Below are 113,561 nucleotides of genomic sequence, written 5' to 3'. Positions count from 1 at the left end.
AGTTTGTGATTAAGAGGTTTTATTTACCCTTACTGTGTAGGCTTATCTGATATTCACTAGAGGTACTCGTGACCCTAATATGCCACAGATTTTCAGAAGCTTTAAACAATCTCTATTTTATTTAGATTGACTTTAAGGAAACGTCCGGTATTTGTTGGGGGAAGTGAATGCCATCAGCTCAGACGAGGTCTGCAGCCTTGCCGTTGTATGGAATCTTCGATAAACTCAGCTAAAGAAGGAAAATAACTATCGAAAATGTCAGTCGACAAACTCTAATCGCTGAGCTGTATACACTTTATGCCAGTAACAGATGTGTCGGGAAAGTGTGGAGGGTTGAGTGGCATTAAAGTTAGTGTTGGGTGCTATTTCCCTATCATGTCAAAATGTGCACTGGGAGAAGGTGCAGTAATGTTCTGCATCATATGCATAATTTGACTAATATCCTTTGCTCTTCATTGCTAGCTGAGAAAGTGAAGGAAGCAAATTTGTTTGAATCTGCAAGGTTGTGTGTGCCTGGCACTTGTAACTTGTATAGCTTATGGTCTTCTGTAATATTTCTTTCCTCAGATTAAAAGACTCATACAGCAAAAAACATAAAAGAGTTTAAAAAGTATTACGGGGTCTAACATTTCTTGTTAAACAAATTCAGTACTCTGCCTCTATTTGCACACCTTCGTGCTTGCCCCTACACAGCGCAGCCACAGTTGACATATTGCTTACAGTCCCAATCATTACATCACAGAAAATCATTTGACACTCAAAAGTGGTGGTGATCTCTAATTAAAAATAGAGAGCATATTTTGAATAAGCTACGACAAAATATGCCTGAGACAGATATTTGTAAAAGTGTTATTCATTACATAATTCATACGATAACTAGCAGACATAAGGGTAAAAGAAGGGAAGATTTCCTATATAATTAAGTAAGTCCTTCGGGCCATTTATCATAAAAAAAATCATTTGTCCATGCACTATATCAATTTTATACTTACTGGATGCCCTGTATACTTCTTTATAAAGGTTGGTTTCAAGTATCAACTGCCAGGCTCTTGCTGAGAGTAAGCAAGCATAACTATGTTACACCTTTACTGAAGACTTTGCACTAATTGCCTGTTCAGACACATACTGACTTGAAATTGTCGGTGGTCTCTCACAATTTTTCTAAAAATATAATTTCTCCCATGGTCTGCACACATTTAAGAATCTTCTTTTTAAGACCCCAACCTGTTCTACATCATAAAGATATTTCATCTGCAGTGTTTCCTTTTCATGTTGACCCCATACAGTAGAATAAATTTGCAGTTTTATATTCGTCATATTAAATCATCCACAAATTAAAAAGAACACTAAATACTTACCTCTCTTGTAATTTTTTTGAGAAGTTTCCCCCTTCTAATCTGCCTTTCAGTCAGTCTTCTCTGTTTTTCTGTTTTTCTTGAGATTTTTATGTCTTTCTAGTGTGTGTGTGTACACGTGCATTTGCCTAATGGAGGGAGAGAGAAAGTGTTTGTGTACTAACACGTGTGTGTGTGCTCGCGCGCTCGTGCCAAAGGGATAGAGTTGAGGCATAAGACACTTTATAAACTTGTTTGTTGCGTTTTCTAAAGTTCTGTAAACCTATTTACATGGATACAGCGCTATATGTTCTCGTCAACTACTATTCCTATTATTCTTGTTGCTACTACAGTAGTCTTTATTGTCTTTTTCTGTCCACAACAGATACAAACATTTTCTTTTGCGAGAGCTCCCATAGGTAATACACTAAACAAAATATAGCTATACTCACACGTAGCCTTGCTCAATGCCAGTTATCATCATCACACACACAAAGAAATAAAGTACATGTACATACATTTATTAATCCAGTTGAAGAATGTTAACGCAACGGGTAAGAAGGACTTGGTAAAAGAACTCTTCCTGGTGACTGTTTTCATCTGCGGCAGCATGAGGGCAGCCTTTGGAAGCGGTGATGAGATCATAGACCATCGCAACATATAAAACCCACATAACACTCAGCTGATATAAGAATATATGGAAGATTCTCTTACCTTTAAACAGGGATCAGTTGAGAGTTCTCGGAAAAAGGTCCTCAGATTTCAGTAAACGGTGACCGTAGTAATGTTCCCAAGTTCGTCAATTTTTTCCCCCGTGGAGAAAGAGCATTACCAATTAAACTAAACAGATTTTCGAGAATTCAAACTTCAACCATACAGTCAGGTAGAGGTCCGATTCGTGTTACGACATCTTATACCTCAAGAAGATGATAAGGAGGAGAAAGAGAGAGGGATTAAGAAGAGGAGGAGGAGGAGCGGGTGAAGGAGGACTAGGATAGAGAAAAATGTAATATCCAGGGAAAATTGCTACTTACAAAATAAAAGATTTGATATTGTACGGTAGGAGAGAAACCGGAAATACAGCGGGCACGACAGCGAGCGTGGGCCTCAAGTGTCATCACAACAACACTTTATATTTCCACCTTTATACATATACACACACACTCACACACATTTAAGCTTACTTATTTTGCAAATAAATTTACTTACCGCCAAACACAGTGGACTCGCCATGAATCACTTTAGTTCCCCAGATGACATCACATCTCACCAGGAATCCCCTTTTCCGTGAAAGTGTTAAGGACTGTGGCGCTTTTGTTTTGTCGGTTGACACATCTACTCTGTCTGCTCTCCCCAGGTTCGTCTGATCATCGACACTCCATCTCAAGTATCCTGCAGGTTGTCCAAGACTTGTGGTACTGCAGGTACAGGAACTGTTTTCTCTGAGATGAGGCTTTGGCCCGCAGGACACACTAGGCAGTCGTGGGCGTTCTTCACATAATGAAATTCATCTTAAAGTTAGTCTCAAAGCAAAATTGGAAGTTTGAAAGAGTTAAGAAAGCTTATGAAGTTTTAGAAAGACCTGGTTTTATAAAAAAAAGGTGTAGGATGTTAATAATGATTAAAAAAGAGATCATCTAATGTTTTACATTTTAAAATACGTTTGTATACATTCTAAAAATATATGAAAAGCTGTGCTTGTGTTAGTTTATAAAACAAAATATATACAGATCACGATTTAACATTTTGTACACCTTGTAGAACTGTTGTATCGAGCTATAGAATTTTAAATTATAATTTTGTCTAGGAATTTAAGTGTACATGGAAATGAGCTTATATACCTAACATACTTTTTATCACACTATAACAACTTGTAGCATCAAGTTTTAGTGTTTATCAACGCCCCCTTACTATACTGACAGTTGAAAGAAACATTGGCCAAAAAATTCACAACTTAATTTTTAAAAATTAAAAATCATAATTCCGAATTGTGAATGACATAGAAAACATTGGTTTCTTATCATTTAAATGTAACCAGTTACGGGATTCTGTAACAAAACAATATTTGGGGAAAAAGATACACTATCAAATCCAAAATGAATGTTACCGACAACAATCCACTTCGTGTCGGCGGGTAATTTCACTGAGTAATTTCGTCCGCCGGGTGAGAGAGAAACAGCAAAGTAATAGTGTCCTTCTTCTGATGGGAGTGTTGTGTTAAACAGACAGGAACCTGACACCTTCACTCCAGTCCTGGTGATCTTCTCACTGGTGGGTGAAGTTACCATGGCAACAGTCTCCAAAGGTCTGGATTCCCCCTAGCAACAAAATATGAGGATATGTTAAGGGAAGAATCTTAACGAAAGATTACTTTTAGAAAGTTCCGATGGATCTGCAGGTGCATTTAAGTTGTCTGATATTAAAATATGATACTGACTGGTTTGATAAGTTGTTGTTTAGCTATGTTGTTATCACAGACGTTCATGCTTTGATGACTGAGCTAAATATTTTAACTTTAAATAATTTATTTGCCCTCATATTTCATGCTGTCATACTTATGTCCATAAAATGTTGCATGTTTCTTCGCCGCGAATATAAATGAGAAAATAGTGAAATATCCTTTATTAAATATTACAGGATAGACCAATTAAAAATATCTCGCCTAGTCCGAGTAAGTTTAAGTGACCCTCCCTGTACTATAGACATATGGTCGTCTACACCCTTCCGACATGTGAAAGGTTTTAGCTTCTTAGATGTGAGACAAGATATAAAACTACAGATGCCTGCAAAATAATTATTTCTCACATCATAGTTCAGTCGAAACAGTTGACACTTGTAAATTCTCCTGGAGGAGTAGGCACTGCCTATGACACATGACACACTGACAGACCATGAGGCAATGTCTGCGACACACGACACATCCTGCGATGGAGCTGTTGAGTGAGAGAATAGAGCAAACATTTACCGTGGTCAATAAAGTGTCGTAATGTTGTAATATGGTGCAAATAGTAATACATTACAGAATGAGAGACGAACAGTGTCAGACAGTAAGGAATAGGTGATGTACGAGAGATTTAAACGGATTTTTAATTTGTCGTTATGAATAGATTTTATGGCTCTAAGAAAAGGAGTGATAATGTTTTGTAAGCGACTTATTTCTTATTAAATTAGCGAGTGTTTCTCTACGCTTCTAAACGAAATAACGCAATAAACTTAAATACCACATATAGGTCAAACTTCAGAACTTGAATTACATATTTTAGATAGTTTTGAAAGATAAGATGATTAACATCGATGTGTAACTGTTTCTTGCTATGTAGAGCTTAAAGCAAAACTATCGGAACAAATTTAGAAAGTTCAATATCATCAACGATAATAATAACAACAATAATAACTCACCGATGTAGTTGAGCCCACATTGGGACATTTCCTTATATGTGTAACAAAACACGGTTTCGTTTACAGACTCCTCGTTGTCATATATCTCTGTGTTGTTGACAGCATCAATGCTCAGGTATGTGAAATTAGGGTCAATAAAACCTGTCTGAAATGTTCTTGAAACTCTGTATGCGCTGCAAATGTTTCTGTAACATTTTGCTTCAAACCAGTAGGGTCCACAAAACATGCACAGGCACCGTGATACATGCCAGTAGATTGTTTCTTCAGCCTCACAGGTCAAATTAGTGATTTCTCCAACTGCTATTTCTTGAAGGCCGTCATTTCCACATGGTGACATTTTTAAACCTGCGAAATGTGTACAACAGACAGAAGTTCATATACTATACAATAGCAATGAGCCAGCCTAGGAAACACAATTTCGAAAGAAAAAAATTATCTGTACGATAAGCCAGAAAATTAGCAAACACAAACTGTAGAAATAAACTTAAGGGAAGAAAATACACTAGGAACAAGTATCAGGCGTCAGTGCAGCCACGTTTTCAGCCGTGTGTACTCGAGTGCTACTAAGACCATGACTAAGACCATGACAAAGGTACACAGAGCAGAACAACCAAATACACAACTCTATACTTTCAACATGATACTATCAACATGAAATGTAAGAAAAATGTAAATTATTCGAACAATTTATACATGTGTTACAATAATTCAAAAAACTTAAATACTTCTTTCGGTAGAAGAGTGGGAACTGAGTAAATGAGATATAAATTTAGGTAATGGGTTAGTAACGGACACACGTGAAATCACACATTAAAATGAACTGGACTACCTTACCTCTGACGATGGGCAGGTGTAAAAGAGGAAAGCAACCTGCAGCCCACAATAACCCCACAGTACATCGTGCTCCTGTTTTCATGATGTTTCAGTTTGAAGATTTACATTATTCGGGCTATGGACATGAATAGCTGCCAAACAGCCCCTTCAGAGTTGTTTATGACTTGCCTTCTATGCACACCCGTCAGGTTTCTCATTACAAAGCAATTACTAAACTAAAGAGAAGTCTGTCTAAGGAGAATTTCCTGTTCATTAGTTAATTCTTAATCCTCGGCAAGACTAGTTCTTCCTTCTGGAATATACAGCTAAGAACTTCGAAACTATCTTTAATTATCAGACCGTGAGGAAGTTATTGTCTGTATGTGTGACAGTAACGTCTGCAATTTTTTTATTTGTCAGGAAATTACATACTTTATTTATTTTTTGATGTCGTTGTTTATGTGGTTACCAAACAAATGTTTAACCATGAACATGGTGATATGACAATCACCAAGACGATCCCCATGAGCTAGACGAATGTGTCTATTTGTCGCGTGACCGCGACGAATCCAGTCGAACTTCAACTGAGCGCAGACCATACACAGAAATGACAAAGACAAAATTCACGTAACAAACAAAACTAATTTAATAGCCACAAAAAATAATACTGATAGGAATCAAAAATCAAACATTCCACACTCTCACATGAACAAATATAGATCAGCGCGAACAATCCAACAACAAAAAATAGATAAATTAAAATAAGACAAATCAGCTGCCCTGTGCACAGGCGAGTCTCAGTCACCGTATACACAATACATCACCCGCATGCACTGCGGGGTGACAGTTTAGAAGTCCGTTGAAGATGTCCACAGACGGCAGCCCGCCCTCTGGCCTTGCTTGCCGCTCTAACGACGTACCCCCACCCCTCTGTCTTCTCGTCCAGATGCGATGATGTTGGCCGGCCACTGGCCTCGTGAGCTTCTGCTCGAAGGTTCCTGCTCTAGGTGTTCAGTCGAAAGCCTTTCCGCACACTGGTGCAGCAGGGTCGCGAGTTCACTCGCCAACGAGATGATGATGATGGTGCAGGATGGACGCTCGACACGATGTCGGACAGCAATGCGAACAAAGGATGTGAAGACACGGTGACACGAAGGAAGAGCGAAAAACAACAACAGGTGGAAGAGTGAAGAAGAACGAAAAATAAGCCTGTAGATAAAACAATTCTTACAATCAACAGGCGTCCCGAAACTGCTCAATTTCTAAAACAATATTTTCACACCGATACATATATCCGACCATCGGACTAATCCTAAGATTCGTCAAAAATCTAATGTTGATCTTACACAAATCCATACAACGGGAAACGAGTACGCGCTACAAGCATCGCGACCCGGCAATCACGAACGTTAACCTAGCAAAGTACACATCTTGCATGCAAACATCTGAATATTGCTTTGAACATAAAAAGATTCTCTCACTTGCACTTCCACCGCAACCCAAAGGCCCCTTACAGACTAGAATGGTGTGGAACCTGACAGAATGGGTCTCTACTCACCCAAAACGGCTTGTGGCAGATCGGTCGATACAAAAATGAAAAACTCTGACTGTCATGGCCACGGTCCACGTCTGTTACTTGATGACGACTACCCATGACGTCAAAGAAGGAAAAGAGTAAAATGACGCATCAAGGAAGCTGTGCGCGAGCGCGCAAGAAGTAAGACAAAGAGGGGACAAAAGCGTGAAGAAAACACCTAACGATGGGCGAGCTCAGTATGGGAGGCATGCAAGGATGACAGCACAATCGCTGACACGCGACATATCCCCTTCCTTAGGATGAAGCTACGCGAAGTTCAAAAATCATCGCGTGTCAAGATTGAAGAAAGAGCTCTTGGAAGAAAAACCACCACAGAAATCCCAACTAGAAGGCGCCACGCCCACAAACTGACAGAACCTCAAAACTAATTCACTCTATTAAACCTATGCAAGCAGCCTGTAACGCGTTGCTTCTGCCGCACGCAGAAAGCGTAGAAATGGGGTGATGGACACCGTAGCTAAAAGGACGACGGGATAGGGAAACAAGGGAACTGTCAGCCTGAAAGGGAGGAACGACCTGCTCAGAAAGTCTGCTTCCATGTTGTCCTCCCCTACGATGGCTACCTGAGACGAGAGTCGCTTTGCTCACTATTGCCGCTGCGCACATGCCTTTCCTATTGACAACATGTGATCTCCTGTCCGTTTCCAGCCGTGAGGACGTTCGCCCTTTTTCGCCGGCCACACCTTCTTGACCTGATCTAACCCAGGTTGGCGTTTTCATTGGACACTAACTTGTCGAGCTTATCGTCCTCTTTTCCAATTTCCTTCCTCACGTGATTCAAAAGCATTCGGGTTTCTTCGTGTTCTCGTCCTGTGTTCGCATTCACTTGAAGCAAGTCCTGTATCTCCTCCTGCTTTGTTTCCAATTTCTTCATTCGCTTGCCATTTTCTTTTACGGCAGCAGCCATTTCCTCCAGCGCAATGCGTGCCTTTTCGACTACGTGCTGACAGTCCTCCATCTGAGCTGCCAGCTTTTTGTACTGCTTAGCAGCCTCTTCCTTCACTTTGTTGGTCATCTCCACTTCCTTCTCTAAGCCTTGCAAATCACCTTGCAACTTACTGCGAGCTTTTACTGCTGTGGTTCTCTGCTTGCGCACATCCCGAAGCTCCGCTTCCATTTCTCGTATCTGTTTAAGCAATGGTCTCTTAGACTCCTCATCCAGCTCCTCACGACCAGCAACATCACGGTCATACTGAGCGTTCAGAGCCTGCGTGTTCCCTTCCAAACGCAGTTTTGCATCTTCTGCTGACTGACGCTCATCTTCTAAGTCTTCTAGCTCTCGGGCCGGCTGCTGGCGAACACGCTCCGGCTGATGCACCTCCTCTTGAGGTTCATCGGGTTGCACGTCAAGTTCAAATCTTTGTTTCTTTTCCCTACTTTCCCTCCCAATCTGATCACGTTCAATATCTAACCTCTCAGATATATTCTTTTCTTCAGCCTTCCTTTTGGGATTTGTGCGCTGGCACGTGTCGCAAGACGCACAAAAAAGCGCCGGACATCTTTACACATGCCCGGCCAGTAAAACTCATACCATATTCTGTCCCGCGTCCCCCTTGCCCCCACATGTCCACCATGGCGCCTCGTGGGCCACACGTAGCACTTCGTGCCTTAAAGGCTGGGGAACAACCAACTGTTTGTGTCCTGTCCCCTTCCTTCCTATGTAGACCCGCCACAACAGTCCTTTCTTACGCAGGAACGAAACTCTCCCTGTGCCTCGCTGAGATGTCACCTGACCGTCTCTCGCCAGGCGGCGGACGCGTTGTAAAGTGTCGTCCTGTTCCTGCATTTGCGCTATCTCCTCTGGCCCCACATGAAGCAACTCTACTGCACTCTTTATTGACACCTCCATCCATGTTCTTCCGTCAGCTGAGCCCTGGTCTGCACCAGTGTGCACCTGCCTGGCCTCTCTTCGTACACCGGCACCTGCAGTTCTTCGCCCAGCTCGGTCCTGAGTGTGTTACCGATGACCACTTCCTCCACAAGCCTGGGATGAGCGCCGCCTCTGCTTTCCACGGTAATAGGGGGATTCCAAATAGACTAAGGCCACTGGGGCGTACATCGACCCTGAGTTTTGCATAGCGTATCAGCCGTTTACGACCCGTGAGGCATGGGTCGGGATAAGGTTGCTCCGGATGCACAGCATGTCTGCCCCCGTGTCTCGCAGCGCAGTGGCCCGGCGGTTGTTCACTCGAACGGCCTTTCTGAAACTGGCCGTCTTTACACTTTGGGTGCACTCTGTACACAGTGCTAGCTTCCCTTCATCGATGATGTTGATCGTCCGTATGACGGCCTCTTTTGTTGTCGGCGCTCCAGTATCCTTCCACGTGGGCAGTCCTTCCTGATATGGCCCATTTTTCCGCAATGAAAACAGGTTTTGCGTTCCTGGCTCTGGCCATAGGAATGACGATACTCATCTCGTCGTTCCCTTTGCTCGCCTTCCTGGTGGCATGATGTGGTAGGTGTGCGATGCCACCGTGCAGCTTCCCTTGCCTCCGAGAACTGCTGGCCAGAATTGCCGCATCTTCCACGCTTTTGGGTGCTCGCTCGCGATGAATGTGGCTAACTCGAGGGGCACGCCGTCTATAAGCTGCTCCATTAGTATCAAGTCTCTGAGATCTTCTACTGTATGTTCTTACCCGCCAGCTCAACCCAGCGTGTTAAATATAGCCGGGCCCTGGCTACATATTGTGGGAATGTCTCTCCCTTCACGCCTTGAGGCACGAAGCCTTCGTCTGTAGGTTTCAGCTGTCAGCCGGAACCTGGTCAGCAGGGCGACTTTCAGTTTTGCGTAATCCTGGGCGTCTTCGTCGTTAAGCCCACGCAAACGTCCTGGCCTTCCCTTTGAGTAACATTGCCAGCCTTGTCGCCCATGAGCTGATATCCCATCTCTGCAGCTTGGCACACCGTTCAAACTGACAAAGGTAGGTTTCGAGTCATCATCCTCCTCGAATGGTGGCATCTTAAGGCGCATCGGTTGAAACTCCATGTCTAACGCATCTTGCCTCTTGCCATCGCTACTTATTTTGGCTACGTTCAACTCGTTGCAGAGTTCCTGCATCCGAATTCTTTCTGCTCTCTCACCTCTCTTCCCGTCTGATTCTTTCCTCCCTTTCTTCTCGCCGGGTCCTTTCCTCCTTTCTTCTCGCCGGGTCCTTTCCTCCCTTTCAGCCTCTTCTCGCCCCGTGGCGAACTCCAACAGTTCCCTACCCGTCAGCCCCGCCTCTCTACCAAGGCGCATATACCTTCCAGCACCGTTTCCCCGGACTGACCTTCGGGCGACGCAGACAGAGGAGGTGAAGCTCGAAGTTCGGGCGACGCTTCACTTTCATCCTCGCTGCGCGAAGCCACATGTACACGCGTGCGTGCAGCCACTGCCCCTCTCCCCCTGGTCATGTTAGATAAAATAAAAAAGACAAATTTAACCCCAAACAAATCTTCGCGGAGACGATCGGCAACGTTCTACCTACCGTTGAGCTGTCAGAGCAGACAGAAAGGACAGCCCACAGTTCCAACAAAATATGTGAGATACCACACGGGCCAACCTCCGCGCAGTCCGCCACGTCGTCGCAGCAACAACGATCGACCGACCTGATAAAAACACAAGAAGCCTGGATGAGCGTGCGAAGATTCCACACCACCAGCCCGCCCGGCCCCGATGGGAATGACACAGCCGTACAACCTCACACGCTGCGCACAGACTGCGCACCACACTCCAGCTAAGTATACGGACGTTACAAGACAGGACAAGTCCACGCTCAAGGGTTCGAGGATTTTAGGGTAGGGTTGTTATACCCCGCATCTCCACCATTTGTCGCGTGACCGCGACGAATCCAGTCGAACTTCAACTGAGCGCAGACCATACACAGAAATGACAAAGACAAAATTCACGTAACAAACAAAACTAATTTAATAGCCACAAAAAATAATACTGATAGGAATCAAAAATCAAACATTCCACACTCTCACATGAACAAATATAGATCAGCGCGAACAATCCAACAAACAAAAAATAGATAAATTAAAATAAGACAAATCAGCTGCCCTGTGCACAGGCGAGTCTCAGTCACCGTATACACAATACATCACCCGCATGCACTGCGGGGTGACAGTTTAGAAGTCCGTTGAAGATGTCCACAGACGGCAGCCCGCCCTCTGGCCTTGCTTGCCGCTCTAACGACGTACCCCCACCCCTCTGTCTTCTCGTCCAGATGCGATGATGTTGGCCGGCCACTGGCCTCGTGAGCTTCTGCTCGAAGATTTCTGCTCTAGGTGTTCAGTCGAAAGCCTTTCCGTACACTGGTGCAGCAGGGTCGCGAGTTCACTCGCCAACGAGATGATGATGATGGTGCAGGATGGACGCTCGACACGATGTCGGACAGCAATGCGAACAAAGGATGTGAAGACACGGTGACACGAAGGAAGAGCGAAAAACAACAACAGGTGGAAGAGTGAAAAGAACGAAAAATAAGCCTGTAGATAAAACAATTCTTACAATCAACAGGCGTCCCGAAACTGCTCAATTTCTAAAACAATATTTTCACACCGATACATATATCCGACCATCGGACTAATCCTAAGATTCGTCAAAAATCTAATGTTGATCTTACACAAATCCATACAACGGGAAACGAGTACGCGCTACAAGCATCGCGACCCGGCAATCACGAACGTTAACCTAGCAAAGTACACATCTTGCATGCAAACATCTGAATATTGCTTTGAACATAAAAAGATTCTCTCACTTGCACTTCCACCGCAACCCAAAGGCCCCTTACAGACTAGAATGGGTGTGGAACCTGACAGAATGGGTCTCTACTCACCCAAAACGGCTGTGGCAGATCGGTCGATACAAAAATGAAAAAACTCTGACTGTCATGGCCACGGTCCACGTCTGTTACTTGATGACCACTACCCATGACGTCAAAGAAGGAAAAGAGTAAAATGTCGCATCAAGGAAGCTGTGCGCGAGCGCGCAAGAAGTAAGACAAAGAGGGGACAAAAGCGTGAAGAAAACACCCCTAACGATGGGCGAGCTCAGTATGGGAGGCATGCAAGGATGACAGCACAAATCGCTGACACGCGACATATCCCTTCCTTAGGATGAAGCTACGCGAAGTTCAAAAATCATCGCGTGTCAAGATTGAAGAAAGAGCTCTTGGAAGAAAAACCACCACAGAAATCCCAACTAGAAGGCGCCACGCCCACAAACTGACAGAACCTTCAAAACTAATTCACTCTATTAAGACCTATGCAAGCAGCTTGTAACGCGTTGCTTCTTGCCGCACGCAGAAAGCGTAGAAATGGGGTGATGGACACCGTAGCTAAAAAGGACGACGGGATAGGGAAACAAGGGAACTGTCAGCCTGAAAGGGAGGAACGACCTGCTCAGAAAGTCCTGCTTCCATGTTGTCCTCCCCCTACGATGGCTACCTGAGACGAGAGTCGCTTTGCTCACTATTGCCGCTGCGCACATCCTTTCCTATTGACAACATGTGATCTCCTGTCCGTTTCCAGCCGTGAGGACGTTCGCCCTTTTTCGCCGGCCACAACCTTCTTGACCTGATCTAACCCAGGTTGGCGTTTTTCATTGGACACTAACTTGTCGAGCTTAATCGTCCTCTTTTCCAATTTCCTTCCTCACGTGATTCAAAAGCATTCGGGTTTCTTCGTGTTCTCGTCCTGTGTTCGCATTCACTTGAAGCAAGTCCTGTATCTCCTCCTGCTTTGTTTCCAATTTTCTTCATTCGCTTTGCCATTTCTTTTACGGCAGCAGCCATTTCCTCCAGCGCAATGCGTGGCCTTTCGACTACGTGCTGACAGTCCTCCATCTGAGCTGCCAGCTTTTTGTACTGCTTAGCAGCCTCTTCCTTCACTTTGTCTGGTCATCTCCACTTCCTTCTCTAAGCCTTGCAAATCACCTTGCAACTTACTGCGAGCTTTTACTGCTGTGGTTCTCTGCTTGCGCACATCCCGAAGCTCCGCTTCCATTTCTCGTATCTGTTTAAGCAATGGTCTCTTAGACTCCTCATCCAGCTCCTCACGACCAGCAACATCACGTCAATACTGAGCGTTTCAGAGCCTGCGTGTCCCTTCCAAACGCAGTTTTGCATCTTCTGCTGACTGACGCTCATCTTCTAAGTCTTCTAGCTCTCGGGCCGGCTGCTGGCGAAACACGCTCCGGCTGATGCACCTCCTCTTTGAGGTTCATCGGGGTTGCACGTCAAGTTCAAAATCTTTGTTTCTTTTCCCTACTTTCCCTCCCAATCTGATCACGTTCAATATCTAACCTCTCAGATATATTCTTTTCTTCAGCCTTCCTTTTGGGATTTTGTGCGCTGGCACGTGTCGCAAGACGCACAAAAGCGCCGGACATCTTTACACATGCCCGGCCAGTAAAACTCATACCATATTCTGTCCCGCGTCCCCTTGCCCCCACATGTCCCACCATGGGCGCCTCGTGGGCCACACGTAGCACTTCGTGCCTTAAAGGCTGGGGAAACAACCAACTGTTTGTGTCCTGTCCCCTTTCCTTCCTATGTAGACCCGCCACAACAGTCCTTTCTTACGCAGGAACGAAACTCTCCCTGCCTCGCTGAGATGTCACCTGACCGTCTCTCGCCAGGCGGCGGACGCGTTGTAAAGTGTCGTCCTGTTCCTGCATTTGCGCTATCTCCTCTGGCCCACATGAAGCAACTCTAGCTGCACTCTTTATTGACACCTCCATCCCATGTTCTTCCGTCAGCTGAGCCCTGGTCTGCACAGTGTGCACCCTGCCTGGCCTCTCTTCGTACACCGGCACCTGCAGTTCTTCGCCCAGCTCGGTCCTGAGTGTGTTACCGATGACCACTTCCTCCACAAGCCTGGGGATGAGCGCCGCCTCTGCTTTCCCACGGTAATAGGGGGATTCCAAATAGACTAAGGCCACTGGGGCGTAACATCGACCCTGAGTTTGCAATAGCGTATCAGCCGTTTACGACCCGTGAGGCATGGGTCGGGATAAGGTTGCTCCGGATGCACAGCATGTCTGCCCGTGTCTCGCAGCGCAGTGGCCCGGCGGTTGTTCACTCGAACGGCCTTTTCTGAAAACTGGCCGTCTTTACACTTTGGTGCACTCTGTACACAGTGCTAGCTTCCCTCATCGATGATGTTGATCGTCCGTATGACGGCCTCTTTTGTTGTCGGCGCTCCAGTATCCTTCCACCGTGGGCAGTCCTTCCTGATATGGCCCATTTTTCCGCAATGAAAACAGGTTTTGCGTTCCTGGCTCTGGCCATAGGAATGACGATACTCATCTCGTCGTTCCCTTTGCTCGCCTTCCTGGTGGCATGATGTGTAGGTGTGCGATGCACCCGTGCAGCTTCCCTTGCCTCCGAGAACTGCTGGGCCAGAATTGCCGCATCTTCCACGCTTTTGGGTGCTCGCTCGCGGATGAATGTGGCTAACTCGAGGGGCACGCCGTCTATAAGCTGCTCCATTAGTATCAAGTCTCTGAGATCTTCTACTGTAGTGTTCTTTACCCGCCAGCTCAACCCAGCGTGTTAAATATAGCCGGCCCTGCTACATATTGTGGGAATGTCTCTCCCCCTTCACGCCTTGAGGCACGAAGCCTTCGTCTGTAGGTTTCAGCTGTCAGCCGGAACCTGGTCAGCAGGGCGACTTTCAGTTTTGCGTAATCCTGGGCGTCTTCGTCGTTTAAGCCCCACGCAAACGTCCCTGGCCTTCCTTTGAGTAACATTGCCAGCCTGTCGCCCATGAGCTGAATCCCATCTCTGCAGCTTGGCACACCGTTCAAACTGACAAAGGTAGTTTCGAGGTCATCATCCTCCTCGAATGGTGGCATCTTAAGGCGCATCGGTTGAAACTCCATGTCTAACGCATCTTGCCTCTTGCCATCGCTACTTATTTTGGCTACGTTCAACTCGTTGCAGAGTTCCTGCATCCGAATTCTTTCTGCTCTCTCACCCTCTTCCCGTCTGATTCTTTCCTCCCTTTCTTCTCGCCGGGTCCTTTCCTCCCTTTCTTCTCGCCGGGTCCTTTCCTCCCTTTCAGCCTCTTCTCGCCCCCGTGCGAACTCCAACAGTTCCCTAACCCGTCAGCCCCGCCTCTCTACCCAAGGGCGCATATACCCTTCCAGCACCGTTTCCCCCGGACTGACCTTCGGCGACGCAGACAGAGGAGGTGAAGCTCGAAGTTCGGGCGACGCTTCACTTTCATCCTCGCTGCGCGAAGCCACATGTACACGCGTGCGTGCAGCCACTGCCCTCTCTCCCCTGGTCATGTTAGATAAAATAAAAAGACAAATTTAACCCCAAACAAATCTTCGCGGAGACGATCGCAACGTTCTACCTACCGTTGAGCTGTCAGAGCAGAACAGAAAGGACAGCCACAGTTCCAACAAAATATGTGAGATACCACACGGGCCAACCTCCGCGCCAGTCCGCCACGTCGTCGCAGCAACAACGATCGACCGACCTGATAAAAAACACAAGAAGCCTGATGAGCGTGCGAAGATTCCACCAACCAGCCCGCCCGGCCCCGATGGAATGACACAGCCGTACAACCTCACACGCTGCGCACAGACTGCGCACCACACTCCACTAAGTATACGGACGTTACAAGACAGGACAAGTCCACGCTCAAGGGTTCGAGGATTTTAGGGTAGGTTGTTATACCCCGCATCTCCACCATTTGTCGCGTGACCCGCGACGAATCCAGTCGAACTTCAACTGAGCGCAGACCCATACACAGAAATGACAAAAGACAAAATTCACGTAACAAACAAAACTAATTTAATAGCCACAAAAAAATACTGATAGGAATCAAAAATCAAAACATTCCACACTCTCACATGAACAAATATAGATCAGCGCGAACAATCCAACAAACAAAAAATAGATAAATTAAAATAAGACAAATCAGCTGCCTGTGCACAGGCGAGTCTCAGTCACCGTATACACAATACATCACCCGCATGCACTGCGGTGACAGTTTAGAAGTCCGTTGAAGATGTCCACAGACGGCAGCCGCCCTCTGGCCTTGCTTGCCGCTCTAACGACGTACCCACCCCTCTGTCTTCTCGTCCAGATGCGATGATGTTGGCCGGCCACTGGCCTCGTGAGCTTCTGCTCGAAGATTTCTGCTCTAGGTGTTCAGTCGAAAAGCCTTTCCGTACACCTGGTTGCAGCAGGGTCGCGAGTTCACTCGCCAACGAGATGATGATGAATGGTGCAGGATGGACGCTCGACAACGATGTCGGACAGCAATGCGAACAAAGGATGTGAAGACACGGTGACACGAAGAAGAGCGAAAAACAACAACAGGTGGAAGAGTGAAGAAGAACGAAAAATAAGCCTGTAGATAAACAATTCTTACAATCAACAGGCGTCCCGAAACTGCTCAATTTCTAAAACAATATTTCACACCGATACATATATCCGACCATCGGACTAATCTAAGATTCGTCAAAAATCTAATGTTGATCTTACACAAACCATACAACGGGAAACGAGTACGCGCTACAAGCATCGCGACCCGGCAATCACGAACGTTAACCTAGCAAAGTACACATCTTGCATGCAAACAGCTGAATATTGCTTTGAACATAAAAAAGATTTCTCTCACTTGCACTTCCACCGCAACCGGCAAAGGCCCCTTACAGACTAGAATGTGTGGAACCTGACAGAATGGGTCTCTACTCACCCAAAACGGCTTGTGCAGATCGGTCGATACAAAAATGAAAAACTCTGACTGTTCATGGCCACGGTCCACGTCTGTTACGTTGATGACGACTACCCATGACGTCAAAGAAGGAAAAGAGTAAAATGACGCATCAAGGAAGCTGTGCGCGAGCGCGCAAGACGTAAGACAAAGAGGGGACAAAAGCGTGAAGAAAACACCTAACGATGGGCGAGCTCAGTATGGGAGGCATGCAAGGATGACAGCACAATCGCTGACACGCGACACTATTCATGATCTCTTCCCAACCCAGGTGGACGCTATTAATTTTTTTTCTCTCACCTTTAAATTTTAAAGCAACCAGCAAAATGACTTCTGATAGCAAAGTGTATTGCTTATAAGCTCCATGAAATAATTTTTAAATAACTCAACGACAGCACACACACACGCACACACACACACACACACAGACACACATACACACACTAATAAACACACACACACACACAGAGTAGTAAAAGACGGAAAAAAAGGGAAAAACTACTTTTATTTATTAAATACCAAAACGAAGCTACATCTAATGAGCAATGTCATGTCAACAACAAGACTATTGATTTGATATCATATTTACAAATGTAGGAAAGGTTGTAGTCAAGACTTCAGACTTCTCTTGGTGAAACCTTGCATAGACAACTGACATGTAAACTTATTTACATTTTGTGATCAAACAAAAAAGCAGCAAGTCGTGGTTATAAAATCACAAGAACAAAAAACAACACCACAACATACTGACAACATATTGTGGCAGATCTCATATAAATTGTCTCCGGAAGCAGGTAATGTCTATATCAGAGTCACTCTCAGGTTTCAGTAATTTTCAGCAAACAAGCAACCCTGTGTAATAGGAAGTTGCATATCCATGCTTTGAGCTTGTCAGTGTTTTTACAAATCGACTGGACGTTAGATAACAGGACAGATGAAAAGAGGTTGATTAAAGGGAGGTAAATGATTTACACAACATACAAAGGTCAGACATGTATCTACCAAATTATGGATTCTCTCTTGGGTATAAAAACACAGTACTGCCAAGCTACAGTTACAGTTTCTGGCACAACAAAATAGAAATAAGCTAGTTTATACTATAAAGTCTCAACAACAACCACTGCTACTACAACACTTTGTCTGTCAACACATAATGTCACACAAACACATTTCCCGTTATCTTAAAATTAACACTTGCTCATCTGTCATTCATAACACAGTAAAGCTCTACTGGAGAGATTGAGTCTTGGTTCACACTCCAGCACCTTTACCCTTCAATATCCCTTCACTGTAGAGAATTGGAAAAAAATTTAAATCCTATTTTCTGTACAATAATCACATCAATGTAACATTTCCTCTATAACCATGCATAGCAAAAGCACATTTGAACAAATTTTCAGTTGGGATGGACTCAAAAAGACTGGTTACAAAATGCAAAGAATCCGGGGTTTGTGCAAGTCTCAATGTCCAACTTTCTGAAAGACAAAAGAAAGGATGAGACACAATTTGAGGGAACTGATATCTTTTTGTATCTCCTGATGTCTTCTTTCGTCACCAGAATTCGTTTTGATGTGTGCTTTGGTCGTTCTTGTCGCTGGATGTGATGTCTCCTTACTTCTCAGTGGCAGATTCTTATGACCAGGAGACATCGGCGTTTAGGAAAACAAATTGATAAAGTTCCATGGCAGGATCAAGACAATTCCTAAAGAAAAAGCCACATTTGTCTAAGGTTGATCCTTTGACTAGAACGTCAGGCGGAGCAACTAACGGTTAATAACCTTAATCACGTTCACTGCTTGCTGAGTTGCCTCCCCTCACACAGAACATGAAATATAACACAACAAAATAGACTTAAGCTTACTGCAAAAATTGATATGTTCTTTCCACGGAATCAAATATAAAATGATTCAAAAGTAACATGGTAATTGAGCAAATATATTAATACTTTTTTTTCAAAATATTGATCTTTTACAGGAAACACAGGAATAAATTGGTTTTTCTAATAACTTTCTTATGTCTTTCATAATAACTAACCATTATACAGTGATAATCCTTACTGCCATGAAGTTTTACAGTGCCGAATAAGACTTAGTACTAGACGTGACTAAAATTTGTTGTATGAAGTAATAAATAACTTGCTCAAAGTCTCAAATTTTAGGACATACATATTAATATTTAAGATTATATTACAAATTCAGGTGCTTGAAAAACAGACACCCATAACCATAAACTAAACTTTTTATTTTCAAATTAAAAAATGCCATATGGTCTACATACATAATAGTATGTGTACATGGTTTTTCAAGAGATTCATTTTTTCAAAGATAATTTAGGGGAAAACTGACTGCATTTAACTTAAAAAAGGACCTTTTTGAGTCAGAAATTTATATATGCTGTGGTTAGCAGGTCGCACATATTCCAAGATTGTAAATGAAGCATTAGGACAGCAAGCACCAAATTCATTAACTATGAAGTTTTGGTTTTTGTTTGTCATCCTTCATTTCATCTGGTGGTTGAAGCATTTTGTGGAGTTCCTTTTTGTTCATTTTCATATTCGATCTGAAAAAGGCATAAACATGAATGGTTAACTCCCCTAAAATGAAATAAATTATCATGTCATATCAAACCAAATAAAAAAACAGAGAAACTTATGCCTCGTTGAGGGTTCCAGTGAGTGATAACCTTCACATATGCATGTGGTAGGAAGTATAGTATTATACAAAATGTCTCTAACCATTACTAAACAGAAGAGAACATAAATATTGTGATCACAAATACATCATGATGATGCAAAGCAAAAATAATAATTAAAAACTGTAGTAATAATAACTGGGAAAATATTGTGAGCATTAGAACGCATATTTCTAACAGACTTTTTAAATAGGAGTTTTCAAAAACAGTAAGCAAAAATCTTGGTGGAATACGAAAAAAAGGGAATTAAAAGCAATAAAGATTAAAAGAAGTGAATTCCGAGAGAACAAGAGAGGAGGATGGATAAATAAGCTAGAGATGGAGAAATATAAAGTTATAAAGGGAAGAAAGACAAAGTAGTAAATTATGCATACCTTTTGATTTTTGTGGAAACTGCCAAAAAAAAAAAAATCATGGAAAATGTTAAAAGTAAATTTGGGATCACTTTATTTGCATACTTGCTTTTTCTATCCTTAATTTCTTATGCAATTATTTTCCAACGTAAAGCAGAAACAATTTAACACTTTTTCAACACATGTAAGTTCCTAGGTTTTACAATCATTCTCTAAAATGCAAATTGATCAGCTGAATGAGATATATGTAATACAAAAAATATTGGACTTATTGATTTAAAGAAACTGTATTGTTAATAACCTTAACCAAACGACAACAATTTAAAAGGTGGTCTAGAAGTACTCAGTAAAGCTAATAGATGCCTACCAATCCCTGATCGTAGAAAAAGTACTCTGAAAATCAGGGTTTTTTTTTACCGTCACAGTACCATCAGTAGGAAATTAATACTATTTTGACTGGAAAAACTATGCTTACACAGAAGATGGCGACGATTCCTGAAGAATAATGCAACGACTATTATCACTATTATCAGAACTACAGCTGTTGAAATGATTCCTCCAATCATAGCTGGATCAGTTGGCTGATCACTATCATGAATTTCGATTTTCCGATGATCTGAAAACAATGGAAAACTCGAAAGTTATTTGAAAATAACTGTATTTGGCTATCTAGCTTTCTTGAATATGCCTTCCATCCTTCTTTGGTTTTTTTAATAGGTTTTTTGTTTGTTTTTGTTTGTTTGTTTCATGCTTTCTTTCACACATACGAGCGCATGTTCTAACATTTACACACACACACATATGCAAGCCCAGAAACAGCAAACAAAACAAAAGCTCACCTTCTTTATTGAGTTCCTCAGTCACAGTTGTAGTGTTAGATTTCTTGGTATCATTAGTTATCTGATGATCTGCTGAAAATAGCAGAGAGGATGGTATTATTTTAAGCTAATTGGTTTCTTTGTCTTTTTTTTTTAAAGTTTATGCACATTCACATGAAGCTAAATATTTTCCCCTTAACTTTGCCGTGCTTCACGTAAAAATTAATACATAATTTTTGGAAAGAATCAGTTTGTATTATCCATAAGACAGCTGGAGTACATTACCATTGTTCAATTTTTTTAAAATTCATTGCTTATCTTTTTTGTGCCTTGATTTATTATTCTCTGCTTTTTCCCTTTTTAGTTTTCGTCAATGTAGTAATCTGGATTTTTCTCTTAATGAAGTCTTTCTTCTTCTTGGTTTTCTTTAGAAAAGAGGGTGCTTTAAATAGTTTTTCGTTTAATATATACATAATGACATAAACATTTATTTTATATACAGATATGAAATATTCAATAAAAAAATCATTAGCTAGAAAGTGTATCTTTTTTAGATTATTAAACATCCTTCCAGGACAATAAATGATTATTGTCGCGCACTAAAAACCATAACTTATGATGAGAAAAAAAACGTATAATGAATAAAAAGGTATGATGATGAAACTAACATTATAAACTGTTGACTGAATTTTGCAAAAGTGTATAATTCAGAAATGTGTGAGTAATTAAAATGTCGTTGCAGCATTTCCATGTCTTTTTCATTATGATGAATTATTTCTGTGTGGTCTGCATGCTCACATTTATTCAGATTGTGTGTGTGTGGGTATGTTCGTGCTCGCAGAAACAGACCAGCAGAGCTTACTGATTCACCTACCAAAACGCATAATTCTGCAGCTGTCGTTAACACGTGTATGTAAGGGCTTTTCTGGTAAAATGCAGGTTTTACATTCAAGATGTCCTCTCTGATCACGTGTGCTGTTGCCCAGGTAGGAAAAGCTGTAGGTGATGATGTCGCCTTCAATGTTGCTACACCAACAGCTCCCTGGACTGTGCTGGGCTTCAGACATGCATGGCTGGCTTGGGTCATAGTTGATTATACATAGCGGAGTTGTTTGTAAATAAACAGTTCGCTCAAATCTGACTGACGAGGACAGTGAGAGGCATTTGGCTTCACTGACAGCAGTTCTGTTTACTCTGCATGTGACAATATTTTCTCCATTTTTAAATCTGTGTGGACATTGGAAATCAATGCCAAGAGACCAAGCTGTAACAATAAAAATATTTCATTCTAGTTAGGTTATAGGATTATCAATTTTAAAAAAAAACATAAGAGAGCGCGCACATGAGCACACACACACACACACGCGCAAACACTCATATCGGAATTTTCCGAAAATATCACAGGTGGCGTGATCACGCTACGTTATTTTTAATTATCGGAATTTCCCGAAAATGTCAGCAGTGGGGTGAGCGAAATTTGAACTCACAAAAAAGCTTTTATCTAAGGGCAAGTAAGAAAAGCAAAGCATCCTAGCAATTTGTAATCATACCTCGCAAGCTACCTAGATGTGAATGCACTTACAATATATTTTTTGTAAATCTATATATATATAATATTAACTTATGAACATGAAATCAACGTAAATACATCATGAACACGCTTGCTCACATATACAGTGTCTGTACTCAGTACATAGGTGAGGCTGTAGATGAAAAAATACTCTTAGGTATTTAACAACACGGGCTAGATGACTGTTTAATGAACAAATGCGTTCACACATGTGGTGTGCTCGCAGGAAAAAAAAAGAATGTTGATGGCTGACATTACATAAAGTGAAAGAAATACAGAAAATAAATGATCAAGAGATTAGCGCTATTTCTGTGAAGGGCTATAGGAATTTGTGGCGAAGTAATTATTTTTTCTTGCACCACGTGATTGTCATTTAAAACATGTAAAGCATGAAGTTGCTATAAACCTCTTACATATTCATACCGGCTTAGCTACATGCTGATTTTTACCGGGGAATAAAAGGACTACAGCAGTCAAAGCAATAATTTAGTTGCTTATATGCATATTTAATCACTTGTGATTAAAATAAAAGAGAAATCAAACCTTGTTTTGCGAAACAAAAAAAGAGAAATACGAAGAGATAATTCATCTGTGCTGGCAACATGGTGCTGTAGCAGGTGGCGTGAATGCCGCGTGATGAAACATAATCAGGTCAAATTTTCCCATAATGCTACTGGGCTAGTGGCGCGATAATACACAAATATCTTCGCTAGTATTGGAATTTTCCGACTGAGTCAATCGTCTGGTGATTGTACAATTTTTTAATCGACATTATCAAAATTTGCCAAAATTGTCCATGTTCTTGGAACGATGATGCGGAAAAATAAACATTTCTCCTGTTGACCAGCAAGTATATTGGGGTCATAGTCCCCTCCATTGAGATCCAATCATCTCTTATGGTGCAATAATTAGGACACAGGGACCAAGAAGCTTGCCCTAGATTTGTCCATTTGTCCCGGCAAGATTTTCTAACATTTTTATTTCAGCTCATAGCTGGAGACTTGTATGGCCTCGTAATTAAGATTCCTATCACTTTCTCATTCCAGATTATTTTTCCAACCTGCAAAGGCCACAATCACGAAACCTGCATCCTTTCAGTCAGTACCCTCCACCCATTAACTTCTATAATTTTCATGTCAAGAATATAGAAAGTCTAGTAGTCTAGTTTCAGTAGCACTGACATCAGTGACAATGGGGATGTGTGAGAAGGAAACTTTCATGTTTCGTGAGGATGATAAAATGCCAACCGGAACATCTCACCGGATGTGAGTGAATTAAGAATATCGTGAAACTTCTAGCATGAAAGTAGAGAAAGAAGGAATTTCATAACTTCACTGACAGCTGTCACATCCCAAGTTGCAACTATGCTCACTAGTTGCACACATTCTTTTGGAAACATTAACATGTTGATGATGGGTATCTCCTTATTTTGGTTTAGTTTAGCCCCAGCAGAAGGTAAGAATGTATTCTGTTATCTAGATTATAATTTCTTGTCAATTAATATCTTTTGTAATCTTCGCTTATGAATCTTAATGATAATTTTTTATTTGTCCTTATTCATGTATTGCACTATTGTATCGGTTCATCTATTTTGGCTTGGTGGTGTGTGTCTGTTGAGAGAGGGAGAGAGAGAAAGTTAGTGCTAGACTGAAAGCAAAAATTTGGTGATAATCTTATCAATACATATCATCATAAATTTATAAATATAGAATAATAAATATTTTTCATTAAAAATTTTACAGGTGTAAACATCCAACCGTGTAATGATGACGGTTTCGTAGAAGTACTGGCAGGACAAAAGACTCTGATTACATGCAGGGCTGAAGGACGAGTGGTGTGGAGACTTACAGTTGGATTACATAATTTTAGCCAGTATTTCCCGTTGGCAGAATGTACAGAACACGTTTGTAATAGTTCGGGATACTTTACCGAAATATTTCAAGCGAAAGTTCTAGACCCTCACAATAAAACGATTACCATTAACGCTGAGAACACATCCATCAGTAGTAACATTCTACTTGTCAACAGTATTCTGGAATGTGTTCATAATGCTGGAACTTACAACGCAGAATCATCTACCTGTGCGATCAACTATGTTTGTAAGTAGCCTTTATTAATTTATGGCAGACTGATTATGTACATGCTGCTGCTCTGGGTGTGTATGTGTTTCTGAAAGAGGAAGAAAACCTCACGGATACAATTTAGACACTTTCAAACGATTAGAAGACCAGATATCGATTCCTAAGTAAAATTAAATCAATAATACCATAAGAAAACAGAAAAATTAGAAATGGAAAACTTCACACTACATCATAAAGAACAAAGCGATAAATTAAGTATTTTAATTTCGTTCATAGCATATACCAAAGAAGAGACTCAACATTTTGATTCTAATATTTAGAAATATATCATTTATTTTCATATACAATAAGAATCGCAGAAAGTTTGAAACATCACGATGTTTCTCAAGAAATAATTGTGATGACTCTATCGACCTCGCTCACTAACCTGTATACAATACTTTTAAACTGAATTCAGTCTAATTTAAAATAGACTATAGACCCTAATGCTTCAAAGTTTACATTTATATTATTTAAAGTTATAAATAATAGCATAGATCAAAACAAAAAGCTAGATAATATAGGCAGTGTCGAACAAGTACTGTTGCTGTATAATTAAACCAGAATAAAGGTGAAGCAAATTTAGTGAGTTATTTATTTATTTCAAATTAAGATGCTGTCACCGATGCGAGGATATTTACCGTCGAAACATGCAAAACATTGTTTTTTTCTTATTATTTACACGCTTTCTTGAGTTTTTGTTGTTGTTGAAACATTCGATCCTACACAGTTCCATCAGAAAACGTGTCATGCAACGCAGTCACAACCTCTTGGAATGTCCACGTGTCATGTGTCATCGGCAGTGTGTTCTCTTCCAGTAAAATGTACAAGTGTCACCTTTATCGTCTTAAAAGCGAGGTAAGTCTGTAAAGAAAACTAAATGCAGTTTGATCTTAATATGTTGTCTGTTTTGGAAACAACCTAAACTATCTTCAGTAAAAGTACTCAGAATGACGTACACAACTCCTGTGGTTGAAGTTCACAAACAGATATTTATATCAACATTTCGAGCTCTGTTTCACTTTCTTTTTCTCCACTTTCTTTTTCTTGTTTTGTAATAATCTTTGTCGTTTTCAACATTTTTAACTGTTTTTGCCATTGACATTCTGATTGTTTCTAAGATGGAGAGCTTGCAGTCTGTGACCATGGTTACGTCACCAACCAGAGAGAGCGTCACGACAGGTGAAGTGAAGGCGTCAGGCTCCTGTCAGTTCATCTTAACACTTTCAGAAGAAGCAAACTTCTTTGTGGCTGTCTCACCAGGCGACCGTAACTACTCTGTCAAATTTCCAGCTCATGACAAAAAGATAGATGAAACTAAAGGTAATATTCTACTTGCCGCTATGGTTTTTCCAAGTTTAGCATTTAAAAAGAAAAAGTGTACTGGGTTGTATGAATTACAACCTGTTTCGCTCACGAGACAGTCAAAGCTTGAACGAAAAAAAGTGAAGCCCCGATTAGGTCCCATTTACTTGGAATACGAAACTATATTAGACCAATAACATTAAAAATTTATGAGCTATTATATACTTTTCAACCTCACGTTTATGCTAATCACCAAAACCTCTTAAATTACAACAGAAAAAAAACCCAATTTGTTAATGTCTTTTGAAAACAAAGACTTAGCTTCGTAATTAATAATTCTGAATACCAGAAAAAAAGAGAATAGAATTAAATAGTGTTTAATGACTACATTTATTTTCAAGTTTTGGGTTAGAGGTAACTCTGTTTTTGTGCTTAGTGCAAACGGCCTACATGACTATATGGCTATCATAAAGATAACAATTTAAAGTTGCTATTTCCCTACTCAAACAGCGTGGAAGGTTTCCTAATTTCCGTGTTTAAAGCGACATAAGTACTTGCCTGCTGATCAAGATCATAAACCAATTTAAGTTTCGTTCGCTACGATTGGTGGATTCGTAAGTCCTGTGCTAAATAATACAGGACTTACATGTCCAAAAAAAGGGAAACATTTCTAGAGAGCAGCAAAGAATGTGTTGACACAGTCCTCCCAAGATGCTCTCTACACAAGTCACGGCCCTGAGCTTCAGGGATAGGTCAATGTAGTTCTACATTTTAACTGCGAGACTGTGACAGCTGGAAGCTCTCAAGATTCACTGTCTGAGAACCATTGTAACAGCTGGAAGCGAGAATGAACATCACCAACAAGCTGAGTGAAAACTCGTACTTAGCTGCTGATGACAAATGTAAGATGATCTTGTTTTCAAAAAAAAATTTAAGATATTTTGTAAGAAATATCATGATATAAAAACTTAATTTAGAAGTAAAATGAATATACCTAAAGTCATTGTGCACGGATCATAATATCACCCTATGCAAAGCTAATGTTGTTTTTTTTTTCTTTATGTGTTTATTCTCCTTCCCTTCTTACTTGCCGTTTTTTCTTTCTTTTTTTAAATTCTAATTATTATTAGTGACAGCTAGTTGTCCTTTATTTATTGCCACGACAACAACCTAAACATCACGTTTTTCTGCTTACTTGCTAGTGAGGTGCCTACAAAGAGCTGGTCACGTGACATCAGTACCAAGGAGAGGCATTATACCAGGTTGTCAGAGGTAAGTAATCTTTTTACCTTCAGTCTTATATCAGGCTTAAGGCCTCAAGAAAATGTGCACATGTGAGATTTATTTTTCTAGTCTGTTGACTTTAAAAGAAAGTACTTACCAGTGACATCCTTTGCTTTTGGAGGCAGTTGTGTAAAAAGCATTTATTTAAAAAAATAGTCACACTGACAGCCAAAAGCGCTATAAATAATATAAATACTCCTTTGTGAACTTTTCAGGTTTTTTGACATGATGGCTCGGAATGATCAAGTTTCGAAGCACAAGAGCAGAACTAAACGTTGGTATCCTACCCTGTAACACACCAAAGCTGTGACTGGTTTGTATGCCCAACAATAAACGGCAGTAAAGAAGTTGGACGTTTAGATATCATGGATCTGTGATGATGTAGAACTCTGTTGCACTCAGTAAAAGACTCACGTAGAAGGAAAAACAATTAGTACTGTGGTCTGACTATGTGAGGCAATGCCAATGAAAACATTATAAACTTTATCCATGACAAATGAAACGCTCACACATATTTCCATTTTACACAAATTTTGTTCAGAGTTAAATAATTTTTTATGTCAAAAGTGTACAGCAACAAGCAAAAAACACAAAAACAACAACAATAAAAACAACAAAACAAACAATTAAACAGTCTCTATATATACATATTTTTTCATTGTTCACAACCTTTGATTAGACTGAGATGTCATGATATTTTATGAATCTATTTCAAAAACTGTTATTTTAAATAATTGCGGAATTTTTGTTAATTTATCCCTTCGATTGTAACGGGTTTTCTTGGCTTCAATGGCCGTCGTGTGAAGGTAAAAGTACGCTACATCCTTAAATCATAATAACTATTGTAAACGTTTAAACTGTGGCTTGCTAATTACTAATGAATATTAAGCAGCACTTCGTGAACTTCAAGGAAGTTAAAGTGGGTTTATTGTTTCGAGAAAGTGCTCATTTTGAAATAATTGAAATCTGACTCCTGGTAAATAGGCGTAAGTGCTTATGAGAGTTGAACAGGCGGAAGACTCTACTCGTCAATAAACGACATTACATGAACTTAAACTGTTATTCAGAAGCTCATCACACATAGAGATGAACCTGTTTTTTTAGGAACCCTTCTTTATGACAAGGCTTAAGTTAGCTTGAAAGGGAAGTTAACTTATTGTCCATTGTTTCGGTTTCAAGAACAAGGTTTGTCGATATTCTGTGAACTATAAACTATAAATTCTATAAACTATATTGCTCCACATAAGTATCATCGGGGGAAGAGGGCTGATTTCTCCTGATAATTTTAGTCGATTGTGAAATTTTACGGTGGACATCAATATTCCTTAACAAACTTCAGTATATGAGTTTGATTATCTTCCTCATTAGATTGTTGGATGGTATTACTGGGTTACTAATTTGCTTCTCAGTTTTTGAGGTTTGCAGCACGCCATGACCTCTATACAGGATCCAAGTTTTCCTAATATTTCGCTAAGATTTTCGAGGTATCACATTACTGAGCGATGTATGTAGTTCCTTTTCTTTTGATTTTCTATAAGCAAAACTCAAGCGCAAGCTATACGTCATTTTAACATTGGGAGTTATTGTGTCCTACCCGTATTAGATGGAATAAGGATGGAGATGTTCTTACATATGAGTAAGAATATAAAAAAAACTACTCTTCTCATAAGTAAAAACAGAAGTGGACTATTGTTCTTACATTTCTGATCTTTTAATGGGCATTTTGCATCGCGAAAGAAGCCACGAAGTTCTGTGGAGCATTGGCTGTATGCTCGTCATCATAATAAATCCTCATCGTCAAACTTTTTCCTTCCTTTTCTGAGCTAAATTATAAGAAGATATTATCAGTGTCTTTCGTGGTCTTATTCTAAACCTGTTTAGAGATATGTTCACAGATAAACCCTTTCCTTGAAAAGGCTTAGCCCATCTAAGACGGATGAGCAAACTCTTACAGTTGATCTTAAGGAGTTTACCCGCCAGTCCATTCGTTGATCACGTGACAAACAGTTTCTGAGCTGGTGTCCTTCAGTTAAGTTTTATTATGTATCTTCCAATAAAATGTCAACCACAGATCATTTTTTCTTAATCTAGACATAATTTTTTTCTTTGCATATTTTCTGCTTTTATTGCCGTCATTGTCAGAGCCCTCTTTGTCGGACACTTTGATCGCAGTTTTTGAACACCTTTTGCCCTTGTTACTTTAACCTTTTAATCTCAGACAAAGGTTTCAAAAGTTATTAGCAGCAGGTGCTTGGTGCTTCCTTCAAATCCCAAAAGAACCGAGATTTTCGTTAAACTGCACACGGAACAGTTCTGATTTCGAAAAAGAAATTCACACTGAATCCAAATTACATTGATTAATAAAGGTTCCGGAGCAAAACGGCTACAATTTGGTTTCAGTACAGGGTTTGGAGAAGACGACAATGGCCGTGACAAGTTAATGATTAGACTTTGGTGATAAATGCAATATACAAGTATTAATATCTTGTTATATTTCCACAAGAGGCATAAAGTCTTATGAGAGTAGAGATATGAACCTAATTACTCAACCAATAATTTGATATAAGACATATCTCTGATATCTTTGATTTTCGTGAGAGGTGGTTTTTGATTTTCAGTAAATTTCGTAATTTTTCGCCAAATTTGTCACCATCTCTCTTCCTCACCTGCAATGTTTGCCGTATTGGAATGTAAGCTCTCGACATTTAAACACAATATATTTGAAAGAAATTACATTCTTTTGAAAACGTATCACGCTTGTTGCCCATGTTGTTCTGTAAATACAGATGGAAATAGTGATGGAAAACACATATACATAATTTCCTATTGGCACTATCAGCTCTGTAGCAAGCTGGCATTAGATTATTCTTGGTGTCCACCTTGCACACGTAAGCACGATAGCCGTGAGCTTTACCTCTGACCTTATCCACAACAGCGTATGCTACTTCATCTTCTGGTGGGAGTCTTGGCTCAACATCTACACATCCCAATTTACTTGTCTGAGCTCCGAAAAACTAATTCCTAATGTAGATTCCCTTTAATCACCTTCCCTTAACCTAGTTAAGGTGTCCTCTACTTTCTGCTTTCATTTTCCGATGTGTCACGTGGTAAAGTATCTCACCTGCTGAGTGAGGAGCTTCAATCGCTCAGTAGCATGCAAGGTGAGATACATTCGTTGCTTTTGGTACTTTAACTGTAATCTGGGAAAGTGCTGATTTTCCCGTCAGGTTACCAATATTATTTAAATGCTTTGCTCAAAATATTTATTTATAACATGGCAGATACTTACTTTGTATCTTGAGCGCTAAAAACATGCTTTTTTGTAAGAGCGATAATGAGCTTTATAACTCAAACGCTTATTATTATTATTATTATTATTATTTGCAAAGCAGTTTCAACAAGATGAAGAACCAAATATGGAGCTTGATCTTCAATTGACTCCTAAACCCAGTCTAAAATGTCAAATAACAAGAAATGAAATGAAATGAAATAAATAAATAAATAAATAAATAAATAAATAAATAAATAAATAAATAAATAAATAAATAAATAAATAAATAAATAAATAAATAAATAAATATACAGCAGCTTGCTGTAAATCTTCGATAGAAGATAATGTTCATACAAACTCATGGTCGAGGATTCAACAGTTGACATACTAAGCACAACAAAGCAGAGATTATAATTATGCATTTTTGCGTTTATTTAACAAATAAATTAACAACAGTCTATGATACAATAGTATGTGCTTGCGTGACATCACTGGTTTGCAAGAAATTGGGTTATAAAGTATCTACTCATTGGCTGATAAAGCCCATGAGAGGAGCTGTTCCGACATCGACTGTTTCGGTCTTTGTGTTGGACTCTCTTAACTTCATGGTATCTTTGCAAGACTTTAGTGCTGCATAGACAGACATCTTCAAAGATCACACCGTGAGAATACTTATATAGTATCTACATTGGTGGCTTCAGATTAATTAAACAGCCTTAAACACTCCTCCCACGCAAGTGCACACACACACACACACACACACAGATTAAAGCTTTTCGTGACAATCACGATTACATAAACATTTCCAGATCGTCTAAAGTTTAGACTCTAAACATTGAAACTGATATCGTATACCGGACCTCTACAACTAAAATATACTCATTTTTTAGAGATGGATATTCGGTTCAGTTTACAATCATGAAATTGTAACAAATCACCAATTTGTGTCCTACATGATGCGAGAGGTTTTTTGTTATCCACAAATAAGGTTTGCAATCAGAGCATTTGACAGGGAGCTCAACCTTGTTGCTCTTAATTATTAACAAAGCCTCCAGGGATGAGATGTTTTTGTTAAATAAGCATAGTGTTGCATACGTTGTACGAATACTCTGATTGGATTTCAGAGTTTCAATTTTCTATTGAATTTTTTAATAAGTTTTGTGAAGAACACTCTTGTCATCTGTAGTTTGATGAGCTTGTTTATGTGTGCCCATTACATGACCAGCAGCTTGACTTTAAATAATCAAGGTACTTTTAAATTTAAAAAAATTTAAAAATTGCTTGTGCATAGTTTTGACAAAATGTATTTAAAGCAAATTTTACATTTTATCTACGTAAACTGTGGATGACAGAATTTAACTTCCAAATGTGGTCTCATTTCTCTCATCTAATAATGAGAGACAATGACCAAAACATACTAAATTGTTGTAACAAAATCTGACTCATGCATCGTCAGATTGTTGTTTTCATACATCCATGATGAAAGGATGTTGACCTCAAGTGTTGTTTTGTTTGTGAAGTCTAGCTCTCCGTATATCAGGCCATCAGCATTCCTACGAACTCAGCAAGATGACTGTAAGTCATCAAACATTACATATATAGAGGAATTTAAAAGAAATAAAACCTCTTTGTGTAATGTTTCGAGACAGTTTCGTTTCGTTTCATTTTTCGTTAACTACACTAATGAGAAAAATTATTTGTTTGTTGCTGTATCTGTGTGCATAATTAGGAACCTACAGAGGGAGAAGGTGTGCACACAGAGCAACAAACAAAACTGAACTTGTATAAGCTGGTTTTACTGATGACATATCTTTACAATCGAAGTAGCAGCGCCAGTAATTCCTTTCATGAACTTGATTGTAGGAGCTGGTCTAAACAAGTCAGGACTGAAGAATTTTTCGCTCAAATTATAGCACTAGTGCCCAGTTTCCATGCATAAAACTGTTTATGAATGCTTTGGCTAAATTTATCATAAGGGAGCTTTTGTTGCGAAAGAAAAAAATACTAATACTTTTGTAGTTGATGATAGTTGATTTCTCAAATGCGTTTGATGTCAGTAGATCATTGTATCTGTGGGAATTTAATCCATATCTATTAAACATCTATGATTTATTTAATGAGCTCTACATTTAGGTAAATAAATGAGCATATGTTTCGCTGATACCAAGTTCTTTGAGTTAATCTGTTTGTCACTTTGTTATACCTAGAAGTATGTGTGTGTGTGTGTGAGCTCGCACTTGGATTTGAGAGAGAGAGAGAGAGCTGAGGGGATGTAAAGAGAGACAAACAGACATATAAAACTAGATTACTGCTCGCGTGTATTTATTCATACGGTTTTAAAAAAATTTATTCCATAATGCCAAGATACACCAACACATACAAATACGAAAATACGTCTGTCTTTTTAAATGTTTGATATTTGTTAGTGGCTTTTACAGTGTTAAGTAAAGATGAGCGAATACATCTGCTCTGTTCATTTTCTTCCCCTTCCCCACAACTCACACACAAAGGGATGTAATCATAGTTGTAGTCTCCGTCTCTTAAAACATCAGTGAATTTCCCAACATCTTGTACTAAAGACATACTCATTATGCTAAAAATCGCTGTTTTGAAAAGTTTCCTTTACAATTCTACTGTAAAGCCAAACGGGGCTACATATGGAGTGTTGGAAAATGAAACCGTGATTTGTACCAGGCATGGCTATCTCTTCCTTGTTTGCTCTGAAAACTTTGTTCCTTGTAGTGAAAGTACTAATAAGTGTGAAGTGTTCTAGCTTACAGCAAAACCTCTTAGCATACATTATATTTCCTCCTACCAACATCTGTCTTTGTCGAAAGAAAGACACCTTGAGAGGTCACACTTTCTTATAACAAGGATTTTAAAGAGTTTAAGGAAACGAAATTTTCCCAGAAAATTCTGCCTAAACACGTATTGACAAACACACACACACAAGCACACGCGCGCGCACACACTCACACAGGAGAAAATAGTTCTAGTGAGCAGGTGTGTATATCTTCTTTCTCTATTTTGAGCTTGTGTGGACAAAGAAGTTAATACTCACACAAATACATTTGCACATACAGAGAGAAAAAAAGAAATATCAGCGTTTTCTTTTTTTAGCTTTTATTGGGATAAATTGTCTGCCCCTGGTACTTTGGCTTTGGACACATTGCTTTGAATCATATTGATGTTTGCTACTTCTTCTCTCCAAAACATATTCATCTGCAAATTGTCACAAATAGAAGACAAGTTTATTTGTTACTTTTATCACACTACATCTTGTCCTTGTATACAGGAACCAGAATACTCTAATTATATAGGAATATAAGTTTGCCCCTATCTACTAATGCAATACATAATAAACGAAATATAATTCTATTTTTTAAAATTATTTATTGATAAATAACTCTATAAGAAAGTAAGCATTCACACACAACTCGAAACTTCAAATGCCGTGGTATTGAGCAATAAACAAATTGTACGCAACATAAAACTGAGATTATTTTAAAGTTAGAAAGTGCACTCTTACCTAACATTCCTTGAACAGGTATCCCACAGATTTTAGTCTAGCAAGGCTTAATACAGTCTTCCATTCTATAGCGACCAACATTCTCAAACTTTATAGTATGACTTTGCATATAAATATAACAATCACAGGAAAGAAAGTCGAATACTATGCCAGTAAACATTACATACCTTCCTTCCTCTAATGAATTCAGCTGTTGCTTCATAAGCCCCTTACCTTTGATGAATAGGTGCACAATACTGCAACTCGATGTTTTAGAATTACCACGAAAAAAATTCTTGAATGCTTGCTCTAGCGGGGATCCGATGAGGTCTGACGCTTACATAATATGTTTTTAATTTGCTACTAATCTTTACCTCTTTTCATGAGGAGCAATAACACATTGAACGAGGCGCGGTACCAAACCGATGTTAAGTGTGATTATAAGGTATCAAAAAAGATAAAATAAATCTACGACAAATATCAAAGTCTAGCCTAGGATTCAAACCAATCAACTAATCAAGCCAAGATTCATAATCTTCAAAAGTAATGATAAATGGGTTTTGCGTCCTACAAAACTTAATATTTTTTCCCTATTTTTGTCTTTACAAAAAACATTTTAACCAGAAAACACTCACCGTAACTTATAGCAATAGTGAAATTGTCTTCACCATGCTCATTGATGACTTGTACTTTGTAGAAACCATCTGATCGGGACTGACCGCCATAGAAGGTCAAAGTGCACCTTGACAGGTAACGGCGTTGTATGGAAGCTTTGCATGTGATTTTTAGCTCTGAACTTTCAATCCTCCTGAAGAGGGGCTCACTGTTGTTTATTACTAGTGGTGCGAACCATAAGTCATACTTGTTAGGTGCAGGGTAAGTGATAACTTCAAAGTTCAGCTCCTGTGTTTTATTTCCAAACTTGACCGTGCCCAGGTGGTTGAATGAAAGGCTTCGAGGCTTACCTAATATGTCAAGAACAACAAAATATAAAATGTAAAACTGACAAAGGGATTAAATAAGTACCAAATGACACTTTAGATCAACAAGTTTGAAACACTTTTGTATAAACATAACTAGCTTATAAGACTGGGTGCTAAATAGAACAATGAAAGATACCATAACTCAAGAAAACAAAAGAAAAACCTTAAAAAACCTTTCGAGCATTATATACATTTTGAACTTACAATTGACACCAATCTCAAGACTGTAGGAGGTTGTCACGCCAGAATGATTAGAAAACTCATTCCAGGCAGAGCACGTGTAGGTGGCCGTGTCCTCGCAGCGAGCGATGAACGAGTAGGTGACAGGAGACGAGTGTCTAATGATAACAGTGTCGTTGTCGTTGTTATAGATGGAAACGATTGGTCTAGGTCGACCATCTGATTCACACAGAAAATTCACTTGATCTCTTTCGTTGACTGATTGATTTCTTTGAAGGTTGTTGAAAGAAAAATGTGGTGTTTTAGGAGGGTCTGAAAATATATATTACTATGGGTTAGTCTTAGAATAAGGTACATTTCATCAAATTTGTGTAAAATATTGAAGAAAAAAGGAAATATCAAAATGACTAATACTATTTTCTAAGCGAATTTCTTATTTTATTCATTGAAAGGCTTTAATTATAAGATATAATTATAAGATTTAATTTTAAGTGACGACAGGAGGTGCTAGCCAATATACGTTAGTAGTTCAAACCATATCCCTCTTCCTAAGCCAAACGGCTTGCCAAAGAATCAACCCCCCCCTCTCAGTTTTTCTCCAGTTGCTGCTTTTTATATTTTTCAAAATCCCGTTGGTGCTTGTCTATATTTCTACTAAATTTTCATCATAAACACTTAAAGTAAAAATACTAAAAGCTATCTATAACTTACATCCCACGTTAGCAGTGTAGTTCTCTCCTCGAATTTCCTCAGTTGCCCAAATAACATCACACCTGAACCAAGTCCTACCGTGATCAGACAAAATAAGGATATGACTATAGTCTAGTCTTTTTGATGACAGCTCCAGATTTTCTTGCATGGCAACTGTTCCTTGATTTAGTTGGTTACCGGTGACCCATCTCAGGTACCCTGCCGGCACCCCGAGGCTAGATGTGCTGCAGGTACAGAAAACTCTTGTGTTTTCTAACACGTAGGGGTGAGGACCACAAGAGACTGCTGGCAATCCGGGCTGTTCTAAAGAAAATAAACACTTTCTTTAACCTTATCCGGTCAGATTTGTGTTTTTCCAGCTTACTATCTCAGCAGTGATTGCAGTACCAATCATTTTATAAATATTTGGCATCACAACTTATTTTGAATGAATTGCTGCTTTGCAGGACTTTTATCATATACAGCGACAATTGCTTTGGCTGATTTGCATAGTCTTGATTAATACATGTATTTACATTACCATATTTTCAGCTGCATGAATATTTGAGTGCGAATGTGGAGGGTTTTGTGTACATTTGTTTCAGTTGATTAAAATGGAAAGTAAGCTTTAATTAAACTTTAAGGAAAATGGAGTATTTTATTACCAACTGTGAACAACTTGTCTTCCATGTTAAAATGTCGTCCACCTGGTGAGACAGAGACAAGGAATCCATATTTCCCTTCGTCTGGTGGGAGTGTTGTGTAAAACCAACAGGATCCTGACACCTTTATTTCATTCTTAGTGATCCTCTCGCTGGTCGATGAGGTCACCATGGTGACAGTTTCTAGTATTTCCTTCTTGGACTGGAAAAAAGTGAAGCAAATAAAAGACGACTCAAAAATGTTACTTCTGAAAAGCAAATGTAAATATAAGAGGTAAAAAAGTATTGTTAACTTGGAGGAGTAAGAAATCCAAATAAACATAAACGTGTGATATCAATGAACTCATTTATCTCCCCTGTTGCTAATATGGTAAGACCTCTACTCCACCTCCTCCTACGTGCTATTTTTACTACATCTACCACTTTTATGACATACCATCTGTGTTCGAATCAAGGAACATGTGTAAAGCTTCCGTGAGGAGTAGACACTGCCGATAACACAGGACACATTGATGGCCCATGAGGTATTCAATGCTGTGCAAGAGACTCCATTTGGAGGATCTGTTAAATAAGATTTTCACAAAGCTTAAGTGCCATTGAAATGTATTTTGGTTTTAGGAAGAAACAATGGCCAAATTTGATATCACATTAGCGACTTAAGCTAAAGAATTTAAGAAAGACTGTCTAGAAAAGATCTACAGACTGCTGGCCATACTGCTGTGGGTTGCGCTAGAATGATCACCTCTTCATAAAAAGTTATTACTATGGACTACTATGTACTTACACACAAAGTTGAGCCCACAGCCAGCAAATGAGTCATCCATATCTCCACGATTACACTCCAGACTGCCGTTCACAAGCTGGATATTGTCGTATAACTTTCTGTTGTTCTTAGGATTGATAGTGAGAGTTGATGTGTGAAGGTCGGTAATCCTTGCTGCGAAAAGTCCCTGGTAGGTATTCAGAGTGATGCAGTTTGTATTGCATGTAGCTAATGAGATGGGACGAGAGCTGTTAGTAAGTAGTAATGTCCACTGCATATCTCCTTCAGCCGTGCAATGGAAATGAGTTTCTTCCTCAGCCAGTACTTCCCAGGTACCATCGATACAACTTGGTGAGAGGCTGACTCCTTTAGTAATGACAATAAAAAGATAAGAGGACAATTGATGAGAAAAATACTGAGCTCACCTCTGATTAAGGAAACTGGATTATGTATGTCCTATTATTATTGTTGGGCAGATAGGCGCACAAGAGAATTTGATGTGGATCTTGCTAGTGACAAAGAAATGCCTCAAACAAAGGATGACAAAAATGAAAAGAGTGAATTTTTCTTACCAGCGATGAGTGATGGACCAAAGAGAAAAAGCAAAAGAGCTGCTGCTGTTTGTTGTCGTTTCTTGAGTGTTGTCAGCATTCTGCGTCTTACACATTCCTGTGACAGTGAAAGCTGTGGAGAAATCCTTTTGTCCATGTGCATCTTTTTACCCCTCCCGTCGGCACACACATATGTCACGAGAGTGAAACGCACAGACCACTATTCACCAAGTCTTCTTGTTACTTCCTTTTGAACCTTCCGCCTATAAGATGTTAACATGTGAGTGGTTTCAACCTCGAGACTGGTGACATGGATTAAGTTTAATCAAGATCAAGACAATCATCATTGCTTTGTCCACAAACATGTCACATACTTCTACAGGCGTGTTAGCCCGTTCTTCTATGACCTATAATTTTCAATTCTATGTTTCTAATACAATTTGTATTTGTTGTTTTATACTTGAGTGGACACAAGTACTGAAAAAGTATAACTTGGTGTGTGCTTGGTTAATTGTGAGTGTCTCTGTTTTTGTTACTTATCTCAGCCCCAAAACAACATTTTTTTCAAACAGAAAGACTAAGTAGCTGTTTATTTAGAAACAAGCAGAAGCATGATTTAGTAGAAATTCAGATTCCTTTTCCTTTAACTATTCAGCTGTAAGATAATTTCAGGTGAACTTTCTTCAGTTATATTAAATAAACTTGTCATAACACGTTAGGAACGGAAAGAATATTCTCCCAGAAGCAATTAACATACATTTATCTGGAATCTTGAAGCTTCACAGACTGGCCCTGCATGCAGTCAATAACTGTTAATAAAGACTTTCGTTAGTTTTATTCTGACACTTCGGCTTGTGACTACGCAGAGTTTAAAACGCTTCCTTATAATTTTGGTATAATGCTTTAACACACACACCAAGTTTGAGTGGTCTTGTTGAATCGTGTCCTCCACAGTGATTTCCCCACAAGTAATATTCATTTACAAACAAATTAAAACCCTCTGAACTTCCCGCCTCTAGTCTTATCTCCAACTTGTCCAACAAATTGAATAATTTAGACACACGAATATAATTTTCATTAACGTCTCCACCTACCCACCTGCCGACCCAGATGTTCGCACAAATACAGCCGTGATTTCCAAAGGGCTACAACACGATTCGTATTTTATTTATTAATCCCAGGCCAGTTATGTCCCTCACTCGAAGGCATTTACTCGTTTATTTGGTGATTTGATCGTTGGTTTTAGTCACAGCACTGATGATTCAACAACACACGTCAGACAAATGCGAGTGCCCACATGGTGCTGGGTGTTAGACCGAAGGCGATCAAAGAATGGTCCGGGAGACGATTCTTCCTCATCCAGGTCTTCAGTTCATTTAGCCAATGCAATAAAAACTTGTAACTCAAGTTCACACTATTCTATATTTACACTATATATGCTATTCTAATCCATATTCTCCAATCCACACATCTTTCTCTCACGTGTTAGTGTTTGCAACTTTGAAACCTAGGTGAATTCTAATTCCATAGGCAATAACAGAAAAAAGATGTCCTACCTCGTCTACGCGAGGTTAATCCACAAGGGGTCAGTACCGCGCCGCATTCAGCGTCGATGGTCTACTAATCTCAGGTATGGAGATTTACAAGTCGTGACTCAGGCAAGACTACTTCCTTCACTATTCCGAACCTGTCATTTTTCTACCTCATTCCCGCCAAAAATCTACTGGTGAACCGGCTTCGCCCAAACTTTGTGATACTGTTAACTTTTCCCCATCTAATTGTCTCATCCAGTCTCCCATATATTCAACATCCACTTGCAGTCCATAAGTCTCGAAGGGGTAAAACAATCAGAAAAACACGAAGGCATGGACTGGTCCGTGAACGTTTTCTTTATGCATACATCATCCATTTTTATTTTTGATACAAAAGCGTATAAATTCCAATGCCATCAGAAAACTATTTCGAAGATTGTAAAAGGATTAACAGGTTGAAAAAAGGAGAATGTTCACTTTTCAAACATCACATTAAAATAAAATTTTACACTGTATAAGACAATCCAAACAAGACACAACAGAGTTATTTTTAACCAGCATTATATTTTAAAGTCCCTTTTAAAATATTTTTTTGTAAGAATATATCTTCTAGGCACAAAAAAGCAATGCTTATAACATACAATGTCAAACACAAAGCACTTTTTATCACAATTAATGTCTGTTACACTAACCTCAATTATCACCTTTTAAAATGTGTAGCAAACAATTTCATACGCCCTGTACACATGTATTGTCATGATGATAAAATCGTACTATGATGATTGTAATCAGCAGACTAAAACAGCTCAACTTATTTAACAAAGATGATATACTGTGGGATGAACATAGATCCTTTCCATAACAGCTAGTGGGAAGCAGTACTGGTAATAAAACCAATACTTTCTCAAATGAGCTTTCCTGAACAAACTTCTCAACATAAATTATAAAAAAGCTAACTTTTTGCCCTTTACAATTAATTTCTATCCACATTTATAGGATTAAAAAGGAAAGCTCCATTAAAACAGGTGTAAACAACTAAATATTGCATATACTGTTTTATTGATTACAATAAAAGTACATGGCATCTTAATTTATTACATAAAGTGAGAAGAAACTGAACAAAGTACAGAAATGGCTGATCAAAATCTGACATTCTTCCACGTGTAACAGAGATGACTATCACAGTCTCAAACAAGGTAAGGCACACTTGTGATTTTGACTTGTACAGTTTAACCTAAAAATATGTAACTATTCAGCTACTAACTTAAGTTACGAACCTCTTTTCTCCTGGCCTAAGTGAGACATACTAAGTAGGGAAACAATTTGACACATTTCATAACCACTTTTGGAAAAGTCCTAAACAGAGAACCATAGAAGCAAATAAGTTATGTAATATGCTTAAAGTGTACATCAACCATTTGTGATCCTCAAAATAAAGAGGATGATTTAGGTAGGTTTTGACTGATTGACTAGATCAATCGTTACTGCCAAGGTAAAGTAGCATGATGCAGCATGAGTAAAAATAGAGGTAAGTACTGACTGAGTTATCATAAAAAAATAGTAAAATATCTTCTAAAAATATCTTGGTGCACCTATAGTGTGATAAAGAGGTGGTTCATATATATGCAATCAAAAAAACAAACAAACAAATAAATATGTAACCCTTCAATAAGTAAATAAAGAGAGGCAAACGGATGCATTGCAGCAATATATTTTCAAATGCCCTCTTCTGTCAGTATGGTTATATTTCTAAGTAATGCATTTTAATTTAATATAAATTTCTAAAGCTGCACAACTTTTAAAGTCCCAAGAAATGTTTATAGTACAATTAAAGCATATACATCAACTGGCAATGTTTGTATACATAACGTTATTATTCATACAGTGAAAATAAAAGTAATAGGTACATTTTCAGTTTTGTAAAAATATTGTTGTGCTTTTCTTAAGACAAATATTTTGCATTTTAAAAACAAAAATTGTCATTAATATTGGGCATAAATGATAGAAAACAACTGATGTGCAAAGAGTGTGCTTAGTGGCATGAATTTTACAACTGCTAACATTACGTACACTTTATAGTATCAAAACGATTTCCAACAGAGTCCGTTTTAAAAGAGTATTTAGTAAAAATATGTGAATTTCTTTTTGTTCACTTCTATAGCATAGTTTCATATTTCACAATGCTGTATTATCGTTACAATAACTTTAAGTCAAAGTTTGAAAAATATGTCTTTTATATCTTTTGGTGAGAAGAAAGAACGAGTAGGAAAATCCTTCAGGCATATTTAAACGAATAGACTGAATTTGTTACCTTGTGCCCCAGAAGATGACATCACTAAGACATTCCTTTCACAGCAGTAGTATAATTAGCATGTCATAAAGTGTCCTAAATGGCTTTTTTACAGGAGTGATGGCTACAGGAAGCATGCATAGTTTCTTTGTCATAGGAAGATTCTTTCACAGAGTGCAGGCACTTAGGAGATAGAAAAGTGAAAAAAAAAAAAAAAAAAAAAAAATCAAATATATGCCATTTGATTTAATAATTTTAAATAGTAGTACAAAATGGTAACAGTAAGGATGTTGAAAGAGATAAACAAAATTGAAAAAGTATAAGGAATTCAAAACGTATTTGTTTAGAGTAATTAAGGAAGCAATACAGAAAAACAATATTTATAACAGTGAGGTTATTTATGATTTATGTTAGCTTTAACCCCCACACACATTTTGATGAGTGTTAAATCGGCTTATGGGACACAGAAGGTTCTTAGGAATGTGCATGAAATATAAAGGTATTAAAAAAAACTATATTTCTCGTTTTTTTCTTAAAGTGAAGCAGTTTATGGCCGCTTTTTTGGTTCTGTATGATTATGATCATCTGAAATATGCATTAAGATTTTACCATGACTGTATGACTATACTAACAAATGGGAAGACATATTGACATGATCAACACAGATGATACGGAATCAATTGAGTTTAAATGCTACCTTTAGCATAGATTAAGGTCAATAGTGCTATATTAAGGTGTGGGAACATCATCATAACCAGACACTAAGTGGTATCCTGCTTGTACCTGAGATTAGAAAGCCCAAGATGCTTGCAAAAACAAGTATTTCTGAGCTGTAATCAGCATTGCCATTACCACCATTATCTGCAAAAAAATACCATAGAGATTGAAATAATTTGAAAATATACCTGCAACTTAATGATGTTTGATCCCACAAAGTACTTTCCATTCACAAGACCAACACAGTGAAAAATATATTTATCTTAATTAATAGGCAAAGTATCAGTTCTAAGTGTCACAAAATTTAACATTATGATTCCTCAAACAATAACTCCTCTGATGCACATCTGTTATGTATTATATCCTGCTAAGTTATCCCATTTCATCCCATCACAGGTGCCTCAAATGAAATGTTGACTATTTACAAGTATTGCAAAAGAAAGCGCCTGCGGCTTTCCTCTCACAGGTGACAGCTTCTCAGTCTTTTAACGTTAGTAGCTGTGCCACACTTTCTAGAAAGCTATGCATGAACCTTCTCTTACCTAGCATTGTCCTGAAAAGCGTTCAGAGTTCACATCCTTCTGCCTTCATCCAATTTTTCTGGTGTGCCCATTAATTTCATTCAAAGCCTAGTCTTTCCTTATCTATTTAAAAATAATTGACCCCTTACTTAAAAAGCAACATTTACTTGTATGATAGAGAAGAAAACATGGTGACCCTGTATTTGAAAGGCTGATATACATATTGTCAAGTGTTTTCCCTGCTAAGCCTTGTGTGATTCCAGATTAGTCAGCAAACATACAGAATCTGCATTTATAAAGTCTTTAACTTATTATAGTTGCTATTTTTTTGTTAATTAATACAAGAAAGAAAACTAGACAACATTGGATAGATGCTACAAAAAGGAGCATACTAATTTGACAACTGGTCATTACTGGTTGTTTTCAGCTCACCAAGTACTAAAAAGTTAATAAGATGTGAAAATGTAACAGTACAATAAAATAGAAAATCTAAAATTATGGGACTGATAGTATGGTATTTAAATAAATGACTGTTTTTTTTTCACAAAACATATAGGTTAATGTTCACTTTATTACACTCTAAACAAAAGTTGATGTGCAGATGTAAAATATGAACTTTCTCTTGATTTTTTAAAAACTTTTCTTACTACTTTCAGATAATTTCACAGTGCTATCTCCAATAGCCCCCTTGTGGGACCCCGGGGTATGCTTGCCTAGTGAGCATTGTAAGAATAGGGTCCCTGCCATCCAGCCAGGCATGTCGTAAGAGGCGACTAAGGTGGACACCTCACCAAGAGGTAAAACAGGTTGTGGTAGGGCTAACAACCCCACCATGTTGAAAAAGCATGTTACCAAAGCTAAAATCAGAGAATTAGAGATGGTGAAAGTAATGAAGCACACCAGGCAACTAGACTTATGATGGATGACAGCCAAACCCGAGAGGGAGCTGGTGCCCTGACAGTGCATTTACTCAAGCAGAAGAAAAAGTTGAGGGTGGGGTGCTGGAACATCCAGACCTTGTACCAGACTTCCAGGATGCTACACCTAGTCAAGGAGTTTGACAACTACAACTTGGACATCCTGGGAGCCAGTGAGGTCAGATGGACCGCACAGGAAAGAGGAAACTAGCGTCAGGACATACCATTTTGTTCTCAGGAAGATCAGACGGTCAGCACTCTGAAGGAGTAGCTCTACACCTCAACAAGAAAACTGAAAAGGCACTGCTGGAATGGAAGCCTTATGGACCTAGGCTTTTGAGAGCAAGATTCCACTCAAAGTACACCAAGCTGACAGTGCTAGCTTGCTATGCACCAACAGAAGACTCCGAGGCAGAAGACAAGGATGTTTTTTACGATCAGCTCCAGGCAGCCTCGGAAAGTGTTCGAGCACACGATATGTTAATCATCATTGGCGACCTCAATGCCAAGGTGGGAAGTGACAACACCTGCAGGAAGCATGTCATGGGCAAACATGGAATTGGTACCATCAATGACAACGGAGAGAGACTGGCAGACTTTTGTGAAGAAAACAACATACTGATTGGAGGCACACTCTTCCAATACAAAGACATCCACAAGGCAACGTGGAAATCACTAGATGGGATCGCAAAGAACCAGACAGACCATGTCATTATCAACCAAAGATGGTGGAGCTCACTTCAAGATGTCAGAGCCTACAGAAGAGCAGACGTTGCCAGTGCTCTTGTGACAGCCGCAGTTTCTCTGAAGCTATGTCGACCATGAGGAAAACAGGCGCGTCAGCCGAGAGTGGATTCCGGCAAACTGAAAAATCCAGCCACTGAAAAGGCTTTTGGAAGTAAAGAACAGGTTCCAGGCACTAGGAGACCAAGAAGAGATGACCTTAGACGTCTTAAATTGAGTCTTACAGGAAACAGGAGAAAAAATACTGGGCTTCCAACGGAAAAAGAAAGAAGTAGGGCCGCATTCTATCGCCGTTCCTCCTCATCCTGCCATGGACTTGATCATAAAGACTTCCACCTACAGCAAGAGGAGAAGGATCAGATGGACCATGACTATGACAGCAACAACAATGCCGGAGGACTTGGACTTTGCTGATGACATTGCCCTGCTGTCACACGGCCACCAAGACATGCAGGAAAAAACAAATGCCTTCTCAGAAACAGCTGGAAACCTTGGCTTGAAGGTCAGCACAAAGAAAACGAAAAGTATGAGAGTGAACACCAGAGTCCAAGACAGCATCAAACTAAATGGAGAAGAGATGGAGGAAGTTGACAGTTTCACCTATCTTGGGTCCAAAATGTCAAACACCGAGGATGCAGAGGTGGAGATTCGAGCCCAAGTGGAGAAAGCCAGCCAGGCATTTGCCTCACTCAGGAACACATGGAAGGCAAAAAACATCAGTCAGAAGATCAAGCTGAGAATCTTCAAGTCAAATGTGATCAGCACCCTCCTTTATGGATCAGAATCATGGAAGATGACCAAAACCATCAGTAACAGACTTGGCCCTTCCAAAACAGATGCCTCACGCGCATACTTAACATCTTCTGGCTAAATACCATCCCCAACAAAGAACTCCACCGAAGAACTGAAACCGAGTCCATCACCATGCAGGTTCAACGAAGGCGTTGGCGATGGATTGGACATGTGCTCCGCCAGCAGATAGCAGACCTCTCCAGTGTCGCCCTACGATGGACTCCAGACGGCCGAAGGCTGATATGGAAAGGGAGATGAAAGGAAAGGGCTGGACATGGGGTCACCTGGAGTGGGTTTCAGCCGATTGAAATCGGTGGCGGACTCTGGCTGAGGCCTTATGTGCAACCTGATGCATGAAGAGGAATAGATAGATAGATCTCCAATAGCCATTAAATATTTGTAATTTGAGTAAAAATTTGCAATACTTACCGAAACGCATACTTCTGCAGTTATCATTCACTTTTACTTCAAAAGCATTCTTTGGTGAATTGCAGATTTTACATTCAACTTGTGCACTAGTATCTTCAATCAAACTGGCCACAAAGGCACACTTATATTCAAAGATTTCTCTATTATATTCATTGCACCAGCATCCATCTGGGACGGGATTTTGACGAGATCTACAGTCTGATGGAATAAAACTTTTTGTAAAACCTATTACTAGTGGGTTTCTTCGTGAAGGTTTTGTCTTTTCCAGGGTCACATAATCTTGCACTGACTCACATTGTGCAACCTCTACAGCTGTTCTATTGATTTTGCATATGACACTATTGTCCCCATTTATGAGTGTTGGACAAATAGTCTCTATTCCAAGGAGGTCAACTGAAACAATTTGAAAGTGAAAGTACACAATGATAACTTAGTACTCAACAAGGTACTGGCAAGTAAACATCAATTAAGATAAGGATGATCTGAATTATTGTTTATCCCTATCTCAAATGTTACTAATATAAACACATTTCATTAACACATACAATATAATGACATTTATTCTAAAAGAAAACAATTGAATGGTATCTTTAATCATTTTCAAGGCAAACCATTGCGCAGCCTGAGGGAAAGTTTTATTTTTTTTAAAATGTCAAGCAAGGCCCTTAAAGACAACACCATATGAAGATTTTTATATTATTTTAAAATTTTCTAGTATATAATAGTTGTTACCCTTTGTAACTTTAACTAAGAACATGAAATTTATATTGTTTTTGTTTTTGTGTAATGTCATTTGTGTGAATACAGGATGTATGTGTTGAATTTATGTGCAGGCTGAAACCACAAGGAGAAATGTGATACAGAGTGCCAATTGTCACAGCTAAAACTTGCTTGTGTAGTAAACCATGATTATACTAAGATAAACAAATTCTGGAAAAATATAGGATAAAGCTAACATATCACTAATCCTGCACAGATGTATGGATGCAAATTTTGCCAACATTTCTTAAACATTGAATCAAGAGTCATTTTTAATTATTGACAAATTTATGATTTTTATGTTCACATTAGAGCAATATCTTGCTAGTAATACATTTTGTTTAGATGAATTTGTTCTATTATTGCACTAATAATTTATGCTTGCTTTTAAGTACCATGATAGACAGGTAATCTTGTCCTCAAATAACCAATATCATAAGGTCATCATTGAATCAATATTTCACTGTTGCTTGACATGCATAAAGACCTTAAGAAAAAGCAAGAAATTGATATCTTTTTGAGCTAGAGACTAATATCACATTAGATTACAGAAAAAAACACAAATAAACTTTTATTTAGATGTACTCTTGTAAGACATTAATATGCATTTGTACAGATCTTTACATTTATGCTATTGTGTTGTTTGTTGCAGTGCTCTTTTTATATCACCTTTTTTAAAACCTAATTTTACTTATAAAAGGTATTACTATCAAGTATGACTGAAATAGTGCTTATTCCAGGCTAGATTCAATGTAAAGTTTCAGGCATTTCTCTCACTCGCCGACAAATCAAAGTACCAATATAGAGGAAAACCATCTGTCGCTACAATCAAGCTCCTCTTACAGCTACAATTTACAATTTACAAAAACAAACCTGATGTGCAGAAGCCCAATAACAAGATGACTATGCGTGACAAATTCATGATATATTTCTTTTCAGTGCGCCTTGCACTCGCAGGCCGGTAAAGTTCAAGGACCATTTGCCGAACAGACATCCGGGGACTACTTTCAGTGTAAAGAGGACAAGCTTTCCCTTTGGTATTTTCTTTATCTGCTTTTCTACTTAACCTTTTTTACGTAAAAGTATTTACTTTTTGAAATAATATAATTTTAAATGTCTACAGTCCAATTAAGGGGGTGATCAGACAAATGATATCAACCTCAGTACAGGATAATCAAGATATAAGGAAAACTGGACAAGTCGATGTGGTTAATTTTTACACTGATCCGACCAGTTTAGTGTCAATGTAGAACACAAGGTATCATGTGAATGTCTGTGTCCGTTTTGAAAAAGAAAGAAAGAAATGTCTACAATCCAATTAAGGCTGGTCGACCATAAGGGTCGGTGACAATGATAGGTAGTGATGGGTAAGGTTTGGGCATGGTTACATAGCACAGCAGATGAAGTATATCGATCAGTGCGCGCACTTGGAATAAAAAAAAATTCGTAATGGGTCAGGTATAATTTAGCTCTGTGTATATCTTTTTGCGACCAAGACAAGTCAGTTGTATTTATTTACGTCAAGCGTGTTTCTTGAACTTTACAAGAACAAGCTATGATGGGAGATTGGATTTTACGCCGAACCACCATGTAAGTCCATAGCATGGTAAGGCAGGTCAGATCTGAACCCAGGACAGCCAACCTTCACCGACAGATGCTAACCATTGTGCCACCGGACTGCCCTAAGCTATGATGGCATATATAGGCATGTAATATACAGGTGTATTAAAAAGAAGGTTATGGGACAATGTGATTTTACATGATTTTAATGGTTCCTTAGTAACAGAAATATTCCTTTCAAGAGATAGAATTTCTAAGTTTACTTTTGTAATCGTTTTTTTTTCTTTCTCGTAGGTCCATATGATAAAGACACAATCAAATAACATGGAGCTTTACAGACTATATGGTGGGAAAATGTGATAAAATAGCTTAAAAATACAATATTTAACGTTCTCATACCAAAAATTGTACTTGGGGAAGATCATAACCTTCAGAAAACTGTCTGCAGCTGCCTTTTTTCTAGACTAATGATTTTACCAATTAGCCACGAAACGTGTAGACATTCTTTTTCTGCCCCAGTACTACAAACAGATGACATTTGCAAACTAACAGCTAGCAGAAAAATACAACCGAGAACGCTGAATAGATGGCTATGCACAAAGAAGAAAGAGAAATGATGACAAAAGTTTGTCATTTCATGGACGAACCCAAATATTTTGCTCATCAGTGTTTGAAAATTAAAAATACCTCCTAACTCTTAGTGTACAATGTGGTGTTAATGTCCTTCAAACTATCCAGACAAATGATATCAACCTCAGTACAGGATAATCAAGATCAGGAAAACTGGACAAGTCGATGCAGTTAATTTTTACACTGATCCGACCAGTTTACACTCAATATATAACACAAGGTATCATGTGAATGTCTGTGTCCATTTTAAAAAGAAAGAAAGAAAAGTAAGAAAAAGGAAGAAATATATAGAAGTAAATCAGTATAAGTAGGGATAGATGGAAAGCGTAAGTACACTGTAAGTACATTAAACTGTTCTTTAATCTTTTGCGGTTTTCCTTTCTTAATCTTTGAGCTCAGTATTACACGATGACTTGCCATGATCAAATGATTTAGTCACCGTGTCACAAGGAGAAATAACTTGAGCGTCATTCCCCCAAACTCACATTTGACTTGTCTCCCTTTTCATTGAGCGGTCGTATTTTTATCATTCCACCTCTCCACCGCAGACACACAAACACACACACTCATTTGTATATGATGTGTGATGACTAAGATACACACGACTAGTGTACATTTAGCGCCCACCTCATTTCCTGGATTTAGCTGACTAAACCAGACGCCACCAATTAACAGACCAATAATTTGTCCTGATGATGTATTTAATATGTGAGGACTTTGTGCTGTTATGCGATTTTACTATTGGTATACTGTTTAAGTTAGGAACTATGGGTGATACCTCTAGAGCTATGTTCTACAAGGGTTCAAGAAGATTCTAACTTTGTCTACCCAAGCAATGCCAGGATAAAACGAAATAGTGTAACACAAGGGTAAGCGCCAAAAATTGTTTGCTGCCTCAGTGAGGTGATAAAAATTTTATTGCGACGGTTACCTGTACAGTTTGTACTACTTGATCCCCTAGGGGGTTTGACAAAACAAAAAAAAAACGAAATCTAGAAATGATTTAGCACAAAATATACAACCAGATAATTAAAATAGCAGAGCAAATAGCAATAAATCCTTGTTCGATTTTAGCTTTGGATATACAACTACTGTTTAAAAAAATCTGGCTAGACAGGATTGACATAATTTACCAAAATATTATTTGTGCACCTATTTATTTTTTACTTACTTCTGTACCACAAAAGTACTCGCCTGCCACAGGTAATCCTCACTTTAGCACTATCTTCTTAGACTTTGAAGATCAGTGTACCTGAAACGGGTTAAGACATGTTGATTATCAGGTATATGTCCATATGTTGTACAACTGTAATTGCCTATTTATGCGTCCTTCCAGCTTGGAAGATCACTCTACACTCTACCTTCTCTACTAGGCACCCATGCAATCTACATCCACACACGTCTTCTAACTCTAACCCACACCTGCAGTTTAAATGTTGTTACTACGTTTTTAAATTCAAGCAGAATTATTAATTCTAAAGCTGCGGAAAAAATATCTGCAAAGCAACATTCTGTAAATAATAACAGAAAGCATTCTGCCGTGTTTGAAGACATTTAACTTTTTACTTTTTAGACCACGCTTGCTGAAAAGATCACAACAGAAGGTAACCAGAGCTGGTATGTAAGAGATGTTATTTCAGACTTGATGTTAAGCCAAGTTCTTGAGTGTAACTTTCAAAAATTGGTTTGCATAAGAAGTCTTTACAATATGAGGTGTCAAACTTAGGTCTGAGCTTTAAGACTGTTCACCCTGAATTTGTATACATATATAAGTCTCAGCAGGTGCTTCTTCACAGTCAGCCAGGTGAAGTAAATAAAGAAATAGTATTCATGCATGCATAACCTGTTACTCAGCCAGTTGCTCCTGGTTTCATTTTACTAATTTACAAGAAGTCGCGACCCTTTCAAACCTGTTTGTAGGTGGAAATATTGGCAAAAGGTAAGATCCACAGCTGACAACATCCTAGTAGCACACAGGAGAAACGTGGAGATGAGAAACGTGTTTCCAAAAAGTTCCTTTTTTTTTGTCTGCTTCTACACAATACTACGACTACAAGTACTGAAACCTCTTTTTACGCACTTGCCACTAAACACCAGAGGGCGCTTTAGGCCAATAGCAGACCTGGGCAAACGCCGGCCCGCGGGCCGGATCCGGCCCGCCCGCTGGCCCGCCCGCCAGTATATATACTATGCATACAGTATTGGGTAACACTGAGTTAACTATATTAGTCCGGCCCTCTAGAACCATCCCAGTTTCTCATGCGGCCCCTTGGGAAAATTAATTGCCCACCCCTGGCCAATAGGATAATGAACAGAGGTAATCAGGGCTTTCCGTACCTTTTCTCCCAAACGTTTGGTATAAAATCATGCTTGGTGGATTTAGAGTGTATATATAAATCGACGAAAAGTATCAGCTTAAACGTCAAACTGTTAATGTTTATGCTATTTTTTTTAGAGTCAAAACCTGTTCGGTGTATGTGTCATCGCCTTCCTTCATTCCACTTCGTATCTATCATTCTAGCACGCACGCGCGCAAACAAGGAATCACATAGTAAATAGGTTACTACAATCTACCCATGTGTTCTTCAATTGCACTAAAAGCAAACAAAAAAAAAAAAGAAAGAAAAATAAACCCCCCAAAAACCAAGACAAAACTGTTGATAATTGTATGCTTGAAATGCAGCCCACGCCGTGTAATTAAACATCTCCTGTGTCTTTATAGCTTCACTGACGTGGCCCCTGTCCCGAAAAAGCGTGTCAAAGGGTGCACCACAAGCGTGGCCTAGTTTCAAATTCGCATAAACGACCTTTGGCTACAACACCGTATAGGCCGGATGTGTAATACTCGCATACAAATTCAAGCTTAACGACACACGGAACTAGATTTTTCTCCCTTTAGATATGTTAATGTGACTGGCCTAGTTAAAGGGACAGCCCAATCAAAGGCGATGAAACAGCCGGGCTTGTGACAAGGAGAGACCTGCTAGGAATGCTTCAAAGTTTGCTGCACAGCCTTCTAGGGGCCAAGAAGGGGTGGGAGTTCTGCACCCACCCCTAAGGCGCCGGGTGCGCAAGACGTGTGGTAACCCACTGCAGACATATTAAATGTTCGTAACATAATCGCTTAGCTGAGTGTTGGGTGTCAGCCTTAAGGCTACCTTTTAGCGAGGTAGAGTTAAGGGCTAGGACATCAGGGTCATTGTCGTGTGAAGTTTTTCTGCAAAACAGCTAATCATCTAACCTTCTTCAGGTCGAGAGACAGGCGAATATTTTCAATTGCTCCTTTTTTTCTTTTTTTTCTGTTTGCCTCTGCTGAAAACCACTTATTCTTCTGCTCGGAAATAAAGTCTGATTTGCAAACTTTATTTGGATTTTTGAAGCTCACTTTTCACGACTGAGCTCTAATATTTAGTGTCGTTTGTAGAACCCATATGGATAACGAAACTATCTTCAGAAGATTTGATTGTTCAGCAACGACTATTACATTAATATGCACACACACACACACACTCAGATACACACACATTCACACACAAGCAAAATTGAAAATATTATGATGCTCTTAATTTAATAATTTTACGATAAGCATTACTATTATATATTTACTTACATAAACTCATTGACGAACAGGAATGTTGTAGGATGAATGGCAACCACAAGGCGTATCCAGTCTCCACAATGATGAGAAGATATGAAGGCGAATCGACCTCGTGTACTTCAGAGTCCACATTGCAGTTTGATCACAGTCACTGAGGGTAAGTGTATATCTGGCTATGAAGACTCGATGCAGCTGATAAGAAACTGTCATATGCGTGTCGTTAGTGGGTCACCGGCAACAACCATTCAGTCAGGAGGGTCCAATGTAGAGGCGAAGTGCACTACCATCCGGTAGGAGCTGCGTGCTAGTCGAGGTGACCCATATAGGGAGAGGTCACAATGGGTCATTGGCAGATCTATAAGTTCTAAAACAAATTACACTGAACAACTGTTTGCTTTGAAGCTTATTAATTCTTAATCAAACACCAACTACAAAATAATAAAATATACGAATGCATGTGTAAAATCACTGTGACATTAAAATGCAAAAATGTCTTGTACAGGTAGTCCTCGACTTACGACGGGGATCCGTTCTTAACGCGGCGTCGTAAACCGAATTTCGACGTAAGTCGGATCACACGTTGATACAGTACTGTACCATTATGGTAATATGGTACTGCATTACCAGTACAGTACTGCAAACACTTAGCCTATCCAAACACCTATCCTAACAGAGTACCCTACATGATTATCAATAAACATAAGTACAGTAAAATATTGTAGTACAGTACGTTTAATAATGAAATACTGTACTGTAAGTGCTGTAACAGTAATAAACAGTGTTACGTTAGGCAGACGTTTCCAAAACAAGCCTGTCTCATCCACGTTGAACACTTGTTGAGCACAGTAACCACCCTCCTCAATTATCTTCGCCAATGCATTAGGAAACTCAGTTGCTGCTTTCTCATCAGCACTAGCAGCTTCACCTTGCACTTTAATGTTATGGAAGTTGGCACGATCCTTAAACCTCATAAACCAACCCCTACTCGCCACAAATTCTTCACTTTCACTTCCTTCCCCCTTTTTCTCTTTTCAACGCCTCACACAGTCGCCTAGCCTTCTCCTGAACAATCATAAAACTCACAGGGATACGGCGTTGACTTTGGTCTTCCAACCAAAGCGCCAATAATCTTTCCATCTCAATAATCATCCCACTACGTTGCTTTGTTATCACTGTCGCTGTAAGTGGGAATGAGTGTCGTAACCACGAAACGACGTAACTCGAGACCGTCGTAACCCGAGGACTACCTGTACTGCATTTTTAAGTGTATAAACTCTAGTGTGTAAATATCGACTTGAGAAATGAAAATTGCATTTTGAGCAGTCGTTTAAGTTACTTGCATAACGTTTCGTGGATGAATGGGTGATAAGGGAGGGGAGATAATCATATTTAGAATATGCAAGTTATGGCCCTTAGGGACTTCAAACCTCAATTCAGTATCTTCTTTATTACACCAGCTGATGAAATATCTCACACTCTTTAAGCCGTCAAGGCTTCCAGATGCTTCAGAGCTTGCCTAGTAGATTGGTATTATAAGAACCAGACACCAGTAAGAAATTAATAATAAGAAATTAAGTAAAAAATTAATAATATCATATAATATACATTTATGCAGCAATCTACCCCAATAATAGAGTTAGGCTGTGAGTGCCCATCATCCATTTACAGTATAAACTGCAAGTGAAATAAAAACAAGGAAAATTGGAAAAGTTAGATAACAATAACCTGTGGGAAAATCTCAAAGTGTTTTATGGAGAAATGTGCCTCAAAAGAATGTTTGAATGATCTTACATCTGCTGATGACTTATGACAAGAAGGAGGGAGTTCTAAGTTGATGCTAAACGGAGTAATATGCAAAGTAAAGCTTTGATTAAAAAAAGGCAGAGACGATAATGTGGTGAAACATACTGCTGGTATGATATCCCCAAAAATGAAGTTCTGCAGGAATCAAACTAAGAGCCATGCCACATGCTGAAATAGAGGCAAGGGTACTGGCCGAAGAAAAAAAAAAAATTAAACATTTGTCGAGATTACTCTGATTAATCACGGCATGGATTCTGGTATCAATACTTCTTACAAATTATTAGACTTTTGTTCTTAGGTTACAGTTTTATAAGTTTTATAAAGTTCTCCATCATGCCTCTCAAATCTGAAGAATTGTGTGTGTGTGTGATCATAGGGGACGCAAAAGCCTAGTATCAGCAGCAAGGGACTAAATGGAAAACAAACATTGAACCAACAAAGCTCAAATTTTCGTGCATTCAATAGATAAAATTGCCAAACGTGAGGCCTGGTGGACTGCAAAGGCTAAAAATGAAATTTCTAAGAGCTGTTCGTCAACTAAGGTAAGACTCGAACCCACAATCGCAAAGAACCCAAGACACTGCAACAGTAAAAAGATTGTGATGCAACTAATGTAAAAGAGAGTGAACACCAGTTCCTTTAATTTATGCGAGGTCCTTGCGAAAACAATGTCTTATTCTTTATTAGCTTGAATTTTTTATGCCCATTCTTCTTGATTTTTTATTAAAAAAAAAGAAGATTTTACTACTTTATTTATTGGTATTTGAACATGTGAGAAACTCTTCTCATTGACCAAATACTTTCATCCAAATACTTTCATCCTGCATATAAATCTCATGCTTGTTCTCTTTTTTATTTGCATATGATGATGATGAATGCAACAACAATAATACATTTATCTTGTTTACTGACATTGTAACACCTTATTATTTGTTATCGTTAAATATTCCTTTTTATATCAATTTTCTTTCTTCTCCTTATCACCAAAAGTATTTGCTTTTTATGTTTCTCTTTTTGTACGAAACGCACATTTGGTAAGAGATTGAAGATGATTCATTTTTACACAAAAGAGACAGAAGGGCATTTGTGCTTCTCGATTCATTGAATTGTAGGAAATTGTGTAGGAAATTGTGTGTTGTACAATTGCGTATATGTATTACTACAGTTTCCCTGTATCCTAAATCTCGACTTTCTGTAAATAATATTACTTAAATCATATACTTGTCCTTTCCAAAGTCATCAAGTCTATGTTCATCTGTCACTGTCATTAAAGTCAGTTGTCTTTTACAGTTTTATTTTCTGTTTCAGTTTCTTAGTTTAAAGAATACGGCGACAGTCACGGGTTACACAAACTTTCTGAGCTTCACAATAATGTCGATCAACATGACGGTGTTTGTAATTACCAGCCTTTTTCTGCTTGTAATCCTGAAGGACTGCTCAGGTAAGACTGGTACTCATCATCATCATCATCATCATCATCATCATCATCATCATCAATCATCAATCATCAATCATCAATCATCATCATCATCATCATCAATCATCAATCATCATCATCATCATCATCTATTAGTCTCTCTATATATATATATGCTCGTAAAAGAATAAATACAATTTAATTACTATTAAATAAATACTGCAAGTGACGACTCGTGCACTTTAATGATAATGAAAAACAACCAATCTGTGGTGAAAAAGGGCAAATAAGAAAATAAATCACATTGTGTGAATCCACTCATTACTGAAAATAGTTTGAATAGTATAATAATGAAGTTTGTTTGATGTATTATTATCAGAAGATTTCCTTTTCAACCAGAGTAACACATTTACAGGACATGAAATCCAAGGATGCAGCCCTGAAACCATCAAGGAGGTGAATGCTTCTAGGAATGTTTTTGAATGTGTCAACATTAAGCCTGACCAGCATGTGTCATGGAACATATACAAGATGGACGACAAGACTGGAAAACTACGGCGTATCCCTTCTGCGGTTTGCTCTTCGTTCGATATATGCCGAAACTTTTTGGCAAATGTTAATGTAGAGAAAAAGAAGTCCAATACCAGTTTGCTCACAGTTTTTCATAAAATTATGTTTCATGTCATGAGAATCTGGAGTACGGTTTTAAAACATCATACCGTCCACGACACGACAACGAATAACCCTGCGACATAATAATGAGATGTAACTAAAGAAGCTATTGCCCCTTAGGTTTTAACTTTAAGGTTTTTGTGATGCAAATTTCTTGTCTTGTTTCGTTATGCCATGTGTATGAATATAGACAAAAGAAATCTTTGGAACCTATTGTTTTCAGGAAAAGTAAAGATGACGAGACAAAAGTAGTTAAAATCTCATGTGTCGTGGATTTCACATGGCACACAAGGTGGACGTCTTCAGTCCACTTAGGCACGTTTCTTTACTTTTTTTCTTTCATTTACTATCTGGTAAATATAAATATTAAGATATCTGCTATACGGCAGCCAGATCAGGCTCTATTATGATATTTTTAAGCTTACCATGTGCAGGCGGTAAAGAAAATAATTAACCTTAATTTTCAGGTTGTTAGTTATTCAAGGCTCAGGCGTTTAACCACCAGTGTTGAAAGCCTAAAACAGTATTGAAAAATAGGAAACAATTCTTAATTTTTATGCCTATTTTTTCATTTTAATAGACCCTGATTAAAACAAAATAATCTTTGTCATGTTCATTTGAAAGTAAAAAAAAACAAAAAAAAAATCAACAGAATATTTACGAGTATCGACGCTGACGATCTGATAACAACAATTCCGTCATTCGCTTTGCGTCGACTCCTCAGTAACCTTATCAGACGCAAACTGCTTAACACTTCAACTGTCTTCATATTTGATCAAGTGAAAGTCACTGGTAAGTACCTTTGTAAAGTTTCTGTCTAGGTAAACGGTTAAACGGCAGTACGTTGCTACATCAACAGACGAATCTATTTATTGAGGACAGAAGATGCTTTTCTTTTCGTTTTTTGTCACTGTTAGTGTTATTAGTAAGTAAAATTATTGTAGAATGCAGTGGCTGCGAATAATCATAGAGGAAGATTTTTATGCATGCAGTATAATTAAATATATATATAGCTTTCTTTATCGGTATTTATCTTATATAAAATTGTTGCTGATAAAAGTAGACAGTCAACAATAGTATTTTATGAAGTTAACAACTGGTTGATCAACAAGAAAATTAAGTTTATTTTTAAATAGAGAGTTATGAAAAAAAATTAATAATTTTGACACTCTTCGTTAGTTAGTAGCTTAATAACTTCTCTTGTTCGAAAAGCAGGGTTAGTAATATCTCTTACAAAAAAAAACTATTATTCAACACATGTGTAATAAATTTTCCATCAGGTTCAGGTACATTATTATCTTTAAATAATCGATTTCTTATATGGATAATTAGCTGTTCTAAAATTATCTCAGTTTACAGAATATTGAATCCGGTGACTATCTCGGGCTCAACAATCTCTTTGTTTGACCTTAAACAGGAATGTCTATCGACATAACGATGTTTGTAATTACCAGCCTTTTTCTGCTTGTAATCCTGAAGGACTGCTCAGGTAAGACTGGTGCTACCTACACTGAACAGATAGTAAGCATAAAGATAATAAATGCATATTGTATAAGATGGAAGTCATAATAATATGGATGATTATAATGGTGATCATGTTGATGATATACATCCTTCTCGTAGTAAAAACTACAAATTAATTAGTGTAGAAATAATAAGTGATCGTAAATGCGTTAATGATTGTTAAAAAGAGTTTGGTAAAGGAGAAGAAAAAAATACTGAAGAAATAGTTTAAAGATTCAAGGGGTGGGGGAGGTGGTGAGGCGTTGGCTGACTCGAAAAAGCAGCCGAAAAAGAACTGAACGTTGGAAATTCAACAAATTATTTTAAATCGTTTATATAGTTGTAGTAGAAGACTTTGTTCAAAATGTTTTAAAATGAAAGCTTTTTTGTAAATAAAGTGTCACATTTACAGGCCATAAAATCGAAGGATGCAGACCTCAATCGCCTATGGGAGTGAATGCAGCTACAAACACTTTTGAATGTGTAGACATTCCGCCTGGTCATCGTGTGTTATGGTACGTCACGAAAAAGGATCCTAATGATGAACACCTTGAAATAGTCGCCAAAGTTGCGGAGTGTACTATGGAACGCAAGGGCTGCAAGACATACATGAACAATGTCAAAGCTTTCAAACAAACCGCGACCTCCAGCGTGGCGCAAATCTTCTCACAAGATATGTCTGCCTTGTTGAGCATCGGGTGTAAGGTTTTCACAGAGGGTTCACTGATGACAGACTACGCCTGTGACTTAATATCAAGTGGTAAGTAAAGACGTTATTGCTCATTAGTTTTAAGGACAATAAAAATATATGTTTTACAGACTGCAACTGAGTAAGGTGGTGAGGTGTTGTCGCGGCCCTCTGCTCCTTGAGGAGTAATAAGGAATAAACGATTTTGTCCTTCAATGATAGTTCAAAAACGTTTCACTTTACTTTTCACACTATCGGTTGCCATGGAAGCGATCCAAAGTGGCACCAAACGAAACATTTTAAAAAGTTTATAACTTCGTCAATTTTGTGAGTAAGGTTAAATTTTTTTGAAAATTGTTACCTAAAAGAAAGATCTACAATCTTTTGAGGGGGAAATTTGTGAAATCCAATAAATTATTTTTAATGATTTTTTTGTGGTAAAACTGATTGCTAAAATTTAAGAAATTTTGATTTAAAGCAGTGTAACTACTAAACTACTAAATATGTCTTTAAAAGACTTTATGAAAATGTTTAGAGTTGTATAAAAAAAAAATCTCACCCAAATTTCAGGTCTGTATCTCATGTCAATATAAAGTTATTAGGTTTTCAAGTAAACAAGCTAACAAAAACAAGAAACTAAGAGAACGATAACAGAAAAGGTGAAAGCCTGATAACTCTGTTTTATCTAAGCCTTTTATGTAATGTATGTATTAGTTGAAACATATAACCACCTTTTAAAAAATCAGCAGAAGGGACAGTCAGTCAAAAAAGAACTAGCTTTTCTACCTTGCCATTTTTTCGACATTTCCCAGGACCTTTATTTCTCACGCGTCGATTTTTAAGATAGAAGAAGTGATTCTAATTCAATTGATTTCCAGATGTTCCATCCTTCACCTGCAGTTTAACTCAACAACCAGACCATTCCATGTCAGCAGTCTGCACTATTTTTAAGATTTACATACTAAGCCGAGACTACAAATGCAAATTTATTCTGACATTGCAGGTATGGTGCTTTAATTTTTTTAAGGTAATGAAAGTTTGTTTCATGTGATCAATGAAAAGATAGTATCGCAGAATATGTTTGTTTTAGAAGTTTTTGCATGCACTGTTTTGCCATTCTCAAATGCTGGATTTTTCTTGTGGAACAACAAAAAATGTTACATAAATAATTTAATATTATTTTAATATTTTTTTTATATTTACCGTTGTTACATTCAAGTAATATGCACTTTTCATATTGTTACCTTACAGCATATGTGCAAAATATTTTTTCTAGGATGGGACAGTACAGACGATCACGGACACGTCTTTCATGAGGACGGAACAGACGGAGTGGCCCGCCACGGGCACGTGCTATGGCCATAACTTGCCTCGTAAAGAGCACATTAAACAAGTGGAAGGAATTTTTCTCCCTGACGACCTACACGCCATCGCTAATTTCCAAGAGTACTGATGAACAAACCTTTCAAATACCATTGTAAAATAGTCAAACTGGTTTAAGTAGTAGTATACTGTAATGTACAAGAAAAATATAACAACATTGACAGTTTCAGAAGTGTAGGTAGTCTAAGAAAAGTCTTCTTATAGATGTAGAAAATACAGGTAAGAAATTCTTAAAATATAGTCACTAACTAAACCGATTAAAATCACTCGCCAGTATATATATATATAGATATTTATATTTGTATATAAAATAAAGTCGTACACACACCACCATTCCACACTGAGTGGTACACTGATTACACTTACAGGACACAACTAAGAACATACATTAAAACATATAATATAAAAATGAACAAGAATATGAGACGATGTTATTGTGTATTGATACTGAATGTTTTATTATTGCTTTTACGACTTAAGTAGTGTGTATCTCTAAAATATTTCTAATTTCGTATTATCTGTTTCACGTCCTTGATTTTATTCTTTTATTGTTTATATTTAATGTGAGAAGCTTTTTCAGCTCGGGTGCACTTACTCTTGTGTATATGTATCGCTAACAATATTACAAATTTTTAAAATATTCAACAGCATGAAACGTTTGCGCTTAAATAAATTAAGAAAATAAAGTGGCATTACTTTTTTGTTTCCCTTTCATAGACAATTTTAAAACGTCTGACAGTTTTATTGTTTTAAACTGTTATAAAGTAATCCTTGGTGTTGGTAATAAACTTTGCATCTAAATGTTTGTAGTTGGTGTTCTGCCCTTGTTGTGAGGCTGTTCACTCTGAAATATTTTTAACTGTAAAACCTCATAAATATATCATCATCATCATCTCATCATTTATAACATTTAGTATATTTAATAAAAGTTAGTAAAGTGTTATAGCAGTGTACACAAGTGGCACAGAAATAAAATGGATGTGACAGACCAAGGGAGACATCCAATGAACATCTGCCGTAGAATGTAATCGTTACAGAAAGCAGTGTGTAGGCAAACTGTCAGAGTTAAAAGAGGTAAAAATTAAAAGACATACAAGTAAACTTTGATGATGTGACTTATTTTTTTTGTATACGTAAGTCCGTCTTATTTAGAATTATGATCGGACAGCTTGCCTCTAATCATATTCAATGATAAATTAATCAGGAAAGAGCACATTCATTTTTACAACATATGGTTTGTTTAAATAGAGTTTAAGACAACAATACACCCTGGCTATTTGACGGACTCTATTCTTTGTGTAGAAAGTTTATGCCTATGTATAAACGATGATACATCTTACAGTCACAAATTTAGTAACAATGTAATAAGTGGGTCTTCATGCTAGTCTAACGGTGAAGACGGAGACAGAGAGAGAGAGGGGTTAGGTGTAAAGAAGAACAACAACAAAAAAAAAAAAAATCGGCTGACTTAAATAAAGTTGTCTTTTAAAATACTTGTTATAGTATAATCATAACTTCATTTCAAAAAATGGCAGACCCGTAGACCAAGTATACTGATATTCTGCCCCTGGTACTTTGGCTTTGTACACAATGCATTGAATCATATTGATGTTTGTTACTTCTTCCCTCCAAAACATATTCATCTGCAAAATTGTCACAAATAGAAAGAAAAGTTTATTGTTAGTTTTATCACACTACATCATTTTATACAGGAACCAGAATACTCTGCTGACAAATCCTGAATGGTTAATGCTTTGTGAGAGGAAACAAATATCAATTTGCCCCTATCTACTTACGCAATATATAATAAACGAAATATAAGTCTATTATTTTAAGAATTCTATTGATAAATAATTCTATAAGTAAGTAAGAATTCACACAAATTTAGGTCATTGATAGTCTGTACGTTTCTTAAATGTGCTAAAATAAATACACTGAACAACTGTTTGCTTATAGTCTAGTCATTCTTAATCAAACACCAACTACAAAATAAAAAATATACTAATGTATGTTATAAAATCATTTTGACATTTAAATGCAAAATGTCTTGAAATGCGTTTTTAAGTGTATAAACTATCTATCTATCTATTCCTCTTTGTGCATCAGGTTGCACATAAGGCCTCAACCAGAGTCCGCCACCGATGTCGATCGGCTGAAACACGCTTAGGTGACCCCATGTCCAGCCCTTTCTTTCATCTCCTTTCCACTGTTCTTCTCCAAGTTTCTTTGGCGCGCTCGTTTTCTTCGCCGTCTGGAGTCCATCGTAGGGCGACTCTGGAAAGGTCTGCTGTCTGCTGGCGGAGCACATGTCCAATCCATCGCCAACGCCATTCGTTGAACCTGCGTGGTGATGGACTCGGTTTCACTTCTTCGGTGGAGTTCTTCGTTGGTGATGGTGTTTGGCCCAAAAGATGTTAAGTATGCGCCTGAGGCATCTGTTTTGGAAGACGTCAAGCTTTTACTGATGGTTTTGGTCATCTTCCAAGATTCTGATCCGTAAAGGAGGGTGCTGATCACATTAGACTTGAAGATTCTCAGCTTGATCTTCTGGCTGATGTTTTTTGCCTTCCATGTGCTCCTGAGTGAGCAAAGGCCTGACTGGCTTTCGCCAGTCGGGCTCGAATCTCCACCTCCGCATCCCCAGTGTTTGACATTTTGGACCCAAGATAGGTGAAACTGTCAACTTCCTCAATCTCTTCTCCATTTAGTTTGATGCTGTCTTGGACTCTGGCGTTCACTCTCATACTGTTAGTCTTTTTTGTTGCTGACCTTCAAGCCAAGGTTTCCAGCTGTTTCTGAGAAGGCCTTTGTTTTTTCCTGCATGTCTTGGTGGCGGTGTGACAGCAGGGCAATGTCATCAGCAAAGTCCAAGTCTTCCAGTGCTGTTGTTGCTGTCATAGTCATGTCCATCTGAGCCCTCTCCTCTCGCTGTCGGTGAAGTCTTCATGATCCAGTCCATGGCAGGATGAAGAGAACGGCGACAGAATGCAGCCCTGCTTCACCCCGGTACTGACGTTGAAGGGGTCTGTGAGCTCCGTGTCACAGACAGCCTGGGATTTGAAATCGCTGTACAGCATTGCAATGACCTGAACAAGTTTTGCAGGGGACTCCGTAATGCCTCAGGATCTTCCATAAGGACTCGCGTGATGCTGTCAAAAGCCTTCTCCAGGTCGATGAAATTGATGTACAGCGGTGTGTTCCATTCGTTGCTCTGCTCCAGAATCTGTCGCAGAATGAAGATGTGTTCGGAGCAGGATCGCCCAGGGCGAAATCCTGCTTGCTGTGGTCGGAGTCTTTCTCAAGAGTTGCCGTCAGTCTTGACAAACAATCTTGCTGAAGACCTTGCTGGTGAGGGAAAGAAGTGTTATGCCCCTCCAATTATTGCAGTCTCCAAGATCTCCTTTCTTGGGTAACTTGAAGATGAGCCCTGTCTTCCAAGCAACAGGGAGCTGCCCTGATTCCCAAATTTGCCTGAAGATTTCAGTCAGCTTGGGAGCTGTCACATTCACGTCTGCTTTCAACATCTCTGCTGTTATTCCATCTGCCCCTGGTGCTTTGCCGCTCTTCATTGTCTTGACTGCTGCTGTCACTTCTTCCAGGCTTGGTGGGTCTGTGCAGATGTCAAGGTCTATAGCTGCTGGCTGGATGTCTGCAAGCTGAGGGGGATCTGGTCTGTTCAGAACCGACTCAAAATTTCCCTTCCAGCGCTGTAGTTTTCCTGCCTCTCCCTCGACGACATTACCGTTCACGTCTTTCACTGGCACATCACTGTTCTTAAACCCGTTGTTTAGCTGTTTGTTTATCTTGTACAGTGTCTTCAGGTCATTTTTACTTGCTGCATTTTCTTGCTTCATCTGCCAGTTTCTCTATGTGATATCTTTTGTCGGTTCTTGTCATCCTCTTTACCTCTTTGTTCAGTTTTGCATATCTTTGTCTGTGTTGTTCCTTCAGGCGTTCAGATCTGGTGCTGTTGATTCTTTGTTTGGCTGACTTTCTCTCTTCTATCTTCTTCCATGTCTCTTCTCTGATCCACTGTTCTTTCTTTTTCCGTTGGAAGCCCAGTATTTTCTCTCCTGATTCCTGTAAGACTCGATTGAAGTCGTCTAAGGTCATCTCTTGTTGGTCTCCTAGTGCCTGGAACCTGTTCTTTACTTCCATAGCAAAGGCCCTTCGGTGGCTGGATTTTTTAGTTTGCCGGAGTCCACTCTCCTGCTGACGTGCCTGTTTTCCTCGTGATCGACGCAGCTTCAGAGAAACTGTGGCTATCACAAGAGTGTGGTCACTGGCAATGTCTGCTCCTCTGTAGGCTCTAACATCTTGAAGTGAGCTCCTCCATTTTCGGTTGATGATGACATGGTCTATCTGGTTCTTTGTGATCCCATCTGGTGATGTCCATGTTGCCTTGTGGATGTCTTTGTGTGGGAAGAGTGTGCCTCCAATCAGTAGTTGTTTTCTTCACAAAAGTCTGCCAGTCTCTCTCCGTTGTCATTGATGCTTCCGATTCCATGTTTGCCCATGACATGCTCCCTGCAGGTGTTGTCACTTCCCACCTTGGCATTGAGATCGCCGATGATGAGCAACATGTCGAGGGCTGGAACGCTTTCTGAGGCTGCCTGGAGCTGATCGTAAAAAGCATCCTTGTCTTCTGCCTCAGAGTCATTTGTTGGTGCATAGCAGGCTAGCACTGTCAGCTTGGTGTACTTGGAATGGAATCTTGCTCTCAAAAGCCTGGTCCATAAGGCTTCCATTCCAGCAGTGCCTTTTCGTTTTCTTGTTGAGGGTAGAGCTACTCCTTCAGAGTGCTGAGCGTCTGATCTTCCTGAGAACAAGATGGTATGTCCTGACGCTAGTCTCCTCTTTCCCGTGCCAGTCCATCTGACCTCACTGACTCCCAGGATGTCCAAGTTGTAGTTGTCAAACTCCTTGACTAATTGGAGCATCCTGCCAGTCTGGTACAAGGTCTGGACGTTCCAGCACCCCACCCTCAACTTCTGCCTCGGCTTCAGTAAATCCGCTGTCGGGGCGCCAGCTCCCTTTCGGGTTTGGCTGTCGTCCGTCATTAGTCCAGTCTCCTGGTGTGCTTCATTACCTTCGCCATCTGTGACGAGTTCTCTGGTTTTAGTTTCTGTAACAGGATTTTTTTTACATGGTGGGGTTGTTAGCCCTACCACAACCTATTTTACCTCTAGGTGAGGTGTCCACCTTAGTCGCCTCTTACGACATGCCTGGCTGGATGGCAGGGACCCTATTCTTGCAATGCTTGCTAGGCAAGCATACCCCGGGGTCCCACAGGGGAAGTGTATAAACTCTAGTGTGTAAATATCGACGTGAGAAATGAAAATTGCATAACGTTTCGTGGATGAATGGGTGATAAGGGAGGGGAGATAATCATATTTAGAATATTCAAGTTATGGCCCGTAGGGACTTCTAACCTCAATCCAGTATGTTCTTTATTACACCAGCTGATGAAATATCTCACACTCTTCAAGCCGCCAAGGCTTCAGATCAACAACAACAACAATAATAATACAAAGAAAAAATTTCAGGTTGTTAGTTATTTAAGGCTCAGGTGTTTAACCACCAGTGTTGAAAACCTAAAACAGTATATAAAAATAGGAAACAATTTAATTTTTTTTATGTCTCTTTTAGACACTAAAGACGATGTATGATTAAAACAAAATAATCCTTGTCATGTTCATTTGAAAGTAAAAAGCCAGAATATTTACGAGTATCGGCGCCGACAATCTGATAACAACAATCCCGTCATTCGCTTTGCGTCGACTCCTCAGTAACCTTATCAGACGCAAACTGCCTAACACTTCAACTGTCTTCATATTTGATCAAGGGAATGCCACTGGTAAGTACCTTTGTAAAGTTTCTGTCTGGGTAAATGGTTAAACGGCAGTACGTTTTTACATCAACAGACGAATCTGTTTATTGAGGACAGAAGATGTTTTTTTCCCGTTTCTTTTCACTGTTAGTGTTGTTAGTAAGTACAAGTATTGTCACAGTTTCTAAAACATTGTAGAATAATCATAGAGGAAAATTTTTCATGCATGCAGTATAAATCAATATATAGTTTTCTTTATCGGTATTTATCTTATTTAAAATTGTTGCTGATAAAAGTAGACAGCCAAGAATAGTATTTTATGAAGTTAAAAACTGGTTGATCAACAAGAAAATGAAGTGTATTTTTAAACAGAGAGCTATGAAAAAAATTAATAATTTTGACACTCCGTTAAGATTATCTTTGTTAGTTAGTAGCTTAATAACTTCTTTTGTTCGAAAAGCAGGGTTAGTAATATCTCCTACCCCAAAAAAAAATTTCATTCAACACATGTTTAATAAATTTTCCATCAGGTTCAGGTACATTATTATCTTTAAATAATCGACTTCTTACATGGATAATTAGCTGTTCTAAAATTATCTCAGTTTACAGAATATTGAATCCGGTGACTATCTCGGGCTCAACAATCTCTATGTTTGACATTTAACAGAAATGTCTATCGACATAACGATGTTTGTAATTACCAGCCTTTTTCTGCTTGTAATCCTGAAGGACTGCTCAGGTAAGACTGGTGCTACCTACACTGAACAGATAGTAAGCATAACGGTAATAAATGCATATTATATAAGATGGAAGTCATAATAATAGGGATGATTATAATCCTGAGCATGTTGATGATATACATCTGTCTTTCTCTTAGAAAACAGTACAAATTAATTAGTGTAGAAATAATAACATAAGTGATCGTAAATACATTCTTGATTGTTAAAAAGAGGTTGGTAAAGGAGAAGAAAAAAATACTGAAGAGATAGTTTAAAGATTCAAGGGGAGGTGTTGAGGCGTTGGCTGACTCCAAAAAGCAGCCGAAAAAGGATTGAACGTTGGGAATTCAACAAATTATTTTAAATCGTTTATATAGTTGTAGTAGAAGACTTTTGTGTTTTAAAAAGAAAGCCTTTTTGTAAATAAAGTGTGACATTTACAGGCCATAAAATCGAAGGATGCAGTCCTCAATCGCCTATGGGAATGAATGCAACTACAAACACTTTTGAATGTGTAGACATTCCGCCTGGTCATCGTGTGTTATGGTATGTCAGAAAAAAGTATCCTAATGATGAACACATTGTAATAGTCGCCAAAGTTGCGGAGTGTACTATGGAACGTAAGGGCTGCAAGAAATACCTGAACAATGTCAAAGCTTTCAAAAAAACCGCGACTTCCAGCGTGGCGAAAATCTTCTCACAAGATATGTCTGCCTTCTTGAGCATCGGGTGTATGGTTTACACAGAGCGTTCACTGATGATGGACTACACCTGTGACTTAACATCAAGTGGTAAGTAAAGACGTTATTGCTCAATAAAAAATGTACGTTTTACAGACTGCAACTGATTTTTATTTTATTAATATCACCTATTTTTCCCTAGAAGAAGCAGGGTTTCTCCAGGATAGGTCATGCACTGACTACATTACCACCATCCGTATCATTGAACCGTCTTTTGAGTGACAGTTCTCCCTCTATATAACTTTTGTGGACTTAGAGAAGGCATTCGACAGTGTAGACATCTGGAGGTTGATGATCCACTATGGCATTCCACCTTGGCTCATAAACAATATTCAGCGGTTGAACGAAGACTCGTCCTGCCAAGTTATCAACAGCGCTAAACTCACTAAACCTTTTCTAATGAAGACCGGAGTAAGAATGGGTTGAAAACAATCTACCTGATGGTCATAGAATGGATTATGCGCAAGACAACCTACGATAACAACACCAGTATTCAGTAGACCTTCACCAAACAGCTAGAGGATCTGGACTCTGCAGATGACATTAGTATCCCATCTCATCGGCAACAACGTGCACAAACAAACTGAGTAAGCTGGCAAAAGAAACAGAGAAGACTGGCTTAAAGGTCAACAGAGAGAAGATCGAAGTGATTAGAATCAACAACAAGCATGAACTCACAATCCAGCTTCAAGGAGAGATCATCATGGAAACAGTATCTGGGAAGTATTGTAAACACGGATGGTGGAGCGGACGATGGCATCAAAAGCCACAACAACAAGGCCATCCATGCTTTCAACAGCCTACGCCCCATCTGGAACTCTCGAGCATTATCCTTCGCAGTAGGACTCGCATCTACAACACCAATGCGAAGGTAGTCCTACTTTATGGTTGTGAAACCTGGAGAGTGACAAACATAATTAAAAGCAAGCTCCAGACTTTTGCCAACCGATGGCTACACCATATTCTGGGAATAAGAAGGCCCGAAAAGCTCTCCAACAGCAGCCTGTGGAAAAGAACCAACCAGAATGCCACTAGCCAAGGCATTAAAACTCGGAAATGGGGGTGGATAGGACACACCCTGCGTAAACCAGCTGACACCATTGCCAGGCAGGCACTTGACTGGAACCCTCAGGGAAGAGGAGAGTTGGGAAACTGAAGTGGACTTGTAAAATAACAGTAGAGAGCGAGGCAAAGACATCGGGACCACATGGGCCCAACTGAGTGTGGTTGCCTTATATCGGGTCCACTGGTGAGGTGTTGTTGCGGCCGTATGCTCCTTGAGGAGTAACAAGGACTAAACTAAACTATTTTGCTCTTGAATGATAGTTCAAAAACGTTTTACTGCACTTTTCACACTATCGGTTGCCATGGAAGCGATCCAAAGTGGCACCAAAAGAAACATTTTAAACAGTTTATAACTTCGTCAATTTTGTAAGTCAACTTTTTTTGAAAATTGTTACCTAAAAGAAAGATCTACAATCTTTTGAGGGGGAAATTTGTGAAATCCAATTAATTATATTGAATGATATTTTTTGTGGTAAAACTGCTTGCTAAAATTTAAGAAATTTTGATTTAAAACAGTGTAACTACTAAACTACTAAATATGTCTTAAAAAGACTTTATGAAAATGTTTACAGTTGTATTAAAAAAATCTCAACCAAATTTCAGGTCTGTATCTCATGTCAATATAAAGTTATCAGGTTTCCAAGTAAACAAGCTAACAAAAACAAGAAACTAAGAGAGCGATAACAGAAAAGGTGAAAGCCCGGTAACTCTGTTTTATCTAACCTTTTATGTAATGCATGTGTTTGTTGAAAAATATAAACACCTTTTAAAGAATCAGCAGAAGGGACAGTCAGTCAAAAAGAACTAGCTTTTCTACCTTGCCATTTTTTCGACATTTCCCAGGACCTATATTTTTCACGCTTTGATTTCTAATAAAGAAGAAGTGATTCTAATTCAATTGATTTCCAGATGTTCCATCCTTCACCTGCAGTTTAACTCAACAAACAGACCATTCCATGTCAGCAGTCTGCACTATTTTTAAGATTTACATACTAAGCCGAGACTACAAATGCAACTTTATTCTGACATTGCAGGTATGGTGCTTTAATTTTTTTAAGGTAATGAAAGTTTGTTTCATGTAATCAATGAAAAGATAGTATAACAGAATATATATTGGTTTTAGAAGTTTTTGCATGCACTATTTTGCCATTCTCAAATGCTGGATTTTTCTTGTGGAACAACAAAAAATGTTACATAAATAATTTAATATTATTTTAATATTTTTTTAATTATATTTACCGTTGTTACATTCAAGTAATATGCACTTTTCATATTGTTACCTTACAGCATATGTGCAAAATATTTTTTTCTAGGATGGGACAGTACAGACGATCACGGGCACGTTTCTCATGACGACGGAACAGACGGAGGGGCCCGCCACGGGCACGTGCTCTGGCCATAACTTGCCTCGTAAAGAGCACATTAAACAAGTGGAAGGAATTTTTCTCCCTGACGACCTACACGCCATTGCTAATTTCCAAGACTAATGATCAACAAACCTTTCAAATACCATTGTAAAAAAGTCAAACTGGTTTAAGTAGTAGTATACTGTAATGCACAAGAAAAATGTAACAACATTGACAGTTTCAGAAGTGTAGGTAGTCTAAGAAACGAGTCTTCTTATAGATGTAGAAAATACTGGTCAGAACTTCTTAAAATATAGTCACTAACAAAACCGATTAAAATCACTCGCCAGTATATATATATATTTGTATATAAAATAAAGTCGTACACACACCACCATTCCACACTGAGTGATACACTGTTTACACTTACAGGACACAACTAAGAACATACATTAAAACATATAGGATAAAAATGAACAAGAATATGAGACGATGTTATTGTGTATCGATACTGAATGTTTTGTTATTGCTTTTCTGACTTAAGTAGTGTGTATCTCTAAAATATTTATTATTTCGTATTATCTGTTTCACACCATTGATTTTATTCTTTTATTGTTTATATTTAATGTGAGAAGCTTTTTCAGCTCGGTGCACTTACTCTTGTGTTTATGTATCTATAAAAATATTTTAAAAATTTTAATATTCAACAGTATGAAACGTTTGCTCTTAAGTAAATTAAGAAAATAAAGTGGCATTACTTTTTTATTTCACTTTTATAGACAATTTTAAAACGTCTTATATTTTGACAGTTTTATTGTTTTAAACCTTTATAAAGTGATCCTTCGTTTTGGTAATAAACTTTGCATCTAAATGTTTGTAGTTGGTGTTCTACCCTGGTTGTGAGGCTGTTCACTCTGTAGTATTTTACCATTATAAAGCTAAGAAAAATCTCATTCATCATCATCATCATCATTATAACAACAACAACAACAACAACAACAACAACAACACAGAATCAATCTTATCTTGTTTACTGATACTACTAATTGTTTTAATACATTTCAAAAGTTATTAAAGATGTTATAGCAGTGTACACAAGTTGAACAGAAAAAAAATAGATGTGACAGACCAAGGGAGACAATCCTATGAATAACTGCCGTAGAATGTAATCATTACAGAAAGCAGTGTGTAGTCAAACTCTCAGAGTTAAAAGAGGTAAAAATTAAAAGACATACAGGTAAACTTCGATGAAAGTGACTTATTTTTTTTATATGAAATCTGTCTTATTTAGAATTATGATTGGACAGCTTGCTCTAATTATATTCAATGATAAATTAATCAGGAAGAGAACATTCATTTTTACAACATATGTTTGTTTTAAATAGAGTTTAACACACAATACACCCTGGGCTCTTTGATGGACTGTAATCCTGTGTTGAAATGTTTGTGCCTATGTATAAACGTTGATACATCTACTGTCAAATTTAGTAACAATGTATAAGTGGGTCTTCATGCTAGGCTAACGGTGAAGACAGAGACAAGGAGACAGAGAGAGATGTTGAGGTGTAAAAGGAAACCAAAAAATCAGCTGACTTATATAAAGTTGTCTTTTAAAAGATTTGTGATATTGTAATCATAAACTTTCATTTAAAAAAATGGCGGACCAGTAGACCCAGGTATACAGATATTCTGATGTCTCTGTGTCGTCTGTGTTCTACATGTCCAGTACACGACACCCAGAAAAGCACAAAATCTCTCGTTTACTGACATCTTCACAAAAGCATCAAATAATAGGTCTCCTATTCATCTTCAAATCGCGTGAAATCTCTTATGCCATCTGAGATCTCTCGCGTTGGCATCTGCTGACGTATTTAGCGATAACATTTTATCATCGCTTAACTTCTATTTTGTCGACAACATCAATGACAGGCAGCAACAGCGAGTTACAGACCGGCACTGGCAAACACACTGACAGTACGAGGGCGGATGAGATAGAGAGAAGCACCCATAAACACATATGACCAAACAGTAAACACATTCCGGTCAATGTCACTGTTTATCCTCTTGTAAGATGTTTGTGAGCTTCATTGGTCTCTAAATATTCTTGTCTTCAGAAACTCAATTATTTCTCCTGCAATAAATGTCACAACATATTGTTTCATTTTTGTTCATAAATTCTTTTACGTTTCGACAGACTGAAAGGCTTAATTTACTCCACTAAAACTATTTTACTTTATGAAGCAAGCACAGTAAGATTTAAAAAAAACTGGTACTGGTGCATAGACTAAAATATTTAGGTAAGCTTGGGCATTAGGGTGACATTATACAGTCCTTCCTCTTTTCTCATCCAGAATGTTTTTCGTAAGAGAGACAAAAAAGAACACACATATACAGAAATCAAAACATCGCACTAGTAAGCAGATTGAATAGATGATATCTACCAGGACAAAAGGACTAGAACACACAGTCTATCCTCCTCCCTCAACAAACACACAAACACTCACAAACCCCTATGTGTTCTTTCTAATAAGTCGATATTCCCTGCAGCAGATATTTTCTAAGCAATCTTACAATAATATTGGACAGCTTCTTTCAATTGAATCATTGTATTTATCACTGTTAAAAGCGTTAAATAAAAATGAACGCGTTAAAATAAAATACTTTTGCAGGATAATGTATGTCGCATGTACAAAAACAGATTTTGTTTTCCGTCTTTTTGGCTAATTTGGCCGCTACATTAAAAGTAGTAACTAAAGCACAATCCTTTCCTAAACTTCTATTGACTTTTCCCTAAACGCTGACTATATCCTTTTGACATGATGACTTCGTCTTCTGACGTCACCCAGCCAGTTGAACAGTAAAACTCAAATGAAGGGAGGCAGTCGCGGACGTGTCGATCACCGCTGTAAACCAACGAATCAAGTTGAAGCAGCACATTTTACTGCCTTTTACTCTTAAGAGCAACATCTGCACGTCCTCTTGTTGGACAGACTTGTTACCTCCCCTTCTTCCCCTGTAAACACAGCCGCCGACCATTGCTGGTTACCTGCACCTGCAAACTGCTTCTGCATCGCAGTCTCCTTCACGACTACACAACGCTGGTAAGATGTCAAGCTCAGTCTCATATATTTTACAAAATATTGTACAACCTACTTAGAACAACAATTATGTAAGAACGTCTACGATGACAAAATATCAACAAGGAAACGAAAAAAACAATATAGACGATGTTATTGCGTATAAATATTAATGTTTTCAATGATTTGTCTAGATGGCTTGATTTATAATGTTACGATTTTCAGTATAGAATTCTTGATGAAACGCATTCATTGGGTTTTCAGGAAAAGTATAGTAGTAGATGAATAACATTAAAAAGTGAAATATTGTTTGGGAAAATATTTTAGGAATAATCTTTGACCGTTATTATCAATCTTTAAAATTAAAAACACTTTGATCGACTTGCAAGCCCAAAGAAAAATATTTCAAAAAGTCTTTGTCTCTCCCTTGCAATACTATAATGTCTTTATTCAAATATCAGTATTGTTTAAGTAAGTTTACTGTGAACGTTTTACTAACTGAAGTTATTCCACAATTATAGGTTTTCAGAATATTGTGTTTATCGGCTGGGTACAGGATCTCGGAGTAAACAACCTCCCACGGATACTTATGAACATGATGTTTGTAATTTCCAGCCTCATTTTGCTTGTATTACTGAAAGACTGCTCAGGTAAGGTTAAGGCTAAACACACTAAAAAGAATTACGCATAAAAGTAAAAACAAATGAAAATAGATGATAATGATGAAAAAGTGATGATAATAATTGTAAATTTGGGGATTATATATATATATATATTTAATAATACAAATATCATAATAATGATATAATAAATATATAGAATACAAAACTTAACAAGAGTTTATCACATTAAATCAATATTGAGAGTGATCATAAAGGTAGTTTGTGGTCATTATAATTATGACAAAAAAGAAGACATTAGTACAGAAGGGAACAGAAGAAATAGAGGACTAAAAAAAAAGTTTAATATATTCTAAAGAGGTGCAGGGTGATCGATTCGAAGAAGCAGCCTAAAACGGATAAAATCATGTGAATCCGGCAAATGAATTTAAATAGTTGTGCACACTATCTAATCATTAACAAATATTTTAATGAAGCAACATATTCACAGGTCAGGTAATCGAAGGATGCGGGCTAGACAGTCCTATGGATGTGGATATAAGCAGAAATATTTTCAAATGCCATCTCCAGATGCCAAACCAATGTGTGTCCTGGCACTTTCAGAAAGCAGCGAGCAGACAGTTGATTTCTGTGTCTTGTTTTCCAAGCATCAACCAGTTCACCACATACCTAGATAATGCCGAAGCACGCCGATACAACGACACTTCCAGCGTGCTTGAAGTCTTCTCAACAGATATGTCTGACTTTCTGAGCATTACTTGTAGAGTATTCGACAATATAGATACCTACCGGTCCATGTACATGAACGAGTACACTTGCAGCTTAACCAAGAGAGGTAAGTAGAAACAGTATCGCTCCTTATTTTTTTCATCGAGACTTTTGATTTCTTGTGATGGAAGCCCCATGGCTTGGTGTGTAGTGAACATGAGCTTAGACGTATAGGTCAGACACATAGTCATACAGATGTGCCGATCTATCTATTTGTTTGTGTGTGTGTGCGCGCGTGCTCATCTCTACATACGCATCTTTTTTTCTATATTCGTCATATTTTGTATTTGCACGTCGATTTTGAAAGTAAAGATGTGATCCCCATTCCATTAATTTTCAGATTCGCCAACCTTCTCGTGCAGTTTGCAAAGACAAGCGGACAATTCCTTGTCAGTAGTTTGTTCCATTCTAAACATTTACATACGAAGCCGAGACTACAGTTGCGAATTGACTGCGAGGTTTCAAGTGCGTGGCTTTCAAATTTAACATGATAACAAGCTTGTTTTATGTGATCAGTCAATATACAATACAACCTGAAAACTGTTAAGCAGCACACAGCTTCGAAGAACATGTAAAATCAATCCTGTGTTAATAGACTTTTTTGACTTACATTGTATCTACTGAGCTGCCATTGTAATATATTGGATTTCTCTATTTTTTAAACAAATACAAAATGATCAATCATTTTTTTGAAAAAAAATTATTAAGTTATTGTAAAGTTGTTATAATAATATTTGTTAATGATATATTCAATTAATGTTAGTATGTAAAATAAAACGATAAGTCGGAATGTCGTCCTGTTCTAGGATGATACAACCGAGGTTTTGAGCAACCCTACCTTCATAAGAACGGAACCAGGAGGAGCCACCGACGGGGGTAGTTGTATGGCCCATAATTTACCGAATCCAGACAACATACGAAATGTGGAAGCTACTCTTCTTCCTGATAACATAAAAGCCATCGCCATTCTCGAGTAAAGTTGTTGTACAAACCTTTACTGACACCTTCCCTAGTCAGCAATCTGTTGTTACTGGAGATGTAATATTAAACAGATTCAATAAACTAAAAAAAACTTTACGATGATGGTTTGTCAATGTCTAAAGCATGGATGTTTTCATGAAGCTAAAGAAGACAGGTCAGAAATGCTTAAAATTACAGTTTATGGTATATTAAATGTTTATTTTCACACACACACACACACAACAAGGCAGACTAACGGCGCTTTACAATAATAATTTAACTTGCAGTGCACGAAGCTTATACAAGTAAAAGATCAAAATTAATGATCAAGTTTGATAAATGATTGATAGTGCAGTGAATTATATATAAGTAGTAACTTGATAGACTATGTCACACCATTCTAAGAGAATGTGTCGTTCGTGTGTTTTTATAATAATTCTTAAAATATTTATCTACTTATCGTTCTCCTGGTGGAAGTGTTCAAGTTACATAACAAATAAACCGTCTTTTCCTATCTGGATGCCCACTTAAACTGTGCGACTTGAATAAAGAATTATTAAGCAACGTTCTGAAAAGATAAAATAACTGCTAGTGAAACATCTCTGAAGAACAAAGAGAAGCAAAAAACAAAAAACAAAAACAAAAAAAAAAAACAAAACCCAAAAAAAAACAGCAAAGAGGAAGATAGAAAGACTGGTGAATACTACATGAACCATGACGAACACAAGGACACATCGACAGGACCGACACCATGAAAAAGGAACACCTCAAATAACGAATGTCTGACTTGGCTGCACAGTTTGACAATAACAATAACAATAACAATAGCAATCACAATCACAATCACAATCACAATAGCAACAACTACAATCCTCTGCGTCGTCACAGCGACTTGTACCAGGACTTCTAAGTGTTGAGGCGTGTGGCAACTTCTTCATTGAGTCAAAGATAAAATGATACATTAAGGCAAAGCCGCATTTACCGATGCCCATCCGGATTTCAAAAATGGAAGAAAATACAAAAAACAATATGATTACAATTACAATAATTATGGTAATGAGTGTAGGAAACTATATACAAAAATTATATGACCATAAGAAGCACTACAGGTTCGTTGCATATAGTAGTAATGGTGCTACACAAAATTTTCAAATGTACAGACAATAAATATGGGAAATATCAACCTAACCATCTTATATCCCTGAAAGAATACAGATAAACACAAATGTATAAAGTATAATAAGCACAGCAAGGTATTTTTTTTAATCTCCCAGAAAAAGCTCACAATCAAACATCAGTTATTCATTTATCTACAATGTATGAATGAGGATATTTTCACATCAATGATGCAGTCGACTAGTTGGTTCACTAGGCTTTGAACATTGTGTTCGCTTTTTAAAATCTACTTTTAGAATATAATTTTTTTAAATTTAGTTTTAGAATGTACCTATTCTTATCTTGTGTTAATTAATGTGCAGCAACCTCGTCATTCTTTACGAAGTTCTGTGGCTCTAGTATATAAATATAGATATATCTATAAAACCATAAGCCAGTGATGCCCAACCTTTTTCGGCCTGCGGACCATATCCATTTCGGACAGCCGTGTCGCGGGCCACTTAACCGCAAAAATACAAAAAGACAAAAAAAATAGAGCAGATACCATCTTTTATTAGAAATAAGTTGTACTTACCATTAATTATGTAGTAATTAGTGGGATATTTGAAGTTGTTTTTCCGAAACCAACTTCTGAATGTCCGGCCTCATCATAGAGACACCAAGTCGGAGCACTGAATCGAAATGTTCGATTGAGAAACGCCCCTACGTGGGGATAAATACTTCTTCTTCCCTTTCTTCGTTTGTTTTCGGTTTATTATTATTATTACTAACATGCCGATTTCCTGCACTGTGGGTAGAAGTTTCGCGGCCGGATGGCGCCGCGTCGCGGGCCGGATATGGCCCGCGGCCGTAGGTTGGGTCTCTGCATAAGCCATCTCATTTTGTTGTTATTTAATTTGAAGTACAGTTTTTTTTTTCTTCATTTGATCCATGCTTTGGTTTTCGATGGTTTTTCCCGTTAAATCTAAAAGTTATTAAAATTTATCACAGAATGCTGCTGTTTAATGTTCGAACATTATCTTTCGTTCGTTCTGATAGAAACCACACACGGTGACCACCATTTGACCCCTGCAGTAATTTTCTAACTCTAGCGGTATATATCATTGATGAACAAATGATATGACAAAAGACAAATTCATCGACTCACTGATTTCAAGACACGCACAGTCACACTGCATCTGATGCTGTTGAACAGGGCCATGAAGGGATTGAAATCATGCACACAAAAGACAGCGTTCAAACTATGAAAATTCTATTAAAGGAAAGTAAAGATGATGCAATGACACAAAATAAACGACAGCTGCCTGCTATTAAAATTCCCACGTCCGAATATGAAGTCAGTATAGTCAGATGATGAAACGAAAATAAATACCAGTGCATTTACTAAAACATATGTTGAAGGTAAAGTGACTTGTAAAGCCAGCCTCCTGTTCCACTCGCTTTCTCGTTTCCAGAATGATTTTTACACACACAGAGAAAATTACGAGTATGCAATCACACAAACGCATACACCATGGCACAGACACATAACAATACAGCTAGAACATGTACGCATGTAAGTAAGGAGAAGAATGCCAGCTGTCTCCGCCTCTCTGTGGACTGATCTCCACGTCTGTCTCCTCCATCCAGGCTCCAATTGTACAGTTAGTATGTTTGCAGTTTCTGTAGCATGTTATTTTTTTTACAGGGTGTGGTCGTAGTAAGCCCCACGCCCAACCCTCCTCCTTCATCTGGGCTTGGGACCGGCAGGTGACACGAGTGGTTTCCAGGCGGAGTTTTGATATGTACATGTTTTTGTTTCATTTGATTCATGCTTTGGATTTCCAAGTGACTAAGGTTCCACGTTTAATCTAAAAGTTAATAAAATTTATCACAGACTGCGGCTGTTTGTCGTTCAAGCATAATCTTTCTCTCGTCATGATGGAAACCACACACGATGATTCCCACTTAACCCCTGCACTTTTTTTTTTAGATAACTGGACACCATAGACTGAGTGTTCGAGTCTAGAAATATCTACGACTGTGGAGCAGACTATATGACAAAAGACAGCGCTCATGCTATGAAATTGATATGAAATCGAAGTAAAGAAAATGCAAAGAAGCACAAATAATAAAAGCGTTGTCATTCGTTCGTCTTGATGGAAACCACATATGGTGACCGCCATTTAACCCTAGTATCCTGCCATAAGATTTAATACTCTTCGGGTTTTTTTTTTCAACAAGACAATATCAACCACAGAAAATTGAAAACAATAAAAATAAAGAAGGCTAGAAACCATCCATGCTTTACATTTTTGCAGTAGGTTTAGTAATAATATTTTTTTAATTTTTTGATTCATTTAACATTTTGACTTATCTTTCGCCACCGCCCAGTCATTTTAAATTTAAAAACCAGAATTCAAGGAGTCAATCGTGAAAGGTCCCAAAGCAAATCTTGATAAAAGATGAATTTTTTAACTGCTGTCATTCACGATTGACATTTGCATATTGTCTTCTTGGACACCTATGTGGGCGTCCACATCAAAACAGCCACCAATCAGTGAGTCACCTGTCGCTATAAATAAGGTGTGATGTAATATCACAATCACCCTGGTGACTACACTGAGGTGGTAAGTGTGGAGGTAACGTGTGTCTGAGTGTTCCTTTGGTATGGTCATGTGACATGCTACACAATTTTATGATGTTTGTCTTAGTCGTTGTTCTAGCGAAGGAACAGTGTATTTTCAAGAATGATGATCTTTTTAAGTGTATTAGAAGCAAATGTAATGAAAGTAACATTAATTAAACGTTTGAACAGAACGGTATAAATAGACAATAATTGATTTTAAAGAAAAAGAAAAAAAGAAAAGTTGTAAATAAAATCTGTTTTAATGTCAAGACATATCGACTGTACCACTATTTGAATATTTTCTCCAATTCTTGAACCTTCATCAGCTTTAAGGCAAAGAAACGTATACATATACTTCGAAGGGGTGGCTTGATTATTTTAAAAGTTTTTTCGCTTAAATAATTTGAATAGAAAATTTAAAATAAATGAAAACTATTCCTTCAATACGTCTTTAATGAAGAAAGTATAAAGAATAAAAGTCGATAAGAACGGCAGACAACGTTAGTACATTGTGTATTACTTTGTTGCCTTTTATTTGTTTGATTTTTTTGTTATGCAAGAGTTTTACTGTTAACATATGTTTAACTTGATTTTTCTCTTATGTCTTTATTCAATTTCTAGTTAAACTCTACATTAATTATGTGTCGTTAACAAGCTGATTATTATTACTTGTACTCGAGGAAACGCTTGCTAACACATCTGGAACATTTCATAACTGGACGATTCTTTCTTAACAAATACATAGGACAAACTTCAAATTTCATCAAGCTTAGAGTTTGCGATGTTTCTAACCCCGATTTGTTAAAAGCAAAAACTATCAATAATTTTTTATGTCCATATCTCTGTGATTCTTATTAGGACAAAGTGAATGAAGCACATGGTAACTATACCGAGATTCTCATGTTTCCAGACTCTTGTGTTTATTTGCTTGGCATCGGCTCGGATCTCGGGTTAACAACCTCCCAGTTTCATCAAACACAGGATTGTCAATCAACAACACGATGGCAGTAATCACCATCCTTGCTTTGCTTGTAATACTCAAGCACTGCTCAGGTAAAATGTTATTCAGCAGAACAAATAGAGAAATAAAATAAACAAATAACACATGAATAGTAGTTATAATAATATAATGATGACAAAGTGGCGATAATAATGATTATAATTACAAAAGGAAAGACAGGAGCAAAAGAAATAAGGACAAGTATGCGGTTAACCTTACGTTTCTTCAAACTAATACAGTTGTTTAAAATTATGCATATTATTAAAATTGTTGTTGGTACTAAACTCATTAGAAAAAAATGATTTTTTAACAAATGAATGCCTTTACAGGTCATGCGATCGAAGGATGCACTCCTGGTGAACATAAAGATGTGCCGCGGTATGAAATGAATTACAGATTCAAATGTGTGGACGTCCCAGCTAACTACTATGTGGCCTGGTTGATCACAAGACAGGACCCTAGCAATGGCAATCAGCTAACCAATACTGATGTGTGTTCTATGACCGATGACAAGTGCCATTCATATTCTGAGGGTTCAGGAGCAATTAGGGTTAATAACATCACCAGTATACTTTTCTTCTACCCCAGCGTTATCAACGACATCATCGGCATCACGTGTAGAGTCTTTGACAAGGAGTTAACGCGCACCCTGTCCTACATCAACGACTACACCTGTGATATCACCTTGTTAGGTAAGTACATAGATCATTCCTTTTTCTAATTGAAGGTTTTTAAGCTTTTATGATGGAGGTTCCAAGGCTTTGAGCTTAATAAGCATTAGTAGGAAGGACAATGTTGCTTGAATATATTATGTTCGTAAAGGTAATGAGAACTAAAATGAAGGTGGTACATCAGCGGTTCTCAACCTGTGGGGCGCGACCCCCTGGGGGGTCGCGACGTGCCTACAAGGGGGTCGCGAAGGTGGTCATTTTTTAAAAAAGTTTCTTATACTGGTATTAGTGAAATTAGTTTACATTGTGTAACCGAGTGGTGAGGGCGATCAAACTCCAAATCTCTTCTCCCTATTCAAGTACACTGTCTCGGCAATGCAGTGACTTCTCACTTCCAAAACTCAAAACACAATCCCCCTCTCAACAATTAAGCCTCCAGTCTCCCTCCTCTCACCTTTTGCCCTCTCTCTTCCCCAATCTCTCATCGCTGACTCCCCTCTCCCTCTCCAGTCACACCTCTCTTTTTTTTAAACATCTAAAAGGCACGCATTCAGGAAACGTCCATCATTCACACCCTTTCATTCGCACGTGCTCAGTCCCAGTACTCTATAGGTCCCTGACAGAAGGCCATGACCAGACAAGGGAAAGACACCACCATATTACAAACAACTGACAAGATGAATGCTTTCGTCCGAAACATTTCGTTGTGGACGCAGAAGATACTCCAAGAAAATATTTTTGATATGTTTCCGTGCTTGTGTAAGTGCAAGGCTGACTTTAACTTGAATCTTGATCAGGTGAAGAAGGTAATTATTGCCCATCTAAACGGACTGCAAGAAAGGTTTCAGCATTATTTCGCTGAAATTGATGTGACTAAATACGATTGGATTCGTAATCCATTTCTGGCTGATCCTAGCACAAGTGGGTTGTCCACGGAAGAAGAAGAGCAGCTCATCGACCTTTCGAGTGACCAATCCCTGAAAATGGTCTTCCACACAACACCAGTGCCAACATTCTGGATTAGCGTCAACGGTGAATATCCTCTCCTTTCTGAGAAAGCAATGAAAGTTCTGCTGCCATTTTCAACTTCGTACATGTGTGAGCAAGGATTTTCAGCATTGGCAGCACTGAAGTCGAAATACAGAAATCGTGTGGACGCAGAGGCTGAGCTGCGAATAGCAGTGGGTACGAACATCGCACACAGGTTCGCTTCTCTATGCAACAGCAAGCAGGCTCAACCTTCTCATTAATCAAAGTGAGTGTCCAATAAAATAATATTTATTAGCACCACAGAATTTGCTTTAGTAAAATTTCATTAACAGTTATACTTCTTGCAGATACGAACTTTGTTCTTCCGTTGTTGATTTCCTCGACGCGGCGTTCGAGGTTAGCTAGGGCTCCCCCCCCCACTCTTCCACCGACCTAGCTGGCTAAGGGGGTCGCGGACGTACCGGTGTTCGTCAGGGGGGTCGCCACATGTAAAAGGTTGAGAACCGCTGTGGTACATGCTTTGACTTGCTGTGCTTAATATCTTTATACTTTTTCTCTCCTTTCATACACTTGAAGTGAACCTCCCTCGTCCCTAGATACTTGTATTCTCACTCTGAATTCTGCAAGAGTCATTATCACAGCACCGAAAAAAAATCGTATTGAAAATAATTATCAAATTCAAATGTCGCAGAACCAGCAATGGCAGCCGGCTGGCAGTTAGACAGATAAATACAAGGAGAAAATTATAATTTCAGAATGAAGAAGAGAAAGCGTCAAAGAAAAAATAAAGAAAAAAAATGTTCCCTGAAAATAAGGCACGAGACGAACTTCGATGTGGAAACGTAAAAATATTAACATTGATATCAGCTCCTTTTTACTTGAGGAACCGATGCTCATGCAATGCTTTAATTTTTATTCCGTTTCCCATCTACATTTCTTATGAAATATTTCTAGATACTCCAAAAATGGAATGCGTACTGCAAGCAACTCACCACGGCTCCAGAAGAACAGTATTGTGTACAATTACCAATATCCTCGATCTAACACAAGACTACCAATGCCAATTCACTGAGGAGCTGCAGGTACGGGATTTCTAGAATATTTGATATGGTAACAAGTTGCTTCCGCGGGGTAATAATAATCTTTTAGGCCCACAAACGTTTTCAGAAAAATCCAATCAAGTTAACAGGAATATGTCAGCAGGTGATTTTACATGCACTAATTCTAATGTTTTGCTATTGTAAACGCTGCAAAAAAATTTTTTTTCAACTGCAACATCAATATCTGAATCAACGGCATAGTCAAAATAATTTGGATGGTTGTAGGATGGAAGTCCTGGGAGGCTGCTGGTTGGGACGCGAGATGGAACATACGAACTTCATGTGAACCAAAAGCCCCCAGGTCCTTCAGATGGCGATTGCTCCTTTTCATTTGACCCTGCACTGGGAATCGATGTCGTTGTAGTGAACCTTGGTCCCTACAACGTCCAGGCCAGAGCTGAATTCCTAGAGGCCCACGTTGCCCCATCTGAATGAGAAAAGATGTGTTAACAACCGCATCTTCCCGTTCAATGTTTTTTTTTTTTATTTAAAAGCATCTAACCTTCCATGTGCAATTATAAATCTGCCAGACTTGAAGTAGTCTGATGAACAGATTTTTGAACATCTTTGTACGAATGTCAAGATGTTTCGATGTATATGGAATAAGAAACAATAAATAAAACGAAGCAGTATATAAGTTTCGATTGTCAATATCTGAAGAATGGGTTTTCTGATGAATGTAAAGAGGACGAATGAGAGTGTCTAAACATTAAAGAAACTGCACATGTCCGACTTCTAAAATCAACTGTATGTCGCACACTCGCAATCACACAGGCACAGCGGTACACAGTTATTTGTTCAGCCAGAATATATGGTTAAATCAAAATTATATATACACGTATCTGTAAAATACATTTTAGATATTTAATATCTCTAAATATTCATATTTGTCGGGAGCAAAGCATTTTCCAGCGTCTATACAATCAACACAATAACCATAGAAGCCTTGTAGGAAGCACCAGGAACATTAAAGAACAGTAGATTCAAATAAATTATAAAAAGTGTGTGTGTGTGTGTGTGTTACTGCATTAAGCATTCCAAGTTGTATTGAATATTTAAAAGTTAATGAAATTCACCGTCTCACGGATTTCAAGACACGCCCAGTCACACTGCATCCGATGATAATGAACAGGGCCATGAAAGGATTGAAATCATGCACACAACAGACAGCATTCAAACTATGAAAACTCTATTAAAGGAAAGTAAAGATGATGCAATTACAATAAACGACAGCTGCATGTTATTAAATTGCCAGCGTTTGAATATTTAGTCACAAATACGCGCAAAAAAAAAGTTTGGTCCTTCGTTCATCTTGACAGAAACCACACATGGTGACCGCCATCTGACCCCGGTATGATGTAGTAAGATTTAATACTGTTTGTCTTTTTTAAACAAGACTATATCACTTACAAAGGCAGGAATTTAAAAAAAATAAAAATTAACAAAGCTTCAAACCATCAATGATTTATTCTTTTGTAGTAGTTTTAGTACTAACAGTTTTTTGGTTTGAATCTTCTGAAATGATCTTATATTTTCAACCTCCTTGCCAGCTTGAATGACAAACAAGACTGCATCAAGTCGTTTAAGTGTCCATAGCCAAACTTGACGAAAGATGAATCTTTTACTGCTTTCACTCACGATTGTCTTAGGGGACATCTAGGTGGGCGTCCCCATCAAATGCAGCCACCAATCAGTGATAGTTACCTGTCCCTGTCAATGAGATGTGATAATATCACAATCACCCTCACCACTTCACTGTGCTGGTAAGGTGTGGAGGAGCATAGCGACCGTACCACTACCTACGACAGCTGTGGATATCTGTATATGAAGGCAGTATAGCAAGACTACAACATGTAGATGGTAGATGGTACTACCACATGCACTACAACAGACAGGTAAAGAGGAGGTGGACGGTAGGGTGACATTTGTAGCCCCAGCCTCCTCATTCTCCTCCTGAATGTCTTTCCTAATAAAACCATTTAGTAAATAAGAAGAACAAATGATCGAGTGTCCCAACATTTCTTTCACGTAGTTTTCAAAAACATTTTCCCTAAATTTTGTTCCTTGATATGATATGCAAACCTGGAGCAATTTTTTCATTCTGTGGCTGTAATATATAAATATATACCATTATTAAAAATCATCCCAGCGAAACATTTTGTTTGTTTTTTATGTGCAGTACACGTTTTCATCTTCTTTGATTCTTGCTTTCAAAATAATCAGGCATCCATGCTTAACCTGAAAATTAATAAAAAAATATTACCAGACTTCGGCTGTTTTGTGTTGGAACATAATCGTTCGTTCCTCTTGATGGAAACCACAAATGATGACCGCCATGAAAACCCTTGATGGAATACGCTTCATTTGTTTTGATAACGGGATTCCATTCACTGAATGTCCGAGTCTAGCAGTAACTATCCTTGTGGAACAGAGTATATGATGCTTACAGTCACGCAAACAGAAGACAGCCATCAAAATTTAAAATTTCTATGAAGTTGAAATTTAAAAAAAAAAAAGCAAAGACGCACAAACAAAAAAATGTTTTCCTTTGTTCATCTTGATGGAAACCACACATATTTACCGCTTAATAACTCCTGTATAATATCATGATTTTATCTTCTTTTTTTCTTTAAATCAGGTGGTATCAACTACAGATGTATGAACAAAAAGAACAACACAAAAAACAAAAAACAAAAAACAAAAAACAAAAAACAAAACAATAAACATGAACATGTCGATAAACCAACCATGCTTCATATTCTTGCGGTATTTTTCATTTTTCTTTAGTGGTATTTCGCGATCTTAAAAAATTATGAAAACTTCGAAGACACTACAGCGGTCAGTAAATTAGTTTAATCATGAAAGAGCGTATCAGGCAGGACAAAGGGACAAAATATTTGCGACCCCGCACACAGAAAGAGAATAACACATGCACATACAGTGGAACCTCGGTTAGCGAACGCCTCGGATAGCGAATATTTCGGATAACGAACACAAATTTCGTTAAAAGTTTGTCTCGGATAGCGAACAAAATTTCGGATAACGAACAGCCACGTGAACCACACGTGACCGACCAGCATGTCATCATTTGCGCTCGAGACGCAGTTACGATCAGTCGTTCCTTATCTATGCGCATTCTTCTTATTTAGTGATTTTTGTGTTTTATTTTAGTAAGATAATCCTCAATCATGGCTCCAAAGAAGATTAAGAGCAATTAATAGTAATGAGGTAATGGCAAGGAAGCGGCCAACAAAAGAATGAAAAAGGAAATGATTTCAAAGTATGAAGGTGGCATGCGTCTGTCGGATTTGTGATGTCGTATAACCGAAGAGGTTTACAAAAAAGGCAGAAGGAACAGACACTGGACAGGTTTTGTCCTTTAACCTCAAAGCTACAGAAAAGAGAAGTCTCCCCCGATTTTATAATGTCACGTGCTCATGGAGGGGGAATCCAAGCAGTAATTCCACCCCTTCCTCCCCACACTTGCTTCCAACCACGCCGTCAAAACGGCAAGTTTTCTGATGTTTAAATGCTTTCGTTAATGTTTTTTATGTTTATTTAACTCCATTTATTTTGCATTATAACTGTTCTCATTAAAACAAATACCTATATATATACAGCCTGTAACTTTCAAATATTAGCGAGTCAACAGGGGCTGGGAACCAATTAAATATATTTCCTTTATTTCTTATGGAAAAAATTGTTTCGGATAACGAACATTTCGGATAACGAACAGCTTTCCAGAACGGATTAAGTTCGTTAACCGAGCTTCCACTGTACACTGATGTGTCTTTCTTTTATAATAGTTTCCACTGCTTACAACAAAATTTTCTCTAAGGATTTATTAAAAATATTAATTAAGCCAAGGAGGGAATCGTGCTTTAAAATCACTGTATTATATCAATTTGTTTGGAAGTGTTTAAACACAGATACCTTAACAAAATAATTCATAATTTATGATGTACAATATCAAATATTTTACCTGCTTTCTTTGCTTTGTCTTGAACAATAAATCAAAACACAATCCCTCCCTGAATTACTAATGCCTTCACTCGAAAGCCTGACTAACCTGTGGACATGATGACTTTCCTTTGGCCATCACTCCATCACTTGTCTGGATATCCGCAGGACAGCAATTACACTGAAGCACCACAGTTTATTGCTGTTCCTCCCATCTGTGACACCTGCACTGTTTTGTTGGACAGGTTTATTGGTGTCCCGAAGAAATAAATCGAACCAGCCAGTGAGTGAGTAAGCAGCATCTCCATCTCCTTCACTTTGACAGCTACACAGGACTGGTAAGGTCGCCTCTTCCGAGCTCCTGTCTCGTAGAAACCATGTTGACAAAGTTCTCTGACTAAAATAGTCCAAAATATGTATCAGAAATATTTCAGAAAATCATTATTTCAACCTTTGCCTAAATTATGAAGCATTTGTTCATTTGACCATGTCATTAAAGTGAAATCTTTATAGACTTATTATTATTTGCACCACAATTTTCGGTTTCTAGGTTTTTGTGCCTGTCTGTTGGGGAAAAGATCTCGAGCAAAACAACTTCTCTGTTTTCATAATCCGGGCATTTCCATCAACACAATGATGTCTGTACTTGCCAGCCTTGTTTTGCTTGTAATACTGAAGGACTGCTCAGGTAAGCCTTTCGCTAACATCAATAAGCAAAAAATTCTATAAAGAAAATGATTACATCATAATGATGATGAGGAGGAGGAGGAGGAGAAGAAGAAGAGGAGGGGGAGAAAAAAGACTACGTAGAGCTAAGATAAAACTAAAAAAAAGAATGAGAGATGAAATCTTTTGGTCATTAATTGGTTATTATATTTATATTATATCACATTTAAATATGTGATATTTCCCTTATAGTATTTTATACAATTCAAATGAAATTTAGTGTAACAATGGCAATTGAATGTTTTAAATGTGAATATTTGTTTGTTGTAAAATAATTTTTTTTAATAATTTTTTTTTAAAATTATGTACTACATTTATAGGTCATGCTATCGAAGGGTGCAGTTCTGACTCTCCTGTGGATGTGGATCCGGCTCCCCTATTTTTTAAATGTGTAGACCTCACGCCTGACCAGCATGTGTCCTGGCACCTGTTGAAAAGGGATGGCAGCAATAACGATGAAATCAGCCTCCTGAATGTTGCGGTGTGTTTACGTGGTGAATTTTGCAGTTCACTGCTCACTGGTGCTGCCGCAGAGCGATCGGATGACGGCTCCAGCGTTCTGAAAATATTCTCACATTCTGTGCTGGAGTCCTTGAGCATCACCTGCAGGGCTTTTGATAACATAAATACGTACAGCACCACGTTCATGACCGACTACACCTGCAACTTAGCCATAAGAAGTAAGTACATAGATTATTTAGTACCCCTTAATTTTGAACTGAAAACTGTTTAGCTCTGTGGCTTGGTGTGTAGTGAGCATGAGCAGTAAGAAGGTCGAGTTGGTCCCTGATTTTTTCAGCAAAGATGTAGGCAACAGAAATGGTGATGGAAGGTTTCAGAGAGCACACAAGGCAGACCACAAGTTTAGTCCCTTTGTGGTCATCAAGCTACACCTTTCATTGTCTTATTATACACTTGTACAACCTCCCTCTACCCTAGATCTCTGTAATGCTTTTGATTGAGTTTTGGAGGGATCGAGACCATCCACACAGCCGTGGTGTTCTCCGACATATAGAAATAAATAAGAAAAAAAAAATTCCTGAAAGTAAAATCCACAGAAAAGAAACTGATCCTCACTTAGCTAAGGCGTTTTCGTGGATGAACAATCTATTCCTCTTCTGTTAATCATAAGCATTTATGAGATCAGATTACTGGATTTCTGCTCATATCTCTATAAACCTGCTTGTTGGCTGCCCATGAAAAACGTCTAGTTCATACAGGTACTTTTGGAAGTATTAATCTCCACTTTTGAATTGTATTTTTCGCGATTTATTTTTGAAATTTTTTTGTGTAAATGAATGAAAAGTTCCTACATTTCGCTTTTAGTTGTTACCTTATTTTGTGACAGCTGCCGTCTCATATGTCACCATCTTTTCGTTTTATTTCTCACATATCCATTTTTAAATGGAAGCGGTGATTCTTATTAAATATGTTTCCAGATAACCCAACCTTGGGTTGCGGGATAGAACCAAATCAGGACCAGACCATGTATACCGCAGGCTGTCAAGTTGAAAATATTTACATCTTAAGTCGACATTACACATGCCAATTCATTAAGCTGGCCGAGGTACGTATTATTTAATACCTGGTATGGTGAACAGTTTATTTCAAGTTGTTCTTCATTATACAGGTTTTAAGTACAGAAAAATTTATAGTAGAGTGAAAATTAATGTGATACGTTTATGTTATTACACGCCTTTGCTTGAACCGCCTACAGTTTTATTATTGTAAAATGCTGAATTATTTTTCTAGTGCAAAGAAACATTGCACAAAGAATTGTGTATTATTTTATTAAATTATATAATAGTTTGTTACAATCCGTTTGTATAACTCATTATCATCATCTTCCTCGTCATCTACGACGTCCTTCTCCTCCTTATATTTATCATCATTATCATTATCGTTATCGTCACCACCACCATCATCGTCAATTGAAAGAAAACGAAATTTACGAAATGTTGGTTTGTCAAGGATGGGACTGAAGAGGAGTTCGGGAATTCCACCTTCATGTTAGTAGAAGGACCAGTCCCCGTTACAGGCATTTGTTCTATCCAGTTTCCGAGTACAGAATACAGTTCACTGATAGTACGCCTTCATCCTAATGAAGTGCAAGACATCGCCGATTTAAGAGTGTGATACACTTACAAACCACTCTTCTCTAATAATTTGTATTCAGAGGCGTCTAAATTTTAAGTTTCCCGTACTTGAAGCAGATTTACTTATCTTTAAAGACGCCGTCGAAGAATTGTCCAGCTGCTATCAATGGAAGTGTATCGTATGATGAAGAAGAAATAAAATTTCGTGAATCCTGATGGTCAGTGTCTAAGACATGAATGTTCTTATGTGGGTGAAATAATGGGCGAGAGATGATTGAGTTACAATGACATAAACAGCTCATGCAAACGATTCTATTTTTAGAAATACTAACATTTCATCACTTCCTGCTTTCTGGACAAATCCAGACGTGATTACGACAAAACATTAATATAATAGTCATTTTATTTCTTGTGCCTCTTCGTCATAAAATACCACTGGAATATGTTTTAGTGATAATGTTCTGTTTCCAGCTCTGTTTCTGAGCGTTCGTGTTGACCTTTAAATGAATTACAGTTCTGAAAAAAATTGTAAGGAGCCTTTTGAAAAAAAGATGATTACTTAGAAGACATTTTATGAAAAGCTAAATCATCATCATCAAGCTGATATATAAGCTTACAGGGTAAATGGATTAGTAATAATTGTCTTCTAACTAAAAGAAGCAATCCACTCTTCAGGAGCAGGCAGCTTTAACAATCTTTTTGACCGGAAGACCTGTTGAGATAAATTCACTAGGTTTTTAGCTATTGAATATAGCTTACTGTCTTTGTTTTGCATACATCAAGAATTAATGACTATTTTTTAAACTGCTATCTTGTTATGACATTTTTTCAGCTCACAGCCACTCTTTTTGTTTCGCTGTCACTAGGCGCTATTAGAGTTTTAGTTTCAGTTACAAGATGTCGTGCAAAGATGATGTGATCTGTCAACTGGAAAGAGTGTATTGTTTACGAAATTTATATTTTGTGTCGCTTGAACCTCGGAAACTGTCTCACGATGCTTAAATCTTTACCAACAAATAAATGGCAAGTGTGAACATCAGATAAAATGTCGTGGGGTCACCTATCAAAAAAAAAAAAAAAAACAAAAACAAAAAAACATCTGAGCGGGATGAGCTTTGTGTTTTTACTGGAAGACAAACTTCTATTGTCAAGACTTGAAAAATAAGACAAAATTTACTCATTAATGTGCAGAGGTACATGATTTATTTATTATTTATTTATTTATTTATTTTTTGCTTTGGCTTCCAGACTACGGGTAGAGGAAAGTTGAAAGAAGTGTTTAATTAATGTCACAGTTATATAATCTATAGGAATTACAATGTCACTCGTCGAATCACAGCCACACATATGGATATTCATCTAAGAATAATAATGTGAGGAACAAAAACGAAGATACAAAATGAGTGAACAAAACTTTAAAAGAAGTATAAAAATGGGGGAGTGAGGTGGGAAGGTGGTGAGGGAACGAATTATAGCTTAGGATAAACAACGATCACGACTTTTTAAACCCGTTGATGACTGAAACATATACTAACCCGCAAAAGAAATCTCAAGTACAATCCACTGACAATAACTCAAATAAAGAAAACATTTGTAAGACTTGTCTGGAATAATCCAGCAAAAGTATTTTTTTTACTTTAAAAGGACTAGCAAAGCGATTGCTGGATTTTTAAGAATTGTCATACATGATAGAATGTTTTTCGTCAAATGTAAAGATTGAGGCAGGCTGCCGTGGGCGGTTACAATGTTGTTGCAGGCAAAGTGAAGAATTGTTCTAGCGTTGGTCCTTGTAAGCTGTTGTCATGATGCGACACCGCGCGATGTCTGTGTGTATTCCGGGTGGCGGCTGCTGCAGTGCGGGTGGATGCTGTTTGCTGCTGCAGAATCACAGCACTCTCGGGGTCAGATGATGCCAAAGACTTAGTCTTGCTTAGTCCTTATAATATATAAAATTGTTAGAGTTTCCAAGCACTGATAAAATAGCTGTTCTGTCTAACTCGTTTCTGCTAGAAATATTTTATCAGGTTTTTCTCGTTATACATGAAAATAATAAATGACTTTTTTAAAGCTAAGCCGCTCAGTCTTAAGGATGCTGTATTTTAACGGAGAAAACGAGTGTTTTGTGCATATTCATTCGGCGAGATTTCAACATCTTCAGCAAGCGTAGCCGCCGCAGTTTTCTTCTCGCTTCACGAAGGACGCTCACGGCGTACAGGACAGGGTTGATGGAGGAGTTCATCGGACAGACCAGTAAGGCCAGGACACTGAGGACTTCAAGAGAATACGATGTTCCCATGTGAGTCGTGACCCCCACGAAACTCATGAGAGAGCATGACAATGTTTTTGTAACTAGCAGAAGGGTTAGTCGTCGAGTGGCTTTTCTTTCCACAATCTCGGGATGAACGTCTGGACGCAAGTCTCCTGATGTTGGCTTCTTTATGCTGTCAGCCACCAATCAGTGAGAGTTACCTGTCCCTGTCAATGAGATCTGATAATATCACAATCACCCTCACCACTTCACTGTGCTGGTAAGGTGTGGAGGAGCATATCGACCGTACCACTACCTCCGACAGCTGTGGATATATGTATATGAAGGCAGTATAGCAAGACTACGACATGTAGATGGTACTACCACATGCACTACAACAGACAGGTAAAGAGGAGGTGGACGGTAGGGTGACATTTGTAGCCCCAGCCTCCTCATTCTCCTCCGGAATGTCTTTCCTACTAAAACCATTTATTAAATAAGAAGAACAAATGATCGAGTGTCCCAACATTTCTTTCACTTAGTTTTCAAAAACATTTTTCTTAAATTTTGTTCCTTGATATGATATGCAAACCTGGAGTAATTTTTTTCATTCTGTGGCTGTAATATATAAATATATACCATTATTAAAAATCATCCCAGCGAAACATTTTGTTTGTTTTTTATGTGCAGTACAGGTTTTCATCTTCTTTGATTCTTGCTTTCAAAATAATCAGGCATCCATGCTTAACTTGAAAATTATTAAAAAAATATTACCAGACTTCGGCTGTTTTGTGTTCGAGCATAATCGTTCGTTCCTCTTGATGGAAACCACAAATGATGACCGCCATTAAAACCCTTTATGGAATTAATACGCTTCATTTGTTTTGAAAACGGGATTCCATTGACTGAATGTCCGAGTCTAGCAGTAACTATCCTTGTGGAACAGAGTATATGATGCTTACAGTCACGCAAACAGAAGATAGCAATCAAACTTTGAAATTTCTATGAAGTTGAAATTTTAAAAAAAGCAAAGACGCGCTAACAAAAAAAATGTTTTCCTTTGTTCATCTTGATGGAAACCACACATAGTTACCGCCTAATAACTCCTGTGTAATATCATGATTTTATCATCTTCGTTTCTTTAAATCAGGTGGTATCAACTACAGATGTATGAACAAAAAAACAAAACAAAACAATAAACATGAACATGTCGATAAACCAACCATGCTTCATATTCTTGCGGTATTTTTTATTTTTCTTTAGTGGTATTTCGCGATCTTAAAAAATTATGAAAACTTTATTGCTGTTCCTCCCATCAGTGACATCTGCACTGTTTTGTTGGACAGGTTTGTTGGTCTCCCGACGAAATAAATCGAACCAGCCAGTGAGTGAGCAGCATCTCCATCTCCTTCACTTTGACAGCTACACAGGACTGGTAAGGTCGCCTTTCTTAGCTCCTGTCTCGTAGAAACCACCATGTTGACAAAGTTCTCTGACTAAAATTATCCAAAAATATATATCGGAAAAATTTCAGAAAATCATTATTTCATCTTTTGCCTAAATTACGAACAATTTGTTCATTTGACCATGTCATTAAAGTGAAATCTTTATAGACTTATTATTATTTGCACCACAATTTTCGGTTTCCAGGTTTTTGTGTCTGTCTGTTGGGGAAAAGATCTCGAGCAAAACAACTTCTCTGTTTTCATAATCCGGGCATTTCCATCAACACAATGATGTCTGTACTTGCCAGCCTTGTTTTGCTTGTAATACTGAAGGACTGCTCAGGTAAGCCTTTCGCTAACCATAATAAGCAAAAAATTCTATAAAGATAATGATTACATCATGATGATGATGAGGAGGAGGAGGAGGAGGAGAAGAGGAGGAGGAGAAAAAAGACTACGTAGAGCTAAGATAAAACTAAAAAAAGAATGAGAGATGAAATCTTTTGGTCATTTATTTTGTTATTATATTTTGATATTTCCCTTATAGTATGTTATACAATTCAAATGAAATTTACTGTAAAAATGGCAATTGAATTTTTTAATGTGAATATTTGTTTGTTGTAAAATAAATTTTAAAATATTATGTGCTACATTTATAGGTCATGCTATCGAAGGGTGCAGTTCTGACTCTCCTGTGGATGTGGATCCGGCTCCCCTATTTTTTAAATGTGTAGACCTCACGCCTGACCAGCATGTGTCCTGGCACCTGTTGAAAAGGGATGGCAGCAATAACGATGAAATCAGCCTCCTGAATGTTGCGGTGTGTTTACGGGGTGAGTTTTGCAGTTCACTTCTCACTGGTGCTGCCGCAGAGCGATCGGATGACGGTTCCAGCGTTCTGAAAATATTCTCACATTCTGTGCTGGAGTCCTTGAGCATCACCTGCAGGGCTTTTGATAACATAAATACGTACAGCACCACGTACATGACCGACTACACCTGCAACTTAGCCATAAGAAGTAAGTACATAGATTATTTAGTACCCCTTAATTTTGAACTGAAAACTGTTTAGCTCTGTGGCTTGGTGTGTAGTGAGCGTGAGGAGCAAGAAGGTCGAGTTGGTCCCTGATTTTTTCAGCAAAGATGTAGGCAACAGAAATGGTGATGGAAGCTTTCAGAGAGCACACAAGGCAGACCACAAGTTTACTCCCTTTGTGGTCATCAAGCTACACCTTTCATTGTCTTATTATACACTTGTACAACCTCCCTCTACCCTAGATCTCTGTAATGCTTTTGATTGAGTTTTGGAGGGATCTAGACCTTCCACACAGCCTTGGTGTTCTCCGACATATAGAAATAAATAATAAAAAAAACAATTCCTGAAAGTAAAATCCACAGAAAAGAAACTGATCCTCACTTAGCTAAGGCGTTTTCATGGATGAACAATCTATTCCTCTTCTGTTTATCATAAGCATTTATGAGATCAGATTACTGGATTTCTGCTCATATCTCTATAAACCTGCTTGTCGGCTGCCCATGAAAAACGTTTAGTTCATACAGATACATTTGGAAGTAGTAATCTCCACTTTTGAATTTTATTTCTCGCGATTTATTATTGAATTTTTTTTTGTGTAACTGAATGAAAAGTTCCTACATTTCGCTTTTAGTTGTTACCTTATTTTGTGACAGCTGCCGTCTCATATGTCACCATCTTTTCGTTTTATTTCTCACATATCCATTTTTAAATGGAAGAGGTGATTCTCATTAAATATGTTTCCAGATAACCCAACCTTGGGTTGCGGGATAGAACCAAATCAGGACCAGACCATGTATACCGCAGGCTGTCAAGTTGAAAATATTTACATCTTAAGTCGACATTACACATGCCAATTCATTAAGCTGGCCGAGGTACGTGTTATTTAATAACTGGTATGGTGAACAGTTTATTTCAAGTTATTCTTCATTATACAGGTTTTAAGTACAGAAAAATTTATAGTAGAGTGAAAATTAATGCGATACGTTTATCAGGGCTTCTTCTAAAGCTAAATTCTTTGGGGTCTCAGGGACCCCTTCTTCAGATTTTTAAGGGGTCCCTGTTCTTCGCCCAAATTTGAATGGGACCCCATTGACGAAAATTGAAGGGGTCCTCCGAACTTTTAATGCGTACTGTACGCAATTTTTTGCATAAGCAGAAGCCCTGGTTTATGTTATTACACGCCTTTCCTTGAACCGCCTACAGTTTTATTATTGTAAAATGCTGAATTATTTTTCTAGTGCAAAGAAACTTTGCACAAATAATTCTGTATTATTTTATTAAATTATATAATAGTTTGTTACAATCCGTTTGTATAACTCATTATCATCATCTTCCTCGTCATCTACGACGTCCTTCTCCTCCTCATATTTATCATCATTATCGTTATCGTTATCGTCACCACCACCATCATCGTCAATTGAAAGAAAACGAAATTTACGAAATGTTGGTTTGTCAAGGATGGGACTGAAGAGGCTTTCGGGAATTCCACCTTCCTGATAGTAGAAGGACCAGGGCCCGTTACAGGCTATTGTTCTATCCAGTTTCCGAGTGCAGAATACAGCTCGCTGATAGTACGCCTTCATCCTAATGAAGTGCAAGCCATCGCCAATTTAAGAGTGTGATGTGCTCACAAACCACTCTTCTCTAATAATTTGTATTCAGAGGCGTCTAACTTCTAAGTCTTCCATACTTGAAGAAGATTTACTTATCTTTAAAGACGCCGTCGAAGAATTGTCCAGCTGCTATACATGGAAGTGTATCGTATGATGAAAAAGAAATAAAATGAAAATTTCTTGAATGCTGATGGTCAGTGTCTAAGACATGAATGTTCTTATGTGGGTGAAATAATGGGCGAGAGATGATTGAGTTACAGTGATATAAACAACTCATGCAAACGATTCTATTTTTAGAAATATTACCATTTCGTCACTTCCTGCTTTCTGGACAAATCCAGACGTGATTACGACAAAACATTAATATAATAGTTATGGTATTTCTTGTGCCTCTTCGTCATAAAATACCACCGGAATATGTTTTAGTGATAATGTTCTGTTTCCGGCTCTGTTCCTGAGCGCTCGTGTTGACCTTTAAATGAATTACAGTTCTGAAAAAATTGCAAGCAGCTTTATGAAAAAAAGATGATTACTTAGAAGACATTTTATTAAAAGCTAAATCATCATCAAGCTGATATATAAGCCTACAGGGTAAACGGATTAGTATGAATTGTCTTCTATGTAAAAGAAGCAATCCACTCTTCAGGAACAGGCAGCTTTAACAATCTTTTTGACCATAAGACCTGTTGAGATAAATTCTCTAGGATTTTAGCCATTGAATATAGCTTACTGTCTTTGTTTTGCATACATCAAAAATTAATGACTATTTTTTAAACTACTATCTTGTTATAACATTTTTTCAGCTCACATACACTCTTTTTGTTTCGCTGTCACTAGGCGCTATTAGAGTTTTAGTTTCAGTTACAAGATGTCGTGCAAAGATGATGTGATCTGTCAACTGGAAAGAGTGTATTGTTTACGAAATTTATATTTTGTGTCGCTTGAACCTCGGAAACTGTCTCACGATGCTTAAATCTTTACTAACAAATAAATGGCAAGTGTGAACATCAGATAAAATGTCGTGGGGTTACCTATTAAAAAAAAAACAAAAACAAAAAAACATCTGAGCGGGATGAGCTTTGTGTTTTTACTGGAAGACAAACTTCTATTGTCAAGACTTGAAAAATAAGACAAAATTTACTCATTAATGTGCAGAGGTACATGATTTATTTATTATTTATTTATTTATTTTTTTGCTTTGGCTTCCAGACTACGGGTAGAGGAAAGTTGAAAGAAGTGTTTAATTAATGTCACAGTTATATAATCTATAGGAATTACAATGTCACTCGTCGAATCACAGCCACACATATGGATATTCATCTAAAAATAATAATGTGAGGAACAAAAACGAAGATACAAAATGAGTGAACAAAACTTTAAAAGAAGTATAAAAATGGTGGAGTAAGGTGGGAAAGTGATGAGGGAACGAATTATAGCTTAGGATAAACAACGATCACGACTTTTTAAACCCGTTGATGACTGAAACATATACTAACCCGCAAAAGAAATCTCAAGTACAATCCACTGACAATAACTCAAATAAAGAAAACATTTGTAAGACTTGTCTGGAATAATCCAGCAGAAGTATTTTTTTTTACTTTAAAAGGACTAGCAAAGAGATCGCTGGATTTTTAAGAATTGTCGTACATGATAGAATGTTTTTCGTCAGATGTAAAGTCTGGGGCAGGCTGCTGTGGGCGGTTACAATGTTGTTGCAGGCGACGGGAAGAATTGTTCTAGCTTTGGTGCTTGTAAGCTGTTGTCATGGTGCGAGACGCTAAACAGCACCGCGCGATGTCTGTGTGTATTCCGGGTGGCGGCTGCTGCAGTGCGGGTGGATGCTGTTTGCTGCTGCAGAGTCACAGCACTCTCGGGGTCAGATGATGCCAAAGACTTAGTCTTGCTTAGTCCTTATAATATGTAAAATCGTTAGAGTTTCCAAGCACTGATAAAATAGCTGTTCTGTCTAACTCGTTTCTGCTAGAAATATTTTATCAGGTTTTTCTCGTTATACACGAAAATAATAAATGACTTTTTTAAAGCCAAGCCGCTCAGTCTTAAGGATGCTGTATTTTAACGGAGAAAACGAGTGTTTTGTGCATATTCATTCGGCGAGATTTCAACATCTTCAGCAACCGTAGCCGCCGCAGTTTTCTTCTCGCCTCACGAAGAACGCTCACGGCGTACAGGACAGGGTTCATGAAGGAGTTCAGAGGACAGACCAGTAAGGCCGGGACACTGAGGACTTCAAGAGAATACGATGTCCCCATGTGAGTCGTGAGCCCCACAAAACTCATAAGAGAGCAAGACAATGTTTTTGTAACTAGCAGAAGGGTTAGTCGTCGAGTAGCTTTTCTTTCCACAATCTCGGGATGATCGTCTGGACGCAAGTTTCCTGTCTTCTTTATGCTGAAGAAATAAAATATGTCAGCCGTCATAACTAAAACAGGATTCAGGACAGCAAAAACGGACAATTCATAGGTCCACCCGATGAAACCATCCTTATGAACCGGTAAAGGTGCACAGACCGAGTTTTGCCGGTAAAAATCTGGCTGAGGTGTCATCAGAAACAACGGCAAAGCCGCGAGAACTAGTCCAACGATCCAGGTGAAGCAGCAGCAGATACGAATTATTAATTTATATTGTGAGTGATTATTTTTAAGACTTGATAACAACATGCAGTGTGCTGCTAGGAGGACCAAAGTCATCAAAGACACCTCACTTGAGACGAAGAAAACAACGCCGACACTTTGACAGAGGTGTCCACCTGTCCACGACTGCTCGTGCCATAAGTAATGTTCTCCATACACCTGATCTGCGACACCAATAACAAACAGATAAATACCCATAAAGAGATCTGAGAAATTTAAATTAATCATCAGAAACCTGAAGGTCCAGCTAATCTTTCCTGTCTCTAAGAAAATAGTGTATATAGCACTACAGATGTTTCCTGCGATGGACGTGAAACACAGGATCCAGAGAATCACCTTCAGAGGTTTTGAACGCAACAGATTCTGACAAGATGAAAAACTGTCGATCGGTGCTAAGCAAAGCAAATCCTCCACATCGGGAAGAATTTCTTGACAGCAAAGAGTGAAATAGCTGGCGTGAATAGTCCGAAGTGACCTCAGATACCTCAGAGTTTCTCTGGGAATTATTTTCATGTCAGTTCCTCTGATGTCTAACTCAGTCAGGTTGTGAATGTAGTGGAATTGTTCAGAACCAAACACTTTAATCAAACTGAAAGACATATTTAAAACCTTGATATCGGGAAAAAACGAAAACATTTTCTCTTCAAGAGCGATTAAGAAAGTTCGTGATATATCAAGATAAGTAAGAGACGAATGGAATGCAGTGTAACTAGTTAATAAGGTTTGTAACGGATTGCCACTAAGACGAAGAACTTGGAGATTTTCAAATTGCATAAAATACGACATGTCGAGCCAGGTAATGAGGTTTTCACTCAGGTCCAGTGTTTGGAGACTAGGAAGTGACATGTTGGAAAGATTTTGTAAGTTACAAGCTGAGAGACTGAGCCACACGAGGTGGATGCTGGGATACAGTTCTGTGGTTGACATTCCAGACCCGCTGGCGTCTAAATAACGCATGGCAGGGAATTTCTGGGTATCAAACATCGTTGGACAAACAAACGCCCATCCCTGGCATACACACCATGGGGGACACGTGAGCTCACAGAACAGTTCGTCGTCGTGTTGTGGACACTGTGGTCGGCCGTCACACATGTGGTCAACGTGCACACACACGGTGGAGGCGCGACACCTGTAGAAACCTGGACACGTGTAACTCGCACAGTCTTCCTCGTCCTCGTGATAAGGGCAGTCGTACACGCCGTTACACCGCACGTACACAGGTAGACAGTAACCGTCAGGTGGACACCGGAAGTGCGTGTCTGGGCATGCGTCAGAACTGTTAAGTTCCTTGTAGATAATGTCATCTTGCTGAGAGAAGTCTATCACTGCCGGAGGTGCATGAAAGGGAGTCCTGGGGACTGTCCATTCTTGAAACGTGACACAGTCCTCGTCGGAGGCATCCCAGCAGTCCCTGTCGATGTTACAGCGTTTGCTCAGTTCGATGCACTGACCGTTACGACACTTGAACCCATCACAGTGATGGTCACGTTCGCAAAACCTTTCGTCAGACTCATCCAGGCAGTCAGGTCTGAAATCACACACAAGACTGTAGGGAAGACTGTTACTGTGGTCCCGACACACAAACATGTTGGTCAAAACAGATTTTCTGCTCCTAGTCCAGGTCAGACAATGCAGAGCAGACATCTGTGCACCACAATGGCTAGCTTGGTCACATGACAGGAAGTCGAAAGTAAAGTGACCATCAGGACACGATACATAGAGACTATTGTTGGTTTTTGTGACATGGTCATTTTTAAAGCTTGACATCTGTAGAGACATTTTAGACACATTCAGTGTTGGGAGGTAAAATTCACACAACGGAATTCCCTCTTGAAACTGTTGGATGCAAGGCTGCAGTGCAAAGTCATCAAAATGGAGAGAGAAAACGGAGCAGTGTGTGTTATATATGCTCACAGATATTCTCCCCACTGAGAAGGCGAGATAAACATAATCATAAGCAACAGTGCCATCAGACCAGACCAAGACTTTCTTGTACTGTGGGGGTAAGGTACCATCGTATGTACTCAAGCCTACATGCATATCAAATGGCGCCTTCTCTACATGATACATTTTATTAAAAGCATTCCGTTCCTGCTTAGTCTTCGTGTTGCCAAGGTTACCGCCTCTGTTTCTGCACTCCCGACTAGCAGAGGACCAGGTTGAGTATCCTTTGGATTTAAATGAAGAAAAGCATTTATTTCCCACAGCAACCGAGCCGTTACAGGCAAAACTGCTGAAAAAACATCTTGGCCCCTCGTCTTCTCCACCGTGGCACTCAGGCTCCAGGTTGCACTCCAGGTGTTGTTTGAACTTGCTGTAGTGAGGCACGGAACAATCCCACAGCCCGCTGTCCAGCTTGACTGGCGATTCATTGACAGTGTGAAACGAAAAACTCATTTTAAAGCCTCTTCCGAAACATATGTGTGCGTAGAAACGAACTTGTATAGAATGAATGAGCACAAGAGTAGGTACTACTGAATTATAGCAAATCTCCATCTTCAGTGACAAGTTTCCATGATTAATTTCGTAGAGTTGTATGGAAATCATTGAGCAAAGATTCATACGTTCATAAGAGTGGATATCGATATAGAAACTGACCATAACCACGTGGTTTGGGGGAACATGGACAGTACGAGAAGCGTTCATAAAGCACGGGTGTCTCCTGTTCTCGTCAAAGCCCCACGTGGTCACGTAGCCGGACGTAGGGGACGTACTCACGAGAGGAAGCATCATTCGAAAGTCTTCGTCGTTGGCTGTAAACCTTATTTTAAATTCGATGATGGCATTAACTGTCCTGATTTGAAAAAATATCTGGTTGGAGCCACCCAGCAACAACGGGAAAAGACGCTCGAAGCTGACGAAGGTAAGGGTGGTCGTCGGATCTGAAAATTCCTCATCTTCTGAAGTTGTGATGATAACCTCTTCCAGCTCTCTAGAGTAGTCCAGTCTGACTTCAACGTACTTGCTTTCAGGAACGACAATTCTAAGGGTACAATCAAGATTCCTGTTGATTAAACCGTGAATAACACCCGTCTGGCCTGAGAAAGTAATCATCTTCTGTGTTACACAATGTGTTTCATTGACTTCGTAAATGGTTTCAGGTCTGTCTTGCTCGTCTCTTCGAACACTGCTGTCATATATATTCCAGTTATGATCAAGTGTGGTCGGATATTTTGTACTGAGCAATTTCCATAAATCTGTATGACTATTTCTAACCAGACTACTGTCAAGCTTAAAATCGAAAGGTTGAAAAGATGGAGAAACATTGGTGCTTAAATGATCATCATTCCGGTAACCGGTGTTGTCATCCAGGACATGAGTGAGATTGTTACTGGTGAATGCTACTTTGCTATTTCCATGCTCTGTGCTCGCATCGCAAAATCTGAAGTGAAAATGTCTCCTAACATCTAAAGCAAGAAATGTCACCAATATAAAGTATTCAAGAAAAATCATGTTGGAGTCACATGAGCTTCGTCCACATCAGAAATACCTTTCAAATCCTCTGTTGTGACAAAGAAATTACTATCTCGTCGGTGAAAGGTAAGAGAAACTTTTTTAGCAATCGTTTATCAATTGACTGTGCATCCTTCTGTTTGCACCTTTTAAGTAGATTGTATATTCATTAGGAATTACTACAGCCTATTTATCCATTTTTCGTTTCACAGAAATGAAGTGAAACTGATGTCATTAGAACTATTGCCAGTCCACCGTAAACACTTTTACATGTTGTTCATAAGACCTAGACTTCATAAAACCTTGGTTGTCTCTAAATCTGTTATTTAAATGTTACCGTTATTTTACTTAAATGGCATTTGGAGACACATGGCTTGTATTTATTAATAATTAAAATGTCAGGAAAATGAGAAATTTTACCAAGGCAGTGGGGAGAAAACCGGAGACGAAATCTCTAATTTTTTCTTCACTGAGAGCAAATACAAACTCTGAATTTTAAAAATTGAGAAGAAATGTGTTCCTCAAAAAAGGTATAATTATTAAATAGTATTTAGGACTTCGTAAGTAGAAGTGAGCATATGTGAAAACACACACACACAGACACACACACACACGTGTTAAATTTAAGACCCAGCAGTACTAGCTTGAAGAAGAAATATTTTGACATTTTATTAAAGACTCCAGAGAAAATACATTTTAGGTCTAAACTATTTATTTTTGTTTCCGAACATAAGATCAAGACAGAAACATTTGTTTTTATTTCTTATTATTACTAAAACAATAGCAGTGACATAGTGTATATATCAGTAGCTGGTTAGGAACAGTAAAAACATTTTTTGGAAAAAAAGATATTGCGATTTTAAGTTTAATCAAATTCTCCCACAAACTAGACACCACCTACTGTCAGATGTGCTTTATCTTACCCTCGATATTGTATGAAACTTAATAGTTTTTACATGATTAAACAAATACTTAGGGCGTGCCCGTTGACAGTAGATAAATGGAAAAGTCAACGATTCACGTGTGTGTCCGATTTATTTGTTGAGAATGTTTGGCGCTTTTTTCATGAGTTGTGAGCAGATTTACTCTGTAGTTCTGTAGCTTAGCTACTTAGCTCCCACAACTTAGCTTTCCATGTGGAAATGATTTGTTCAAAGATTGCAGAAGGAGAGGCTCACCAATGACCATGCCGTTCTCTAGACACGGTAAACCACACACATTCACTGCATTCTATGACCAGCAAGACCGTGACCGTTAGTTTTAATGGGATTAATTACAGAAAACCTTTTGGCTTAGGTTGATAAGTGTTGAGGGAAAGATTGCATTAACATCTGGTGTGAAGTATGAGTTGATGAAGGACAGAGATGACCGTGGATAAAAACTAGGTAAACACGAGACTTTCGTTTCGCGTGAAGTAAAATGTTTTATGAATTCAACTGGGAAAAAAAAATGTTTGTAGATAAAAGCAACACTTTAAAAATATTGTTTATAAGTGTGCTGCTTTTCTGGTACTATGCTTAAAGTTTACACTCCTGAAATACAATAAAGGTGATAATAAGTTTCCATACAACTCGGAACAGTTGCGGAACGAGTGTAGGAGTGTGGCCGGTCACGTTAGACTCATTTCGATGATGAACTCTTCCTCTTGCTTCGGATGTTGTACACAAGAAGACCGGCGAACAAAAAGGTTCTCGGATCAGAAAATCGTCTTAGTGGCGGTATTGTTATTAATGATCCATTCATGTTATACAGATGACACGCATATTGAAATAAATAACCATGCATTAATTAGCGATTCATTGTCAAACGAAAATGAGACGGACATCGACATCCCGCACTCGGGAAGTCCAAGGGTCCTGGATTTGACAACGGAACGGTCAGACGAGAACCTAGATAGTAAAAAACACAGAGGTAATGTTACTACAGTATGGACTGCTGATACTTATCGTTCAAAAGAGGAAACAGACTCATTTTTTATGAACATTAATGAGTGCGGACATATAAAAATATTTCAGTTTTCTGGCTTAAGAGGTGTGATTTATGGGAAATCGGGAGGAGAAACATCCCCCAGGTCAGTTCCCGACTGTGTTTGGTCCGTTGAAGTACCTACAGGCTATTTCATTTCAAGTTTTGTGCGTTTTCTCTTGGATCCATGCTTGATCGATGTCTCAGTCACTGTCGTCAGTAACTTCAAAAGATGTCCAAAGGTTTTTTACAACTGCAAAGCCACCAGGAGACGCCAGACAATAGCAGTAAGTGGTCTTAACCAACAATCTTTCTTCTTTTATGACAGTCTCCAAAATGTCTCACTCACTTTGGAGTTTGAAGTACACTTTGAGGCAGTGGAGAAAAGCGTGTTGTACACACTTCCTATAGTCTTTACATCCCCAGTGTCGGGCTATGTGATGTCACACGGGTTTGATGACAGTAAGCAGTATCCCTGTGGTACAAACGCCACAGCACACGTTACTGCCCCGGATGGTCACGTGATGATGATCAGTTTTGCACAAGTGCATCTTGATGTTAGCAATATTATGTACCCTGGAAAGGATGTATTGTCACTGTACACAGTCAACGACAATGGATCTCTTATCCTTTTCACAAGACTTTCTGGCTTACAGAAGGGTCCAGTAAGTGTGGAAACAAATGTTCTCCTTCGACTGGAAGCGACCAGCAATGAGGGCGGTGGCTTTCACATGTTATTCACATTTCACCCCTCGTATGAAACTCCTCGCCGTTTGGACAGCGGACTTTGGGATTGTTCATTGCCTCTATATAACTCATTCAAACAACACCTGGAGTGCAACCTAGAGCCGGAGTGTCATGGAGGAGAGGACGAGGGACCTCACTGTCCCTACAGCAGTCCTGCGTGTAATGGACTAGTGTCAGCAGGTGACAAATGCTACAAGTACATTGAAAGAAATGAAATGAATTCATGGAATTTTGTAGATTATGAATGTATAAAGCTCGGAGGGACTTTAGCTAGCATGAAGTCGAAGGAAGAGTGGAACGCGTTCTTGAATTTGTTTACATTTGGCAAAAGTCCTTACATGGCTATGATTGGGTTAAAAACTTCGAATATAAATTGGCCAAAATACTACAAATATGTTCTAAAGTGGGCTGATGACACCATCTCTTATGAAACTAACACCACGCAGGACTTTTTTGATGATCTTTCGAGAAAGGTCTGTGGCTTCTATGACTACTTCCATCCTTTGCGCGCACTGTTGTTGGAATGCTCTTCACCTGGTGAACATCGTGTTGTCTGTGAATATGATGCTCATCTTAAAAAACAAACCAGACAAACCACAGTGACCATTTCTGAGATTGCAGTGTCTTTTTCAGCTTGGATTAATATAAAAGTTTCTATTACCCTTTGTCCTTCAGGTCACGTAACCCACTCTTTCTTGTCCTGTGATCCAAAATGTTTTTGTGGAGCAACTGGGCTTCCTCTTTCCTGCCGAACTACAATTGGTTTCAATATTTTTGTTGAGACACAAATGTATACTTGTGATGATCACCTTGCTACACTTCCCTACAGTCTTGTGTGTAATTTTAGGCCCGACTGCCTCGATGGATCTGATGAGAACTTTTGTGAACACGACCACAAATGCCGAGAATTTACCTGTCGTAACGGTCAGTGCATCTCTTACACAGACTTCTGTGACCTGTATCAAGACTGTTGGGATGGTTCGGACGAGGATTGTACTCATTCGTATTTTTATAAATATCCTCAAAAGACCAGACTGTTTCCTCCCGCGGTAGTTTACTTTGACGGCAAAGGTGAGTTTTACCAAGTACCTCTCGCACCTTCTGAGCCATGTCCACAAACGCACTTCCGGTGTGCAGGCGAGTCTGCTTACTGTCTGCCCGTGTACGTGCGCTGTAACGGTGTGTACGACTGTCCGTCCCACGAGGACGAGGAGGACTGTCAGCGATACACGTGTCCGGGCTTCTATCGCTGTCGTGGATCACGTGTTTGTGTCCATCCCGACAACGTGTGCGACGGCTGGCCACAGTGTCCGCAACACGACGACGAGACTTTCTGTGGATTGAGCTGCCCTAGTGAGTGTTTCTGTCAGGGTCTGGCATTTGTTTGCAAGAAAAAGTTTCGTGTAGAAGATTTCCCCGAAATGCGCTACCTGGACGGCACACACTCAGGTATGACGATGGAAGATTTTTGGTCAAACATTCATATTGTTTGGCTTAGCTTAGCTTCTTGTGGATTAACTCGTTTTACTCCAGTTAAACTACCAAACCTGCAAACTCTAGATTTTAGTGATAATTATATTACTTCCTTAGACTTTAACTCATTTAAAATGTTGAACAATTTAAAGAAGCTGGTTTTAGCTAGAAATCCTCTTGTTAATTTGCTAAACAGTGGCTTTCCTTATGTACATAAAAACCTTGAAAATGTTGATTTAACTCAGACTTCTATAAAGATATTTGACAGCCAAATTTTTGCCAATTTTTCGAACATCAAGGTCCTGAACATGTCGTTCGGCCACGTTGAAGCGATAACAGACCAGAGATTTATCTTCCTCCCATCACTGAGAGAGCTCGACTTGCGAAATAACCCATTGGCGATCATTCCCAGGGAAGTTTTTAAGAATGCAAAGCACATTAATAAAATTTTTACGGATAATTATAAACTCTGCTGTCAGCAGAATCTTCCAGACTCTTTTGAGACGGTTCCTGTTTGCTCCTGTCGATGAAATTTCGTCGTGCGATGATCTGTTGCGATCAGACGTGTACCGCGTGTTCCTGTGGCTCTTCTGTGTTTTGTCAATCGTCGGCAACACTGGTTGCTTTTTGTTTCGACAGATTCTCCAAAAAACGAGGTCTGCATCAGGTTTCAATGTATTTGTTACTAATCTAAGTATAGCTGACTTTCTCATGGGGGTGTATCTCGCCATACTGGGGGTAGCAGACGAGACCTACCGGTCAATCTATTTATGGCACGACCTCCAATGGAGAGACAGCACGACCTGCAAAGTGGCCGGCTTCCTGTCCTTCATGTCCAGCGAGGTGTCGACTTTGATCATCTGTCTCATTACCATCGACCGTTTTATCGTTCTCCGCTTTCCGTTCAGTAAATTTCCGCTTTTGAGCGCTGGTCAGCTCGTGGGCGTGTGGACTGGCCTGGCTGTGGGCTTTAACACTGGCCGCTGTTCCTCTCTTGCCCTTCTTCAGTGACTGGGAGTTCCTATGGTCAATACGCCATCTGTGTCCGCTGCCAATTTTAAAGGGAAAACCTTTAAAGGTCGTAATTATTCTTTCGGAGTTACAATTATTTTTAATATGGTTCTGTTTGTGTTTATAGCGCTGGGCCAGATCTGTATATTTTTCTCAGTCCAAACGAATTCTATTAAGGAAAGGACGACAAAGAAGTCAAAAGATATCATCATAGCTCGCCGCCTTGCCACTGTCGTTGTGTCTGACTTCCTGTGCTGGTTTCCAGTAGGAATGTTAAGCATCCTGGCAAATTTGGGAATTTCCATTCCTAGTGAGACGTGTGTTGCTATGGCTATTTTTGTCCTCCCTCTGAACTCTGCTTTAAATCCTTTTTTGTATACCTTTAACTTATTAGTAGAAAAGTGGAAAATAGCAAAAGACGAACATATGATGCAAAAATTAGATTTGGAATTATTACCTAATTTCGAATAAAATAACCAGTCATTACTTTCAAGAAGCGATGCCATTAACTTGTCTTCACAGCTTTCGGTAATCTTGGTTACAGCGTGTGCACGAAACGCATTATTGTAACTCGTCATATCAGTTGCAACTATGCTTGCATTTTTACCTCAGAAATAAAAGCAAAAAATACTGCTCAACTCACTGAAGGTTCATATAAACGATGCTCCGATGGTTTTTTTTTTTTATGTGAAGGCATGATCAGTTGCTTTCTTAATTACACCAGAACATTAACGGTAAATGTAAGCGTGCTGTTGAGTATTACACTAAATAAATCGAAATGTTGGATTCAATAGAAAGATAGAAAAAAAGGTTCTCCCATGATCCTTGAATTCTTGGGGAGCAGCAGGTATCCATGTAACAGCTGGATTGATTTGGACGGGGTGGAGAGTAGGACACGTACGCCAGACGGGTACAAACAGAATGGCAATACCTATATCTCACTACTGACTTTTAATGTCTTCCTGCTGTCACGTGATTTCTCCCTGTAAACGACAAAGGCGCCGCAGTTTGGTTTCTAGTGTACTCGGAGAAGGTTTCCCACTAAAAGTGCACTCCATGCCTAAAGCTACATTCAATACTTGTTCTAACCTATATGCAAGGATGGGTTTAACCGAAGGGAGATAACAATGATAAGGGGAGAGAACTACGGTCCACTCACGCTCCGTGCCCTAGAAAGGGTGTATCACGTGATCTTTATACAACTGCGTATCAGACGCTTACATTGAGGATATTTACTTTTCGAATTTTATTTGCTGGGTAGTACAACAATGTAGAAAAGTTTGTGTGCCATAACTATGTAATAACATACATAAGTAGGCAATAAAATAATAGAATAATTTACACAAAATAATTAATACGTTAATGCGTGTGGTAAATACATGTAAATATATACATTTGTTAGATGAAAGAAGCGGCACAGCGAATTTTGTTTGTTGGACCAGCTGTCGGAAGTTAAAACCTTGCTCTTGTGACAAACTGCGAGCAAACAAAGCTGGAAACGACAAAAGGCTAGTCTCCATCTTCTCGCTCCCTCCCTTTCTCCCTCCGTCCCTCACTTTCTCCTTCCACTTCCAGTGATTGAAAGGTCACGAGCGTTTCTTTTTGAACATTGCCTGTCTTCATGCCGTTGTGCAAGATAAATCTTCTTTTATTGGAAACCTTTTTAACTGTCTGAAAGTGAGGCAAACGTGAAAGAGAAAATATATATTTATATGTATAAACCCCGACCACCACTCAAAGACCAAAAAAGAAAAAATATTAGCGGTGGAACTTTATATCTTTTGTTGCGAAGCAAAAGCAAGTAAAGGAGAACAAGAAAACTTAAAAAAAGAAAGAAATGAATACGATGTCCCCATGTGAGTCGTGAGCCCCACAAAACTCATAAGAGAGCAAGACAATGTTTTTGTAACTAGCAGAAGGGTTAGTCGTCGAGTAGCTTTTCTTTCCACAATCTCGGATGATCGTTCTGGACGCAAGTTTCTGTCTTCTTTATGCTGAAGAAATAAAATATGTCAGCCGTCATACTAAAACAGGATTCAGGACAGCAAAAACGGACAATTCATAGGTCCACCGATGAAAACCATCCTTATGAACCGGTAAAGGTGCAGCAGACCGAGTTTTGCCGGTAAAAATCTGGCTGAGGTGTCATCAGAAACACGGCAAAGCCGCGAGAACTAGTCCAACGATCCAGGTTGAAGGCAGCAGCAGATACGAATTATTAATTTTGGTTTAGAAATATTGTGAGTGATTATTTTTATAGACTTGATAACAACATGCAGTGTGCTGCTAGGAGGACCAAGTCATCAAAGACACCTCAACTTGAGACGAAGAAAACAACGCCGAAACTTTGACAGAGGTGTCCACTGCCCTGTCCACGACTGCTCGTGCCATAAGTAATGTTCCATACACCTGATCTGCGACAGATCCAATAACAAACAGATAAATACCCATGAAAGAGATCTGAGAAATTTAAATTAATCATCAGAAACCTGAAGGTCCAGCTAATCTTTCCTGTCTCTAAGAAAATAGTGTATATAGCACTACAGATGTTTCCTGCGATGGACGTGAAACACAGGATCCAGAGAATCACCTTCAGAGGTTTTGAACGCAACAGTGATTCTGACAAAGATGAAAAACTGTCGATCGGTGCTAAGCAAAGCAAATCCCTCCACATCGGGAAGAATTTCTTGCCAGCAAAGAGTGATAGATAGCTTGGCGTGAATAGTCCGAAGTGACACTCAGATACCTCAGAGTTTCTCTGGGGAATTATTTTCAATGTCAACGTTTCCTCTGATGTCTAACTCAGTCAGGTTGTGAATGTATTGTGGAATTGTTCAGAAACCAAACACTTTAATCAACTGAAAGACATATTTAAAAACCTTGATATCGGAAAAACGAAAAACATTTTTCCTCTTCAAGAGCCGATTAAGAATACAGTTCGTGATATATCAAGATATAAGTAAGAAAGACGAATGGAATGCAGTGTAACTAGTTAATGAAGGGTTTTGGTGGATCGGATTGCCACTGAAGCGAAAGAACTTGGGAGATTTCAATTTGCATAAAATACGACATGTCGAGCAGGGTAATGAGGTTTTTCACTCAGGTCCAGTGTTTTGGAGACTAGGAAGTGACATGTTGGAAAGATATTTGTAAGTTACAGGAGCTGAGAGACTGAGCCACACGAGGTGGATGCTGGGGCATATCAGTTCTGTGGTTGGACATTCCAGACCCGCTGGCGTCTAAATAACGTCATGGCAGGGAAGTTTCTGGGTATCAAACAATCGTTGGACAAACAAACGCCCCATTCCCTGGCATACACACCATGGGGAAGTACGTGAGCTCACAGAACAGTTCGTCGTCGTGTTTTGTGGACACTGTGTACGTGGTCCGGCCGTCACACATGTGGTCAACGTGCACACACACGGTGGAGGCGCGGACACCTGTTAGAAACCTGGACACGGTGTAACTCGCGACAGTCTTCTCGTGCGCTCGGTGATCATAGGGTCAGTCGTACACGCCGTTACAACCGCACGTAGACAGGTAGACAGTAACACGTCAGGTGGACACCGGAAGTGCGTTGTCTGGGCATTGCGTAGAACTGTTAAGTTCCTTGTAGATAATGTCATCCTTGCTGAGAGAAGTCTATCACCCTGCCGGAGGTGCATGAAAGGGAGTCCTGGGACTGTCCATTCTTTGAAACGTGACACAGTCCTCTGTCGGAGGCATCCCAGCAGTCCTGTCGATGTTACCAGGCGTTTGCTACAGTTCGATGCAACTGACCGTTACGACACTTGAACCCATCACAGTGATGGTCAGTTCGTTTCGCAAAAACCTTTCGTCAGACTCATCCAGGCAGTCAGGGTCTGAAATCACACACACAAGCTGTAGGGAAGACTGTTACTGTGGTCCCGACACACAAACATGTTGGTCAAAACAGATTTTCTGCTCCTAGTCCAGGTCCAGACAATGCAGAGCAGGTCATCGACATCTGTGGCACCACATGGGCAGCTAGCTTGGTCACATGACAGGAAAGTCGAAAGTAAAGTGATCCATCAGGAACAGCGATACTATGAGAGACTATTGTTGTTGTTTTGTGACATGGTCATTTTTAAAGCTTGAACATCTGTAGAGACATTTTAGACACATTCAGTGTTGGGAGGTGTAAATTCACACAACGGAATTCCCTCTTGAACTGTTGGATGCAAGGCTGCAGTGCAAAGTCATCAAAATGGCAGAGAGAAAACGGAGCAGTGTGTGTTTATATATGCTCACAGATTATTCTCACCCACTGAGAAGGCGAGATAAACATAATCATAAGCAACAGTGCCATCAGAACCAGACCTAAGACTTTCTTGTACTGTGGGGGTAAGGTACCATCGTATGTACTGACAAAGCCTACATGCATATCAAATGGCGCCTTCTCTACATGATACATTTTTATTAAAAGCATTTCCGTTCCTAGCTTAGTCTTCGGTTGCCCAAGGTTACCGCCTCTGTTTCTGCACTCGCCGACTAGCAGAGGAACCAGGTTGAGTATCCTTTGGATTAAAAATGGAAGACAGCATTTGTATTTCCACAGCAACTCGAGGCGTTTACAAGGCAAAACTGCTGAAAAACATCTTGGCCCCTCGTGCTGTGCTCCACCGTGGCACTCAGGCTCCAGGTATGCACTCCAGGTGTTGTTTGAACTTGCTGTAGTGAGGCACGGACAATCCCACAAGCCCGCTGCCAGCTTGGCACTGGCGATTCATGACAGTGTGAAACGAAAAACTCATTTTAAACCTCTTCCGAAACATATTGTGCGTAGAAACGAACTTGTATAGAAATGATGGCACAAGAGTAGGTACTACTGAATTTATAGCAAATCTCCATCTTCAGTGACAAGTTTCCATGATTAATTTCGTCGAGTTGTGATGGAAAATCATTGAGGCAAAGATTCCATACGTTCAATAAGAAGTGGTTCGATATATGAAACTAGACCATAACCACTGGTGGTTTTGGGGGGAACATTGTGACAGTACGTAGAAGCGTTCATAAAGCACGGGTGCTCCTGTTTCTCGTCAAGAGCCCCACGTGGTTTCACGGGGTTTGGCCGGTACGTGGGGACGTACTCACGAGAGGACAGTCATTCGAAAGTCTCGTCGTTGGCGTAAACCTTATTTAAAGTCGATGATGGCATTAACTGTTCCTGATTTGAAAAAATATCTGTTGTGGCCACCCAGCGAACAACGGGAAAAGACGCTCGTAGCTTGACGAAGGTAGGGTGGTCGTCGATCTGAAAATTCCCTCACATCTTTGAAGTTGTGATGATACGTCTTGTTCCAGCTCTTAGAGTAGTCCGAGCTGGACTGTCAACGTACTTGCTTCACAGGGAACGAGCAATATCAAGGGTAGCAATCAAGATTCCTGTTGATTAAACGTGAATGAACACGCCGTCTGGCTGAAGAAAGTAATCATCTTCTGTGTTACAACATGTGTTTGCATTGACTTCGTAAATGGTTCAGGTCTGTCTGCTCGTCTCTTCGAACACTGGCTAGTCATATATATTCCAGCTTAGATCAAGTGTGGGTCCGATGACTTGTTGTACTGAGCAATTTCCCATAAAATCTGTATGACTTTATTTCTAATCTCGCGACTAGTCAAAGCTTAAAATCGAAAGGTTGAATAAAGATGGAGAAATACAATGTGGGTGCTTAGAATGATCATCACTTCCGGTAACCGGTGTTGTCATCCAGTGACATGATGAGTATTGGTTCTGGTGAAATGCTACTTTGCGTATTTCCATGCTGCCTGTGTCGCCTTCGCAAATCTGAAGTGAAAATGTCTCCATACATCTAAAGCAAGAAAATGTCACCAATGAGAAGTATTCAAGAAAATCATGTTGGAGTCACATGATGCTTCGTCCACGATTCAGAACTACCGTTCAAATCCTCTGGTTGTGACAAAGAATATTAACTATCTCGTCGGTGAAAGGTAAGAGAAACTTTTTTTTAGCAATCGTTGTATCAATTGACTTTGTGCATCCTTCTTTTTGCCCTTTTAAGTACTGATTGTATATTCATGTTAGGATTACTACAGCCTATTTATCCATTTTTCCGTTCAACAGAAATCAAGTGAAACTGTGTCATTAGAACTATTGCCAGTCCAGACCGTACAACACTTGTTACATGTTGTTCGATAAGACGCTTAGACTTCATAAAACCTCTGTTGTCTCAAATCTGTTATTTAAATGTTACCGGTTATGTTTACTTAAATGGCATTTGGAGACACATGCTTTGTATTTTTAATGAATTAAATGTCAGGAAAGATGGAGAAATTTTAACCAACGGCAGTGGGGAGAAAACCGGAGACGAAATCTCGAATTTTTTTCTCACTGAGTAGCGAATATCAAACTCGAATTTTAAAAATTTGAGAAGAAATGTGTTTCAAAAAGGTAATAATTTAATAGTACTTTAGGCACTGTCGTAAGTAGAAGTGAGCATATGGTGAAAACACAGCACACACTAGGAGCACACACACAGATCACGGTGTTAAATTTAAGGGAGAACCCAGCAGTACTAGCTTGATAGGAAGAAATATTTGGACATTTTTATTAAAGACTCCAGAGAAAAACATGTTTTTAGGGTCGTAACTATTTATTTTTGTTTTGATACATAAGATGCAGACAGAAACAGTTTGTTTTTATTTCTTATTATTGACTAAACAACACAGATAGCAGTGGACATAGTGTATATATCAGTAGCTGTTAGGAACAGTAAAAAATTGTTTTGGAAAAACAAGATATTGCGCTTTTTTATTTAATCAAATTTCTCCACAAACTAGACACCACCTACTGTCAGATGTGCTTTATCTTACCTCTATATTGATATGAAACTTAATAGTTTTTACATGATTAAACAATACTAGGGCGTGGCCGTTGACAGTAGTAAATGGATGAAAGTCGGAACTCACGTGTGTCCGATT

General features: G+C 38.7%; 11 protein-coding genes across 20 annotated transcripts; 7 read left to right on the top strand and 4 right to left on the bottom strand.

Moving 5' to 3' along the window:
• Positions 1-7,245: 7,245 nt before the first annotated feature.
• LOC112568529 (myosin heavy chain, embryonic smooth muscle isoform-like) lies at positions 7,246-9,220 on the bottom strand. The gene is made up of 2 exons (XM_025245842.1): positions 9,105-9,220; positions 7,246-8,642 (listed from the first exon to the last, which is right to left on the bottom strand). Exons 1-2 carry the CDS (start codon positions 9,218-9,220, stop codon positions 7,841-7,843), a joined length of 918 nt encoding a protein of 305 aa, XP_025101627.1. The 3' UTR covers positions 7,246-7,840.
• A 9,204-nt stretch (positions 9,221-18,424) lies between these two features.
• On the bottom strand, positions 18,425-22,954 carry LOC112569266. Of its 2 annotated transcripts, none has more exons than XM_025247007.1 (6): positions 22,836-22,954; positions 21,597-21,986; positions 20,744-20,815; positions 20,380-20,520; positions 19,926-19,944; positions 18,425-19,419 (listed from the first exon to the last, which is right to left on the bottom strand). In XM_025247007.1, exons 1-6 carry the CDS (start codon positions 22,894-22,896, stop codon positions 19,323-19,325), a joined length of 780 nt encoding a protein of 259 aa, XP_025102792.1. In that variant the 5' UTR covers positions 22,897-22,954; the 3' UTR covers positions 18,425-19,322. The 2 variants fall into 2 exon arrangements, with proteins under 2 accessions (XP_025102792.1, XP_025102793.1); XM_025247008.1 differs by having other exon boundaries at positions 20,744-20,812.
• Positions 22,955-23,106: 152 nt separating this feature from the next.
• LOC112568776 lies at positions 23,107-29,074 on the top strand. 2 transcript variants are annotated; one of them, XR_003100178.1, is made up of 7 exons: positions 23,107-23,557; positions 24,035-24,391; positions 25,143-25,270; positions 25,534-25,735; positions 26,228-26,619; positions 26,920-26,989; positions 27,217-29,074. XR_003100178.1 is itself a non-coding variant. In XM_025246255.1 (7 exons), exons 1-5 carry the CDS (start codon positions 23,657-23,659, stop codon positions 26,242-26,244), a joined length of 795 nt encoding a protein of 264 aa, XP_025102040.1. In that variant the 5' UTR covers positions 23,589-23,656; the 3' UTR covers positions 26,245-26,619; positions 26,920-26,989; positions 27,217-29,074. The 2 variants fall into 2 exon arrangements, 1 of the variants encoding a protein (XP_025102040.1); XM_025246255.1 differs by lacking the exon at positions 23,107-23,557 and adding an exon at positions 23,589-23,747.
• Positions 29,075-33,242: 4,168 nt separating this feature from the next.
• On the bottom strand, positions 33,243-37,856 carry LOC112568181. Its single transcript, XM_025245342.1, has 8 exons — positions 37,631-37,856; positions 37,080-37,424; positions 36,732-36,856; positions 36,299-36,497; positions 35,655-35,957; positions 34,968-35,255; positions 34,416-34,745; positions 33,243-33,494 (listed from the first exon to the last, which is right to left on the bottom strand). The coding sequence occupies exons 1-8, from the start codon at positions 37,770-37,772 to the stop codon at positions 33,373-33,375; spliced, it is 1,854 nt and encodes a 617-aa protein (XP_025101127.1). The 5' UTR covers positions 37,773-37,856; the 3' UTR covers positions 33,243-33,372.
• A 1,642-nt stretch (positions 37,857-39,498) lies between these two features.
• LOC112569063 lies at positions 39,499-53,235 on the bottom strand. 4 transcript variants are annotated; one of them, XR_003100288.1, is made up of 5 exons: positions 53,182-53,235; positions 52,111-52,453; positions 49,672-49,752; positions 45,552-45,944; positions 41,648-42,292 (listed from the first exon to the last, which is right to left on the bottom strand). XR_003100288.1 is itself a non-coding variant. In XM_025246714.1 (4 exons), the coding sequence occupies exons 1-4, from the start codon at positions 47,302-47,304 to the stop codon at positions 41,583-41,585; spliced, it is 624 nt and encodes a 207-aa protein (XP_025102499.1). In that variant the 5' UTR covers positions 47,305-49,651; the 3' UTR covers positions 39,499-41,582. The 4 variants fall into 4 exon arrangements, 2 of the variants coding, with proteins under 2 accessions (XP_025102499.1, XP_025102498.1); XM_025246714.1 differs by lacking the exons at positions 49,672-49,752; positions 52,111-52,453; positions 53,182-53,235 and adding exons at positions 39,499-41,614; positions 47,184-49,651 and having other exon boundaries at positions 42,215-42,292; XR_003100289.1 differs by lacking the exons at positions 52,111-52,453; positions 53,182-53,235 and adding an exon at positions 50,411-50,613.
• Positions 51,362-60,359, top strand: LOC112569061. Of its 4 annotated transcripts, XM_025246710.1 has the most exons (10): positions 52,125-52,255; positions 54,278-54,443; positions 55,210-55,342; positions 55,734-55,891; positions 56,214-56,305; positions 56,643-56,782; positions 57,408-57,479; positions 57,906-58,253; positions 59,060-59,184; positions 59,458-60,359. In XM_025246710.1, exons 5-10 carry the CDS (start codon positions 56,253-56,255, stop codon positions 59,632-59,634), a joined length of 915 nt encoding a protein of 304 aa, XP_025102495.1. In that variant the 5' UTR covers positions 52,125-52,255; positions 54,278-54,443; positions 55,210-55,342; positions 55,734-55,891; positions 56,214-56,252; the 3' UTR covers positions 59,635-60,359. The 4 variants fall into 4 exon arrangements, 3 of the variants coding, with proteins under 3 accessions (XP_025102495.1, XP_025102497.1, XP_025102496.1); XR_003100287.1 differs by adding an exon at positions 51,362-51,607 and having other exon boundaries at positions 52,131-52,255; positions 55,734-56,782; positions 57,343-57,479; XM_025246712.1 differs by having other exon boundaries at positions 55,718-56,305.
• A 4,863-nt stretch (positions 60,360-65,222) lies between these two features.
• On the top strand, positions 65,223-70,135 carry LOC112568221. Of its 2 annotated transcripts, none has more exons than XM_025245412.1 (5): positions 65,223-65,421; positions 66,004-66,133; positions 66,557-66,904; positions 68,828-68,952; positions 69,232-70,135. In XM_025245412.1, exons 2-5 carry the CDS (start codon positions 66,064-66,066, stop codon positions 69,403-69,405), a joined length of 717 nt encoding a protein of 238 aa, XP_025101197.1. In that variant the 5' UTR covers positions 65,223-65,421; positions 66,004-66,063; the 3' UTR covers positions 69,406-70,135. The 2 variants fall into 2 exon arrangements, with proteins under 2 accessions (XP_025101197.1, XP_025101196.1); XM_025245411.1 differs by having other exon boundaries at positions 65,997-66,133.
• A 2,740-nt stretch (positions 70,136-72,875) lies between these two features.
• Positions 72,876-74,910, top strand: LOC112568741. The gene is made up of 4 exons (XM_025246206.1): positions 72,876-72,991; positions 73,452-73,796; positions 74,070-74,194; positions 74,536-74,910. Exons 1-4 carry the CDS (start codon positions 72,931-72,933, stop codon positions 74,704-74,706), a joined length of 702 nt encoding a protein of 233 aa, XP_025101991.1. The 5' UTR covers positions 72,876-72,930; the 3' UTR covers positions 74,707-74,910.
• A 4,447-nt stretch (positions 74,911-79,357) lies between these two features.
• Positions 79,358-80,134, top strand: LOC112568528. The gene is made up of 2 exons (XM_025245841.1): positions 79,358-79,466; positions 79,743-80,134. Exons 1-2 carry the CDS (start codon positions 79,415-79,417, stop codon positions 80,132-80,134), a joined length of 444 nt encoding a protein of 147 aa, XP_025101626.1. The 5' UTR covers positions 79,358-79,414.
• Positions 80,135-86,420: 6,286 nt separating this feature from the next.
• Positions 86,421-88,996, top strand: LOC112568527. Its single transcript, XM_025245840.1, has 5 exons — positions 86,421-86,472; positions 86,685-86,822; positions 87,181-87,540; positions 88,300-88,427; positions 88,832-88,996. The coding sequence occupies exons 2-5, from the start codon at positions 86,768-86,770 to the stop codon at positions 88,994-88,996; spliced, it is 708 nt and encodes a 235-aa protein (XP_025101625.1). The 5' UTR covers positions 86,421-86,472; positions 86,685-86,767.
• A 3,617-nt stretch (positions 88,997-92,613) lies between these two features.
• LOC112568806 lies at positions 92,614-95,438 on the top strand. The gene is made up of 5 exons (XM_025246289.1): positions 92,614-92,639; positions 92,855-92,992; positions 93,309-93,668; positions 94,430-94,557; positions 95,143-95,438. Exons 2-5 carry the CDS (start codon positions 92,938-92,940, stop codon positions 95,305-95,307), a joined length of 708 nt encoding a protein of 235 aa, XP_025102074.1. The 5' UTR covers positions 92,614-92,639; positions 92,855-92,937; the 3' UTR covers positions 95,308-95,438.
• The last annotated feature ends 18,123 nt before the right edge of the window (positions 95,439-113,561 follow it).

This window comes from Pomacea canaliculata, linkage group LG7, assembly GCF_003073045.1.
Source record: "Pomacea canaliculata isolate SZHN2017 linkage group LG7, ASM307304v1, whole genome shotgun sequence".
NCBI lineage: Eukaryota > Metazoa > Mollusca > Gastropoda > Architaenioglossa > Ampullariidae > Pomacea > Pomacea canaliculata.
This window is presented reverse-complemented; position numbering and strand designations above follow the sequence as displayed.

Bases quoted from the DNA above. Each gene is read 5' to 3' on its own strand.
- LOC112568741 (XM_025246206.1), top strand. From the start codon at position 72,931: ATGAACATGATGTTTGTAATTTCCAGCCTCATTTTGCTTGTATTACTG. The intron at 72,992-73,451 runs GTAAGGTTAAGG...ACATATTCACAG, and splicing joins ATTACTGAAAGACTGCTCAG to GTCAGGTAATCGAAGGATGC. The intron at 73,797-74,069 runs GTAAGTAGAAAC...ATTAATTTTCAG, and splicing joins TTGCAGCTTAACCAAGAGAG to ATTCGCCAACCTTCTCGTGC.
- LOC112568529 (XM_025245842.1), bottom strand. From the start codon at position 9,220: ATGCAAAACTCAGGGTCGATGTACGCCCCAGTGGCCTTAGTCTATTTG. The intron at 8,643-9,104 runs GTAACACACTCA...GCATGTGTAAAG, and splicing joins TGTGGAGGAAGTGGTCATCG to ATGTCCGGCGCTTTTTTGTG.
- LOC112568776 (XM_025246255.1), top strand. From the start codon at position 23,657: ATGCTCACTAGTTGCACACATTCTTTTGGAAACATTAACATGTTGATG. The intron at 23,748-24,034 runs GTAAGAATGTAT...AAAATTTTACAG, and splicing joins TAGTTTAGCCCCAGCAGAAG to GTGTAAACATCCAACCGTGT. The intron at 24,392-25,142 runs GTAAGTAGCCTT...GATCCTACACAG, and splicing joins CTGTGCGATCAACTATGTTT to TTCCATCAGAAAACGTGTCA.
- LOC112569061 (XM_025246710.1), top strand. From the start codon at position 56,253: ATGTGTCGTGGATTTCACATGGCACACAAGGTGGACGTCTTCAGTCCA. The intron at 56,783-57,407 runs GTAAGTACCTTT...GACCTTAAACAG, and splicing joins TGATCAAGTGAAAGTCACTG to GAATGTCTATCGACATAACG. The intron at 58,254-59,059 runs GTAAGTAAAGAC...ATTGATTTCCAG, and splicing joins CTGTGACTTAATATCAAGTG to ATGTTCCATCCTTCACCTGC.
- LOC112568806 (XM_025246289.1), top strand. From the start codon at position 92,938: ATGATGTCTGTACTTGCCAGCCTTGTTTTGCTTGTAATACTGAAGGAC. The intron at 93,669-94,429 runs GTAAGTACATAG...ATATGTTTCCAG, and splicing joins CTGCAACTTAGCCATAAGAA to ATAACCCAACCTTGGGTTGC. The intron at 94,558-95,142 runs GTACGTGTTATT...TGGTTTGTCAAG, and splicing joins AATTCATTAAGCTGGCCGAG to GATGGGACTGAAGAGGCTTT.
- LOC112569063 (XM_025246713.1), bottom strand. From the start codon at position 47,304: ATGTCTGTTCGGCAAATGGTCCTTGAACTTTACCGGCCTGCGAGTGCA. The intron at 45,945-47,183 runs GTTTGTTTTTGT...AAATTGTTTCAG, and splicing joins ATTGGGCTTCTGCACATCAG to TTGACCTCCTTGGAATAGAG. The intron at 42,293-45,551 runs GTAAGTATTGCA...ATTTTTTTGCAG, and splicing joins CTGCAGAAGTATGCGTTTCG to ATAATGGTGGTAATGGCAAT.
- LOC112568181 (XM_025245342.1), bottom strand. From the start codon at position 37,772: ATGCACATGGACAAAAGGATTTCTCCACAGCTTTCACTGTCACAGGAA. The intron at 37,425-37,630 runs GTAAGAAAAATT...TCATTACTAAAG, and splicing joins TGGTCCATCACTCATCGCTG to GAGTCAGCCTCTCACCAAGT. The intron at 36,498-36,731 runs GTATGTCATAAA...ACTTTTTTCCAG, and splicing joins CCTTGATTCGAACACAGATG to TCCAAGAAGGAAATACTAGA.
- LOC112568221 (XM_025245412.1), top strand. From the start codon at position 66,064: ATGTCTATCGACATAACGATGTTTGTAATTACCAGCCTTTTTCTGCTT. The intron at 66,905-68,827 runs GTAAGTAAAGAC...ATTGATTTCCAG, and splicing joins CTGTGACTTAACATCAAGTG to ATGTTCCATCCTTCACCTGC. The intron at 68,953-69,231 runs GTATGGTGCTTT...ATTTTTTTCTAG, and splicing joins ACTTTATTCTGACATTGCAG to GATGGGACAGTACAGACGAT.
- LOC112568527 (XM_025245840.1), top strand. From the start codon at position 86,768: ATGATGTCTGTACTTGCCAGCCTTGTTTTGCTTGTAATACTGAAGGAC. The intron at 86,823-87,180 runs GTAAGCCTTTCG...CTACATTTATAG, and splicing joins AATACTGAAGGACTGCTCAG to GTCATGCTATCGAAGGGTGC. The intron at 87,541-88,299 runs GTAAGTACATAG...ATATGTTTCCAG, and splicing joins CTGCAACTTAGCCATAAGAA to ATAACCCAACCTTGGGTTGC.
- LOC112568528 (XM_025245841.1), top strand. From the start codon at position 79,415: ATGGCAGTAATCACCATCCTTGCTTTGCTTGTAATACTCAAGCACTGC. The intron at 79,467-79,742 runs GTAAAATGTTAT...ATGCCTTTACAG, and splicing joins AATACTCAAGCACTGCTCAG to GTCATGCGATCGAAGGATGC.
- LOC112569266 (XM_025247007.1), bottom strand. From the start codon at position 22,896: ATGTTGCCAGCACAGATGAATTATCTCTTCGTATTTCTCTTTTTTTGT. The intron at 21,987-22,835 runs GTTTGATTTCTC...TTATTGTTACAG, and splicing joins TTTTTGTTTCGCAAAACAAG to CTTGGTCTCTTGGCATTGAT. The intron at 20,521-20,743 runs GTGAGCTTTTGT...CATTGTTTTCAG, and splicing joins TGAGGAACTCAATAAAGAAG to ATCATCGGAAAATCGAAATT.